The sequence below is a fragment of the Sebastes umbrosus genome, chromosome 5 (assembly GCF_015220745.1).
Source record: "Sebastes umbrosus isolate fSebUmb1 chromosome 5, fSebUmb1.pri, whole genome shotgun sequence".
Taxonomy (NCBI): Eukaryota; Metazoa; Chordata; class Actinopteri; order Perciformes; family Sebastidae; genus Sebastes; species Sebastes umbrosus.
In genome coordinates this window covers 24638032-24782210 of record NC_051273.1, presented here as the reverse complement: position 1 = coordinate 24782210, position 144179 = coordinate 24638032, and the positions used below count along the sequence as shown (strand labels likewise).

At 40.1% G+C, this 144179-nt stretch overlaps 8 protein-coding genes and 1 long non-coding RNA gene across 14 annotated transcripts in view; 6 read left to right on the top strand and 3 right to left on the bottom strand.

Annotated features, from left to right (window-relative positions):
- Positions 1-741: 741 nt before the first annotated feature.
- Positions 742-10212, bottom strand: LOC119489094 (GTP-binding protein REM 2-like). The gene is made up of 6 exons (XM_037771278.1): positions 9876-10212; positions 9705-9765; positions 5800-6109; positions 5590-5663; positions 2760-2937; positions 742-1323 (listed from the first exon to the last, which is right to left on the bottom strand). Exons 2-6 carry the CDS (start codon positions 9756-9758, stop codon positions 1034-1036), a joined length of 906 nt encoding a protein of 301 aa, XP_037627206.1. The 5' UTR covers positions 9759-9765; positions 9876-10212; the 3' UTR covers positions 742-1033.
- A 766-nt stretch (positions 10213-10978) lies between these two features.
- nrl (neural retina leucine zipper) lies at positions 10979-19874 on the bottom strand. 2 transcript variants are annotated; one of them, XM_037771263.1, is made up of 5 exons: positions 19683-19874; positions 16495-17314; positions 16125-16409; positions 12769-12984; positions 10979-12639 (listed from the first exon to the last, which is right to left on the bottom strand). In XM_037771263.1, the coding sequence occupies exons 2-5, from the start codon at positions 17110-17112 to the stop codon at positions 12478-12480; spliced, it is 1281 nt and encodes a 426-aa protein (XP_037627191.1). In that variant the 5' UTR covers positions 17113-17314; positions 19683-19874; the 3' UTR covers positions 10979-12477. The 2 variants fall into 2 exon arrangements, with proteins under 2 accessions (XP_037627191.1, XP_037627192.1); XM_037771264.1 differs by lacking the exon at positions 19683-19874 and adding an exon at positions 19457-19651.
- Positions 19875-41160: 21286 nt separating this feature from the next.
- LOC119489056 (capping protein, Arp2/3 and myosin-I linker protein 3-like) lies at positions 41161-83362 on the bottom strand. Its single transcript, XM_037771198.1, has 40 exons — positions 82997-83362; positions 76978-77072; positions 73084-73134; positions 72929-72988; positions 71560-71681; positions 71376-71470; positions 71008-71078; positions 70809-70882; positions 70652-70727; positions 70466-70554; positions 69220-69314; positions 69029-69115; positions 68383-68492; positions 68205-68282; positions 68021-68097; positions 67423-67527; positions 67220-67289; positions 63879-63960; positions 63646-63742; positions 63368-63422; positions 61508-61680; positions 61319-61387; positions 60817-60910; positions 59629-59727; positions 59420-59539; positions 59223-59336; positions 58970-59145; positions 58757-58844; positions 58550-58669; positions 55573-55639; positions 55072-55259; positions 54659-54732; positions 49370-49543; positions 47215-47419; positions 45291-46047; positions 45038-45144; positions 44762-44888; positions 42067-42138; positions 41804-41911; positions 41161-41501 (listed from the first exon to the last, which is right to left on the bottom strand). Exons 1-40 carry the CDS (start codon positions 83052-83054, stop codon positions 41461-41463), a joined length of 4620 nt encoding a protein of 1539 aa, XP_037627126.1. The 5' UTR covers positions 83055-83362; the 3' UTR covers positions 41161-41460.
- LOC119489117 lies at positions 43464-50693 on the top strand. Its single transcript, XR_005207094.1, has 3 exons — positions 43464-43614; positions 44753-44830; positions 49425-50693. It is a non-coding gene; the product is annotated as an uncharacterized LOC119489117 (long non-coding RNA).
- Positions 83363-86662: 3300 nt separating the features above from the next.
- On the top strand, positions 86663-94485 carry LOC119489105. The gene is made up of 7 exons (XM_037771296.1): positions 86663-86848; positions 91174-91221; positions 91319-91372; positions 91473-91745; positions 91847-91888; positions 93446-93530; positions 93670-94485. The coding sequence occupies exons 1-7, from the start codon at positions 86818-86820 to the stop codon at positions 93806-93808; spliced, it is 672 nt and encodes a 223-aa protein (XP_037627224.1). The 5' UTR covers positions 86663-86817; the 3' UTR covers positions 93809-94485.
- A 2895-nt stretch (positions 94486-97380) lies between these two features.
- On the top strand, positions 97381-114427 carry LOC119489069 (GTPase IMAP family member 8-like). Of its 3 annotated transcripts, XM_037771235.1 has the most exons (7): positions 97384-97537; positions 98794-98889; positions 104381-105100; positions 107846-108544; positions 112992-113771; positions 113865-114041; positions 114118-114427. In XM_037771235.1, the coding sequence occupies exons 2-7, from the start codon at positions 98874-98876 to the stop codon at positions 114333-114335; spliced, it is 2610 nt and encodes an 869-aa protein (XP_037627163.1). In that variant the 5' UTR covers positions 97384-97537; positions 98794-98873; the 3' UTR covers positions 114336-114427. The 3 variants fall into 3 exon arrangements, with proteins under 3 accessions (XP_037627164.1, XP_037627163.1, XP_037627162.1); XM_037771236.1 differs by lacking the exon at positions 98794-98889 and having other exon boundaries at positions 97381-97537; XM_037771234.1 differs by lacking the exon at positions 97384-97537 and having other exon boundaries at positions 98592-98889.
- A 74-nt stretch (positions 114428-114501) lies between these two features.
- Positions 114502-115182, top strand: LOC119488503 (putative protein TPRXL). Its single transcript, XM_037770231.1, has one exon. The coding sequence runs from the start codon at positions 114502-114504 to the stop codon at positions 115180-115182; it is 681 nt and encodes a 226-aa protein (XP_037626159.1).
- A 4673-nt stretch (positions 115183-119855) lies between these two features.
- rabggta (Rab geranylgeranyltransferase subunit alpha) lies at positions 119856-134212 on the top strand. Of its 3 annotated transcripts, none has more exons than XM_037771254.1 (18): positions 119856-119992; positions 122637-122673; positions 122824-122934; positions 124395-124519; positions 124633-124820; positions 124965-125222; positions 125382-125465; positions 125572-125654; positions 126187-126282; positions 128195-128300; positions 128396-128447; positions 129278-129366; positions 129487-129575; positions 129647-129763; positions 129867-129980; positions 130131-130218; positions 132824-133698; positions 133816-134212. In XM_037771254.1, exons 2-17 carry the CDS (start codon positions 122671-122673, stop codon positions 132970-132972), a joined length of 1752 nt encoding a protein of 583 aa, XP_037627182.1. In that variant the 5' UTR covers positions 119856-119992; positions 122637-122670; the 3' UTR covers positions 132973-133698; positions 133816-134212. The 3 variants fall into 3 exon arrangements, with proteins under 3 accessions (XP_037627182.1, XP_037627184.1, XP_037627183.1); XM_037771255.1 differs by having other exon boundaries at positions 119908-119974; positions 122634-122673; XM_037771256.1 differs by lacking the exon at positions 133816-134212 and having other exon boundaries at positions 129867-130218; positions 132824-132884.
- A 6770-nt stretch (positions 134213-140982) lies between these two features.
- Positions 140983-144179, top strand: part of LOC119489070 (protein-glutamine gamma-glutamyltransferase K-like) — a 23979-nt gene continuing 20782 nt past the window's right edge. Inside the window, exon 1 of the mRNA XM_037771237.1 lies at positions 140983-141192. The gene's annotated coding sequence lies outside the window, so the exon portion shown is untranslated. The remainder of the gene's footprint in view (positions 141193-144179) is intronic.

Below are 144179 nucleotides of genomic sequence, written 5' to 3'. Positions count from 1 at the left end.
GAATATCATGCCACCATTTTATTATTATTATATCTTTTTTTTTAACTTCTATTATAGCACCGCTCTCCCTTTTGATAACAAATGATGGGTATAACGACCTGTGAAATCTTTGTTCACGTGTGGGTGGAACAGGTGGGAGGATGGAAGTGCTGAGGGTGGAGAGTGATACAGATGAGTGTGGTGAAGCTGATATCTGACAAAAATCCTCTGCATGTTAAATTTATGTTTAAAAAAAAAAAAGATTCAATTTCTCTGCATTTCAATCATCGTTTCCATCTCTGAATGTAAATGCAGCGTAAAAAGGAGAGGTGTAGCAGCCACAGAGCAGCTGAGATGGACATAATGTGTACGTCTCCCTGATTCCAGGTCTCCTTGACAACCGTAACATGGCAACAATCACTCCATATACAATAACCTGCTTTCCCTTCTCTGCGCCGTCTCTCGTTGTCACGCTGAGCTCCTGTAAGTCCACTTTAAATCTGCTTTAATTCCCTTCCTCTCCTCTTGCTGGCATTTCACTATTTTACTGCTCGCCGTCCCCATGGATACCACGATAGCTGAGTGTAAATGAACACAACATGAATAATCAGCAAAGTCTCTAACCTCACTAATGAGTTCTGGATGTGTGTGGTCATGACTTTATCCTGGGCTCTGAGCTGAAGTGTTAAATGTGATTAATGTCAGTTTCCTTTTGTAATAATAATAATAATAATAATAATAATGTGACGACAAACACGCAGCGACTTTCTCAAGACTCAAAAAAAGCAATTTATTTAGCTATGAGGGCGGCATTATGTATCACCACTATAGTTTATTTACATGTTCTACAACAGTATTTTCTTTTTGCTGCTTGGTCTTGTGTAGAAAATTTCTATATCGTCCTAAACATCACTAACATTGCTGTCATTCTTTCCACACGAAGATCACTCATAACATTGTCCTGCCATCCCTCTGGCACCTTCCTCTCTTTGTTGGTATTCTACATCCCTTCCTCTGCTAACAATCTAACCATTAAACGCCCCGCGGCGTCCGATCACAGCGCCCCCAGGTCGTGGCAAGAGCGGGACTTCTGCCTCAGGAACTTTCCCACCTCTCGCTCTCGCGGGTATCGCGGCACCAGGCTGGACAGGAAACGTTTGGCACGGGAGGTGATGCTTTCACGCTGGCCGCCGCTCATGTCCTCGGCGCTGGTTCCCGGGGGCCAGGGGGACTGGCCCCTGGCTAGCCGCACCGCGCACTCCAGCAGCTCCGGGGTACGGTGGTCCAGAGAGGCAGAGATCTCCAGATACAGGCAGTTATAGAGGGCGGCGCTGGACACGGCCTCTGAGGGAGATATGAATAAAAGACAGCAGCTGTCACGACTTGTCAGTTCACGTTTAGGGTGACAGTGACCAGTGTTAGTTAGTTAGTTTGCATTCATCATCACAAAATGCCGTGATGCCAGTCCTTGACCACCATGGCACAAAGACTAACACTGAAACAAATCACAAAGGGGTGAAAAACAGTGTTAGAGGTGCAGTGTGTAGGATCTGGTGGCATCTAGCGGTGAGGCTGCAGATTGCAACCAACTGAAACTTCCCCCGTGTGCCAGGCGTGTAGGAGAACTACGTTGGTCGACGCAAGAACGCGAATGTCCCTCTCTAGAGCCAGTGTTTGGGTTGTCCGTTTTTTGGACTGAGAGAGACTACAGGACGCCAGTAAAACGTCCGCCTAAAAAGTGCCGTACAAAAGTAAAACTAAATTATTGCTAGTCTATTGTCATATTCTACCTATATGATAAATATAAAAAGCGCTTTCAGTCCAAAATGGTGGTTGTCAAAGAGTTTTTTTGCTTCTATACTCTTTGCCTGCTCTCGATGTAGATATAAACGACTCATTCTAAGGTAACAAAAACAACGATTGTTATTTTCAGGCGATTATAAACCAAAGAAAACATACTTATATAAAATATTATATTCCATTTCTGCCAATGGATCCCCCCGAAATGCTACACACTGTTCCTTTAAATTTCGGGGTTATTTCTCAATTTAAGGGGTGGACAAAATAACACACACACACAGCAGCCCTGCAGTCAGTTATAGTACATTTCATTGCATTTAAACACAAAAACAACACAGAATTTTTAAAGACTTTTTGGGTTTTGGGCATTTTCACCACCTAAAACAAACCTTGCAAAATTACAAGTCGCACAAAAGAAGTTACACTCCAGCCTCGTATCGTAGTTATCCTCTCACCCAAAGTTTGTTTTTATGTACAAAGGCTTATTTATACCTTTGACTTTTTATCAAAGAAGAAATGGTCACCTAAAATAAAACCTAATATCTACGGATGTTTTTCTAGACTTTAACTTTGATTGTTTGATTGGTGATTTGCTTATTTAGTCCGTAATATTTAATATTGTAGAGAAAAAAGGTTTAAAGCCAAGTTTCCAGGGAGGAAACTCTATATACTGGCTGTGTAATACAGTAGTACATAGCTGCACAGCAGTGCAACTGCATGAGTGTAGATATGCACTCACAGTGGATGCTCTACAGCTTCAACTGTAATTGCGACTCCCTTCATACTCCCACACTGCGAGGAAGCTGAGACACTGACATTTCCATTTTCACATATTTCACCCTGCGTTAGTGTTTACTGACAGATATAAAGAGCTGGAAATGTCAACACCAGCTGTGAGGATGAAAACCACAACGGAAGGAAGGAAACCACAAGACAGGTGAGGAGAAGGGCAACGTGGTAAAGACGGTTCATCATCATACCTTGATAGGTGACCTCACGTGTGCGAACGAGGTCACTCTTATTACCGACGAGGATGATGGGAGTTTGGGGCTGAGTCTCTCTCAGGAGAAGTCGCAGTTGAGCAGTTCGGTGGAAACTGCGCCTGTCAGTCACCGAAAACACCAGGACGCACACCTCGCACAGCAGAGCCGACAGGTCCTGAGGGAACAGACACACTGTATGTTACAATACTGTAGTCGCCATTTACATATACTATAAGTATACTATGTGTGATAATTGCACTTAAAAGGACAGTGTGTAAGATTTGGTGGCATCGATCGGTGTGGATGCAGATTGCAACCAACTGGGTACCCATGAATATTATATTCCATTTCTGCTAATAGATCCCCCGAAATCCTACTCACTGTTCCTTTATGCGTATCCCAGCATGCACTTGGATTGGACCAGGTTACTAATACAACTAACATGTTGCATAAGAGATGAGATTAAAGGGAACATACAAACACCAAAAAAGGTAAACAAAAAAGAAACTACAGTACATAAACAGATGGTTACAGCGTATGCAGCATATTTTAGATGTGTTCATATTGTATATCTGAATATTATTCCATTTCTGCTGATAGATCCCGCTAAATACACACTGTTCCTTTAAGAAAACAACTAAAATTGAGTTAGCACGTACTGAAACGTGTCGTAAAGCAGTCAAATGTGAGACCATCATCACACATGAGTACCACCAGTCAAGCGAAAACTTTTGTTTCAAATTGACTTGAGAAACACTCCACGGTATCAGAAGAAAACACTCTCAGGAAAGGAACTGAGCACATTGCTGTGGTAAATATTGTTGTCAAAGCCTTATGTGCAGAATAAAAGTGTAAGTGCTCTATTTAAACACCCCTGTGGTGTACTGTTGTACTGTAGATAACAGCAGAACACCTTCAACTCTTACTGACACACACAAACAATCCCTACAAATGAAATACTCATGAGTGAATCCTTCACACTGTAGATGACTAAACCTCTCAGCTTGTCTTCAGTTGGAGCTGCCACGCTCCACTGACTTTTCATTTCATTTTGATTAAGTCCAGAATTGAGCACAGACCAAAGGCACCTTCTGCTCTCTAATGATACACACAGACGTAACACTACGATTATATAAGAACAGTCCTTATGAGGCGACCATTACAGTGTCTCTCACAACAAATGCAGGTCATTATACATAGAATAACACATACAAATGCCCACATCAATAAAGACAGATTGTGTTACAAGTGTGTGTGTGTTCAGTTTTTTTTCCACACATCCATCTAAATCAGAAAACATCAATGCAGTCATTTGTCACATCTGCTCTGTGGGCAGCTCCCTCTCTCTCTCTCTCTTTCTCACATCAGCACACAGATGCCTCTGAACTGCACTCAGGGGAAAAGAGGGAAAAAGTGTGCAAAACAACCTGATAATGAGCTTTTCCTCCGTCAACCAGATGCAGATGCAGCAGATTCATTGTCCTCTTTCTGCCACCGCGTTTCTCTGTTTCTGTTCTAGTGACGTCAATACAATAAATGATGCAATGTGCTCCAGATATACTATATGAACACGTCTCAAATGTGCTGCACACACAGTAAGAATGTAGAGTCTTTTCTGTTTACCTTTTTGGTGTTTTACCTCGTTCATTTGACAATATGTGTTCCCTTTAATCTCATTTCTTATGTGATGTGTTAGTTGTATTAGTAACCTGTCCAAGTGCATGCTGGGATATGCTTAAAGATGCTCTATATGATATCCAGAGCATTAATATAGCAGCAAACAACTATTTGCTATGTAAAGATATAGAGGAGTAATGTCTACCTGAGCAGAGATTAATCGAATAGCTCTCCCTCTGTGTGTGTGTTGTAATCTGAACTTTTCCTCGCTTTGTTGACATCACCGGGCCGGCTGTGCATGCTTTTAGTGCATGTTTTTAGTGCATGTTTGTGCACGTGAGCGTGCCCCACTGGCTAGCTCACGGATGCACTGCGCTCATACTGCACTCATACTGCGGTTACAGCCAAAGAGTACAAGCAAAGAGACGAAACTCTGGTGCTTTTTTGACACCGGCCGCTGCCGCCATTTTGGACTGAAAACGCTTATTATATTCATAAGATTTTGTTCATTCACATTTTGTTTTACTTTTGTACTTTTAGCGCTGTTAGCCACGAGCCGCCAGCTCACCTACCACCATGTTGAGAGCTGTACTGGGCCAATAGAAATGCTCCCAATCTCGCTTTTAGCACCTTTAAGTTCCAGTTTATGTATGAAGGGATAGATGATGTTGGGTTGAAAATGAACTTTTTTGTCTGCCTGCCACTGCGGCTGGTGGATTCCAAATTTTACCACTCAATAGATTGTTTTTTTTGGCTGGTGAGGGAAGCACATCTAGCAACCACTTGCATATTTTACCAGCATTTGGCTGGTGGCTGGTGCTAATTTCCAACCCTGGATGTTGATTAGTCTCACTCGGATAGAAATCCACTTCCCAGCTTATCTCCTGATAACACACACACACACACATTATCATGTGCAGCACACAAATGGCTTCAAATAAAGACAATAAAATGATGCTGTAGGAGAAGACAGTTAAGAACCCAAACTGAAAAGGTACATTTTGAGCTCCTTTTTAAAACAGTCCAAGGATTCAGCAGTCCTGTGGCCGTCTGACAAGCCCAGATGTGTTTATATATTTATATATCTATCACACTGAAATGCCAGAAAGCAGCTGAGCACAGTGTATACAGCTGCAGAGAGGGCTCAGTGGCCTTAATGAGGGAGCAGGGAGCAGGGAGAGTGGGGACGGGGAAGTGTTGTTTGGCTCACCTGTCTCCAGTTGTCATAGATAATGATGGTGCTCTCCTCGTCATCCACAGCGACTGTGCGCACGTAACCCTCCCCTAAGGACAGGGAGAGCAGCAGTTAGCTCTCACATGGGAGATGGGTGCTGTGATTTATTTACCTGCTGCTCACTCACTGTGAAAGCACTCACTGCTCTGCATTAGTCCAGTCAAACACACACAGAAAGCTTAGTACCTTCAGAGTCCACAGACGCAGTCCTGTCCATGTCCCCAGCGAAGGCGACGGCCAGGGAGGACTTCCCCACGCCGTTCTGCCCCAGCAGGGCGATCCTTAAAGGCCCATCAGGTCTGCCCTCCACAGACACAGTCGGAGTGTCGTCCAGGGCCGGGCTGAAGCTGATCGGTGATGCGGACGGTCCGGCTGCACCGGATGTCCAGTCGCCCTCATCGTGGACGGCTTCTTCTCGCTTGAGCTGGTGCTTTATGGGCAGAGGAGTGCTTCCTCTGCGGACAGTCGGGGTGCTGCACAGAGTCATACTGTCACACTGGAGGAGAGAGGAACATGGAGGGTCACTCTCTTCAATGTATAACATTTAAAGTCTGTATTCACATGTGGTGTTTCTCATTTAATACTAATAAAAAAGCCAGTACCCAAAGCCAGATGTGCAGGGTGGTGTGATACTCCAGCTTTATTTAGTACTTGTTTAGCACCTACATAACATCAGGGGACTTGCAGCAGAGGCCAAGATATCCTGTCAAGCATCAACAACACTGGATCCTAGTTACAACTCAATAGAGTGCTGCAGGAATGAGTCCTAAAACCCAGAAATGAGTTAGCATTTTCACACTTCCTGTTCCCTCGTCTCGATAGTCAGTGGGTTTTTGGTTAGATGCCTGAAATAAGGTTTGTGTTTTAAGGTTAACACAAGCGAGATTTTCAAGTTTTGCTCTACGACTTAAAATACATCAGTAAATATCCCACTTTTGAATTTTGAAACATGTAAAAGCGGACACCGTGATGTAGCCCAGTTTGTTTATATCCTATTTTTAGCTTTTTGCTTCTGGCGATTGCATTCATGCTTCAAAAATCATAAAAGGGGTGTTCATTTGTGAAGATTATCTTGCAAAACAAAATTATGTAAGTATCTTGTTTGCCACAGAGCTTATTTTCTGCAATAATCCAAAAGCCAATGAAAAAAATCCCATTGGCTTTATGTCGAAGGAACCAGGGCGATGCTAACTTCCTGGTTGGCCTACAAAAATACGTCATCCCTGCACCACTTCACATACACTGCAACAGGAAATAAACTGGGACACATTTAGAATGTTTACGTTTAAATCTGTGTAATGGTCTAAATATCACAAATGGGCAGAAATCCTGACAGCTTGTTTCAAATGCAGAGTTTCTGAATACGGGCTGTGTGTATTTCCCTGTGGATTGAGTGTTTCGGTACTTTCACAGTATTTATATAGGACTTAGGTCTGCTTTATAATAAAAAACATGAAAATCTCACTTTTCTATAATATGGGACCTTTAAAAAAATATAAAATTATAAGGAAAAAAACAGCCTTTCTGTACCCAATCCAAAATTCCCTAATTAAATTAACAAAACTCCTCCACAGACACAGAAGACATAATAACGTTTTTTTTAGTAGTATTATTCCCCATAAAATAAGTAAAGTAACCTCTAAGTGTAATATCGGTGCAGTGCTCCTTTAAACCTGCAGTAGCGAGCTGTAAACACACAGTGACGTACTTTAACCGTTGTTAGTTTGGTGATCTTGTTAGCAAACAGTTAGTTAACTAACAGATACGGAGCGACGTTAGCATCCGTTTGGAGTAGTTTTTGTCCAATATTCACTCTCCTTTTAGTTTCACCAACTCCTGAAGGAAATATCTGGCTCGTTAGCAGCTAGCATACAGAGGAGTTTTAACTAGCGCTGTTTTGCTGAAAACAGGCTTCATACTGCGTCCGATAACGGCGCTCTGAGGTCGGTGAGACAGTGAACCAAACACATGAGCCTAAAAGTAACATTATTGTGTCTAAGGTTAACCAAAAACAATGAGTTAAAGGATGCTATGAAGCTGCTTACAGGTGGGAGGAGCTACAAAGTCAGGTGATGAAGTCTGTGTGGGTTTATTATCACTACCAGCATCACCTCTCACATCACACATTTAATCCATAAAATAATACAGAGTAAAGCCATTTTAATGAGCAAATGAGCAAAAATTATTATTATAAATAAAAGTTGGATTTAAAGGGACTGTTTGTAACTTTTTACACGTATAAATCTACCGGGTCGGTGTCCCATGCGCGCTCGCGTGTGGCTACGCTGTTCAGACCGCTCCTCTGCCTGCTTGCCTTCACTCACACAACGCGCGCGTTCTCGCTCCACCTCACGTGCATGCGCGCACACTCCACACTGCAGAAGACTTCATAGCTCTGAGAATATCTAGTGAATGTACAGTGGACGTTTGTGCAGAAATAAATGCTGCAGCTCCTCCAGACCAACAGAGGTTTCCCGTGTTGTGTGAAGTGACGGGGCTCCGCAGCGAGAAACATTATCGTCTCCGACCAAAACTCCGGTGTCTCCCCTGTTCCCTCCGGTCGCGGTCACGAGGCTGAGGCAGGAAAAGCCAACACTAGGATCTGCATTGATTCATGGAGAGACCTTCGTCTGGTCAGCTAACATTACTGCCAAGCAGCTGAAATATAGAGTGATATTGTGGTTTTAGCTGACGTGTGTCACCTCACTGTTTTGAGAGATGCTCGTTCATGTCTATGTAGAGCGAGCACAAGCGTGAGCAACAGGACGCTGACTTTCGTTGACTTAACGGCCACAGGTGTCGCTGTTAACAAGACATTCTGAAAGTTACAAATAGTCCCTTTAAAGATTAAAAAAACCCAAGAAACTGACTCAAATGCAGGACACCACCTCCCACAACAGCCTGTTCTCCCTCCTGCCCTCTGGTAGAAGATACAGGACCTCCAGGACTCTCACCAGCAGACTGAGAAACAGTTTTTCCCCTCCAGACCATCAGACTTTTAAATAGATAATTCATGCGACACCTTCTCACACAAAAATATATCTTATACTATATACTGTATATACTCTTAATATGCCCTTGTACGAAGTATTTCCTTTTATAATTGTAATATAACTTATTATTTTAATGGAGCTTCCCAGCAAAAAGCATTTCACACGATTGTACCTGTATAACCGGCGTGACAATAAACATCTTGAATCTTAAACATCTTGAATCTTGCACCACCACCACCTACACACACTAACAGCTCATTAAACCTCTCCATTAATTTATCAATCAGATTATCAAACATCATCACATCCCACCACTTTACCCTGAATGTAATTGTCTAATTAAATACTGGATATTTAGAGCTGCTTGTCTTTGTTTGTTTGCCCTGCAGCATCCCCATTTTGTTAATAGTCTGTTTATTGTCAATACTGTGTATACTGCTCCTATTTTTATACGTCCTGGTTGGTTCATATTTTGTTACACTTTGTTTAGCTCTTTTTTACTGTGTTAGCTGATGCATGTTGTTTTTTGCACTATCCCCTTTGCTGCTGTACACTACAAATTTCCCCACTGCGGGACTAATAAAGGAATATCTTATCTTATCTTATCTTATAATAGTTGTATGTTGGAAATAAAAAAATTAAAAAAAAATAAAAAAATAATGATGTGCTCGCATTAATAAAGATAATCTTTTTCAAAGATGAAATATGGAGATTTCCTACTTTTCTCAGTTTTATATCATATTAAACTGAATATTTGGGTTTTTTTTTGACTGACAAAACAACACACTTAAAGACATCACTGGACTTTGAGAGACTGTGATGGACATTTTCACTATTTTCTGACATTTTATATAATTTAATTTATTATATCAATCTAGAAAATCAATCTGTGCATTATTATTCTAACGTTTTTATCTATTATTTTGTTATTATACTGCTTACTTGCACCAACAAAACCAAAGCAAATTCCTAGTGTATAATACACTTGGCACTAAACACCATTCTGATTCTGATTCTGATTCTGAAATTTCCCCACTGCAGGACTAATAAAGGAATATCTTATCTTATCTTATCTTATCTTATCTTATCTTATCTTACCTTGGTCGCCTTCTCCTCGATGTTGAGCCTGTCTTCGGGCACATCTGTCGGCATCTGCAAACTGAAATCAAGCAGAATAAGGACTCCCAAAAAAAAAGATACCCAACCAACTCCTCCTCATCCTCACTTTATGACCCCCTAGCCCCAAGCAGCACAGGTAAGATCTCTCACCTGTCAAGGTAACCACAAAGTAAGCACTCTCTCTTCCTCTTGAATCTCCTTTTATCTCTCTTTCTCTACCTCCTCAGGTTATAAGGCCCAGGTCCAGTTCTGCAGTCAGCACCGTCATTCATCACCGCTCTCCAGAAAAACTGTGACTGTGACTCACTGACTTGACACGAAAAAATGCTCCTCCGGATTTGTTTTCTGCCTGCAGGATGGAGAGAGAGAGAGAGATGAAAGCATCGACCTCCGAGGACTCCGTGTGCACGGTGAGTGTTTGCTGCTGCAGGTGCCAGCAGCTCTGTAGTAAAAGTGTGGAGAGCTGTGATGCAGGCAGGGAGGCAGTACTGAGAAGAGGGATGCTCAGTGTCACGAAGCTCTCAGTATTGACCTCTGCAAGAACTACGAGGCGATATGGAGAGTGGCCACTAGGGTGCAGCATAACACAAGTCTTCTCCTCACTAATTGGCTCTATTTGTGTGTGAGAGTGTGTGCGTGTGTGTGTGTGTGTCCTTGGGGGATATTATACTGTATGTTTATAATGTGTCATCTGGGTATTCCTTTTGGTAGACACAAAAAGCATGACAACCTGCCTACAGGTCTATCAGTCTGTCTCACCTGTTGAAGATTGGTTTATTATTGGCTGGCTCGTTTACATTTTATCAAATCATTATCAGTCATTTCTGGTTCCTGATCCAAGGAGTGTATTTGAACATGTTTTCTGTCAAAATGTGAGCGTGGCCGTGAGCTGCGGCGCGTCCCTCCCACACAAAGCCACAATAGACTCCGGCAGTGAGCAGCCAGGGCGCTATTATAGCCCTAATCCTGCTCCTATTATACAGGCCAGAGAGAGAGCGAGAGACACAGAGAGGGAGGTAGAGCTGAAGATGAGGTCATCCCAAACAGTGCACACCCAGGGTCACTGCCTCACTATAGAGGGACAGAGATAAAGAGAGGGATGGGAGCATTGGGCATGGGGGGCTGCAGGGCGAGCTGCAGAGAAAAGGCCTGCAGGAAGACTGAAAGTGCAGATGCTCCGATAGGTGAATGGGAAAACAGAGATGAGGTTAAAACCTGTGTGGAAAGGTGCACAAAGACACACCACAGCATGACAGGGATGGTAAAGTTCTTTGTTTATTTCATATGCATGTGAAACCACACTACAACAGGAGCAGGAAACCATCATAATGGCCATCATTTTTTTTTGTAATAATGTTAATTCTAATCACAATTGGATAAAATAATAAACTGTAGGAAAGTAAAAATACACGCTAATGGGATAAAACCAGTAAAGTAAAATAATTAGAATCAGTACATAAATAAACAATAAATACTGAATAAATAAGTGAATAAATAAAAGAACAATTTATTTTAACCTACACCCAAACAAAATAAATAGCTCTAATGCATGAACCCTGGCAATGATTCCATGGGACAGTTAAGAAGGTGTCTCCACGAAGAGATTTTTTGCATTTTCTTTTTTAATCCCTGCACCGTTAATTTATCTGTTGCATCCATAGCCCACAGTACCCGAGTCCACAGTGACCAGCTCTGTGGTGCCGCATGTTGCATTAATATGGTGGTCGTCTCCTGTTATAGCTTATATCATAGCCTCTCTAGTCTGGATAACCGGACACAACCACACAAATCATGCCGCACTCTTTACGCCTGCTGCGATGGGTTTCTTTCTCTCTTTCACCAGTCGCTTTATAGATCAGCACACTACCAGCTCTTTGTACAGGATGTAAAAACCCATTTTTGAGAGCAAACAGCAAGCCTTTCCTGTCACTGTTAATGGCTGAAAGTCACCATTTCCAACTAGCACAAGGTAGATTTCTTTGCTAAAACACAAGAGCAATATCCCCACTATTCATTTAGCACAATCATTGGAAGATCCTCATGAAAGGTATAATCCTTGTACATTCTTTAATCTATGATTATTCATTTTTACAAAGAATAACAAGTCTTGGTGAGCTTAAACACTTTGGTAGGCAACTGTGAAATATTAGCTGGCAAATACAACTGCATGCCGTGGATACTTTATCCAAGCCCATACCACTCCACATCCAGCACCACTGCACTACTCAGACCTCTGCAGCTTTAGCAGCTTATTATAAAAAAAACACAACTACAGTTTGAGCCTCAACCACTCTTTTGGAGAGTACATTGCAGCAATTATTGCATAGATAATATGTTCAGCAGTGTCAGGGACTATTGATAAGTTTTAAAGCTTTTTTCCATCCATTTTTCACAGTTTTGTTTGTCCACTGTTGCACTCTCAGCCAGTTTTTGTGCAACTATCATTCACAGTGAAGTAAAAGCAGAGTCCACGAAGCAGCCTAGAGCTGAATCTAACCCTATGAATTAACAGTTGATTCCCATTTAATCACCCAAGAGTGGATTTCACAGTTGTATTGCCCCAAAACTGCCTGCCAATGTCTCTTGTTTCACTTTCTCTCACACACACACACACACACACAAACACATTCACACACACACATACACATCCTTGTTTTCTTCCCCAAGTCTGATTACTCATCATTGATTGCTCCACGTTGGCTGGTTTCTCATTCCTCTGTTTTTTTTTTCTTCCTCTCCCTGTGGGTTTAGCTCAGAGGAAGTAGTCAGGGGGCGGGGAAGGTGGGTTGCTGGTGCGGGTCGGTGGGGCGTCGCCGCCGAGACTGTGGTTCGTGCTGAGGAGCTTCTCGTAGCGAGCCTTGTAGGCGTCTCTCTCCCTCAGCACTCGAGTCAGCTCACACTGTAGCTGGTCCAACTTGAGGAGGAGAAAAAAAACATTTCTTTGTGCTTTTGCTGAGCCACAGTGCAAAGATGTCCACTTATTATTCATACAATAAAGTGTCAGGAATGTGGGGAATTTAGGATTACGAACATGTGCGTGTACCTGTTGTGTGAGCACATGTTTCTCTGACTCCAGAGCGTGGCGGTGCTGTAGGCGCTTGTAGCGGCAGGACTGGGCATAGCCTCGGTTTTTTAGCGTGCGGCGTTTCTGCTTCAAGCGCACCACCTCATCCTTACTCACACCCCGCAGGTGTCTGTTCAGCTCCCGCACCGACAGGCTCACCAGCTGCTCGTCAGAGAAGCGGTCGTTCACCCCGCACTGCCGAACAGATGGAGAAAAACACACACAGAGAGAACACGTTGTAGTTTAATGTTAATTGGCAATGAGACAAATGCTGGAAATGATGGATGAGTAAGATGAGTGTGAAAGTGGATTTAATTATAGATATGACTGTGATATGACTGGTGCACTGGTGGATAAAAAAATTAGAGAAAACGTGACAAAATGCCTTCGAGGGTGCCCTTCCAGACTAGAAAACGTGATAAAGTGCTCCTCAGGATGTTGTTCTAGTAAAGAAAACGTGATAAAGTGCCAACTAAGGTGCCCTTCCAGTATAGATAATGTAATAAGATGTTCCATAGGGGGCCCTGCCAGTAGAGAAAACTAGGGCTGTCAATCGATTAAAATATTTAATCGATTCAAAATGTACCTTAAAGGGAGATTTGTCAAGTATTTATTACTCTTATCAACATGGGAGTGGGTCAATATGCTGCTTTATGCAAATGTGTGTATATATTTATTATTGTAAATCAATGAACAACACAAAACAATGACAGATATTGTCCAGAAACCCTCACAGGTACTGCATTTAGCATAAAACAATATGCTCAAATCATAACATGGCAAACTGCAGCCCAACAGGCAACAACAGCTGTCAGTGTGTCAGTGTGCTGACTTGACTATGACTTGCCCCAAACTGCATGTGATTATCATAAAGTGGGCATGTCTGTAAAGGGGAGACTCGTGGGTACCCATAGAACCCATTTACATTCACATATCTGGAGGTCAGAGGTCAAGGGACCCCTTTGATCACAGCCATGCCAATTTATTCCTCACCAAAATTTAGCATAAATTTAAAGTGTTATATAACCTCCTTCATGACAATCTAATATGACATGGCTGGTACCAATGGATTCCTTAGATTATTCTAGTTTCATTAGATGCCGGTATCTTCACTTTAGCTTTAAAACAGCCTGCTACAACCTAAAAATTGCAAGTTGCGTTAATACATTAAAGAAATTAGTGGCGTTAAAACTAATTTGCGTTAATCGCGTTAATTTTGACAGCTCTAATGGGAACCTAATTTTGTAGGAGACAGGGTTGGAGTCAGGCTACCCTACATGCTAGAAAAACCTTCTGTGCGCTGGTGCCCTTTATATTTTTTCCGCCCCTGCCCGTCAGACAGCCTGAGTCCGCCACTGACTGGTGGACATGTGATGTGTGTGTGTGTCTCTATCATGGGGCACATTTAGGCACCACATGTCCATAATCTGTCATGTAATCTGACTAAGTGTGGGTGACAGTTATCAGGATTACGCACAGCAATAATAGCAGATATTATGATAATAAGCTCACACTGTGCTCCACATAGCGATCCACCCAGACATCTTGATCGACCACAACACAGATTACAAAGTTTATTTACCAATTAAAATTACATCCAAGACTGAGTTTTATTAGCAGCGATTGATTTTGCCTCCAAGCACTAAAGTGTTAGTTTTGAAATAATTATTCATATAATTGGTTTAAAGATTAAGAGGTTAGAAGCTCATTATAAAATGTCAGTGGAGGAATTTTGAAATAAAGAGAGATCTCAAATTTTATAAAAAGATACCAGTAACCCCTTTTTAGCATTTATAATAGCGGTGCACACTTAATCGAAATGTTATCGACTTCGCAATATGGCCTACAGAAATTTCTGAATCACAGGATTAGGAAAATATTAGATTAAATTGTATTAAATTTAATATTGTTGCATGACAGAGATGACCGGGTCTACACATCGTATTCTACAGACTTAAGAAGACATCTTTCTTTGGTACAGATTCCTGCAAAAATCCGGCTATAGTCATTTTAACATGTTTTTCATTAAAAACGAGAATAATGATGTAAAAATTATGATTACCTCTAATATGGCAAATCATATCGCTATTGCAATTTCAGTCAAAATAATCACAATTAGACATTTTTTCAAAATTGTGCAGCCTTGCTTAAAAGTACATAAACATTTAATAATAATGTAGTTGTAAGCAGATATAAGTGTTTATTAATGTAATTAAAATAACTCCTCCTATGGGCACCAATAAGTGGAGGCTGGTGTTTGTTTAATAATATGTAGTATGTATTTATAGAAGAAGTTATACTTGGTGACAAATACTACTAAACACTTAAAGATTTACTTATATATAACTATATTATAGTGCATTATAAACTATAAATGTTTATATGGTGCTTATAAATGCTAAATGTGGGGTATATTGTTACAGATAAATGCATGTTTTATCTTCAGAAATCAAAACTTTGCACCCTCACAGACGAAGATTTAGCTACAACTTATTGTTGTCATGCAGAGAGCGATCCTTAAAGCGATGCTTCAGATAGACACAGACATTAATAACCATGTTCTAATGTCCTAATCCTAATCCTTCACTGCACGATCCCTCTCTCTCCATCCGCTCAGCCCCCTAATGCCACACCGTTCAATTCTTTCACCTCCAAACATCTCCCGTGTTTTATTGATCAACGCTTCCTGCTGGGCATCATGATAATTATCAACCTTATCTCGCCTAATATGGATTAGAGAAGATGTGATAAAATGCCCCCTAGGGTGCCCTTCCAGTAGAGAAAACGTGATAAAGTGGCCTCTAGGGTGCCCTTCCAGTAGAGAAAATGTGATAAAATGCCCCATAGGGGCCCTTCCAGTAGAGAAAACGTGATAAAGTGGCCTCTAGGGTGCCTTTCCAGTAGAGAAAATGTGATAAAGTGGCCTTTAGGGTGCCTTTCTAGTAGAGAAAACGTGATAAAGTTGCCATCTAGGGTGCCTTTCTAGTAGAGAAAATGTGATAAAGTGCCATCTAGGGTGCCCTTCATGTATAGAACACGTGATAAAGTGGCCCCTAGGGTGCCTTTCTAGTAGAGAAAACATGATAAAGTGGCCCGTAGGGTTCCCTTCCATTAGAGAAAACGTGATAAAGTGGCCTCTAGGGTGCAATTCAAGTAGAGAAAATGTGATAAAATGCAGTCTAGGGTGCTTTTCCAGTAGAGAAAACATGATAAAGAGTCCTCTAGGGGTGCCCTTCCTATATAGAAAACGTGCCCCCTAGGGTGCCCTTCCAGTGGAGAAAGTATAATAAAGTGACCCATAGGGTGCTGGTGAACGTCTTGTTGTAATTACATACCGGATTAAGTTGTGGGTGGTGATGATGGTGATGGCTGCCGTGCATGTGATGCGGGTGGTGCTGATGATGGTGATGCTGGTGGTGATGAAGGCGGCCCTGGGGGCTGAGGGGTTGTGGGTAGGAAGCCGAGGTGGCGGCGGCGTTGGGGAGTGAGTTCGGGCCCGATGAGAGGAAGACGAGCGGGCGATGGCACATATCTGTCCCCTTGGGGCAGGAGATGTCAGCGCCGCTGTCGCTGCTGGAGTCTCCCAGGTTGCTGCTCGAACTCTGAGAAAGACCTGGAAACTGAAGAGAGGGGGGAAGATGATGAAGAGGCTGCGAAGAGCGGAGAAGATAAAAGTTTTCATTCTGTACGATGACAGATCGTTACCTGTGAGCTGACAGCTGCAGCAGCTGAGTTGAGTAAAGCCTCCACAGCATCCTCACAGCCCAGGAAGCTGTTGACTGGCCCTCTCTCTCTGTCCCCTCGCTCTGGCACTCCTCCCAAGGCTCCCAGCAAAGTGGCGGGCCCCGTCACCTCGCCGCCAAACTGCTGCTGCAGTGCCGCCAGCCAGATCAGGTCCTCCAGCGAGGCCGGGGTGGGACCCTGAGGCCCGCCGTGGGCCGGGCTGCCTTCCACGTTCCCCTGAGAGCCGGAGCTGATGCCGGAGGTGAAGCTGTTGGAGAGGGAGAGGGGGAAGGAGATGGAGGAGGATGACGAAGACAGGGAGGAAGAGCCCGATGGTGGCGGGTGTGCGTCGCTGAGCGTCGGCGAGGGTGGCAGCGAGTTGTAAGGGCTGGAGCTCAAACTGGAGTCCTGCGGAGGGTGGCTGGTGTACGGGGAGCTGGAGGGGTCGTGTGGGAGGCCAGATTTGGAAAACCCACACGGAGCAGTGAGAGGAGGAGTGTCCGGTTTCACCTCAAACTTGAGGAGGTCAAAGTCGTTTAGGTACTCCATGGCCAGAGGGCTGGGGGGGAGGGAGGGCATGGGGAGGGAAGGAGAGGACATGATGGCGTCTGTGTCTGCTGCTGCTGCTGGTCGGAGCTTCAACGGCGTTTTCCCGTGTGTCAGGATTGTTGGAAAGTCCACTCCTCTACCTCAGTGCAGCTCATAGACAGCAGCAGCGCTGATGTCAGGAAGTAGACCGCTGGGTGAGGTTCCTCCGTGAGAAACTGTACGTCCCCGTGTCCTTGTCTCTGTTTCTCTTGTCCTGAAGGAAAGATGGAATAAAAAGAAAGGAACAAGAGAAAGGAATGGTGTTACACGCTTTTCAGATATAAATCTATCAAAGAGAAAAGCATTCTGGGTACCACCTTAGTTTGTAAGCTGTAACTTTATTAATAGAGAGTATCACACTGATTTAGCACAATGAAGCACAACCAGAGATATCGTCTTTTTTAATTCCACGCATTCTTCTTCCTTGTCAATACCTGCCGCCTACATTACCCACAATGCAACTTGACCACAGACAGTTCGGTTGGTGATTGGAGTGTGTAATGCTAGTAGTTAATGCATGTGATGTGTTCCCCTTTAATCGTTCACTGATGCTTTACAGATCAGTTATTAATAAGAACAACTTTGCCAGGTTGTGGAAAATCCTCCTCCAGCATTATACTTGCTTTGCCCTTTCAGCTTAAATTCATCAGAAAGCCTCCGTAAATGAACTGTTTGACCACCAAAATCAATTTATTAACAACATAACATTAACCTATTACAGTAAGTTAATGTATTAAGTCCATTTAATGGTACTTCCTAATGATTTAAAGAGCTGGCTGAAAGAAAATGGCTTCTAACTGATCAATAAAACATAAGTAAATTATTCATTAACCATTAATAATGGTTTTATTTGCATTCAGAAAGTGGTAATCAGTTTTTATTCAGATTTCTTGGTTAATAAGATCATCTCATGTTGTATGGAATATAATACAAAAAACATTCTTGTCGCCAAGTTGAGGAAAATCCTCCTCCAGCATCACTATACTTGCTTTGCCCTTTAAACTAACTCTTAAATTTATGAACTGTTTGACCTCCAAAATCAATTTATTAACAACATAACATTAACTTATTACAGTAAATTAATGTCGGTAAGTCTATTTAATGGTACTTCCTAATGAATTCAAGAGCTAGCTAATAGAAAATGGCTTCTAACATATCTGTAAAGCACAAGTAAATTATTTATTAACGATTAATAAGATATTTCAGAATACTAGTTTAGGATTATATCATGTTATATGGATTATGATAAACAAATCTTCATCAAAACCAGTTCAACATTTATAGTTAGTAGATGTCTGAATTGTTTCCTCAAAGTATAGTTTCAAAGATGATATTACGATAAATGCGTTGACAAAAAGGTCATTCTGACTTAGTTCAACATGAAGTTGAAGACTGTTAGGAGTCTGTGTGTCTGTCAGGCTTGTTTGTGTGTTATTTTAAGACATTAATCTGCAGTACATCCCCCCCTAACCCACCATCTTATACACACACCTATAGGACTATAAACATATGCACGCTCACATACACGTGCATGTTTACTTGCATATGCAAAAGATTGTGACGCGTACAAACAAAGCAGAACTTCTCCAGATCGCTAAACTTTTACAGTATACTTTGAAACTTCATTATTTGTGCCTAAATGCATGTTCAACAATAATTTTATAAAAGTGACAAACAATAATCCTCATGTTGCCAGATCTTATCTGTGAAAGAGAGCACTAAAAGACTCATCTTGTCTATGTAGAAGTGATTGCAGGGTTATTGCACTAATGTAATCACACACACAATAGATGTAACATGTAATATTTCTAGAAAGATCTGCCTACTGGACACATAAACCAACTGAAGCACAAGAATTCAGAGGGCTTAATCATTTTTGACAGAAAGATCCATGAGTCTCGGAGACCAAATCCAATTATCAACAGGTTCAGGATGTAATCCAGAGCCCGAGACTTTCTCAAATGAATCAAAACACTTTTTTTTAATATATATAATTAGATGGTGTTGACCTTAAACGAGTCATGAATCAAAATGTTAGAACTTGTCGAGACGAGTCAAGATCAATAACTTTTGTTTCGCATGGACTAAAAAGTTATATGGAAATATAGTATGTAGCTACTGTTATCAGTGTGACAATTCATCTAACAATTCAAAACACAGTTGAGCAAAGTTAAAAGGCAAAGTATCTCCTCACAATATCAATGAAAAGTTGAATATTTCCAGTATTATACAGAGGTAACTACATCAGAGAAAGCCGAGGAGAAGCAAAGCTGTACTTCTTCCAACAACACCGATTACAGGCCTTCAGATATAATAGCTATTAGTATCAAAATGAACATCTCATTAAAAAGTCTACCTTTGACTAGAGCCTCGGCTGCACAGCTCATTAGTTTCGCCCCCCGTGGTTCAAAATGGATTGTAAAAAGAAAGCAAACAGTGACGGGGCTCCATGGAGGCCTCAATATGGCTCAGGACCAGAGTCAAAAAAAGCAGCCAAAAAGAGCAACACACACACACACACACACGGGAGAGAGAGAGAAAAGTAGAATGAAAGCTAATGAGAGTGAATGAAATGATCTTACCGTCGGTCATAGAGGTGAAGGATGGTTTCGAGCTCTTTTCAACATCCCTCCACCACACACACACACACACAAATAATCAACTGACTGGTTGACTGACACGTTTGGAGAGAGACACAGAGGAAACAGAGTGTGTGTGGCGTGTTAGTGTGTGTGTTAGTGTGTATAGCACTCTGTCACTGAGTGCCACTGCCCCCTTTCTTTCTCTCCCCTCTGCTGCAAATCCCTGTTTGCAACAATCCCCTCCTCTCTCTCTCTCTCTCTCTCTCTCTCTCTCCATATCCCTCTCTCATGGTTCACAGGCATGTTCACGCTCTCTGGCAATGTCTCTCTCTATTTTCATCCCTCGCTACGTCTGTCTGTCTCACTTCATTTCTGCGTCTCTATTCTCCTTTAATTCTTAATTTTAAGGCCGCAACTAACGATTATTTTCTCGATTAACCGATTTTGTTGTTTGGTACTATAAATATGGTATTAGGGCCACATTGAGAAAAAATAAATAAATCTGAGATTTCGAGATTTAAGTCATAATATTATGAGAATAAAGTCATAGGTTTACGAGAAAAAAAAGTTGTTATATTATGAGAATAAGTCATAGGTTTACGAGAAAAAAAAGTGGTATTATAAGAATAAAGTCAAAAGTTTACGGGAAAAAAAGTCGTAATGTTATGAGAATAAAGTCATAAATCTAAGAGAAAAAAAAGTTGTATAATGAAAATAAAGTCATAAGTTTATGAGAAAAAAAGTCGTAATATTGTGAGAGTAAAGTCATAAATTTATGAAAGAAAAGTCGTAATATTACGAGAATATAGTCATAGGTTTACGAGAAAAAAAAGTCGTAATATTGTGAGAGTAAAGTCAGAAGTTTACGAAAAAAAAAAGTCGTAACATTATGAGAATAAAGTCATAAATTTATGAAAGAAAAGTCGTAATATTACGAGAATATAGTCATAGGTTTACGAGAAAAAAAAGTCGTAATATTACGAGAATATAGTTAGAAGTTTACGAGAAAAAAAAGTTGTGTTATGAGAATAAAGTCATAATTATTATAAAGTAGTAATTTGACGTATTATTTCAGAGGGTAAATAGTGTGAAAATGAGGAACGTGGAGCATCTTGTGAAGTTATACTTTAGTTTAGGTTTCACAAATAACCAAACACTTCATCATTTGGCACATCAGCACCACACTATCATCAGTATCAGGACCTTGAAAAGATTGTGAAAGAAACTGCGTTTATTCCGAAGAAAGTTATGTCTTTATTCTCGTAATATTCCGACTTTTTTTCTCGTAAAGTTATGATTTTTTTTCATAATATTACGACTTTTTTTTCTTGAAATAGTATGACTTTATTCTCATTAAATTATGACTTTTTTCTGGTAATATTATGACTTTATTCTCGAAATCTCAGATGTTTTTTCCCCTCAATGTGGCCCTAATACTCCATCGTAGTTTGATCTATAAAATGTCAGAAAATGGTGAAATTGTGCTTTTGTTTGTAATTTATTCAATGTAATCTCTTGTCTTTTATCTGGATCTGAGTCTGTGATAAAAGTTTTGATTGATTGATTGGTTGATCAGAGGATAACCAGAGAGAAAGGTGAACGAATGCTAAAATGTTTTCAGTGGCTGTAAGAGAAATAAAAGAAACCCAGAGGAACAGAGAAGCAGAGTATATGTGTGGACTGAGGAGCGATTTGCATGTGAATGAGGGGAACCGAAATTAAATTTCTCACACAGCTATCCATTAGGGAACAAAACGAGAAGAAAGGCTCATGTAAAGGGTTGAAAATAATACAGGACGGCCAGGAATAATGAAGAACGTACAGGGACTTTCATACAGTTAGTTATATTGAGATAAAATAATATCAGACACTCATATTTTTAAATTTTGTGAGTGAGTAAGGTAACGTTAACAACAGCAGTGGAGACGCTAACAAGACAAGTGATAGTGCCTACAAGGATAATGATGTTTTAATATATTGTTAGATGTTTTTCATGTTGCTAAACATGAAAGATAGCAAATGGTGTACTTGTGAACACTCAATGTAGTGTATATAATGTGTATAGTTTTTACTGTTTAATTTATTTATTTATCACTTTGTCTTTCAGGGCTGAGTCAAGTTGAACAGAGATTAATGCGACTTCACCTCCAGACTGTTCCTCTTCACACGGTTGGTGAGTGAAAGGCAGACTTCTTTTAGTTGACATGCGATTAGGGCTACAACTAATAATTACTTTCATTGTCGATTAATTTGTCAGTTATTTTCTCGATGTATCGATAAGTTGTTTGGTCTATAAAATATCAGAAAATTGTGAAAAATGTGACGTCCAAGATGACGTCCTCAAATGTCTTGTTTTGTTCACAACTCAAAGATATTCAATTTACTGTCAGAGAGGAGGAAAGAAACCAGAAAATATTCACATTTAAGAAGCTGCAATCAGAGAATTTTGTGCGAATTTTTTTTTTGTAAATGATTCAAACCAATTAATTGATTATCAAAATAGTTGATGATTAATTTAATTGTTGACAACTAAGCGATTCATCTTTGCAGCTTTACTTAATTTCTCTTTTTTTTGTCTCTTTCTGTTTCCTTGTACAGTATCTCTCTATCTCTCTCACACACAAATAGAGCTGCAATGATTAATCAATTAGATGTCAACTATTAAATTAATTAATCGTTTTTTAAGAAAAAAAAAAAGTCTAAATTCTCTGATTGCAGCTTCTTAAATGTGAATATTTTCTGGTTTCTTTACTCCTCTATGACAGTAAACTGAATATCTTTGAGTTGTGGACAAAACGAGACATTTGATGACGTCATCTTGGGCTTTGGGAAACACTGATCAACATTTTCTGACATTTTATAGACCAAACAACTAATCGATTAATCAAGAAAATAATCAACAGATTAATCAACAATGAAAATAATCATTAGTTGCAGCCCCCCAGACACACAACAACAAATCATCTCTACTCAACTTTATTCATTAAGCAGCTTTCATACAATCATGCAGCCCAAAATCCTTTCTCTCTCTCTGATGCTGCATATTTAACACTGAGTTTCACGCACACACACATGCACTGCCACACACCTCAGGTATTTAATCACATGTTAAATCATGTAAATTATAACACACATGCACAGTTTTTACACTCGTCGTCTGCACAACAGCGTGTCAACTCAGATTCAGTTTATCATCAGAAAGTAAAGTTTAGTCATTTCATCACAGAGTAAAACAAAGTCTTCTTGACAGTTGAGTTGACACAAGTTGGACTGTAGACTCTCTACTGACTCACAGTGGACACTCACAGCTACTGAATTGAGTCTGATAGCAAGTTATGACCACAGATCTATATACTGGCTGGGACACCACAATAAAACCAGGGAAGAAATGCTCATTTCCTTAATCAAAAAGTCTTGAAACTACATAACTGAGTTTTAAAAAGGTGTCAATTAAACTCATGTCCATATGCCCTTTTAGCAATGTAACTAAATACATTTTCTTATGTACATTTTGAGGTGTGAGTATTTTCATTATCTGCTACTGTACCGTATATGATGAGCCTATAAAATATATTTTTTTGACTATTAAACCAATCAATAATGTAAAAAAGTGCCTAAAATTGGTTTAAATTGAAGTGATATTATCCAATAAACCAATGTATTATTGATAATATAACGCTTACAGTACATTTTGCAGATAATACTTTAGTACTTTTCCTTAATAATATTTTGAATGCAGGACTTTTACGTTTAATATTGTATTTTTACACTATGTTTTTTTCTGCTTTTACTTAAGTAAAGGATCTGAAAACTTCTTCCACCACTGCTTTTAAAAAGATAACAGCATAGTTTAGGTGTTCAAATGTCTTTCCAAATAAAATGTTCATTACATTTGTAAAGACACTGACCATGAAACAGGACTTTGTCTGAATTTTGACTGAATCTGGGGAGGAAATCACTCTGTATGTATAAGTGCAAGAGCTATGTTAACCCATTAAGGTCTCCCAGGTGAGATTTTGTGTTTTATTAAATCCTTACTGTTTCTTTAATCAAAAAATAGAATAAAATGAGTGTTAATTATATTGCCAAGAGCTCCAGAAACCAACCAGTAGCTCTGTGTCCTCTGTGAGTACACCTGAGTACAAATCTTTGATTAAACACTAATTTGTGTTTTTTGGTGAGGAACACAAGCCCAACACACAACGGTCCCTGGACTGGTTAAAACTTGATTCAATAATAAAACATGACCCACCTTCATGTCCTCTCATCAATTCAGTGCTTATTCCCTTAAAAGCAGTAACACATAATTACTGTGGTTTCACTGTATTTAATGGTTCTCCATACGATATCCAGAGCATTAATATCGCAGCAAACAACTACTTGCTATGTAAAGATATGTAAGGGATAATGTACAGCAAGCCGGTCATTGTTGAGGAAAATAAACCCTGACAGGGCGATATGACAGGTCTTGCATCGCCCTGTCGAGGTTTATTTCACAACAATGACCCTCTAGCTGTGCATTATCCCGCTTATTACATGGCTAATTACTTAAGAAATCAATAATTTGACACAGAAATGGTCTGCCAGTGTCCGACATCAGAACTGCGTCCATAGCAACGGTCTGTTATACATAGCAACGGTCTGCTATAAATAAATAACAGACCGTAGAATGCCATGATTGACCAATTAGAATCGAGTATTCAACAAAACTATGTAATAAAGTGGAGTAATGTCTACCTGAGCAGATAATGAAGTCCCTCTGTGTGAGTAGTAATCAGAGCTTCTATGTGCTTTGTTGACATAGCCTTTTAGTGCATGTGAGCGTGCCCTACTGGCTAGGTCAAGGCCGCCACTCTGCACTGCTCTCATACGGTGGTTACAGCTGATAACGCTGACCGACGGCGCCATTGCGGAAGCGTAGCACCCACCGTCCCCTTTCCCTCTAGGTTAACACCGTTACCTGCCAGCCGCCAGCTCAGCCGTCACCATGTTGAGAGCGAAGGCAATAGAAATGCTCAACCAAAGTTTCATTCCCTGAGATGAATGTTGAAAGAATAACTGAAAATGCACCAGCAACCAGCAGTCTCATTAACTTTTGTCTGCAGTAAAACTTTGTTCGGCTGCAAAATTTCCGACAAAACAGTGCTGCTTTCGTTAAGATTTCAATATATCCACAAAGGGGTTTGTTTTTGTTCTCACAAATTAGCACCCCCTGTGTCTCTCCACGCCGCCCTGTCTCTCGCAGTTAGGCTCAAAATCTGTGAATTAATTCTGTTTTTTTCGAGTTTTTTAAGTCCGCCGCCGAGCAGAGAAATGCATAACAAGCACTTCTCGATGCTCCTTAAAAGCTAAACTTGTTAATCCGGAGTCTCTCTGTGTCTTAATAGTGTCTCGTTAAGGAATCAGTGAGTTAATAGTGCCTTCACAAATCTGATTTGGACAGTAAACAAAACCTTTAAGGCAAAACGAGACGCGCTGACTCATGGAAACAGCTCAAGGATTTTACTTTGCAGTTCAACAAAAAATAGGATCTGTGATGAGCAGAGGATATATCGAGGGATGAGGAAAATGTGACAACTGTTTAGGAGGAAAAACAAACAACCTTATAACAGTTTCTACTCTCTTCATTCAGCTTCTCTTCCTCTCTTTCTGTGTTTTAACCTCTCTATCTGTCCATCATTTGTGTTTCCGGGGAAAGCTTAGCAGCTAAACCAACAGGGCCTCCCATGAGGGTGAGGGACAAAGAGAGGGAGAGACACAGAGGAACTTACCTCATACTTCATGCCAAACACACCACCACCTCTTCCTGCATCTGCAGCCATTCACACATTTGTCCTGCAGCCTCTTAGATTCATCTCTGTGCATCTCACGTTCAGGTGGGACTCGATTTTACAGCCCGACACTGTTCACTGCTCTCCTGCGGCTTTATTTCCAGAGGTATATTTAAGTAATTAGCCCTTTACGATCCCACACTGTGATTACCATAATGGGTAGAAGTAGTTGTAGTCGATGCTGTAGTGGTTTCATTCTGACTGCAGGTTGTATTTCCTTCTAGCCTGTGGTGGATTATAGTTAATTTAAATTTTACAACCATTCACACTAACACACTTTTGGGCCTTTGTCGGAGGGATTTTAAAGGTGCAGTTCAACATTTTGGGAAATATGTGTACATAAGAAGTTACTGTGCCTCGCAAAGAAATACAGGTAGTGCACATTGTTGTTGCTTTTGTATGGATCAATCAAACGAGATGTGATCTGTTAATTAATGAGCTTTAGTGATGTTAGTATGTGGAATTTATTACCTTTGGATGGAAAGAACCAAGCCAGCTGTTTCCGCCTACTTCCTGTTTTATGCTAAGCTAAACTAACCAGCTGTTGAGAGTGGTGTCCAAGGCAGAGCGAGGAAATGGTTATGGTTATCTTAGCTTAGAATAAAAACATTAGCGGTGTTTCCTTAATCATTGATGCATATTTTTACGTACCGTATTAGAAAAGCTGTATGGAAATGGCAAAATTCGTAAAAAAGTTGTTATACTCACTGTATAGGTGTTTTTTTTGCATTTGTCGAAAAAGAGTTGATGCACTAAAAGGGGTTGAAACGCTTTTTTTTCCGAATAAATTCTGACGTAGCGAACATTTAACTCACATGACTGATCAACTGTTTCTGATGTCGGAGTCTTTCCGGATATATATTTATAATAGATTGTCTCCGGACAGCATGAAAGATGGCCAATACTAGCCGACATGAAAGAACTATTAGAACTTCTCCATTTTTCAAGGCGACTTGTTTTGTGTCCGGTTTGCAACCTCTACTTCTTCTTCTACTCTATTTACTGCCGGATTATAGCCATGTGTAATGAGTAGCCTATTACGCCAACTTCTGACCAAACTAAACTGTCGCCGAAGTTTATTCGCTCCAAACCAGTTGATGGAAATGCGCCTAATTCACATTTCATTTTTGTGACATTTCCAAAGGGTCTTTGGGCAGTTTGACATTTTGGGAAGTATACGTAGTAAGAATCAGAAATTGCTGTGACACCTTAGGCTGTTAAGTCAACGACAGTCAGCATCCTGTTGCTTGTGCTCGCGCTTATGCTCGCACTAGCATCGGCCAAAACAGTGAGATGACACACACGAGACTGAACGTGATTGACAGCAAAAACACGATATCACTATATATTTCACATGCTTGGCAGAATTTTGCCAGCTTGGGGTCCGTTTTGATTCCCAAAACCAAACGAAGGTCCCTCATTGAATCGAAGACCCGGCCGATGTTGATCCTTGTTTTCCCCCCCGACGTTGGTCACATTCCTGTTTTGCAAGGTGGGCTTCACCAGATATAACTTTGTTTTTTGTGCTTCCGTGGAGTTTGTGTTGGAGTCTGAGTTGTGGTGGCGGCTGGTCATTTGTTGGAGTTAGCGGACTCCATTTCTAACCGAACGTTAGCTGTGGTTGCACTCTTTTAGCCCTGTAGTGTCACATCCGTTGTATTTTCCTGGAAAAACGGGCCCGGGTTCTTCACATTAAAAGCAGTCTACAGGCTGATAGGGGAAACCCAGAATGTCACGAAAGGTCTCATTTTTTAGGTTAGGTTACACCCTGTTCACACATTGGCAATAAAAAACGATTAAAAAACGTTTATCCGTGTAAAAACTTACACACAATCCCTCTAAGTGGTGTGTAAATTATCCGGAGTAGTCAGGTTTTAAGTGTAATTTTTCAATGCTGTGAGCACCATAAACTAGATTCCATCCACCTCCATTATATTAGGGTCCTCAAAGACAAATACCTCAAGTAATAAAACAGAAACTATCTGCATGGTGATTTGGGTGAACTGACCCTTTACGCTTGAGCATCTCCCATCATCACCCAAACACCCCTCATATGGGAAGCTGACCTCTCCGTCACCTTGTAAACCTGGTTTCATATCCTCCAGCTTTGATCCTCAGAGAGGCTCATAGGGCAACGCGGGGTCACGAAACGGGAGAAACTCACGACGAGACTGAAGCAGAGGGGTGGGGGTAAAAAAAAAAAAAAAAAGAGGACAAGAAATAGCACTCAAGAAGAAGAAGAAACGAAGAAGAAGAAGAAGTGCATGAAGGACAGACAGGACAGAGGGAATGAGAGAGACGAGGACAGTTTGGACAGATGGTGTGAGGTGGTGGCCTGTAGTGGTCCCACTACCTTCTTATCCCACAGATACATGTCCTAATCCTGACTAACTCTGCTACAAGCAGCAGGCTTACACGTCTCACCTCAAGAGGGGCCTCCTCCCTAAAACTCCCCTCCCTCCCTCCCTCCCTCACTCTGAGGATATGTCTCTTCACTCTCTACACACACACACACACACACACACACACACTCACACACACACACACACAAAGGCCGTTAAATGACACAGAGTGAGGAACGATGTATAAAGGCACCTCATAATCATGCCTAAAGACCTTTACATAAAATGCGAAAATGTGAAATACTCGCCGGCGAATATTATATGTCTAGGGCTTTTATTGTGAAAGGTAACGAAAGGAGTGGATCTTGTCTGTGCTGCCGTTGTCAAGGATGAAAGTTACTAATAAAGTTTGCCATCCTGATTCGGACTATGGAGCAAATATAGGTCCGGCTCAGAAAATCGAATCAGAAAATGTCGCTTTTTTTGCCGCGTAATATACTCGTTAATTGCTTGAAAAATTAAACGTCCCCGGTGTCTAAAGGCCTTAAGCCAAAAATGACTTTTTAATGGTTTTATTTATATTTAATCCTCCTCAATCAGTGTGATTAGTCACAAATGACAAAACATTAAAGGGACTGTTTGTAACTTCTTACACGTATAAATCTACCGGGTCGGTGTCCCATGCCCACTCGCATGTGGCTACGCTGTTCAGACTCAGACTCCAACACAAACTACACGGAAGCACCAAAACCGCAAAGTTCTATCTAGTGAAGCCCGTCTGTTAAACAGTGTTGGCCGCGGTCGTATTATGCGGGGGAGACCGTAGCTCTGGTCTCCAGGGCCGGAGTCTCTGCTCCTCTGCCTGCCTTCACTCACACACCGCGCGCGTTCTCGCTCCACCTCACGTGCATGCGCGCACACTACACACTGCAGAAGACTTCGTAGCTCTGAGAATATCTAGTGAATGTACAGTGGACGTTTGTGCAGAAATAACTGCTGCAGCTCCTCCAGATCAACAGAGGTTTCCCGTGTCTTGTGAAGTGACGGGGCTCCGCAGCGTGAAACGTTATCGCCGGTTGGAGACGATAACTCCAACACAAGGATCAGCATTGAATCATGGAGAGACCTTCGTCTGGTCAGCTAACATTACTGCCAAGCAGCCGAAAAATAGAGTGATATTGTGCTTTTAGCTGACGTGTGTCGCCTCACTGTTTTGAGCGATGCTCGTTCATGTCTATTTAGAGCGAACACAAGAGCGAGCCCGACGCTGACTTTCGTTGACTTAACAGCCACAGGTGTCGCTGTTAACAAGACATTCTGAAAGTTACAAACAGTCCCTTTAATGGAATTGGTAAAAATGTTTTTAGTAATAAGTGGTAGAAGAAAACAATACAAACACTTGAAACAGAAAATATACTTTAAAGGTTCACCAAAATTACACCCACAAAATATACATATTTTTCAACTCTATCTTTCCAGTTTTGGTTTTATTTGTCCAAGGTTTGAGATATTTGTCTTTGAGATTTCTGCCTCCTCTCCAATACAATCTTTACTTTACACCGCAGCTGGATTCTGTCATGATCTATCCTGCTTCTAGGTTATGTTTTTCCTTTGTTTCATGTTTCATTCATTCTTGTTTAGTGTTTCCTGTTTTATTTTTGAAATACTCACCTTGTGTCTCGTTTCAGATACTTCACTTCCTTTGCCTACGTTGGACTGAACTCCTGTGTACCGAACGCTGCTTGCAAGTAAGACGTTTTATTCTATCTGCCATGTTAGTTAAAATAATAATAATAATAATAATACATCTATTTATATAGCACTTCTCAAAACAGATGTTACAAAAAAATATGATAAAGCAGAACTTCACAGGATATATCAATAATAATAAAAGTGGTAAAATGGTTGGACAAGTTGATAAAACAAACATACAGTATTTATATACATAAATGTGTATAAATGTACACATGCGTCCAGAAACAGATGTATAAATACATATATTTATACAGATTGATACCACCCTCCAACCTGCTGTGGCTCATTTAGCAACATTTGTTATTCTGATAATATATATATAAAAAATTAAAGGTATGATTCATGAGATAGATGAGAAGATTGATACCACCCTCCAAACATGAGAGTGGTATCGATCTTATTGAACTTTTGGCAAGAAAGTGAATAAGCGAACTCCCCAAAATGTCAAACTATCATGTTTTCTGTCATGTTTGTATTATTTCGTAATACCAGCTATGACTTGAAACATTACTGTAATATCAGCAAGATGCCTCACGGCTCGATGATTTCTTTCCCTTCTGATTGAATTCAGATATAATTTAAAAAGAAAACAAATGTAGTTTTCATTATGATCGAATACATCCTGTTACGTTCTCCTCATCTCTGTAGTAAAACCTGCCTTGAGGAGCATTTTTGTTTATCATCTAACTTCCTTCTCCCCCTTCTCCTGGCTGACTCTAATCTCAGTGTTTTTGTAACAAGCATCTAATCCATCACTTCAACTGTTGAGCTTTAAACTGCACATTTAAGTCTGACTTTGTGCTTGCGTAGCTACAAGATTACGCATTTCATACCTCTTAAGCTATTTACTGTCTTTTTATTGATTTTCATTCCAGACCTTCTTACCCGTGACTGCGTTGTTTGTGTTTGCGTCTGTGTGTTTACCCATGCTGTCCACACGTGGGGTCTCATTGTGAGTGGACTTATCAGGCTAGTCATAGGATTAGCGCTGATTCTCCCCCTGAAACTAGTGTCAGATTAACAGATACCCATGCGTTCATAAACCATCTGTAATGTAGACATAAGCTGTCAGTACTCCTGCTATTACCTCACCCACTCCAGCCTCAACTGTCTATCCCCGCCTCAGATCAATGAACACACTTAATCATGATCATATCACTTCCATTTGTTCAGTGGCAGGTCGATGCACTCATCTGTGTTCATCTGCTGGAGGTTAATTTAGGTGCTATAATGCGTTGGGAAAATTCAACCCAGTCACCAGAAAAAATATTGGCATTGTACTTTTCTCCAAAACCACGGGAATGTTGACGTTTTTGAACCAAAAATGTCTTTCATATCAGCCTTGTATCATGCTTGCAGAAACTCACAAAGCCACGTGGTTAGGTTTAGCCAACAAAACTACTTGGTTAAGGGTAGATAAAAGATAATGCTTTGTGTTAAAATAATAATTATGGTTGTCAATCGATTCAAATATTTAGTTGGGATTAATTGCATGATTGTCCATAGTTAATAGGAATTAATGCAAATTAATCACATGGCAGTTTTTAAGCTTCTTCGCGACAAGCCAGTATGACATGGATAGGTTTTCTAGTTTCATAAGATGCCAGTATCTTCCCTCTAGCCCTTAAAACTGAGCTACAACCTAAAAATTGCAAGTTGCGTTAATGCGTTAAAGAAATTAGTGGCCGTTAAAACAAATGAGTGTAAACGCCTTATCGTGTTAATTTTGACAGCCCTATTCTGAACCAAAAATGGGTTTCATAAATACGTTTCATATCAGCCTCATATCATGCTTGTTAAAATAATAAAGTAACAACGTAATGTAACAACCGTAATAATGTAACTAGCGTTAATAAACAACAGCCGCCCTAATTCTACAATCCATTGCAAGTCGGAAGTCGATAATTTCATTGTCAGTATTCCCGACTTCCAATCTAAATGCGACACTGCATCTGCTCAGGAAAACAGGGACTCCCGCAGCAAACTGAAATTTGTATGGCAAGTGTTTGAGCTCCACAAGCATAAATAGCTTATAAAGTAACCATTTTTAAATGAACAACTAGTGAATCCTGAGGGGAAATATTTCTGAAAATCTAGTTTAAGACATTTTGAGGATCCACGGGAACTCCTAGCTAGCTAGTAAAGACTTCTATCAAGCACAAATTAACTGAATGGAAATAGAAATGGCAGCTACAACGTAGTTACAGCACGTTTCACAACACAAACGCTGTATAAAAAACTACATAAAGTAAAAAATTATGAAAAGGTCATTCACTGTGTGCGCCGCCATGTTGCTGTGCTTATGTCGGCGAGTTTCTGACTTGGAATTACGACTTTAATGACCATTTTGCATTTTTCCGTATCGGAGGTCTTTTTTTTCCGAGATCCAAGTACAGTGGATTGCAGCATTAGTGAACTTGCGTACGTAATGTTACGTAACAAGCGTAAAGTCAATGTTTAGTTTTGGTTTCACACGGGACATGAACAGCAGCCTTCTGGGTGAAAATCCTGTGTTTGTTAACTCCTCCCACCGGCCCTTAGTAGGCTTTCTTGCTTGTTATACCATGTAAGTTTCAATAACAGTCGCTCGAGGTACTACGTCTCTTGCTCTGTCGGAATGCAAAAACTTCAACTTATCCTTGGTTTGCAGAAACGTACAAGGCCAACATTTTTTCTTGGCGACTGGACTGGAAAATGATGTATATCATCAGTGAAGTTCTTACTCATGTTGATGCACACTCTGCTTCACTGTATGTCATGTTAATTGCCATCATACTGATGAAAATCACTCTGACAGCATGTTTGGTTCGTAACCATGAATAAATAAACTCTTCATAAATGACGAAATGTTAAATCATCATCACCCGCTATCATCTTTTTTCGTATAATTCATGTGCAGCAACAGTAACGTCGCTGGAGGGCTCTAAATCTAGACGGACGGCTTAAAACGTCCAACCTCACATCAACACTGACACAAACAACCAAACATGAAGTATTAGACGACTTTAATCTTAAAACAAACACACAGATGAGCAGAGATGGAAATCAGGGGGTGGCAGCAGACAGAGAGGTTAGGGAGGATGAGGAGGAGGAAGAGAGGGATGAACGGATTAAGGTGGTCGATACTTTGGCTCCTCTCCCAGACTGAGAGATGACACTAAATCTGTTAATTCATTCCCCCTCTCCACCCCTCCTCCTCTCCTCACATACTGTACATACAGTTGATGCTCTTCTCCTCCATCATCCTCCTGCAGGATTACGAGAACTTACTGTAATTTTTGCTGGAACAAACTTCATATCCAATAAAAAATAAACACAGAATGTTCTCAGAAATGTTTAACTAGTACAACAATCCATATGTTTACAGTAATGATGAACTTTAGTTAGAGTTTAATAAGAGGAGGCGTTAACTTGAGGTGGTAGCTCCTCCGCAGTACATCTGCAGTCCTGTTCGGTGCAGCTGCAACATTAATATGCACACAGATGACTAACTGTGCTTCATTTTAGATTTAATGATTATTTGTGCTTGTCTCATATGTAAATATATGTGTATTTACATATTTGCATCACTGTCTGTGCTCAGGTGTGCATATATATGTCAGAAACTGTGTTTAAGTGATTCATGCAGCATTCATGTTTGCTACCATTTCATGTGGAACAAAAAAACTACAGTACAAATGCAGTCTCCCTTTAAACAATTCTTATTATTGTGTTATTGTTAATAGATTGTATAATTGTTATTATTTAGTATAATTTCCTGCATTTTTATTAAATGCACTTGAATTTGCACTTTTGATTAATTGTTTTTGGAAAAATTATATTTTTTAAAGAGAAGACGTTTTAATGCAACCAACACGATTAATATGTCAAGTCATGTGTAATTCTTTGTACTTTTCGTACTGATAACGGTTATACTTAATTAATTATTATTCAAATACAATCCTATCTATTATATTTATATCTCAGACACTGTATATTTTGAAGACTCCACTGATATTTCAAAAATGCTCCTTGTTATATACTGATCAAGTTTACATAAACTCATTAGGATGACATGTACAGTTATTATGATTTATATATTGAATTAAAGTCTATGGAGGCCCATTCAGTCCCAATTATATTTATAACTCAACACCTGTATAACTCCATTCAAAATGTAAAATTGCTCATAATAAGTTGTACAGTTAAATACATTAGCATTTAGCTAAAAGCACCACTGTGCCAACTACAGCCTCGCAGAGATACTAACAACTGTTAATCATGTTTAAAAATACTTATAGGCCCTTTTCCTGGCATCCATTTGGACATGTCATTGCAGGGTAAACACAGTTGTCTTTTTTGTTGTGTAAATGCCGTCGTTGGTCTTCTTCTGCAAATGTTTCTCACAAAAAGCAAAAAACCTTCAGAATAAATAACAGAATCATTCTTAAAGGTCCCATGTCATGCTCATTTTCATGTTCATATTAGTATTTTGTGTTTCTACTAGAACATGTTTACATGCTGTAATGTTTAAAAAAAACAACTTTATGTTTCTCATAGTCTGTTTGAATATACCTGTATTTACTCTCTGCCTGAAACGCTCCGTTTTAGTGCATTTCAACGAAATTGCGTTGCTAGGCAACAGCTTGGGTCCATGTTTACTTCCTCTCAGCTGATGTCATTCACATACACTGCAACAGGAAATAAACTGGGACACATTTAGAATGTTTACATTTAAAACTATGAAATGGTCTAAATATTGTAGATTTGTGACATCACAAATGGACAAAAATCCTGACAGTTTGTTTCAAAAGCACAGTTTCTGAATACGGGCTGTGTGTATTTCTCTGTGGATTGAGTGTTTTGATGCTTTCACAGTATTTATACAGCACTTAAACCTGCTTTATAATATAAAAGACTTGAAAATCTCGCTTTTTACAATATGGGACCTTTAAAGATGCACCCATAATCAAATTACCAATTCCATTTTTTTAAAACCAGGAAAGTACACTTCCTTTTAGCTGTAATTACATGATATAATTACATAATCCTGATTATCGGTAGCCAGCCGCTGTGCAGGTCGTGGGTACATGTTGATTCGCTGCCACACACCTGTGACTGATGCTGTTTGAGCTGCTCCGTCTCACAAACAGGCTGCCGGGGCCATAAGGTGACTCCAAAGGCAGCAGTCCCTGTCACCCATTAGGGCGACGGTTCCCATGACGACCCTAGCTGAACAGCTCACTCATGACCTTTTGTAGACATGGTTGTAATTACATTAAATTACACTGCATCTTATCATTGTCTGCTTTCATGAGTCATTTCCAATGTGGCACGAATATCATCCAGCAGGCCTGCTGTGAGGAGCCACATGCAAATACACTTTCACAGCTTGTTCATGCTCCGACAGCAAACAACCTCATTCAGGATTAAATACTCATAACGGGCAAGTTTAGTACATTTACTGTATGTAGAAGTAAACTGTTTTATTCAGTGGTTTTCCCCTAATCATTACGGCCTTTTCTCACACATGGTGGATCCTCCTTCAAGCCGGAAAGAAGAGGAGAGGATTTGGATTTTTAGGAGGTATTGTGTGAACACAATCATACACATTGCTGCGGACTGCCTGCATCCTTTTTTATTTTTCACGCATCTTTCTCCTCTACCCACACATGTTCTCTCTCCGGCTCCTCTCTTCCCTCGGCCTTTATGTGATCATGTTGCTTGGTAACTGCAGAAGAATGATGAGAAGAGTAGGATGTGTTCGGGTTGCCTCCTGTGTGTGATGTGATGTGTCTTCACATCAGCTGTAAAGAATACGCTGTATTGTGGCCAAAATAACAGAGGGAAGGAAACTTATTGTAAAATATTTCAGTTTAGATTTCAGGCGTGAAGTTGCAGAAGAAATCCTCCTTTGAGTGCAACATGAATCTATAATCTCATCACTTTTTCTTTAGCGCTGTTAGGGAAAGGAAAATTGTGTTTTTGTTAAAAAAATAATGATTGTTGAGGTGTCATTGTGCAGCAAACACACACTGGTTGCATTGTGGCACCCTGACCTGAATGAATGTCACAGTATAATATGAGGCTTAATTATGCAAAATAAGAGCATATATGTTAAAATGTAAAACAAATCTTGCTTCAAAAGTGTAAAAAACGAAATAGAAATCAAACTAGATTATCTTTATTTTTTTGTCCGTGACAGTTTGGTTAAAACATGCAAACTCTAACGGCAAAATCGAGTCTCAAAGCTCCACTTTGTGTTTTTTTCTTGACAATTCATCAATAACAGTGGGCACATATCATTTTGGGGAATATCATTACACGAGAGGACTCATCACTGTGGATTTCACGTTACATTCGAGGTGGAGTGGGAGTAAAAGTTCAAACCAACACCAGGGTTATATTTCACTGTACTGTTATGAAGTCATTGTTGAGAAGACTGCCAATACGCTGCCTGTAATCTCACCATAAATCAAAATTTGAGATGCAAAATTGCTTCAGCAGAGACTCGCTCGCCGCTCACACACTGGGCTAAAAGTGGATGCGGGACAGGATATTAAATCATCTTTTATCTGGAAAACTGCAATGATTAATTAACTAGGATATGGAGGCTGAATGATTGAATAGATCAATTAAAGTTCACACATACAGTATCTCCCTCATCCAAGCTGCCATTATATCTGGGGAAAAGAAAAGAAAACTGTTTTTAGAACAGTGCAAAATATACATGTTATATTTTGTGAACACAGCAATTTGTGGAAGCCTATTTCTGTCAGTAGAAGAAAAAATAAGATGAAAACTTATCTTTGTGATAAAAGAAATTCTGTAAGTCATAATAATGACTTAGTATTTCCAAATTATTTTGAGAGTTTCTTGTTATTTATTAGATCCTAAGTCATTATTTTGAGAAACTAAGTTGTTATTTTGAGATATTAAGTCATTATTTTGAGTGTTTCTTGTTATTTCTTAGATACTAAGCCATTATTTTGAGTTAGTAAGTTGTTATTTTGAGAAAGTTTCTCATTATTTTGTGATACCAAGTCATTATTTTGAGATACTAAGTCATTATTTTGAGTGTTTCTTGTTATTTCATTCGATACTAAGTCATTATTTTGAGTGTTTCTTGTTATTTCATTAGATACTAAGTCATTATTTGAGTGTTTCTTGTTATTTCATTAGATACTAAGTCATTATTTGAGTGTTTCTTGTTATTTCTTAGATACAAAGTCATTATTTTGAGTTAGTAAGTTGTTATTTTGAGAAAGTTTCTCATTATTTTGAGATACTAAGTCATTATTTTGAGAAAGTTTCTCATTATTTTGAGATACTAAGTCATTATTTTGAGAAAGTTTCTCATTATTTTGAGATACTAAGTCATTATTTTTTAGTGTTTCTTGTTATTTCTTAGATACTAAGACATTATTTTGAGTTAGTAGGTTGTTTTTTTGCAAAAGTTTCTCATTATTTTGTGATACTAAGACATTATTTTGAGTTAGTAGGTTGTTTTTTTTGCAAAAGTTTCTCATTATTTTGAGAGACTAATTCATTATTTTGAGTTTGTCATTATTCTGGGATGCTGTTGTTATTCTGAGATACCAAGTCACTATTTTTAGAAAGTTTCTCGTTATTTTTGAGAAGCTAAGTCATTATTTTAAGATGCTGTTGTTATTTTGAGATGCTAAGTCATTGTTTAGAGATATTAAGTCATTATTTAGAGATACTAAGTCATTATTTCAAGAAAGTTTCTCACTATAATGACTTGCCGGATCGTTTTTTGTTCATCACATTGTTGAAATGGGCTTCCATAGTAATTAGTCTCCATCATCTGTGAAAACCTGCTGAACATTTCCCCAGAGGCTGTTTGCTCGTTATAAAAAACAATGACTTGGTTTAAAAAACACAGCCTCTTTATCAACATTTCAGTAAACTGTAAAGATTACCTCTACTCTGGCAGTAACTCGTATCTGACTCATTACAGCATCTTTAGAAGGAAAAAAGGTCATGGCACGGTTGCTAATGACAACCCGCGAGACTGCTGCTCCACTGAAATCATGAGTGTGTGTGAGTGTGTGTTTCTCTGCCTCATTTGTAGGGATCAGTCGCCCCCTGCTGTTTCTCACATTCTTTGACTTCTACAATATATGAGGTTACCATGACAACCGGAGAGGTGCATTTCTGAAGTCAGAAAGTAAATTTAGCATCCACATGTCATCATGGAAATCAAACCAGTCAGTCGGATGCTTTTTTACACTTCAATTCATTTCACTTGTTCGGTTGATAGTGAATTAATTAGACATTTATTAGTAATAATTATATATTAGGCATGCATTTTGCAGTTTTACATGTACAAGGCAGTGGAGGAGGAAGTATTCACATAATTTACTACAGCAAAGGAACTAATACCTCACTGTAGAAATACTCTGTTTCATGTTGAAAGTCATTGGAAATGTTATATCAGTAAAGTTATGTAAGGAAAATGTGCTTAAAGTATTAAAAGTAGAACAATGTCCCCTGTGACTGTTACTATTATATATATATATAATATTATATACTATTATATATCATAGCATTTGATTATTATTACTCGTGCATTAATGTAAAATTAAGGATTTCATTGTTGTAGCTGGTTGAGCTGGAGCTCATTTTGAACTATTAACTAATTAAAGATTATTTTCATTATGAATTAATCTGCTTTATTTTGTCCATCAATTGATTGATTGTTTGATTTGTAAAAATAGTGAAAATAGTGAGAAATGCTGTCACAATTACCCAAAGTGACACCTTCACAATTTTGTCCAACCAAAAGTGAAAACCTCAAAATTATATATAAAAAAATACATAAAAAATGGTTAAAATAGTCAATCAGCAAATCTTCACATTAAGAAGTTGAATCCATTAAATATTTTTGTATGACAAAAATGACTTAAATGATTATCAAAAAGTTGCTTTTATAGTCAAATTCTTCTTTTGTGCAAAAAATCTTAATTTGTAAAGTAACTAAAGCTTTCAGATAAATATATATAGAGATATATCCCTTTGAGATGTAGTGCTGTAAAAGTGTAAAGTGGCAAGAAAGCAAAATAGTCAAGTGAAGTACCTCAAAATTGTACTTAAATACAGTACTGAATCATCTAATTGTCACGTTTTATAAAACAATACATTTAAAGTGATATGATTCAGATACAGTAAGAAACTGGAACCTGGTTGTGCCAACAATAGCTGTCAATAACAGCCACAGCAAGAGTCATAGTTGTTTTCCATTAGTGTTTTATTCATACAGTGAGGGTGCTCATACATAATATTTTTTTTTCTATAAAATATATTACCTTTCAGTTCCTGAAAGCAAAACTAGATATAAATCATCAAGTTTCATCTGATAAGAAGCAACTTATTTTCAAGTGTCAACCAAGGCAATCAACTGTATCAGCAGTCAGAAATGCATTGCAGATTTAAGAAATCACATTCTAATACAGACGTAATTTTTTTTTCTTTTTTTTCTGTCTAGCAAAGCCACACAATGCTCCAACACTCAGCCCACCGTCCACCGACACAAAAGACAATGATCATTTGGGTTTTTCTAAAGTAGCAAATACTAGTTAAAATACTGTAGCCACAAAAAGAGTTTTCATGTGAGAGGAAAGCAAAGACAGTCGGGGTGAAGAGGGAGGAACGTGGCATTAAAGGGATAGTTCGGGTGTTTTGAAGTGGCGTTGTATGAGGTACTTATATACTGTATAGTCAGTGTATTAACTACAGTAGATGGAGTTTGGAGAAACAGACAGAACTACCAGCACTTTTCTCTTCAAAGCCACCAGACTCCACTGAGAAAAACAGTAATTCAAATTAAAATAAATTATTAAAGGGACTGTTTGTAACTTTTTACAGGTATAAATCTACCGGGTCGGGATCCCATGCGCGCTCGCATATGCGCGCTCGCAGCTCGCATATGCGCGCTCGCGTGTGGCTGGAGTCTGCTCAGCTGCCTGCTTGCTTTCACTTACACACCGCACGCGTTCTCGCTGTCTCGCTCCACCTCTAGACGTGAACGCGTGCTCACTACACACTGCAGAAGAGTTAGTTTAGCTCTGAGAATATCTAGTGAATGTACAGTGGATGTTTGTGCAGAAATAAATGCTGCAGCTCCTCCAGACCAATAGATGATTTTCCGTGTCTTTTAAAGTGACGGGGCTCCGCAGCGAGAAACGTTATCATCTCCGACCGGGTGCCAGTGTCTCCCTGCGGGCGCGGTGGGGAGACGATAACGTTTCTCTTCCTGCTTCAGCCCCGGCACCGACCCGCTTTTCCTGCTTCAGCCCTGGAGGCTGAAGCAGGAAAAGCCAACACTAGCATCAGCAGTGATTCATGGAGAGACCTTCGTCTGGTCAGCTAACATTACTGCCAAGCAGGTGAAATATAGAGTGATATTGTGGTTTTAGATGACGTGTGTCGCCTCACTGTTGTGAGCGAAGCTCGTTCATGTCTATTTAGAGCGAGCAAGCTTGAGCCCGACGCTGACTTTCGTTGACTTAACGGCCACAGGTGTCGCTCTTAACAAGCATTTCTGAAAGTTACAAATAGCCCCTTTAAAATAAAAATAAAATGACAAACACAGTAGGGTTGTAAAGGTATGAGATTTTCACAGTACGATAACCATCTCAGAATATATCACTGTATTACACTATTATTTTTATTAGTAGTATTACTAGTATTAGTATTAGTAGTAGTAGTATCAGTTACAATGACCCTTTAAGGAATGAGAACAGAATTATAATAAACAGAATTATAAACCTGATAAAAAAAATAGCATGTAACTATAATATATTTTATAACTGAAGCATTTAGCATAGTTTACATGTTAGCAGCACTATATCATGTAATTAACTACTAAATGAAAAATAACATCAGCTGTGAGCTTTTAAAATAATGTCCTATGATTATTAGCAGTTAACATATACTGTAGGTGCACGACAACACAGTCCTGTCTATACCTTTAACTCACACACTCACTCAATTATGGCAGTTTTTTTCAATACCGTAGATAAGCAAATGTACACATTATGATAAATACCACGATATACCTTGATAACCCTAGTGTACGCTATATTTGGAATATCTTCACTGCTTTACCTTGCCGTCAGACAGCCCTTTCTGACGGGGAACTGAAGCCGTTATCTATGCTCTCTTCAAAGCCACCAGACTCCATTAACAAAAACAGTAATTTTACCTCACAGAACACAGGATCTCGATCAGTTAGTTTGTTTGTGTTATTGTGTGACTTTGGAGAATCTGAACTAACCCTTTAAAACACCAAAGTCACACAATAAATCAAACAATTTAACCGATCGAGGCAGCGCTAGACCAGCAACTCCTGCATTCTGCAAGGTAAAATTACTGTTTTTGTCAAAGGAGTCTGGTGGCTTTAAAGAGAGCATAGATAGCGGCTTCAGTTCCCCGTTGGAAATGCGAAAATATTCTAAATATAGCGTACACTTAAACTGATATTTTTAGGTATCTAAAATATATTTTTTCTGCTGCCCCCGTCCACAGCAGGACATTGCTTTGCTCCCGTGTTGGTACTCCTGTCCCTTTCTCCAAACTGCTGACCGTCATCTACTGTAGATAATACACTGGCTATGGATAAGTACCTCATACAACCACACTTCAAAAACACTCAAACTATCCCTTTAAGAAAAGTGAGTGTTTCAACAGAAGCTGATGCTTTATGACGTCTGTCAGACATTTTCCCTCTGGCTCTCCGCCCCTCCTCAAATGTTTTTTTCTTTGTTTCCTCGTTGGATGAAATGCTCCACAGTTGTCATGACAATGCTTCGGTCCGGACAGCGGCAGCGGGTGAATTTTTCCCGGGCATCACAACAGCTCGCTCTGACCAGAGGCTGAGTCGAGGCTGTCTGTAAAGTAGAACAGGACAGGAACCTGATCACTGGCTGATCACTGTGGTTGATCAATACTAGTATCTATTCAGCTGTGAGCTACAGATACATCAACAGTTCACAACATATAGAAATGCACACTAAAATATCCACTGAATTATCATTGTTTTTGCTATTTAACTAGCAATTTAATGATCACGATCTACAATAGTAACACATACTGTGGTGTTTTATTACCACTTGACTCACACCTTGTAACATCTGCTACACACACACACACACACACACACACACACAAATAAAAACAGAGAGACGAGTACCAGACAAGTCCAGGGACTTATTTCTGTTTTGGGGTAGTCTAGGTTTTTTCACGGGGGGTTTGCGATTTGGGGGCTTCTCAACGTTATTAGGGCTTTCCCTGTCAGTGCCTGAGTTCAGTGAGGACAAAAAAAACACAAATGAACAGTTAGATACAGACGCTTTACACACAGATAAACATATATACATAAATTGCCAACATAAATATACAGTTAAATAATAGGTGTACTGTATATACTGTGATGGAGACAAAGACAAATTGTACCTGCATCACAAGACATGGCTTTTCTGTTTCTCTGTGGTTTCACTGGTGCCTGAGGTCTCAATCCTTCATCACCTGAACAACAGGCATGAAAGAAAAACTAGTTTACATGTAAAGAGTAACGCAAGGGATAGATGGTGTCCAGGCAGCAACCTCCGAGTCTGAGAAGTGAAGCCAATGCTGAAGTGCCTTAAACTTGCCTTCCTTCTAACAGCCAGCAGGGGGCGACTCCTGTGATTGCAAGTCTGATTGGATAGAAGTCTATGAGAACTTGATTTATTACCTCAGTAAACATTGTAAGCATGAGTTTATGGTCTCAATCGCATGATGTTCATTTAGTAAATTATGGTCCCATTTAGAGTCAAACAGACCATAAAGCAGGGGATGCTTTAGGGCGTGACTACCTTGATTGACAGGTCGCTACCACAGCGTTGTCCGGTCTGGGAGTTGTCTGTGTTTTTCTCTTACAACTTTAACCTTTTCACGGTGAGTTTTCAGTTCATGAAAGTTAACTGTATCATTGTGGTCGCCTAAAAATGTCTTAAGCTGGGCATACACTGTACGATTTTAGCCCGTTTCTGGCCCGAATTTTGAGCCAAGCGACTCATTTTAGGGTTGGACCGAGCTTAATCTTCGTCGGTCGTCAACCAGTCGGATGAATTTCTGACACGCTGCAAAATGGACAAGCCATATTGTCCACGTCTTCCCAGCCACCTGCAAGTCCATATATGCCTTTTTAGATGGCACAGCTGATCAAGGCAGCATGTTTCTGCCTTGTCAGCATTGTGACCCCTACAGACCTCTGCTGGCAAACAAACTTTACCTGCCTCGGAGCTTTCAAACCAATCTTTATTGACAACTGTCGACAGCCAGAATGGTCCGCAGGGGCCGACGGGCCGTTTTTTTTTTTTTCTTATATTTTACACGTACAGTGTGAACACTCAGGTCGTGGCTGCAGTCGGACCGTACAGTGTGAGCACATAAATCGTGAGCTTTGGCTTTACATCGCAAATTATCTACTCGTACAGTAGGACTTGGAATTACACAACAACATGTCTAAAATCGGACAGTGTATGCCCAGCTTTATTCAGTGTTCGGTTGTACTTAGCTCCACCCGCTCGTGTCATTTCTGGTTGCAAAAAACCAAGATGGCGTCAGCCAAAATCGAGGCTCGAGGCTTTGAAACCGTATTCCACAAACCAATGGGTGACGTCACGGTGACTACGTCCACTTCTAATATACATTCTGTGATGGTGTCACAGTTTGTTCCTTTGCCCCTCCTCTTCAGCCACATCCCCACTTCCTCTTTTAGTTTTAGTTGCTGTTCCCTACCTGTCCAGCAGATGTCCTCACTTTTTCACCAGACTTCCTCATTCACCTGCTCACCTGTTCTCACTTCCCTCATCAGTCACTCCTAGCACTCACACCAGTCCACTTTCTTTTTTCTTTTCAGATCATCGTTGCTGGATGGAGTTTTGGTAGCTGTTTGCTTGTTATCTACCTGCCTGCTGTTACCTGCTGTTACCTGCCTGCCTTTTGGACTCTCTGCCTGTAAGCTCATTCATGCAATTACTCATTGAACTGCACAAATCTGCCTGTTTCGTCTGTGTTTTGGTCCTTCCCCTACTCCTTGCACTCCCCAGCGTGACAGCTGGTCTGTTAATGTATGGCACAAACCTATATTACAAATATAAAAACACTAGAACCTTATGTGAAGCAGAATTTAGTCAAAGATCTCTGGTGTGTGTACAGTCACATTCAGGTACATTACCATCACCCACAGCAGTTAGTAGGTTTAATGGTCTGAAAAGAATGGGCTGTGTCCAGCTTATGTTTCAAGCATATACATTTATATGATTTAAGGGCTATTATCTCCTCTGGTTGGACGATTATATAACACCTAAGTTGTGTTTTAGGATGGAGCTCTTCGTGGGAGTCGATTTTTATTTGTAGAGCTCGCAAGAGGAGACAAACTTCTTTGTTTGTAATGTCCTCCTACTAAAGGCTATAATTTGTTTAAAGGAATATTTTAACTGAAATACCCTTTTTCATTTTCTTGTTGAGAGTTAGATGAGAAGATCAATACCGCTTTCAAGACTACAGCAAGACTATCAGCTTAGTTAAGCATAAAGACTAAAAAACTGCTAGCCTGGCTCTGTCTGAAGGTATAAAAATCCTCTTACCAGCATGTCTAAAGCTCACTAATAAACACTGTTTGTTTAATTGGTACAAACGAGATAGCACAGTGTTATTGGATGTTATCTGCCAGACAATTTCTTGGCTCGGAACAGTGACTTTGTGGAGTCTCCGCTGGTTGCTTGGCAGGAAGTCACTGTGCCGGGCTAAGAAGTAGTCCAACACACAACCACTGTAAAGCCACAACTTTCTGTTCTCCCCGACTACTGCTGCAGCTTCATACGTAACAGACAGATACGAGAGTGGTATCGATCTTCTCGTATAACAAATGGCAAATACGTGTATTTCCTGTGACGTTTTCTACAGGTTAAGCTGTTTATTTGCACCTTGATTTTCCCAAAATAAGAGTTTGAACCAATAACAAAACGGTGAACCATTTACTGTGATGTCAAAGCTCTGGCAGGCATCATTATGGGAATGTGAACACAACTGAGCTACTTATGTTATACATGTGTTAACACCACTTTAAGTTGTTTGTTTGTTGTGTTTTCAGTGGAGTTACCTTGAGATGCGGCTCTGTCTGGTAATCCATGCACAGGCTTGTTAACAGGAGGTGGCACAGGAGGAGGAGGTAAGTTCCTCTCATTGACTGATTCTTTTGGAAATGTCACATACGAGGACGTCTTTGGCTGTTGAACATGAACAAATCACAAAGACAATTATTGCAACTGGCAAATTTGCTCTAGATTTACAATAACTATTGATGGACTTATATATGTTTTTTTTTGCACAAAACAAATGGGACAAACCGAACCCTGCATGGCTATAAATTGCACACCTTTTCTGGAATCGGAGGAGGTTGTCCTTCTGAGTCTCTTCTTCGTTCTCTCTCTTTCCTTTCCATCTTTCCAGTTTCCTTCTCTACATCTCCTTCCTCCTCTGTACCTACGAATCAAAAACAAGTCACTGTCACCTACATGCAGGTTGGTGGTGGTTTGTTTACACACCGAGGCGACAACGATTGCAGCCGAAACCTCTTCTGCAAAATGCTAAAACCTCCGTTCTAACGTGGCTGACAGACAGTGAAGTACCTGGCAGAGCGTCTGCGCTCTCGAGCCGATGTCTATGCCTCAGTTTGGACAGGTTGGGTTTGCTGCTTTGCGGCGGGGGATCGGGTTTAGATGCACAGGAAGCAGCTCGACTTCCTCCTCCTCCTCCTCCTCCGCCGCTCCTCCATGCCTCCGTGAACCCTCCGCCGGCATCGGGACACACTTGTCTGTCTCCCTGCGTGTCCTGCTGGTGCCAGTCTGTTGCTGCCGCCTCTGTGCTTTTCAGAGGATCCGTTTCCTGTTTCGGCGAAGGTGTCCTGTCCGACGGGTACGGAGGCAGCGGCCTTTGAACCAATTGAAGCACCTGCACTTGTCTCTCTGCCTTCCTGCTCCCATGTCTGCTCTCAGTCCACTGACTTTCCAGCTGTATGTCCGTCGGCCTGTTCTCTGACCACGACCTGTCTATCTGTCTGCCGCCCATCCACTGTCTTTCTATCTTTCTGTCAATCTGCCGCTGGGTGTGTCTGTCAACAGTCCACTGTCTGTCCATGTGTCTGTCTGGGTGTCTACTCTCAGTCAGGTACCTGTCCGTTGGTCTGTCGGTCGTCCTCGGCTCTCCAAAAGTCCTTTCTTGCAGCCTGCTATCAAACCGCTGTCTGTCTACATGTTTCTCAGCGTGCTGGTCGCCGGGTCTCTCTTCCACCAACGGGTGCAGCACCTCTGTTGTCCTGTGTTTGTCCTCCACCCAGTACTTGTCTGACTCTGACGGGTGTTCAAACACAGCATCCTGTTCGGATTTCTGTCAAAACACAACAAGAAGAGGCAAAAGACAAGATTGCACCCCCGAGCCAAACTTTCAGTAACAATTAATACTCGCGCTAGGTCACATAGCCACGTTTCCATTCACGTATTTTTATGCGCATTATCGCGTTAGAAAAGCTGTGTGGAAACGGCTAAATTTGATAAAACTTCATCAATTGCAAAAGAAGTTTTAAAGCTCGCTTGAGGTGTTTTTTTGCCTTTGTCGAAAAAGAGCTGATGTGCTAAATGGATTATGGAAACGCCTTTGCTGAATAAACTCTGATGGTACATGTCCACGGCCTCCGTCCTTTCCACGCTTCCCATTCATTGTCTATGTAAGCAGCCGTGCAATGCATTCTGGTAGGGTGGCAGCATGATTCGAGAGACGGGGCGTCACATTGGCCGCTCCTCATTTGCATAAAGTTGAGGTCAAGGCTACTTTATGCAACTCAGGGGCGTCCGACGCGACTCGCAGAGTCTGGAAACTCCCGAGAAACTTTTAAACTAACCATTATCGATTTAAAATAAAGACAGATTCAGCAACTACATGGCTTATTTCTTGCATAGAATGTTTTCAGAAACACATTACAAACTATTTTCGTGATATAAGATAAGAAAGTTTTCAAACAAGCCGCCATGTTGGTTGCGGTTTAAAAGCTGGTAGCAGCAGCCCCTGAGGGAAAGCGTTTGTCCAATCATGTGCAGAGTGCCTTGTGTCTCGTGGCAGCCCATCAAGCGTCCAATGCTGGGAAGCGAGGCGACCCCTCGCCATAAAAAAACGCCCCTGTGGAAACGTACCATAACGTAGCGAACATTTAACTCACTCTCTGATCAGCTGTTTCTGCTGTCGGCGTCCTCCCGGATATTCCCCTAATGCGTGAATGCTTGTCTTCCTCTCCAGACAGTATTAAACATGGCCAAGCTGATATGAAGGAACTATTAAAACTTGCCCAATTGAAACAAATTCATGAGGACCTCTCTCCATTTTTCTCTCGCAGATGGTAAAATGGCCAAGCTGACTTCATTTTGTGTCCGTTTCGCAAACTCTACTTCTTCTTCTACTCTGTTCAAACGTGCCTAATTCACATTTCCTTTTTTGCGACATATCAAAAGTTGGCTTAAAATTCACTTGACAACTGCATAGAGACACGGCTGCTGACTGTACCTCTCTGGGAGAATAAAAGGGGTGTTTGCTTCCTCCTCCTCCTCCTGGGTGAGGGATGCCCGGCACTGGTGGCGGACTCAAAACCAGAGTACCAGTTTTCCCCTGGTGATCATTCATTTTCCCATCAGCCCCTTCGCCGGGCGATCCAGCCCTGCCAGCGGACCTCGGAGGCTGAAGGAGTGTGTATACATTCTCTGTGGCCGTCCTAAAAATCGAAAGACACTGACGATGTTAGCCTGCGTGAAACATTTGCTGCTGATATTTTCCACAAATTCAAAATACAGAATAAAGACCGTAAGCTTTAAGTGTAATTAGGAAGTATCATTTTTACTGTCAGAAATCAGCCATCTTGCTATCCTAATCTGTATTTGACATGCAGCGTGTTCATCTCTAATCACTTGGCTGACTGTTGGATCCAGAATCGGAGCCACCGGCTGTCATCTACATCTGTGTACACACGCTGCTATCAGCTTGCCTGCACCAGCAGCCATTTCTCATATCAACAAAGACATGAGGGAGATTTAGAGTGATATTTGTCAGAGTATTTATGAAGTTCAGTGCTGCTGACTGTTCTTATAAGAACCAAGAAGAGATAAATGTGAAGCTGTACAGTAGAATATGGAAGGCAAATTAATGAGTCCTTTGTGTTTGTGTGTTATCTAGTGCAGCTATTTTCAGGCTATAGTAACCTAGTAGCAGCCTTGTAACTGCGTTTAAAAAATAAAACTTGTTTTTAGGGCTGTCAATCGATTAAAATATTTAATCCCATGATTATCCATAGTTAATCGCAATTACTTGAAAATTAATTTAATTTTGTATCTGTTCAAAACATACCTTTAAAGGGAGATTTGTCAAGTATTTAATACTCTTATCAACATGGGAGTGGGCAAATATGCTGCTTTATGCAAATGTATGTAAATATTTATTATTGGAAATCAATTAACACACAAAACAATGACAGATGTTGTCCAGAAACCCTCACAGGTACTGCATTTAGCATAAAAAATATGCTCAAATTTTAACAGGCAACAGCAGCTGTCAGTGTGTCAGTGTGCTGACTTGACTATGACTTGCCCCAAACTGCATGTGATTATCATAAAGTGGGCATGTCTGTAAAGGGGAGACTCGTGGGTACCCATAGAATCCATTTACTACATTCACATATCTGGAGGTTAGAGGTCAAGGGACCCCTTTGAAAACGGCCATGACAGTTTTTCCTCGCTAAAATTTTGCGTAAGTTTGAAGCATTATTTAACCTCCTGTATGACATGGTTGGTACCGATGTATTCATTAGGTTTTTGTAGTTTCATATGATAACATTATCTTCACGCTAGCTTTAAAACTGAGCCCGCTACCACCTAAAAATTGCAAGTTGCATTAAGGTGTTAAATAAATTAGTGCTGTTTATACGAATTTGCGTTGATGCGTTATCGCGTTAACTTTTGACAGCCCTAATTGTTTTTTTCCCACTAAATTCATCTCTGTTTGAGTGTGTGTGGGATCTTCTCAGGCAGATCTGAAGTATCAAACAAGATTATTATATTTTCTGTAACCAAGCAACCTAACACAGGCAAAAATTTGTGCTAGAACGCTTATATGTATGGAGATTGTTTAAATGTATTAGTGTGGTTGTTGAAGTCAAAGTCTGACACTGTAAGCTGATTTTGAGACAACTGTGCCACCCCCAACATTTTGGCAAATTGGCACCTTATAAAAGTATGCAGAATTAGCTATTATCAGAGTATTTTTGCAATGTTCCCATGGATGTACAGACAGCTATCACTGTCTTAAAAACTTAAAAACGTGACAATTCTGAGAGTTCTGAAATTAAAAGGAGTCTTTTTTTCTATTATTTCTAAGTGTATTTATGCACGTGTGTTTGTTTGGACATTGGAGATAAGGTTATCCTCAGGAAGTGGAAGTCCCCCTTAATATAAAAATATGTGTATGACGTGTCTGTGTTTGGATTTGACTGATTTATGACTTTGAAAAGAAGTATGACGCAAATCGCCTCACCCCTTCCTCCGCAAGTCTCACAGTTTGTCAATCTCTGATCTAGTGCATCTTATGGGCATTGTGTTGTGTTTTCAAGGCCATACCTTTCTAAATGGTGTGTGTGTGTGTGTGTGTGTGTTGTGTTTGTGCATACACAAACCCTGTTGGTGCTGTAGCAACAAAGTGACACCCATCTCCATAAACCTCTGCTTCAGACTCCGGCCCCGGAGTGGACAGCGTTTGGCTGCGGTTCTTACGGAAACCGAAGATGGCCAGCATGTTTCTCCTCTTCTTCCTCCTCAGCGAGTGGGCTTTGTGCAGAGAGGAGAGCTGACTGAAAGTGATGAGAGAGGTTGAATGTCACACATAAAGTCCAGTCATGGTTGTTAGGATGCCATTGAACTCTTCACAGACATCCACGCCGGCTTTTTGTTCACTATGCTTCTGGTACAGTACATTGGCCGTTTGAGCGTTGCTAGGCTACATCTCTTGCTACATAATGATTTATCTAAAGTGCACTTCTTTATAGTATAAAATGCAATCACATAAAAAGCACTGACTTAACTTGATGATCTGCAGTGTGGCAGGGAGCAACGTTATTCTGATAAGCTGTGACAGCTGTTCCTCAATTCTGCTCCACCAAAATAAAAGCTTAAACCAAACTGCTGCATTTATATAGAGTGGTTCACAACCTGTTTTCCTTGAAGCCCCCCCACTAAGAAAAGCTGAGCCCCCACTACGTCAACACCCTGACAAAAATTACACATCCTTGAACAAAATCCTCAGTTTGAATAAGGTGATTCAGCGTATTAAATCTTTTTCTTTTTATTAAATCAACTTTCTTTAATGAATAGAACTTGTCAGTTTCATCAACATAAATAAAGTGATGATGTCTTGACAGATTTGCAAAATGAATGCAGATACGTAATATGATCTTTGTAACAACTTGATTAATTTACTATAATATTGTTTTCGTCGGGGTAGGGCTGTCACAATAACAGCAATATTGCATTACCGCGCTATTGACAAGCCAACCGCAGGGGATGGCAAGCAACCGCCACAACCGCTATGTTCGCGTTTTTTGTTTTTTGAATTCTTTGCAATGGGAGTGCCACATTTCTACACTTTGCAATAAACAGCAACAGCGCGACAAGGCGCTGAGCGTCTATTCTGCGCTAACTACCGTACGTATGGCGTTTTTCGGGAACGTTGAAAAATGTTCAACATTGGGTAAAACTCTGCACTCATCACTGTCACTTTTTTACCACATAGACCAGCGGGTCCGTCCTCTCTCAGGCCTTCCCTTGTGTGCGGTGAGCGGGAAAGCAAATAGATTTTTGACGGCAGTGAAAATGTTGTTTTTGAAAGGCTAAACGGCAACAAATACGGATTGAAGCAGAATATTTCATTAGATTTTGCTGCTAAGTAGCAAAAAATATATATTTTTAAATAGTTTTATTTACAGACTTTTGTAAAACTAATCCGGTAAGTGTGTTATTATGATTTTATTATGATTTTAGTTATACACCAACAAAGCCAAACAAAGCCAAACAAAGCCAAACAAAATTCCTAGTGTATACCTCTTACACCTGGCAATAAACACCATTCTGATTCTGATTCTGATTCTGATAAGCAAATCTAATTTTGACAAATCCTGGCGCAACCCTGTGATCTTTGGCGTCCCCTTTATGCTGGGTACACTCTACACGAGAATCAAGCCGATTTTGGGTCCAATTCCTCCCGGCGATCGTCAGCAATGCCCCGATTTTTTTATGGTTCTAAAGATTATCTTTCCAGATATTCCTGTGGTGTGAGGATCGTTAAGAGTGTTTTTTACATCCCCCGATCGGCTCAGAAGTCCATCCTGGCGGTACCGATCTCAAAAAGGTGGGAAAGCACAATAGCCAATAGAGAACCAAGCTGACTGAAGAAGGAAGGACAACCAATGTCGTTGGCAGCCGTGGCTAATGCATGAGCTAATGCTAAACGTAAAGTATAAAGTAGTAGTAAGATAGAGCTCAGAGATGGAGGACCAATTTGTTGATTTGTGGCAACAACGCAAGTGTTTATTTAACGTGTCTCCATGACTTCATCCATCCATCCTTCGTGAATTTTCAGTACAAAGTAAAAACTAACATCACTTATTCTTCCTGCCCGTCGTCCGCTATGTTTGTTTACACTAAAGTCACGTTTGATTGCGAGATATTTTGTGAGATTTCTGTTTTTTTTAGTCGTGACTCTTGTTGTTTGATGAATGAATCTGTTAGTGTGTGGTGTGCTGTTTTGGCCAAATTGGTGATCTCCACACACTATAGGAACAAAACTGTTAAATTCAACATAACATGTCGTTATGTTTGGGCTCTCTCACATTTTCAACATCTGGTAGGATTTGAAAAATCTTTTAGTGTGGGCAACTTAAGGACCCCAGGTTGGGAACCACTGCATTAAAGGATCACACTAGTGGTTCTGCATGTTTTAGCACATTATTTTTAATTCTGTTTCATTTCACTGTACGACCAAACGTTCATTTCCAAAGCAGACCGATCACAAATTTAACAAAATCACGACAAACTGCTAACATCCTCCTTTGAGCTGTGTAAAAAAAAAAAAACTCACCTCTCCTTCCTGAATCTCAGATCTCTTTGATCAACACCATGCAGTCACCAAGTAACCTATCACGTCTTGTTACCCAACCCCCAAATGCTCCAAACAGCCAGCTCCCGCTCCTCTAATCATCAAAGAGTGACTATATTTATGTTGTGATTGAGCAAAGATGATGGACAGCAGATTCAATTGCCTTTGAGCAGCCTGCAGGAGGATGTGCTAAGCAAGCTGAACCTCGCCGTGAGATTACTTCAAAGACTGACAACACTCTGGTCAGAGAAACACAACCTTCATGAATTATAATAACCTGAATATAAGCCAATTAATATTAAGCCTCAGTACATAAGCTGTCAGAATCGCATTAATTGAAATGTCATTGAATTAAGACGTAATATGGAAATGGCAGAAAAGGTAGCAATCTTTTAATGTTTGGCTCAAGAGAATATCACACTTAGAAGAATTACTTCAAACCTAAATCCAGCCTGATTTAATGGATGGTATTTTAAGTGAATGAGAAACAGTAAAGACTCCTTTTATACAACTAGTTGTGTTGGTTGGCACAAACCAAGGTTATACCTTTGTTGTATTTGTTCTATTGAAACTTCACTTTTCACAGTCTCTTGCTTTTACTCTAATAGTGTAAGTCTGTTCGTATTGTGTCTTTTGTTGTGTGCCCTTCTTAGTTTGCTACCGGCTTCCTCCCTTTTGTAATACAATCACATAGGAACTATAGTATATACTGTATAATTCAAAGATTTGAATTTAGTACACTGCTGACTTTCTTCAAAGCACACAGAATGATTGATTACAGCGATTTCAACCAAAGGGGTCCATTCACTTCAGTACACTATGAAAATAGTGGGTAATATAATAACAATTATTTATAAATGGTAAATTGATAGTTAACTAAACTTAGTTAATAATTATTTTACTGTTAACAAATAATGAAATGATAATGAATATTGATGAATTATTAGTAATGCTATAATTTGTTATTTTAACAGTTTATTATTGCACACATTAGAACATTTTAATCTGTTAATGATTAATATATTTTTTGTAAACCTTTACTGTGAAACGTTGCTGTTCAGCAGCTAAACTCTGTCGGACGTCCTTGAACAAGAACAATTCTCAAAGCAGTTTCTGCTCACAGCTGCGACAATAACATAAACGTGACAAATTGCTCACTGTGATAGATTACCTCCAGTATCTCAAGCAAGTTTGAAAACTCTGTAAGTTGATTTTCAAAGCGCTGCTTGACGGCTTGAAAAGTAGGAACTCAATCTAAAAACTTAGGGGATGCTTTGGGAAACAGCAGTAATTTAACCCTCATGCATCACTAGGGACATTTTTCACTTTTTTAATCTTTAATTTTTCATTCATTTTGGCTGTGTTAATGTTTATGGCTTACACTTTAGCAAAGGTGAGTTTGTCATTTTGGAAATTCAACCTCAGCTCCACTAATGACTATAATAAACTGTGTAGCCAAGAACGTGACCGAGCTTGTGACCGGAAGGTTGTCGGTTCAATGCCCCGGATCGGCAGGATAAGTCTGGGTGGGGTTCAGTGAAAAAGCAGCGTTTGAGTCTCCCCCACTACCACCATTGAGGTGTGGAGCTGCTCAGTGGCCAGCAGAACAGACTGGGGTTGTACTGTGAAGCTCTGAAAAAGAGAGCATTGCTCTCAGAGAAACTCCCCTGAATAAATTAAGTTAAACACATTTTCTCATGTTTGCCCTATGGGGCTAATACATGCTGTTCTCCTGGTTTCCACTAGGTGCATCGCTGCTGTATTATGGAGTGTCAAAATGAGTGTTGTTGATAATTACTGACATATCAAAGACTGTGAAAAAATTCAAATTCACCCTAGAATTTTGTATTCAAGCAATAATTCAATTTTTCATAAAAAATAACAGTGGCATTATGTAAACAAACTGGCATTTAAAGGGACTATTTGTAACTTTCAGAAATGCTTGTGGCCGTTAATTCAACGAAAGTCAGCTTTGGGCTCGCGCTTGCTCACTCTAAATAGACATGAACGAGCATCGCTCAAAACAGTGAGGTGACACACGTCAGCTAAAACCACAATATCACTCTATATTTCACCTGTTTGGCAGTAATGTTAGCTGACCAGACGAAGGTGTCTCCATGAATCAATGCTGATCATAGTGTTGGCTTTTCCTGCTTCAGCGTAGGCTTCAGCAGCGGGGCTCCACAGCGAGTAACGTTATCGCCTCCAACCGCGGCCGGAGGGAACAGGGGAGACACCGGCACCCGGTCAGAGACGATGAAGTAACTCGCTGCGGAGCCCCGTCACTTCACAAGACACGGGAAACATCTGTTGGTCTGGAGGAGCTGCAGCAGTTATTTCTGCACAAACGTCCACTGTACATTCAGTAGATATTCTCAGAGCTACTAACTCTCCTGCACTGTGGAGTGAGCACGCGTTCACGTCTAGAGGTGGAGCGACACAGCAAGAACGCGTGCTGTCTGAGTGAAGGCAAACAGGCAGCGGAGCAGAGGCTCCGGCCACACGCGAGCGCGCATGTGTCCCGACCCGGTACATTTATACGCTTAAAAAGTTATAAACAGTCCCTTTAAAGGGTTAAAATTCTGAAAATGAATAAATATTTGGTAGTTATGATCAGGACTCAATTTGGTTAACTCGTTGAAAGTGGAAAATGATATCAATATATAGTATTTTTATGGCAGTTTAAGAAAGGGGTCATTTTTGTCCTCTAAGACATCAGAGCAACTTTTTTTAAAGGGATGTATGACGTTGTAGTTAAAACATGGAAATGGAGGGGATGTCCTTTAAGAAGAGATAACAGTAGAGGAACTCTTACCTGTCAGGGAGAACTCTTTTAGTGTAGAAATCTGGGAGTCCGTCATCAAGAGGGCTTATTCCTCCATTTTCATGCTGTACACACACACACAGTCTTTTTAGAGAGGTCAATTTACTTGCACTGGGTTTTGATTTGTAAATGTTCTGTATGCAATAAAACAAATGGATACACTGGCTTCAGTGAGATGAAATAATCCAATTCCAACCATCCACTTTGTATAGATTTCCTCTGACAAAGACAGGAGTCACTGCCAGCAGGCATGAACATTAGGAAATGGAAGAAGTATGCATAGATACTGTAGATGGATAGATGGATAGATGGATGGATGGATGGATGGATAGATGGATAGATGGATGGATGGATGGATGGATGGATGGATGTGTCAAAAGGTGCCGAGATCAAACCCGCCTTACAGTCTCAGCCGGGATGTGGCCTCCTTTGTGCCTCCGCGGAGGCCTCGGTCGAACCCGCGTCACATGATGAAGAGGCAGACCCTGTGTAGGCAGCTCTGACAGGCCCTCCCAGGATGCCGAGCGGGATAGCGGCGAGGAGTACGATGGCACGGAGGGGGGTGGAGAGGAGCTGGAGTCGTCACACAGACCTGATGGCAGGTGGAACGATTAATAGAGGATGTGAGGGCAGGAAAGGCAAAGTCAAGGAGACGAAAGTTACAGTACAGTGAGCCATTGCTTCCGCTTCGAAGTCGACAAATTTAAAACAATCTGAGATATACTGACTCCGACTTGGCTCAGGCCAGATTAAAACAGCCATTAACAGACTTTTCAGATGGAGAGATGGGGAAAGGGGGAACAGAAAAATCACTAATGGAGGCCTGAAAGAGACAAGATGGGGTCAGAGCTCGACAGGAAAGAGAGGAGAGAGAGGAGGATAAGAGGATATACAGCAGTACTCACTCAGCCTGGTGGAGACAGGTCGTATTCGTCTTGTTCTCGAGCTGCGCTTCTTAATGGCTATTGTGTCCTGCGAGAAAAAAGAAGAAGAAGAAAAAAACGATAGTGAGATGCTGAGGGATAGTAGAGTAAGGCACACGAGCAGGAAACATGTCAAGTAGCACAAATGATACAAGCTCTCCTTTAGGCCGATCAGTGCTTCTGTCGGTGGAGTTTTGTCAAGTCGCTTTTCAAAACAACACGTGAAGCAGAGCGCTGTACAACATGTAAAAACAGTCAGTGTAAAATAACAAACACACACTGGGACATTAAAAGGTAGAAGAATAACTGTACAAATAGTCTGTGATTAACTTGATCATGGGGTTGCAGGGAAAGCTTGATATAGAAAACGATTGTTCATGAAAGATAAAGTCAGTATGAAGGATCAAGGCAGATAGCTGGTTGAGGTTTGTAGCCATGCTTTTTAGGCATGACTGTATGGATGTCAGTCTGTTGGTCGGTCCACCGCTTTGGTCCAATATCTCAACAACTATATAACTATAACTATAACTATACTACGATTGGTGATCCTCTTTTCATCAAGCATTGTCTTTGTGAGCATATTAGCATCCTGAAATAAGCATTTACATCAAGTACAGCCACACAGAGCTGCTATCATGGCTGCAGAGTCTTAGTAGGGGTTGGAGGCATCAAATTGACCAACTCAGACTTGCTCTTGTTGTAGCTAGAGAAAGTTACTAGACATTGATTATGCACATGAATAACCTATTTATGATCTGGCTTTTGCAGGATTCTGTTGCAGGACATAGTTGTGTAGTTGTGCAAGCAGCATTAGTGTTAATGGTGTTAGACTTGGTGATGTGCGTGCAAAGTGCATGTAGCCTAGTTGATTGCCTTGGCTTGCATCCATGAAGCACTAGGTACAGTAAGGGGGACCAGGTATTTTTTCACATTGTGTATAAAGATTACTTGATTGTGCCAGGATGTACTTCCTGCTGCAGCTGAAGAATTTCAACCTGCCAAAGTCAATGATGCACTTTTACACCGCCATCATCGAGTCCATCCTCACCTCCTCCATCACCATCTGGTACGCTGCCACTGCCAAGGACAAGGGCAGACTGCAACATATCATTCGCTCTGCGGAGAAGGTGATTGGCTGCAATCTGCCATCCTTCCAGGACCTGTACGCATCCAGGACCCTGAGGCAGGCAGGAAAGATTGTGGCCGACCCCTCCCACCCCGGACAAAAACTTTTCGAGTCACTCCTCTCTGACTCGTACCGTTATATTGCGTTACATTAATGCACATCTTGGACTATCATCCCTGTAAAGCACATATTCTCTTTACTGTAAACTTTTGCACATCCCCATATCACTAATTTTGCACATCCGGCACAAAACTGTACAGCTCTCTCATTCTAAAACTGTTATATTGTACATATTTATAAAGTTATAGTATTTTTAAAGTATCTACAGTAGATTTTTATTAAAATTTTTCAATTATGTTCTTGACTTTTGCAGTACTTTGCTTGTATTTTCTATTTCCTCTTAATATGTTTATTGTAAGCACCAAACATCAAGGCAAATTCCCTCTAAGTGAAAACCTACTTTGAACGTTCTGATTGTGATTTAATGCCAGTCAGACTTACAGTGTAGGAATTATCGGCCTTCAATCAAACCAATCAGTCGAAAGCCTCTAAAGGCCAAAACACAATTGAATTGACGATGCATAATCAATCCAAGTATCGTTGAAATGTCTCCAGTGGAGGACTTTGGGCTTTTCAAATGTTGACCTTCAGTGATTCTGTCAAGAAAGTCAGTGTATCGTCTTAAATGCCAGAACCCAGAGGAAAATCCATCATTTTATCCATCCATCACTGAGGCTGTGTTTTCTGGTTAGAAGTGTATTTCTATGGTAAACAAGTGAAGGAGAGTGACCCTAGTTTAGTCGACATATTCTTTTGATGCATATAAGATTAAAGACAACGAATGTCTAATATCACGACTATACAATAGAATAAAAAAAACTCCATATACTACCTAACTGTTCATGTCAGACAGAAATGGGAGACAGAAATGGAAATATCTGAAGAAGACTGGAATAATATGTGAGAAAGTCACACTTATACTACCTCAAGGTCTTGGCAAGAGTTGGAAGAATACGATATTTTGTGACTCCAAAATTGAAATACATGCTGTACAAAGGAGACAAAAAAAATGCTGGAGGCAGTGTGATAAAAAATAAATTGCTGAAAGTTTTCATAGTTTGTGGGCTTTTTTTATATTGGCAAGAGATTGCTGAATGTTTTGATTTAATATTATACACAGGGCAAAATACTTTTCAATATCTTTAAAATACTTTTGGGAATCATTCGGAGGAAGCTGCAGGCAAAATACAAAAAAGACGACTGAACTGCAACTGAAATAAACTGTATGGAATAAATTGACCAATATCATAAGACTACGACAGTCGGTAAAATACTGTAGGGGGGACTGTATATATGTGCCGATAAGATGACACTGAAAGACCTACTCATTTAACTTGAAAATCATCATCAAAATGAAGTTTGAAAAACATCAACACGAACATTAAAGGGAACATATAGTCTGGAGGAACAATATTTGTTGGTGATTAATACAGCATTTCCACTGCATTGTGCGGCACGGCTCTACTCAACTCAACTTGCTCTTGTTTGTTTTTCCATTAGCAAAAGTTGTGGAATTTTTTTAGGTACCTCCTCGGTCGAGGTTTGAAGCGAGCTGAGCCGATACTAGAAGGAGTTAAAACTCTGCAGACCACTGAGTGGTCAGAAAGAATCGTCACTAGCTCGACACTGGACATCCTGCGAAAAACCCGCTATTTAAAAAAAAAAAAAATGTCAATGTGAAAAAGTGGAAAAGACACCGAACCCCCTGCAATACAAGAGGACAAATGTAAAGATGGATATCAGCCCAACATGTGTCTGTATATTCATACTCACTATGCTGGTGCTGAGCTCCTCATCTGTGATGTCCAGAGAGTCTCTGTGTCTGTTGAACCTCCAGCCCGTCCCATCGTCACACGTCCCCTCCCAGCGTTTAAGATGAGACACCTGCCGAGTCTGAGACGGACAGCAGTGCTCTTCAGTCCCTCTGACGCCCACTCAATCACTTTCTCTCAGACACATAATATGTTTTAGTGTATTTACCAGGGTCTTGTGGGTGGCGTAAAGCTCCTGCAGGATCTGGTCCACGATGGAGTTGGTGAGATATGAAACCACTGACAGCTTCACTTCTCTGCACAAGAAGATTGGGTTAGGGGGAAAGGGAGAGACGGACGGGAAGAGGTTAAAGTGAGAGGAAATCAATAACCTACTTATCGAATTCAACCTTTTACTGCTGCTCAACACTTCTACTCTTACTCTAACGCTCGGTGGATGTCCTGCGCTGCTCTTTCCATCAGAGCTGTCCGAATGGCAGAGCGAGGGATGGACACGCGCTCGGAGACAGATGAGAGCGAAGGACTCAACCTCTCGGCCGCAGAAGAAGATAAAGGGCAGAGCTCGCGACAGAGAGACACCATAGAGTCGACGATCACCTGCAATGAATGCCAGCGATCAGTAACTCAGTCGCCTGCGAACGGATCACGGCGTGAAAAGACGCTGTTATATCTACCTGAAGCTCCTTGTCTGCAGCTTTGGCGAGTTCACCAGCCAGAGAGTCCAGTCTCTGCCGCACCGGCCCGTCCACAGACAGCACATGAGCCAGCTCACACAGTGACGGGTACAGCTTGAAAGAAAAGAAATGATTGTATTCAAATTTATGTGTGACAGTCATAAAAATACTAAGCTCACACGTTTCCCATCACTCACAGCTCGGGAGTTCCTGGCCTCTTTTAACACTTGTTTAGCAGCTTGAAGCTCCTCCATCTCTCCGATGCCTCGTAACACGCACACCTGCTGCTGGACACGCACACAGAGGCGCTCCATCACCTTGGAAACAGACAGGCGGGGGGAGTGTTATGAGCTAAATCACACATAAAACACTCATAAACATACGCCACACACATGATGAGTGCTACCTGTTCGGCGGTGCTCGTAACCAGGCCTTGGTGCAGCCGCAGAGCCTGCCTCTGAGAGAAGCGCTGTGTCTGGTTGTTCCTCACCAGAGAGCGCTGGATCTGTGCAGCAGAGACAGAAGAGAGTTACGAGTTTAATAAAACAAAAACACGAGGAGGACACAGACAGAAAAGATGAGGTGATGATGATGCAACGAGCAGATTGTTGAGGAAACAAAGTGCAATGAAGCAGAGCGAATGGATGCAGAGGAGAGGCTGCTGTCTCATTTTAGATTTCACATTTCTGGGCCCCGTTTCCTAAAAGCATCTAAAAGGTGCTCTATATGATATTCAGAGTATTAATATAGCATCAAACAACTATTGTCTATGTAAAGATATAGAGGAGTAATGTCTACCTGAGCAGAGAATGAAGTCTCTCTCCCTCTGTGTGTGTTGTAATCAGAGTTTCTCTGTGCTTTGTATACAACGCTGGGCCGGCCACGCGTGCCTTTTAGTGCATGTTCGTGCATGTGTGCGTGCCCCACTGGCTTGCTCACAACCGCCGCTCTGCACTGCTCTCATACGGCGGTTACAGCTGATAACGCCATCAGTCGCGTTTCACGTTCACGTTTTGAATCGACTTTTCACGTGTCATTGAACGTCATATCATTAACGTTAAACAGTTATGTTTAGGCAACAAAATCACTTAGTTCATCATGGTTGGGCTTAACATAAGTACGTAAACTGAGTGAAATATGTACATAAACAAGTAACATAAGTACGGAAAACACGTCACAAACGTCACTTCGAAATAGTTTCACACGGTACACAAACACCGGTCTCCTGGTTGAAATCCATTAATCCCGACCATTGCCGGCGTTGTGGAAGCGTAGCACCAACCCTCCGGTTCTCCCCTCAGGTTAACACTGTTATCTCTGTCAGCACTGTTGCTGTTGTTTTCATTGTTAGTGCTGTTAGCGCTGATAGCTGCGAGCCGCCAGCTAACGACCATGTTGAGAGCCGTGCAGAGGCAATAGAAATGTTCCCAATCTCGCATTTAGCACCTTTTAAGAAATTGGCGTGCCATTCATACGCCATTTGGTGAGACCGGCTGAAATGAATGGTTTAAATGCAAATGATAGAAGTAAAACTTGATTTAGTCTTTTAAATTTAAGTTTCTGACGATGACTGTGGCTGGTCTGCGATGCCAACCTTGGTCAGTGCCTGCTCTGTCCTCTCGGGGGCGCTGCGGTACGCCTGGCTGATGTCACTTAGGGGTAGAGGCATGTACTGCAAGGTGAAATTACTGAGAGAGAGGAAGGAAGGAAGGAAGAAACAGAGGAGAGGTGACGTTATTGAAGGAGACAGCAACAGACTAAAGAGACAAAATAAAGTGGGTTAAATATTCAAGGGTTTGTTGAGGTTAATATCCCCAATGGACAGAGCTCATCCCAAAATATCCCTCCTATGCCATGAAACGAGTGAGTAATACTTTGATCTTTGCAACCATGTCATCCTTAGCCTAAAGATAAGTCTGGACCATTTAAGATAGCAAAGTGGAAAGCAACAATTTGCTCAGCTCACGTCGCAGAGCTCTTAAATAGAAGGTAAATCTATCACGCTTTCTTAAAGTCAACACCGTTCTTGCAGCACATATATAAGATAACCTGTTATTTATTGACGATCTGTGTAGATGATGTTTTAATGCTCTTACTGTTCAAGTGCTCGAGCCACATCTAGAAATCCCGATGCGGAGGTGTTGTTGCGATCCCATGTCACACTCCTGCAGGGCAAAGTGGTGAGATGCACTGAATACAAACCTCCGTATATAGAGCACACGTTATACTGCAGAAAAAAACAAAGAAACATCCTCTCTCTCTATATACATTGGTTCTTCCTTCACCTGAGCGTGGTGTTGATCTGCAGGGCTTTGCTCAGCATCTTGGCACCGATGTCGTCCATGTTGTTGCCGCTCAGGTCCACTTTTCTCAGGCAGGTGTTGCTGCCGAGGGCGTTGACCAGCATGGTGCCCCGAGAACGCAGGCGCGAGTCGGTCAGGGACAGAGACTGCAGGGCCTGGAGAGGCAGAAGGGAAAGACACATGTGTTAAAATGAGTCTGATATTTAGGAATAAATCAAGTAGAGTAAAAATGAGCGTCGGAAAGAGAAGAGGGGACTGGAGAGCCGTGAGGATAAAGTGCAGTGGTGAAATTTACTGTGGAGTGATGCGACTCCTCGCCAACATGACTTTACATGCTGTTTGTATGAATTATTTACAATATGTGTGTGTAGGGATATAGACACTGTGCCCGCAAGACACAGGAGACAGTAATAATTGATGATACAGTGACACGTCTGCAGTGAAACATAATGCAAAAATTATGTTCTAACCTAAAAGGGGACATGTCATGAAAAACTCACTTTCTCAGTGCTTGTGCTCATACATTTGGGAGTTTGCATTCTGGAGTTCCTACCAACCCACAAGCTGTGAGATAAGACAACCCAGTCAGTTTTTTGTGGGCTACCTAGATCAGAAAACATGTGATTCGACATTCAGATTTGGCTCCCCTTCCTATGTCACATGCAGGCTCATAAGAGTATATCACCCGCAATCTCAGTATCTCCACCCACGGCTTGAGCAGGGATGTCACAATACCAGAAATTTAGTAGTCGATACTAATACCAGGGAAATTCTACGATTCTCGATACCAATTCGATGACACATTCAAAAAAAAAAAAGTAAAACAATAATTCCCATGTACTTTAACATCCACTCCTTTATTACCGTTTGCATACTGTTTTTTGTTAGGAAGATAAACAGGTAATTATTCCTTCTCTTTTATCTGTTTTATATTGCTGTGAAAACATCTCCTTCAAACAAATTGATTTATTCAAATTTATCAGCAAAAACTACATTTTAGAAGATTTGAACACATGATGATAACATTAGAATTTATAAATAGGGTGCGTCCTTTGGACGAGTCGATAGTGAGTTTACTGCGTCCCAAACACATTTTCTATTGTCCCTGGGACGACGGGACACTGTGACATCCCTTGGCTTGAGAACTACCTTTGCAAAGGTGCACCATATTTTTCTCGCAAACCAATCAGACAATCAGGCTGGGATGTTTCGGGAGGGGGTCTTAAAGAGACAGGAGCTAAAACAAAGCGTTGCAGACAGAGGGTGAATACAGGTATATTCAGACAGACAGTATTAAAAAATCAATATGTTTTGTTGAACATTAAAGCATGTAAACATGTTCTAGTAGAAACCCCAAATACAAGAACATGAACCTGAAAATGAGCGTTATATATCCCCTTTAGGTCAACAACTTTATAATCTTTATTATTTTTTACGAAGGCATATTAGCGCCATTGAAGGTAAAAAATAATAATAATAACTTTCTGAGTTTTTTTCTGTAGATTTACGACTTTATAATCATGCATGAGTTTTTTCTCGTAAATTTGCCCCTTTAATCCAAGAGAATATCCAAGTTTTTTTCTCTCGTAAAATTATGACTTTAATCTTTGAAATTCAGATTTCTTTCTCTGAATATTACCCCCCTCCCCGGTATCATAATTTTTTCTTTTACCTATAATGGCCCTAATACACCGTCGTATTTTTTCTTTCCGGAGTGAAACTAGAATACGTGGATTTTTCTGTGTCTTTGCAGCTGATTAATTTTCTATTTGTATGATGAAACTAGTGCCAGAAAACTAGTAAATTTGCATCACACAATATATTTCCTGTGTTATCACTCACACATTCCTCCTCCTGTATGAGATGAACCAGCTTCTGCAGGACTTCATCCAGAACCCTGCAGACAAACAGGGACAAAAGCTGGATGAGCTGGCGTGAGTCATTTCCTGCCGGCAGCGAGCTGTCTGCCCGGGGAGCGGCACCCGCTTATGAATACGGAAGTTAAATCACAGACACGTATATTCGAGCTGGCGTATGTAGCGCATGCACCCTCGTGTTCATGCACACACACACACGCACATACACAAATACCGGCAGTAGAGCGTGACATAGAGCAGCACCTGTTTTTGATGTTGAAGTTCTTGCCCAGATATAGGTGTTTGAGGGACGGGTGTCTGGAGAGGGCCGGCAGCACTGTGAGCAGGTCTGCATCGAGACCTGTCAACACACACATACACATATACATTTATATTGCTCAGCATGGCTTGATTCACTAACAGCCAACTCAAACCTCGCCTGCCCGAGGACAAAGAGTCAAGGTCACAGAGGGATGTGATGCAGCGTGCCACCGTACCGTTGTCCGACATATCCAGAGTGCCGATAGAGGAGACTCTGGGGAAGAGTTCCTGGATTACAGCAGCTCCTGCAGACCTTAGCTGGAGAGAGAGAGAGAGAGAAGAGGGAAACCAACATATGCACAGGCGTGAATCCCAGTCATTTTAGGTTCAGTCATTGGGGAATTGTTCTATTTTTCCACAGTGAGGCAGATTTATGAATGCCTTTTTTTATGTCTCTGCAACAGTGTGAAGGTTCGTTGAGCGGTGAGCTCTGCCTTGCTTGTGATCTGCAGCAACTCTGCTCAAAATATTTTCGGCTACTTGTTAGCTTGGCACATTGTCGCTTAAATGAACAGCATATAGAGGGATCTATTGACAGAAATCTAATGTAATGTTAATAAGTATGTTTTCTTTAGTGTATAATCACCTGATAATAAGGATTGTTGTGTTTCCGTTAGCTTAGAATGAGACGTTTATATCTACATAGGGAGCGGGTCCGCTTCACGGCCGCCATGTTTCTACAGTAGCACCTTTTAAACAAGTAAATATATAAATATCCTAATAACCCTGGAAAAGCTGTTTCCATCATCAAAGCTGTGGGTGCACGTTAACAGGATCGGATTGGAAGTTTGATATAATTTAAGATATATATATTAGCATCTTCATAAGTATGTGAATTAAAAAGTATGGGGGAGTTAAACCATCATCTCTCCTTAACTAACTAAACTTAACTATGTATATTTACTCAAATGATGTACATAAGTACAACTTGTGCTCTGAGGAGCAATATTTTGCATAAACAACATTACTACATGCTACAGTATGTCTATTTGAGAATTACAATAACTAGTTGATTTACCATACAAAACGTATTGAATATTACACTAAAGTGTATATAAAGTCATTAAAGACTTCACCTCATCAGCTGCAACATTGAAATGCTGCTTACACATAAAAATAATCCATTATTAGGTGACATAACAGGACCCATTCTGTTGCATGATGTTTAACTTTAAGTGAATTTAGCTGATAATACTCCTGTCCTTTTATTTCATTTTAAATACCGTAGTTTTACTTCAGTATTTTTGCAAAAAAAAAAAACGCTGTAAAATCTGCATATTCTGAATGCTGTAAAGTGAATGAAACAAATTATATTGACTGTGAGGTATATTTTGGCCTTGACTTCAGCTGTAAACGCAGAGCAAAAATTTGTTCTTGTGACATAGATGTGTCTGTTTATGTGTGACTTTAGTGTCACTCAGTGTGGGAACTTTGTTTCACACATAGTTTTCTGCTTTGAGTCGGTACTCAGATGCTCACAAAAGCAGCAGAGTCTTACCTCACAATTTCATTCAGACTACAAAAATCTTTTCAACACATTCACAAACTTGAATTTCTCTTTCAAATGATTTCTGAACATATTTGAGCCCACACAATACTGTGAGCGTGTGACTCAAGATCACACTATAAAGCAAGGAATCTCTGTCTATCTGTGTGTGTGTGTCCTTTGAATATCTCAGGGACCATTCATCCAATCTACTTCACACTTGGTGGGCGTGTTACTGGGGATCCAAGGGAGTGCAGTGTTGAATGTGGTGTGATTTGGCCAGATGGTGGCGCTATAACAATGAACTTTATGTTTTGGCCTGTAATTTTTTAACCATAAGAAACAAAATTATTTTTTTCCGCCATTTTGAATTTAGTCCAAATCAGATTTTTCATTGCTTTGACATTGTCTTCAGATTTGGTACAGATCATCTCAGAACCAAGCCGGAACAAGTTACTTGATTTTTGATGCTCCACACAGTATTGCTATAGCTGGCCCTCAAAATTAGCTCAAATGCCGTGGGCAGATCTTATATTAAAAAAAATGTCATATCTCCTGAACGCTTTGTGCTATTCTAACCACATTTGGTGGACATGTGTAGATATGATGTCTGAGGGACTATGACATGACACCTTTGGTGCCATTTGGCCAATAGGTGGTGCCTTTAAATATCTCAAGAACTGCTCATCAGATCTATTTCACACTTGGAAGGTGTATTGCTGGGGTCCCAACGACGTGCAGTGTCGAAGTCGGTACAATTTGGCCAGATGGTGGCACTATAACAATGAACTTTATGTTTTGGCCTCTAAGTTTGAACCCTAAGTCTCAGAAATTTTGGATTTTGTGGGTTCCAGATGAATCTATCCATATAAGCCACGCCCATTTGCGTCTAGATTTTCAGCAATTTAGAATTTTGTGCAAATATGATTTTTTTGCTCCTGCTCCCACAAATGTTGAGCAATCATCACCAAATTTGGTACAGAACATCTCTGGACCAAGCTGGGGAACGTTTTTTTTATGTATTTTTGCTGTTCCATACGGTTCTGCTGTAGCTGGCCCTCAAACTTTGCTCAAATGCTGTGCTGTGATGTCATATATCCTGAATGCTTTGTGCTATTGTGACCACATTTGGTGGACATGTGTAGATATGACGTATGAGTGACCATAGCAAATTTGGTGCCATTTGACCAATAGGTGGCGCTGTAGCAGCATCATCTAACTGTAAAGGAAGTATTCTCTGTCTGTGTATGTATGTATGTATGCATGTATGGCTGTCCTTCGCATATCTCGAGATCTGTTCATGCAATCAACTTCACTCTTGGCCGATGCAAGCTTACCTCGCACGGCAGCTGGATTCTCATGATGTCACAAGATCACACGAAAATCCATCTTGTCAGGCTTCAATTAATGCATTTGTGTCCGACAAGCCAGACCACGGGCCAATCAGCGTCCTGTGAGGAGCTACTACCAGCTACAGGCGTGGCTTAGGTGTGTATGACGCAACGACACAGAGAGGTGACTGTTCCTTCTAAACAATGGCGGCTCCTGAAGAGATTAGCGTAGATATTGCAATAACATCAGTTCTATCAGAACTGGAGAGTATTTCTACACCGAAAGAAGAGCAAAGAACGGCACTGAAGGCTTTCCTCGATGGAAAAGATGTTTTCACTCTTCTCCCAACTGGCTCCAACAGGAGTTTGATTGACAGATGGTTCATCCAATTGCCTGCCAAGTACTTTTTGAAAGAGCTTGCCCTTTTCCAAACAGCTTCCAATGACGGCTTCTCAGATGGTTCTGTGTAATAAACCATCTGGCGGGTCAGATTAGGTGCAAGTAGCCATTCCGCGGTTCTCGACAAGGCTGCAAGCAGCACTTCTGGGGGCCAAGCAATCGGACCGCTTTGAACGGGCGTTGCACTAGTACCTTTAAACTGCTTGTGGAGATAGGAAGAAAATCCCGTACTCTGTATGACGAGAACATACCGAACTAACCCTTTAACTTGAGCTTGCAGACGTAGAGATGAACTCTTACCTCACAGCCACTGATGTCCAGATGAAGGTCATTGATATGAGGATTGGAGGTTAACCCTGTTAGCAGAGACCTGCGGAGACAGGAAGGATAGAAGAAGTGAGCGATGGAGAAAAGGCGAGGAGAGGAAGCTGCGGATATCTATATGTGCTTCATCGTAGAGTTTGGATAAAAGGAAGGAGAATAAGAGGCGACATGGCGAGTACCTCAGAACATCAGGGGGCAGCTTCATAGAGGCAAGGCTGACATAAGTGAGGCTGAAGGCCGAGCTGAAGAACTGACGGAACAGCGGCAGCGTGTCCTTCACTTTCCTATCGGATAAAAAAAAAAAAACAAGGTGAAAGATGAAAGAGAGGTGATGATAGAGAGAGCAGGATGGGATGAGACCGGCCACACAAAAGAGATGAAGTCACATTGTTGACATGCTGGGTAAATATGAGTGCAGTGCTGAGCGCAGCGTACTGACACAGAATGAGAAACAGAGCGAATAAGAGAGAGGGGGGAGTGGGGTCAAATGATAGATAGCTTCTGCTTAAATATGCATGAGTCTTATCTATGCAGACAACGCCGGGAGTTCTGGTTTTAAACGGCAGTAGACACACCCACATAGAGGAAGCACAATGTACCAGTGACTCCCACAAAGCTCATTTCTGATTCCCCATTAAGCAAGAGATGAAGATAATGACAAAAAAAAAAAAAGAGAAAGAGAGAGGAGGCCTTTACGGTGAAATAAGGATGATATAATCCCAGATTTGGATTTGCTGGTGCCTTTATTGTTTAGGTAATCTTTAAGAGATGACTAACCTGTGGGAGAAGGAATTTTTGGAAAGATTCAGAAAGGAAAGATCAGCGCAACACCCCCTCAGAAGAGCCCCAAATAGCTGCATGAGACACAGGGTGGAAACAGTTAATCTGGGCTGAGAGAAATGCATTTCTTTTTTAGCGTTGCACATAAACATTCGATCGTGCCCAGACATTAAATACTTACTGAGTCCACAGAGCAATCTGTGCCTGACAGATCTAAATGGACCAGGCAGTTGGGCTGAGACAAAAACAGATACAAGTGCTGGAAACAGAAAGAGAGAAAAGAGGTATAAGGATAGAAAAGTGGGGTATAAATGGAGCAGTGTGTGTTTTTTGTTTCCGGATGGGTTGTGCTTTCTGACCGAGGCGTCCTCCCCCGAGAGGACCCCGGGGTTCTTGCTCAGGTCCAGGTGCAGCAGAGAGTTGGAGTACTCATCGCTGGAGCACAGAGCCTGAGAGAGAGACACCACTCCTGAGAGAGATGGATAAAAGGAAAGAGAGAGAGAGACGGGAGGAGAGGGAGGGAAGTTGTACAATATTAAAAGACAGAGAACGCTCTCAAAACATTTTGTGTCCTTACATTATTCATACACATCTGCAGCAGCAGGTATCAGCGGATGTAACGGGAAGCAGCGTGTCTGCCTGCTTCAATGTAATATTTAAATTCTCCACTGGGTTCAGGGTAAGATGAGACGGTAACAGGAGGCGTGCTGCCTGCAGGGCAGACATCAAAAGTCAATACGGAGTCGAAGCAGGGGCAAAACGTGAAACAAATCTCTCCAGGAGGGAGAATCCTCTGGGGCTTTGGAGGCTTTATACTCCCTAAATTATAATCCAACCTGAGCTGAGAGCTGCTCAATCAGATGCAGCTTTATAAAAACTGTTGTCGGTCTATAATCAAACCAATTTCCACCCGATTTTGGTGAGTTGTTGAATTGTTGCCACACTTTCTCAACATTACTGAACCATGAATAGCAAGGCAGGAAATAGAAAGGGACGGGCCCAAACCTTTGGAGGTGAGGGAAGTCTTGGAGAGGTTGAGGAGACGGAGGCCCTTACTGAGGCGACACACCTGCTGAATTAAGTTGGACACACCTGCAACGTACATGCAAGAGAGATAAAAATAGAGTTACAGAAGACACCTCATTACCAACATACAATATTACTAAATAAGACAACCAAAGAGAGTGTTATTGCACCTTGGTTGTCCAGTGAGTTGTGGGCCAAGTTGAGTGAGTGGATGACAGAAGCAGGGTTCTCTGAAAGAGCAGCTGACATCTTCTGTGGAAAGTCTCTGTGAAGTAGGTCCATGGTTTAGTATGTTGTAAATACACACAAGCATTTAAAGAGAGAGATTTAGCACTGCACACATGATCAGCGGTAAAATCGCTCTGCGCTGGCTCTGCCATTGTTTCCCTGTGGGGAGAACGGTGGTGCCCAACTTGGCATAAACGCTACCCTCGGCGTGGCATGGCGCACCACTCAAAATCGCCACTGAGCACTGCGCTCAAAGTTCAAATTATTTCAACTTTGACCTTGGTTACCGCTGACCTTTCAAAGCGCAACCAATGAGAACAGCTTCAACTATTGTTGCCTCCGGGTCTGAAAAGTGAAGTCAATGCTGAAGTACCTTAAACTTGCATTCTTTCTAACAGCCAGCAGGGGGCGACTCCTCTGGTTGCTCAAAGAAGTCTGATTGTATAGAAGTCTATGAAAAAATGAGCCTACTTCTCACTTGATTTATTACCTCAGTAAACATTGTAAACATGAGTTTATGGTATCGCTAGTTTCAAGTCTTCTTCAATACAGCATGATGTTCATTTAGTAAACTGTGGTCCCATTTAGAGTCAAATAGACCATAAAGCAGGGGATGCTTTAGGGCGTGGCTACCTGGTGATTGACAGGTCGCTACCACGGCGTTGTCCGGTCATGAAAGTTAATTATAACATTTTTGGTCATCTTAAAATGTCTTACTCAGCGTTCGGTTGTACTTAGCTCCACCCTCTCGTGTCACTTCTGGTTGCAAAGAGCCAAAAGGCGACTGGTAAAATGAGGAATTTGAGGCTTCAAAACTGTAGTCCACAAACCAATGGGTGACATCACAGTGACTACGTCTACTTCTTACATACAGTCTATGCTTGCACTTTTTTTGTGGAGATACTGCTGCCTCTGCAAGGCTCTGCACCCTACCTCGCAGTGAGTGAAGAGCAAATGTCTTATCATTAGACCATCCTGACTGCTTGTAAATGCCCACATCTTTAAAACGCCCCTCAGTTTGTAACGCAGGGTTTGTTAAAGTTTCAAATTCTCAATCTGAGATTTCTCAGACTTTAGAGAGCTTCCTTCAGAACCACAAAGAACATCACACCACTGCTTCCACCGGCTGAGTCGTACTTGTGTGGGTTTATAGAAGATTGAATGGATGAAAAGTAAAAGAGAACTCACGATTTTAACCCGGCGTTCTCCAGTGTGATCTCCTCCAGGCTGGAGGATTTGCTGACTGTGTGCAGGACCTGCTCAGTGACCTCTGACCCCTGAGGGGGGGGGAAAAGGAAACATTTAAACTAAACATTTCATCTGTTTTTGCTTAAAGCCTTTTTCAATAACTCAACAGAAACCGTTTATACTCACTATCCGCAGGTCTTTGCAGTACAGTTTAGTGAACCAGGTGTTGTACGCCATCGATGCAACAATCACCGCCAAATCCCTGGAAGAGATGAAACTGAGGTAAATGAGGTGCCATATTTTTTTTGGAGATTACAGTGTTTGACTGCTCTCCGTCCCTCACCTGCTCTCCAGGTGGCTGAAGTCCAGCAGGTTAAACTCTCGGCTGTCCTGGGAGTGATAGATGGTGTCCACATCCTAGGAGCAACATTACCCATGAGCCTGTTTGCTGAAGTACATGACCCCCTTCATTTTGTGCACAGTGCTGTACGTAACACTCAAAAGCACTCACAGCGACACAGGCACAGTCCCACAGCTCTTACCCACTGCACTTCCTCCTTGCAGCTGATGCCATTATAGTCGCACAGAGCGGCGTACGTCTCTGAGAAGCCTCCTGAGAGGCGGGCGGGCGGGAGGAGAAAAAAACAAGAGAGAGAGAAAAACAAAATGAATCTGCGATGATGTGAACAGCTGCTTCCTTCAGCGATAAAATGCACACAGAAACATTTGCCCAAATTATCAATCTTTTATTTGTCTGACAGAGCAAAAGAACATCTGGGAGACCATTTGCGAAGTGAGCCAACTTCCTCTCCAGGCTGCCAAGTGGTGTGCATGTGCCCCTATTCGTGTGTGTGTGTGTGTGTGTGCATGTGTGCAAAATTCTCATGTTGGATGATAATGTTTCTTTTACCACAGGCCCTCTGGGTTTCCACTGAAGTCTCTGAGCTGGGCGAGTACTTCCTGCTGCCCTCAGAAAGGTCGCTGTCTGAATGACAGATGGAAGGACTGCAAAAAAACAAAAGATGAGGTATCATTTATTTTTTAAACTTCCTGATTATCTACCGCTGCACAGATTGTGAGAGAGTGGCACTTACGCAAAAATGGAGTTGTTGAATATTCGAGAGAGAGCGAAATTAATATGGCTGACCACATGGTTGAGGTGCTCGCGTGACTCAAACCTCAGGGAGAAGCTGGACTTGTCAGTGTCGATAATAACCTGCACAGAAAACTGAGCTGTAAATTTTATATTTCACTTTATGCAAAAGCAAGACCCTCCCCAGCATTACTAATATTTTCTTTGGACTCTCTCCCCCTTAATATCTTAAAATATAGTACTGAATTTGTTCGTTTCACAATTAATGACTAAAAGAGTATATCTTACAATGTTCCTATAATTAAGATGATTCCAGCAACTCTGTATTTTAGAATAAAGAGATTAGATCTGCAATGATGTTTCGATTAATCAAGTCGATCGACAGAAAAATAATCGCCAACTATTTTGATAATCATCGTTGAAATCATTTTTAATGCAAAAATGGCAGAAAATGCTGTTTTCAGCCTTTCATATATGGAGATTTCCTGCTTTTCTATCATATAAACTGAATATCTTTGGGTTTTGGACTGAAAAAACAAGACATTTAAAGGCATCAGAAAGTGGGACGGACATTTTTGTCACTATCTTCTGACATTTTATACCAAACGATTAATCAATTAATCCAGAAAATAATCGTCAGATGATGTGAAAAAAAATATTAAACTTAAATTTGTTACTTTCAGGGCTGCAACTAACGATTATTTTCATTATCGTTGTTTAATCTTCTTCTTATTTTCTAGATTAGAAACACAGAGATATGCTGTACCCGAATGGAAATAAATGGAGTTATCTTTTGAATTTTCGTTCTGGGCTTGTGTCTTGAAATCATCCCCCTTATGTTGGTAAGTGGCTCTGGAAAGTTTTAAAGCAACTGCACAAATGTTCGTAGAGATAACATTTATATTCTCATGACTGTCATATTGGTTGTGTTAGCTAACTAGAGTGTGATGGGAAAATGAAGCCCATAAAAACAGTGAGAACATTGTTGTTCTCTGCATATGGCAAGCGAAGGCTGAAAAGTAAGTATTAAAGACCTTATTCAGACTACCATCCCTTATGCAAAGAGAACAAAAATACAACAATACTCGACTTAATCCCCCTTTTCTGACCTCCCCTCCCACTCTAATAACTGTACTACAGTCCCTGAGCAGTTTATCTAGTTTCCATCACTGTCAGCAACAGAAGAGAACAAGTTAATAAGAGAGCATTGACTGTCACTGCAGCTGTTTCGATAAATGGTTTAAATGCTGTCATTCCTTGAAGGCCAGAGTGATGTAACCACTCCGTTATACAACTGTACAGACAAACAATTAGCTTTTAACAGTGGAGCTGAGTGGGAACAGATTTCAGTATTAATGTTAAAAATTCACCTGGTGCTCAGGGTGGGAATTCAAAGCTCGAATCTCCAAGAAGTTGAATGTGGTTTCTACCTGTAGTTACAGTCGACAAAGTAAAGGTTTCAGCTGGCATCATGAAAAGAAAACGCTTCATACTGTAACTGGAGACAGAGAGCGATGAGAAGTACCTTAGCGGGAATCTTTGGCGCCAGGAAGTAGAGACGCCATGTTGTGAGGACCTAAAAAAAGGAGAATAGAACACAAAGTTCACTGCTGTCACACTCCCCGCAGGGGAAAGAAAATAGTCCCGGGAGTTTCCATGGTAATGATGAGAGGGAAATGAGGAGTCCTTTTCCATATTCATGTATCGATCGAGCTAAAAGCTCTCAGTGTCAGAGACACGTTGTCTAACATTAACAGATTGACATACGGGCTGAGAAATGACGGCATGTTGCGACGTTTTTCTCACAAATAGGAGATGTAATTTCATTAGCGTTGCATTACGTCTGACATGAAAGTGGCTCGTATATTAAATTTCAGAGATGTGGTGTGGCTTTGGGGCTCAACAGGGCAATCGTTTCTGGTCATTCAGCAGCTCCCCAGAGCTTTAATATCAGAATTTAAAGCAAAGAATCATAGTAAATTATGTTTTCCTCCACATTTCAAGTCATGGGATCTGTTCCAGATTTGCATTTTTTTTTTGCTACACTACCTCCGCTAATTTGCCGTCTGCGGTTCTGAAGTGCGTGATCATTTTTAGTGCCTTGCAAAGTTGATGTGAGTTTGGACGTGACAGGCAATTTGAAAAGCAAACAAGAGAGCTTATTTGTGCGTCTCCGTCTGAGCGAGCACACGCAGCATTTCTGGGCCTGCACCTACTTATTCTCGGCATGGAAACATTTGTGTCAGGCAGCTGTTGGATAAATCTGATTCTGCCCCTGATTCTTGTGCTTTTGTTTTTTTTTAGCAAGCACATCCTAAAAAAAGTCTGTCTCCATCAAGGCAAACAAAGAGCAGTGATTCTTTGGCATTTCGCTGCTCCCCACCAGCACTGCCCTCTGCTCTTTCTCTTCTCCTCTTCTGCTCCGTCGCTCCCAATCATTTACTCCATTCTCTACGATGGCCCTGCTAAAACACTCCCTCAGGACAACCTCTCCCTCCCTCCATGTGCCTCTCCCAATGAAAAGCGGTAATTAAATTACAGCTCTCCCCCTCTCCACTGTTGTGTTTTTCTTTGGAGAGAGGAGCTTGACACAGGCCCGTCAGAAGCACACACTGACAGCCTCTTACACCCACACAGTCGGCGAGGTGTCGGAAATGTAGTCGCTCAAAATGTGAGATGAAGAGAGAGAGAGAAGAGGAGAAGGAGGAGGATGTGCGTTTCACTTTAAAGACTGTCTGAAGGAGTTGATTAAGGAGACCAGATTGTATCACATTACGGTGATGAGTCGGGGTTAGATGTGGTAGTTAAGAGTAAACAGGAGTAAATCATGCTGATGCAGCAGCAGAGAGAGAGACTCCACATCAAAGGGAGACCACACACACATCATGCTTATTGTGGCGTATAATTATGCTGCTACAGGACAGATATTCTAATCGTCTCTTGTTTGAAACTTTTTCCACCAAAATTAGTGCGTATATGCAGTTTTTTTTTTGCTACCTGCTAAAAATAGGCGATAGACTCCTAAAGCCTCTTTTCCACTGGACAAATCCCCACTAACATCTGGCTTTTATCTTCAGTGGGAAAGGTTACAACCAGCATTCACTCCCAGGACAAATCACTCTGCTGAAGTGACTGGTATTTTATCGGCTCCAGCTCCAACCGGCACTGATGGAAACATGACATCTGGGTGGACACGCTAACTTTTGCGGCGTGATGTTATGTGACACCCGTTGGAGGTGAATATATAATAAATAAAATCAACAGGGATTTGGACAATTCTTATATCTATTAACGTACAAAACATACAGTTAATATGCTCTCCTCAAAGCCACCAGACTCTGGTCAGTCATCAATCATTTTACCCCGCTGATCATCGTCAAAACTCACTTTCCACTGTTCCAACAATCACCAACTCTGGTTTGGTCGAAATAAACCCTCAATTCACCGAGTTAGATGTGAAAAGAAACAGCCGTTATATGCTCTCCTCAAAGCCACCAGACTCCATTGACAGAAACAGTCATTTTTACCTCACTTATCATCGTAAAACACACGTCATTCAAACTCAACAGAAACAAAACAAAAGTCATTGAAAGCACATAGGTGTGAGACTCCTTTCCCATTTCCAGTAGACGGGAGCCTTTCTGGGGTTTTTTCTGGTGTATGACGTTCGACATCACGAACGCACCGGAAAACAGGGTTAGTAAACGTTGAAAATGTTATGGTGGTTACTTCTTTTTTATATCTGTTACTTATTCAGTCTCTCTTTCAAACTCTCAGACCAGAGTTGGTGCTTATTGTCGAGTCTGAATGAAGTGTGTTTTACAACGAATCAACGAGTAAAATGACTTTCAATGGAGTCTGGTGGCTTTGGGGATCACATATAACAGCTGTTTATTTTCACATCTAACTTATTTATTTATTTCAACCAAACCAGACTTGATGATTGCTGGAACAGTGGAAGGACAAGATGGTTACGATGAGTTTTATTTTGTGTGTGTTTTACGCCGATCAACGAGGTAAAATTATGGTTCCTGTCAATGGAGTCTGGTGGCTTTGAGGAGAGCATCTTAATTGTATGTTTTGTTTTGTAAATTCTAATAATTGTCCAAAGGTTGATTTAATTTATTATATATTCTCTTCAACGCACGTCACATAGCATCACACTGGAAAAGGGGTGAAAATTAGCGTGTCCACCCAGGAATGACTGCCGATTGTAACCTCTCCCACCGAACACAAAAGCTAGATGTTAGTGGTTGTTAGTGTTTTTTGTCCAGTGGGAAAGGGGCTTTAGAAATCAAGATAAATTCATGTAATCTGCAGTGACAGATCACAACCTTAAAGAAGCTTCGACTCCAAACCTTAACACGTTTAAGCTCAGCTTTCCCTTCCAAAAAAAGCAGTGTTTGATCAAACTCCAATCTCTTTTTCCGTCGTCTATGCGCGCCCAGCAGGAGCTCGAACTCCTTCCAGTTCAGCTTTTAAAGAGGAAATGAGACATGGATTGGAAAGAGATTATTGGAAAGATGTTGCTGGCAGATAGACATATCAAAGTGTGAATATCAAAGGCCATACATGCAGAAACTCTCCTAAGAGCCCATGCTCGCCACACGACGAATAATTAAAGCATCCGTTGAGTGGAAGGAAGCGCAGCTCTGTCTAGGCAACGCTTGGATTGCAGGAGGGGTAGAAAGTACTCTTACTTCACCGCAGTTGGGAATTGTATAAGATCATGTGGTTTAGTTGCTGCACTTAAAGGACCACTCAATCAATAAAAGCTGCTCTGTGCTGACTGTATGTTACCTGTGTGTGTGCTTTCATGCACATATATATAAATCCACTGCATTCTGCAAATACAAGCATCCTCTCCGGGGTCCAGTCTAAGCTCTGGTCCATAATGTAAGAGCTGATTGCCCCAGATTTGATCCAGATAGCTGGCTGAGCTTCACTCACTCAAATCGAGATTTCCCATCTCTGTCCCATATTCTCTGATGAAAGCACCCCAGAATCAAAGGCTGTGAGCTGCTCAGCCCCCCCCCCGCTGCCTCCACAGTAGACACAGGCGCTCCCACAGATACCGTCTATCCAATATTCATCCCGCCCAGCCGCCAACAGCAGTCACAGAAGAGCGCCGGCAGTTAGAGAATGCCATTCACCCTCACTGTTAAATCATGGAGGGCCTCTACCTCTGCTGTCACGGACGTCAGCGCGGTGGCAGAGATACATTAACGCTGCAGTGGAAAGTTAACCTCAAAGATACTGTACTTTACATACATGGTGCACGCATCAGAATGCTTATGTTGCAGGATTACGGCGTTCTTCTACATCAGCAGCAGCAGCCTGACGTTAGTGTAACACAGAGGCCCATTAAAAAAAAGAGCCCAGCCCTCAGTGGACAGACAGAAAGGAAGCAGCGACTCACCAGTAGTCTGTCCTCTGTTTTGCCATTTTTGGAGTCAAGCTTAATTCCATGAATAAACTTGATGGATGATTTGTCGATAATCTTCCTGATGCTTTCTGTGGATGAAAAACACAACACATAGACTTAAAATACGCACAAACACTCATTCTCTCTGTTTCAGTCTTTTAAAGGACCAGTGTGTAACAATTAAGGGGATCTATTGGCAGAAATGGAACTGTGTTTTCTATAGTGTGTAATCACCTGATAATAAGAATCGTGTTTTCGTTATCATAGAATGAGCCGTTAATATCTACATAAAGAGTGGGTCCTCTTCACGGAGTCTGCCACGTTGCACCTCCATGTTTCAACAGTAGCCCAGAATGGAAAAAACCTTTTCCTGCTTGGGCCGGAGTCGATAACGTTACTCGCTCCCGTCGCCGCCGCTTTCTCTCTCTTGCTTCACCACTCACTTCCCACAAAAAGGCCCTAACACTACTTAAGGAGCATCGGAAGTCAGACAACGGCTGGCGGTACCACAGTTTTGCACTCGGCAGCTCACGTTACCGCAGTTTCACAAGCATGTCGGAGAACTCCGGTGGCCTTCAGGTAACGTAAACACGTGAAAGTCTCTCTCTAGAGCCAGAGTTTGGTTTGTCCATTCTGGGCTGCTGTAGAAAAATGAAAAGGACCTGCTATGACATGATATGAAGGGCTCATTCTAAGCTAACGAAAACAATGATTCTTATTTTCAGGTGATTATACACTAATCAAACATAGTTATGAATATTATATTCCATTTCTGCTAATAGATCCCCAAAATGTTACACACTGGCTCTTTAATAAAAAACATATTACTGCTGAGCATTTATCAAAGCATGCTGTCGTCTTTTAGACTCGTTTGTGTTTTCCTACATTCCAGAAAACACAGTGTAAAAAAAATCAACCTGCAAGAGACTGAAAACATGAGACAGGCAATTTATCACAGTGAAAATTATGTCTGCGTTTATTTTTCTCAAAGTCACATTAATGTTGCATGTGCAGCGAGATTGATTTGAAGAGTCTACACTGCAACAATAACATCAGTTTGACAAAAATAGAGAGGGATATGTTTACGGTAGATTATCTATCTGCTGTCTCTCTCTGCAAGCTGATTTTCATATTTTATCATAAATGCCTTCCAGCCAGGTATACTGTAGAGAAAACCACATTTAGAAGACCCTTCGGAAGACAGTTGGTGCTTATAAGTACACATATTTCATAGTTAACACCCCGGTGTTGTAGGGATTAAGGTACTGACCAATAACTGCAATGTCTTAAGAAATTAAATATGTTCAATTTTGATCATTTTATTTAGTTTACTAATCTTAAAGTCATCTATAAATGCGTACACATCCAGGCTCCTCAGGTGCTCAGTGACCTTTTGGTTCCACTGAGAGCTTCGGGCTCAGTAACATGTGCAGCATCCAACAGGAAATTGTAAAGTGTGCCCACGTAAATCCCCATTTGGACAAACAGCTTTTAGTTTTTGGGGGTTCAACATGTGGAATTTCTTACCTCCAGAACTCAAATCCTGATTGGGATTATTTTAAACTCAAACTGAAACTGTTTTTGAGGAGGGTTCAGTCATGTAGTTATCATTGATCTGGTGTTTTATTGTATTATAGTTTGTATTTTATATTGTTCTGTCTGTATTTTCTCGTCTAGTTCTGAGTTTTGTACGCATTTATCGTTGAGTTTATGGTGTCGCGACATACTGGTATGACGATAACTGTGATATTTAAAAATGAAATATTAATATCATGCTTATAATACACATATGATAATATCGTGTTAATAATCCAGCGCCTTTTAAATAATTTTATATAAACAGTTATGGTTACAGACTCTCTTCTCCACCTCCCTACACTTGTATTTAGAGTGTTATTAATTTGCAAAAAAAAGAGACAAAACACACAATAAACAAAGTTAAAGTTGAATATGACTGATAGCAATATCTTTTTTTTCAAATTGTCTATAGATTCCGCGATAATATCATTATCGTGAATTCTTTTGGGCACGATAATTGTAAAAATCTGATATTGTGACAGCCCATAGTCTCGTGTATTTGTTGTTGAGTTGTATGTATATTAAATTTTCATCCAGGGACGGGCATTGCAAATGAGCTTAGGCTATAAATGCTGTGGTATGTGGAATTGGTTTATGCGACATACTATACAAATAAACATTAAATAAATTATTAAATGTCCCTGGTTCAACACCGGCTAGGGATCTTTGTGCATCTCTCTATCGCCTCATTTCCTGTCATCTTACTACCGTCATAAAGCATAAAAATGCCCCCAAAATACTTTAAAACCTCCAAAACACCAGTACGGCCATTTAAGAAAAGATCAGATCAAATTAGTCCGAATCAAACTGAGCATTAAATGACTTTGACCTTTAGGTGGACAGGTCTGTATTCATGCCTTCATCTAATAACTGAAGGAGACATCAGGTTGGTCATTTGAACAGACCTGTCATGTCGTGGCATTTCAGAAGATGATAAAATAATCCAATGAACTCCGAATGAATCCTGATGATTTTAAATAAGTTACAAACCTCTTCTGTGAAAATGGATGCAAAAAAAGACTGACATTTAGCGGGAAGTAGTCTGGAATAATCACAGAAATATAATGATCATTTTTAAATCACCCCCGAGCTACTCTATCTCGTGATATCATCAAAATGCTTCACAATATGCCTCAGTGTCGTTTTCTTCCTTCCGAGAGCAACGTGACACATCGGAGCATCAGTGTTTATGATTCACTGAGAACTGTTCCTGCCAAACAGCATCACTGTCAGCGCTGTGACCTCTGACTTGTATACGGCACACAAGCTGCCACAGGAAGAGTCTCGCTCGCAGCCGGGCGAGGAACGCACGGCACCGACACACTCGCCGTGGCCATCACAGAAACATGCAGTCGGCCTCTCCATCACGGTGGCTGCTGCACAGCATCCCCACTGACAGCTTTATGAGGAGATCGATACTGAAGCTGAGACGCAGGGATTTGTCAGTGGAGTTGATAGAGTCACACCGGATAGTAAAGCGAGTTCCTCTCTTCATGCAGCCACATTTATCCGTATCTTCAGGTGCACACAAGTCTCATATATTGTTGTACTTTTCACTGGGGCTGCCCCCTCTTAGTCGATTAGTCGACTAACCGCTCGTTTTGGAGAGATTTCTTTAGTCGATTAGTTGTTTTTTAATGCTTTTTTTCATGCTGAATGACTTATTTCCAAGAAACTTATGAGCACATGTCTGGTAAAAACAAGATTTAAAGTGGTGCTTTTGTGTGATTCTTTGTGGAGAAACTCAGTTTTACAGATCAGAGGCCTGTACTACGAAGCAGGATTTGGCCTTAGCGAGGTAACTTCAGGTTTAACTCTGGGTTTTCAGTCCTACGACGGTGGTTCGCTTCTTACCGGGGTAGATCGCCATGGTAACTTATGATGAACACCTGACCAGCAGGTTATGTTTGAGATAAGAGAGCAACTCGTATAAAAGCACCGTCTACTGACCAACCGGAGCTCGGTGCATGGATCGTACGATAATATTACACAAATACGAAGTAGTTACAGTCATAATCCAGGCTAAAAACAACTCAGTTTAAACTGATAAATACAGGAAGGACAGCTGGCTGTGTGCTGTGGGTGCTTACCACTTTGAATTATGTTTTCATATTTATTCTTTTACTTGCTCCCGAGTCCGTTTCACACCGCCGGAGACGGGGACGCAGCTGGAAGAAGGGTAATTGTCATACACGCCACATTCTCCTCCAAAGGATTAATGAAGAAACTTCTGTTCTTCTAATATGTTCTATAAGCATCATATGAATTCAACGGAATACACAAAGTAATTAAAGTCGGGCTTTAGACGGGGGCAGTGATATTATAAGTGTGATAATTTACACATTCACACAGTCAGCGATTTTTTTTTCTTTTGCCAGCTGTCCTTCCTATATTTGTCAGCTTCAACTGTGTTACTATTAGTCTGGATTATGTGTTTAACTTCCTCGTATTTGTCTCATATTCTAGTTTGCTCTTGGTTTGTAAAATGTGCCGCTCTGCTGACAGTAGACTTGTCCATTTTTGTGATTGGTCATATGCTGCAAACCCCGCCCCTTTCATGTGAACGCACTCATAGTGATCGAAGAAACCCTGGGTTGATTTACTGAGTGGATAACCAGCGTCGTAGAACCGCTTAGCGTGATCTCGTTTGTTAGGGTTAGTGAAGCCAGATAACGAGAAGATAGCCTGGGTATGTTGAACTCAGTTGATCAACTAATCGATTAGTCAACAAAATCGTATGAGTGTTAGTCGACAAATTGTACGTGTCCACAGGGGCGTCGCGCCGCTTCCCAGCTTTCCAACTGGAACCAACATGGCTGCTCGTTTGGAAACTTTTTTCTTGTATATTACGAAAATAAAAACATTTGAGGCGTGAAATAAGCCACGCAGATGCTGAATCTGTCTTGATTTTAGATCGACAACGGTTAGTTTAAAAGTTTTTCTGGGGTTTCCAGAGGCAGCGAGTCGCGCTGGACGCCCCTGATTTGCATAAGTAGCCTAGACCTAAACTTTATGCAAATGAGGAATGACCAACGTGACGGTTCATCTCTCAAAACGCAAAGCTACGCTACCAGAATGCATTGCACTGCTGCTTACGCAATGAATGGGAAGTGTGGAAATGACAAATCCTGTGGACACGTACCTTAAGAATTTCCTTAGACGCTTTTGTACTTTTTTGTACTTTTAAATATTTTTATATCGTAGTATTGCTACTTTTACTCAAGTAAATTATACTTCTTCCTCTACTGTTGAAATATATATTGCAGAGTGTTGTTAAAGAAAGATTGGGCGTACTTTCCAAGCCTAAAAAAAATACACAAATGCAACAAATTGGCACCAGTTTGTTGCCTGACAATCACCTCTACATCAGTGAATACACACTGAACAACAATCAGAGTCCATCCAGAGACTAGATCTGGACTGAAGTCTCACTCAGGTGAGCTTGTTGTGGCCTGCAGGGCCCCCGGTGGCCCCTGGTGGCCCCGGTGCTCCTCCTGTTAGTCAGGAGGAGGAGGTGCAGCCGCCTGGCAGGTGACTGAATGAGGAGGCAGGGACTCCACTGGATTAATCATCACAGTGCGCCTAATAGAGCCATTAGGAGTAATTAACGCAGCAGCAGAGCTCTGCTATATACCCAGCGCATGTGTAGGAGTGTGTGTGTGTGTGTGCGTGTGTGTGTGTGTGTGTGTGTGCGCGCTCGTGCGTGGCGCTCGTGCACTTGCAGGCTGTGACTTTGACATGTGTAAGCTGTTGCTTGTTTGATGAGAAAAAAAAGGAATAAATATTTGTGCAGTCTGTTGCAGGTTTGTCTAAGCTTATGCATTTAGTGTTGGCGAGATCCACAGTGAGCATCTGCCTTTTACCAGTCCTCCTCTTTACACTTAATCACACGCACGCACACACGCACGCGCGCAATCACTATAGCTGGTTGCAGGCAGCAGAAGATAAAATACTGGAGGGGTTCAGGTTCAGAGAGAGGGGGAATATAGGCTACTCTAAAAACAGGTTAAACATGCAGAACAAAACGCTCCCAGAGCCACGAGTCCTCAGCAGCATCATCATCTCTCCACAACGCCCCTTCTCCTCTCCTCTGTGGCCTAAAGGCTGCATGCATGGGCTCTTTATTACCTGATCCTCCCAGAGGGGCACATTCACAGCAAAAGGTATATTCCTCTATATTCCCCAGCACTGTAAATAATTAATCTCTGATGCACATCAACTGATTCTCATGCACTGAGGAGGACAAAGCTGCAGGAGCAGATGTAAAGGTGTACAGTAGCTCTCAGGACTACAAGCATCATCCACAATGCGTCTGCGTCCAGGCTCAGGATGCTTTTCCTCCTCCAGCCTCCAGCCGCCGGACGCGCGGAGGAAAAGCATCCCGAGCCTGGACGCAGAAAACGGAGCAATACAAAGAAATAACCCGAGTACCCACCTGTGATATCCTTGCTCACACTCACGAAACCAGAGGCAGTGATCTCTTTAGAAGCCATGTCTGATCCTCGCTCCTATCAGCACCCCTCCTCTTCCTCTCCTCCTTCTCCTCCTCCTCCTCTCTCTCTCTCTCTCTCTCTCTCTCTCTCTCTCAGTAATGGACAATGAGGATGCTCTCTCTCCCAGGCATTCCAGCACCAGCAGAGCATCCGACTGCCCGACGCGCTTCCTGGAAGAAACCCTGTGGATGATGTTGGGAGGCTGGATGTGGGAGCGATGGGAGGTGGAGGGAGGGGCAGAGAGGAGGAGGGATGATGATGATGATGAGGAGGAGGGAGGGTACCACGGAGGGATAATGAGCCAGCTGTAGTTACCTGGGAAAGCACAGAGCACAAGATAGAAATTTAATCTAATCCTATTGATTGTAACTGTCATTGCTTTTAATTTATTTTTAATTTTCAATTTATTTAATTTTTTTGTTTATTTAAATTGTATTTTTTATAATAATAATAAATTGCTTTTTTATATACTAAAAAGCCATGATTTAATTAAAAGCAATAAATTATTGCTTTTAATTTATTTTAAATTTTTAAATTTAGTTTTTTTTTTAATTTATATATTTTTTAAATGTATTATTATTATTATTATTATTATTATTATTATTATTATTATTATTATTATTATTTATTTATTTATTTTTTTATTTTATTTTTATAAATTAAGGGAGGGATAATGGGGCTGCTGTAGTTATAGGGAAAGCACACTCAACATTACAAATATAATCTAATCCTATTGATCATAACTGTCATTGCTTTTAATATATTGTTTAATTTTTTAATTTTTTTATTTTGTATTCATTTATTTTTAATATAATTTTTTTATTTATTTAAAAATGTCATTGTTTTAACTGATACAGCCATTTATTCTTCTTTTAGTGGCACCATTGAAAATTGGGATTCTCCTTCAACGTGTTTTCCGAGGTTTTAAATAAAATAAATGAAAATAAACAAAATTCATAGGAAATGCTCTGTGGGTTGGCTGCAAAAAGTTAAAATTAGACTGATGCTATTTTACTACACTATCTAAAAAAATATATATTTAAGATTATAATGAATAATAATTGCTTTCTAGCATTAATGTTTAATCTTTGCACCACTTTAATGAAGCAGTTGCTGCATAGCACCATCTCCTGGAAGGTGGTTCAACGTCACGAGAGTTGACGGAAATTCATGCTGCCTAATTTTTCCGATTGGTATATATTATAGAAAAAAAAAATGAAATTAATTCATATTTTTATTTTATTTTTATTAGTTTTTTCAACCAGTCAATATAGTTTCAGTTTATTTTTATTTTTTCTTAAAATATATAGTTTTTAATTTAGTTTAGGTTTACAAAAATGTTTTTCACTGCTTATTTCTGTTTTAGTTTCACTTTTAGTTTACGAAAATAACCCTGGTTCCAATCCCAATCCATCCAGTAGATGTTGACATATTTCACAGGATAAGTGAAAACTTTGACTTGCTGGTGGCGCTAGAAGAAAAAGTCAGCGGGGTCTCCAAAGTCATTAAGATTCATCCTCTGGGAACCACGAATATCTGTATGAAATTTCATGACAATCCATTTAATATTTGTTGAGATATTTTAGTCTGAATCAGAGTGAACAGATATTGTGATCCATAGAGACATGCTGCTAGTGTGGTTATAAAAAAACAACACAAAATTGACTGGAGGTTATTATTATTCCCTCATTTAATTTACCAAAACTTGATCTGATTGGAGCTGATTGGATTAAACTGAATAAAACGAAATGTTCCCCAAAGAGAAAATAAGCATCAACATCAGCAAGAACAGGAAAAAGAAAAGTAGGATATAAATAGAGCAAACAAGAGATAACAAAAAACAGCCTCAATAAGAAGATATGTGCAAATAATAATGTGAAATGCCGAAATTGATTTCAGCATTGGTAGGATGAACATCAGTATATGATGCTGCAGATTACAATGTGACATCAGAGAGGCAGAGATTTTATATATATTTTTAATTAAATTAATGTATTTATTAATTTTTTATTTTCATTCATGTGTTTATTATTATATTTATTATATTCATGTGTGTGACCAAGTCCAACATGGAGTGGGAGGAGGGCAGGTGGTTGTTTTTCTTATTATTATTTTTTATCTGTTTGAGATGCCTTGCCATGTTCTGCATCTAATGTAATGACTTTGACATGTCTGCAGAAACCTAAAAAAAAAGATTTGGGGAAAAAAGAGAGGCAGAGATTTGACAGAGAAACTGTAAAACTGCTTGTTCATGGGACCGATTCGACTGTTATTAGACCATTAAATAGCCGTTATCGGTGGCTAAAAACACCATACATGTGGGTCATTAGGGCCTACTATGCCTACTATGTTGTAAAAGTGAAAGCAAAACTTAAAAACATGTTCTAACATGTTGTAAAGCTGAATGAAACGTTAGGTTTCTTTAGGTTTATGCAATAAAACTACAACTTCTTTAGATTTAGGCAACAAAACTACAACATTTTTAGGTTTAGGCAACAAAACTACAACTTCTTTAGATTTAGGCAACACAACCACAACTTCTTTATGTTAAGGCAACAAAACTACAACTTATTTAGGTTTAGGAAACAAAACTACAACTTCTTTAGATTTAGACAACAAAACTACAACTTCTTTAGGTTTAGGCAACAAAACTACAATTTCTGTAGTTTAAGGCAACAAAACTACAATTTATTTAGGTTTAGGCAACAAAATACAACTTTTTTAGGTTTTATTCAATAAAACTACAACTTGTTTAGGTTTAGGCAACAAAACTACAACTTCTTTAGGTTTAGGCAATAAAACTACAATTTCTTTAGTTTTAGGCAACAAAACTACAATTTATTTAGGTTTAGGCAACAAAATACAACTTTTTTAGGTTTCAGCAATAAAACTACAACTTCTTTATGTTTAGGCAAAAAAACAGTTAGGTTTAGGCAATATAACTACAACTTCTTTAGGTTTAGGCAACAAAACTACAACTTCTTTATATTTAGGCAACAAAACTACAACTTTTTTAGGTTTAGGCAACAAAACCCACTTAGTTTTGTTAAGGGAAAAAACATTGTGTTTTGGCTTAAAATAACTGGCCCCAGGTTTCAAAAGTGAAAGCGAAACCTTTACCACTTGTGAAAACAAAGACAACTACACTTTATTGGTTTCACATGGGATACGAACCCCGGTCTCTTTGGTGAAATCCCTGTGTCCCAATATGGAGTTTGACACTGTCTATTCTACAGCTCCTGACTTCCACTTCTACTCCTGTCATAATTACTACGGTCGCTAGAGGTTGCTGTTGTGTTTGTTTATACTTTCTTTCAGTGATTGGTGAATAGATGACATGTGAATAGATGATAAAACCTACTACTGGGTGTAATAAGCCCCTAATGACCCACATCTATGGTGCTTATAGCGACCAATTATGCCTATTTAATGGCCTGATAATGGTCTAATCGGCTGTGATAGTAACTTGGTTGTATTGTGGTTTGGGATCTTAACCTCTCTGTCCGTCCCTGGATTGTGCTGTCTGATGGCTCCGCCTGTTAACTGCTTGTCAGAGGAAGGAAATGTCTCCACCAAGATGACCATCTCTATCTGTGGTTTGCTGTGATAGTCAGTGGTAACTCCTCCTATGAGAGAACTTTATTCCCTGTCTTATATAGCTTCTAAAATCAAAAAAGGCTGCGTGAAAATTTACCAAATTTATAATTATTGTCACTTTCTCTCTTTTTTTTAATCACAGAGGAGCTGTGGAGGAGCTGACAGAATGAACATCCTCCTCATCTCCTCACTGCTGGGTGAGTACCACAGATTAAACCTGACACACACCTGCAGTGACTGTCTGCATTCAGACTGGCATCTACTCACAAGAAATATCTGCGTGTTTCTATCTTCTACTGGTGGATGAAGCAGTGGGAAGCGTCTGCTGCATACAGCTGTCAGGGCAGTGCTGACTCAGAGCTTTGGTGCAGATATCAGTATATCAGGAGGTTATGCAGGGTTATAAATTTGACTGGGCTGCAGCCGGGAGTTTCAGACACTGCTAAATTAAAATGATGTGCACAAGCCAGGATCTGAATAGAGCTAATGCAAATGATTTGGACGGGGATGCAAAATCATTGTGTTGGCTATTGCATCCCTGACAGTCATGATGAGTTATGTTTTAAACTGTACAACTATAGTAGTAGTAGACTTAAGTAAAAGTAGTGATACCTCAGTGTAGAAATACTCTGTTGCAAGTAAAAGTTCTGCAGTCAAAATCTTACTTAAGTAAAAGTACAGAAGTATCAGCATAAACATATACTTAAAGTAGCAAAAGTGAAAGTACTCATTATGCAGAATGGCTAATTTCACACTTTTACGGGATTATAATTGGCAATGGAAATGGCAATTTTATTTATGTAGCACATTTCATTACACGTAAACACAAAGTGCTTAACATTTAAAGACTAAATATAAAACTATAGACATACACATAAGAACATGTCAGCATAAACAACATAAATATAAGAATATATTAGTGATGCGTTAATGTTTAAGCATCACTTTGGTATAGGTGGCGCTAATTTTCAATACTTCATATACCGCCAGGTAGATTAATCCATAATATTTGTATCTAAAGCTGTCAGATAAATGTAGTGCAATAAAAAGTACAATATTTCAATCCAATATGTAGAAAAGTAGAAGACTAAAGTAGCATGAAATAGAAATACTTGTAAATACTAGTAACTAGTACTAGTACTTCGAAATTGTATTTAAGTACAGTACTTGAGTAAATGTACTTTGTTACTTTCCACCACTGATAGTAGTACTATGCTACACTACTTTATTACATGGCTTTGTTGAATACTCAATTCTGATTGGTCAATTATGGCGTTCTACAGTCTGTCATTTCTTTATAACCCACCGTTGCCATGGACGCAGTTCTGATGTCGGACTCTGGCGGATCGTTTTTGTGCCAAATTATTGATTTCTTAAGTAAATAACCGTGTAATAAGCAGGATTATCCCTTATGTATGTAGCGTTATGGGTGTCTCACAGGAAAATACAGTAAAATGTGTGCCCATTCCTTCCGTTCCCACGGGGATGAACAGCGTCTAAACAGTCTCATTAAGGAACAGGAAGCTCTCTTCTCTGTCACACTGTGTGGCAGCGCTGTTATGAGAGGAATGTGTCTTCATAGCAACGCCTCAGCAGAATTAGAGCTTGTTGTCATGTCGTACACAGACACAAGTTTGCTGCCGTTAGATGTACTAAATCTGCCTGTAGAGATGAGCCTTTTTTTAATTTTATGTAATGCCTTTTTAACCCTTTTAGATCACATCCATAGTCACATTGTGCACCTATTTAACAATACAAACCTTTTTATACAAAAATCTAATGATCTTTTCTTCCTGCCAACAATATCATGACATCCATCCATCTATCAATCTGCAACCTTTAACGACAAGGGAGGTGTGTGAGTGTCTCTGGCCTCTGTAGACAGAGACAGTTCAGAAAGTCACCAAAGTAAATATTGGACCCATTTTCCACAAGACACATATCTTCTGAATGTTCTGACACTAAAATTACATTTTTCAGACAGACAAATCAGGAAAAAATGAACTGTTCCAGACCTTTCTCTGTCTCAGCAACACACTCTCGCAAGATCTGGCAACTAACGTTCGCTAACGCCCTAGCTAACTCATTCTCCTAATGCTAAATATGGCTGTCAGCTGTGTAAATATCTAATGTTAGCAAAAGAAAATATAAATACATCTTGCAAATATAATCCAATCTGCTTTCATCCATCCTCATGACGTTCACAACACTTCCAAAGGAGGTGGGGGGGATGGAGAGAGAGGCGGACATGCCATGACCACGCCCACTTAGGAGACAGGAAGTCAAGCCATTGGCAGAGCATGTAATGCGTCATCTTTGTTATAGAGCATCTTTGATGTAGCTCCGTATCACGCTACATTCTAAGCTCACCCACTTTTAACGGTCCAACCAAATGCGAAGGATTTGATTTAAATCCCTCTTGTAAAGGCACTCTCACACATGCACAAATACAGGCGAGTGATGATCACTCGATATTCGCCTGTAAGTTCACCAAAGTTGAACTCCACTCGAATGTAAAGAAGCAAATTTGCTTCGCAAACCGGATGCAAATGTTTTGTGTGACCGTGTCTTAACTTTACACCGCTCAAATATTCTGTTTCACTGGGGAATACGTGACAGTACAGGAGCCAAAGATGCTCTAACTCAGTGGTTCTCAAACGTTTTACATCACGTACCACCTCAGAAAATATTTGTCTCTCCAAGTACCACCATTATGACCAATGTTAAAAAACAGTAGCGTAGGCCTACCCTAGTCAGCAATGCACAGTTCACGCAGGAGGAAAATTTATTCCTAATAAGAATATTACTTAATGTTGACTTTTGTCAGGCACAGCCACGCTTTACAGAGGGGTAGCACTGGCACTTAAACTCTTCCATAAAACCATAATCCCGTTTGGAGCCATGATTGCAGTGTTTTTGAACCTTCATCATTTTAGCTTCCTCCGCTTACAATCTTGACATCACAGTTTAGCTCGTAACTAATCGTGAATGTTTGCACGCACTACTACCCAACTACGTAGCTGCTACCTGACGGGGTAGTAGCGCGTGCATATACGTTTTTTTGTTTCAAAATAGAAAAAATTACAGCAAAGCCAAAACTTATTTTAAATCCCATTTCAGTGATCTCATGGTTAAGGTATTTTCATTTGTAGTAGTATTTTGATAGTATTATATGTTTTTAAATTCATTTTATTTCATTTTTAAAAATATTTCAGAGATTCCTCCACGTACCACTAGAGGGAGCACGCATACCACTAGAGGGAGCACACGTACCACTAGAGGGAGCACGCGTACCACTAGAGGGAGCACGCGTACCACTAGAGGGAGCATGCGTACCACTAGAGGGAGCACGCATACCACTAGAGGGAGCACACGTACCACTAGAGGGAGCACGCGTACCACTAGAGGGAGCACGCGTACCACTAGAGGGAGCACGTGTACCACTAGAGGGAGCACGCGTACCACCGGTGGTACATGTACCATAGTTTGAGAACCACTGCTCTAATTTACGCTTCACTGGTACTTTAAAATATTTTCTTACTTATGGATAACAGGGTTGGTTGTCACATTCATTAGATCTCGCTCCCTAGAGGACTCTGTTAAAAAATGTTTGTAATGAAATTTTCAGAGTTGGGGTTAGAGGTCATTTCAGGAGTAAGACACGTGACATTGAGGTGAGAGGACTTTTAGTGTTTTTTCATATCAAAATGCAAATATCCAGCTCTTCTGTGTTTCTCTTCAAGGCTTTTACGCCATGGGTTGATAATAAAACGTAGTTATTACCATTAAAAAGTATGAAGGGAGAGCTTCATAATTTGGCTTAGCTAGGCTACCACATGTAGTTGTTAGCTTAGTAAAAGCAAAAAATCGCTGGCAAAAAATCACAGTTAGGGATGCCTGTTACATTCTCTTCAGGGTTGGTTGTCACATGTGACTGATGATGAGTAACTGACATAAGGATGAGTTGAGTATTATTGTTTTTTTATATTGTTATATTATTGCACTTATAGGAATGATTTTTCCCGTTTATGTTCTCTTGATGCCGAAGATGTGTTAGCTTTTTGCATTTCAATGAAATTAAACTTTTTAATTTCATTTTTAAGATTACCTCCATTCCCACAAGTGCACAAGACATATTTGACAGTCCATATCTGTTGAACAGAAATATACTTAAGGAGAGTAAAGTCCCTCCGTTCCTTCCAGACGCTTTAGACTTCCATTACATATTGAAAGGGAATCTATTAGAGGGATTGAAATGAAAGTATGAAAGTGTGACGACCAACCCCGTTCTCCCTATAATCCAAAAAATCAGCAGTGGACCATGACTGACTGGCGTGCCGCCATGTGGGAACAAACCATCTGAGCCGCCTGTGGCGTTCGTGTTAATACATTTCACTCCTGATTGGCAGAGCAGACTGAAAACTAAACACACTGTACCCACCGCTGTGGCAGAAAACAAGCTGTGGTAGAATAACGAGGACATAAGGAGACGTGTGTGTGTGTTTGTGTGAAATAATTTCAGGTGTTTCAGGTGCAGCTGCATTTGTTCTCCAAGTTGCTACATCCAAAGGTACAAAGACAAAGAGCGTGCATCTGTCTCACACACACTTATAGTATATTTAGCATGTAAAAGAAATGATGATAATGGAGTTTCTGTCTTCCTGCAGAGACTCTGAAGGTCAGTGTGTCCGTGTGGCCTCCAGGGTCAAACATCTACCTCGGTGAGAGCATGTTGCTGCAGTGCTCGCTGGAGTCAAACTGACACAAAAACATGGGAAAATAAAGTCCAGGTTGAAACATACTGCTATCTTTGTCCCACAGATGGTCCCATCATCCTGAAGACTCCTGCCTCTCCTGTATTTGAGGGCGATAAAGTGGTCTTGTATTGTCAGTACTGGAGCGGCAATCACAGTAAAACAACCTTCTTTAAAAACGGAGCAGAAATGGTCAATTCCAGCTCCTCCACTTCAGACAGAGTGATGAAGATGACTATTGAGAATGTGACACAGGAAGACGAAGGCTTCTACAAGTGTGCGTCTCAGGACGGAAAGATGGAGAGTCCAGAGAGCTGGTTATCAGTGAGACCTGATCCAGGTATGGCTTTACTACTTTTGATGATGCTAATATTCATCATTCTGCTTAGTGTAATATCAGTCAAAGTGGATCAGTGAAAGATGTTAATTGCTGTCTTTCAGGCAACTTCACATCAACTGATGGGACAGCAGCCTCCACTAACGGTAAAATGTATTGTTAATACATTAATTTACTGGGTAAAGCAAAGGGTTCTACTTTCCAATAAGTTATTCTTTAACAAGGGTGTAATAACAGATACATAATTTATTAATTTCTACTATAACATAAGCATCTATTAATCCTATGATTCAGTGTGGTAGTGATGTAGTTTCTGGTTCAACTTTGTTACTATCTGACATTAAAGGGATAGTTTGGGTGTTTTAAAGTGGGGTTGTATGAGGTACTTCTCCATAGTCGGTGTGTTACCTACAGTAGATGGCGGTCGGCACGCCCCCAGTTTAGAGAAACAGACAGGAGTAACAGCGCGAGAGCAAAGCAATGTACTGCTGTGGACGGGGGCAGCAGCAAAACAGATTTTAGATACCTAAAAACATCAATATCAGTTTAAAGGGACTGTTTCTAACTTCCTACACGTATAAATCAGTCCGGGTCGGTGTCCCATGAGCGCTCGCGTGTGGCTACGCTGTTCAGACAAGACTCCAACACAAACTACACGGAAGCACCAAAACCACAAAGTTATATCTAGTGAAGCCCGTCTGTTAAACAGTGTTGGCCGCGGTCTCCAGGGCCAGAGTCTCTGCTGTACTCTGCTCCTCTGCCTGCTTGCCTTCAGTCACACGCCGTGCTCGTTCTCGCTATTTCGCTCCACCTCTCACGTGCATGTGCGCACACCACACACTGCAGAAGAGTTAGTTTAGCTCTGAGAATATCTAGGGAATGTACAGTGGACGTTTGTGCAGAAATAACTGCTGCAGCTCCTCCAGACCAACAGAGGTTTCCCGTGTCTTGTGAAGTGACGGGGCTCAGCAGAGAGAAACGTTATCGTCTCCGACCAAAACTTCGGTGTCTCCCCTGTTCCCTCCGGCTGCGGTCGGGAGGTTGAGGCAGGAAAAGCCAACACTAGGATCAGCATTGATTCATGGAGAGACCTTCGTCTGGTCAGCTAACATTACTGCCACTCTTGCCAAAGCCACCAGACTCCATTGAAAAAAACAGTAATTTTACCTCGTAGAACACAGGAGTTGCTGGTCTACCACTGCCCGTATCGGTTAGTTTGTTTGTGTTATTGTGTGACTTTGGTGAATCAGAACTAACTCTTTAAAACACTAAAGTCACACAATAACACAAACAAAATAACAGATCGAGGCAGCGGTAGACCAGCAACTCCCGTGTTCTGGAAGATAAAATTACTGTTTTTTTCAATGGAGTCTGGTTGCTTTGGCAAGAGCTTAGATAACAGCTTCTATTCTTCGTTGTAAACATAGACTGTATAGCTGTCTCACAGCAAGATAAAGCGGTGAAAATATTCTAAATATAGCGAACACTTAAACTGATATTGATTTTTATTTAGGTGTCTAAAATACATTTAGCTGCTGTCTCCGTCCACAGCAGTACTTTGCTTTGCTGTGCTGGTACTCCTGTCTGTTTCTCCAAACCCAATCTACTGTGGGTAATACACTGACTATGGAGAAGTACGTCATACAACCACACTTCAAAACACCCAAACTATCCTTTTAAAACATATTTGTTCTCTTCATCAGGCTCCTGGACGTGGATCATTGTTTCATGTGGGATTGTACTTCTCTTACTCATTCCTCTAACTATTTGGCTAGTTCGTCACTACAGGTGAGTCACAGTATCTCCAGTCCACTTTACTTCTCTCATTCTATACGCACGTCATTAGATCAATAACATCCTGCCATGAATCACAAGTCAAACAGACGGTTGAGCAATAGCCTCACTGAATTATTGTATTTGTCTGAAGGTGTTGGCCGTTTTCCAAAGAGGATCTTCCAGAAGTGGAGCTTCCTGCAACCAAGCTGGACGTGACAGAAGTGCAGTGGGACCTGTCCTGGATGGAGATGTCCAATCTGTTGGATAAGCAGTTATATCCTGGCCCTTAAAGGACCACTCTCACCTGAGGAAGCATTTAGAAAACAGTAAATGAGCTAGTTCAGGCAGCGCTGCTTCCAACACGACGTAAGAACAATTTACGAACAAGAACCCTTACTTGGCCTATTGCTTTTTTAAAATGTATGTCAATGACCTGTCCTCGGTTTGTAAAGATCTCTATGTTTCGTATAGTTTCACACAATTACACACTACAAATGTAATTCTTACAAAATGTAAACACAGAATTGGTGCAAATCTTTAAATAGTTTCTGATGAACAAATTTAACCTTAAAAAGCTTCATAATATGATGAACCAATCAAAATAGAAAGAGTATTCAACACAGCTGTTTAATAATTTCCGATAAAAACAAGAAGTACCCTAAAGATTCAGCACAGATATTTATAAATAATCTTAAAATTAAGTTTATTTTACAGGTTTAGCTTTTTAGATGGAAAATCTTACTGGGAAAATCCACAAAATATTTGTAAAAAAAACCCCTTAATGAACAGTTGGAATATTGAGGGAAGTTTGTTAGCTGACCTACCGTACTTGTTATTAACTGTTTTACCTTTTAATTTATCCAATATATTAAAGCTGAAGTAGGCAGATTGGAGCAAATATGATTAAAAAAAGTTATTTTTATAAAACGCTATATCGTGACAGTAGAACATGAAACAGGTAACCTGAAAAAAACCATGTCCCTCTGTGTCCTCCAGTGTCCTCTGTTGCTCCTAACGGCATCTGCAAGATTTCACAGACTGGAGGAAAACAAGTAGTCAGAGCTGATCTGAGGTCTGCTGTCCAGCTGCCGTCTATGAGAGCCGGCTGTCAATCACTTGCGAACTCCGACCAAACGGTCAGACTAGGCAGCGCTGATCAAATATGAATCAATATTCTGTTATGTTAATGCCTATTTCTCTCCTCAAATGTTTTCAGATTCATCTTGTAGTGCACGGTTTAGCTGTAAAATGAGAAAGTTTGTGACGCCGCCGCCATTGTGAAATCTGGTGAAGGAACGCCAAGTTCTGGTCACATGACCGGAGCACAGCCAATAGGAACGCTCTCTCTCTGAAATGATCTGTGATTGGTCAAAGTCTTCCATCACGGGCTAGATTTTCTAAAGCCTGAAAACAGAGCCATGAGGAGGTGCAGAAGTCTAGTTTTCTCTCAGAACACTTGAATTACAATATGCTGAAAGGTTATTATGGAATTTTTCCCCAATGATGCCAAAAATATACTACCTACTGACACTTTAACTGTTGTAAATTGTTTGGGGTGCTACTAACTCATACCATAACAAGGTACTTTAAATCCTGGAAAGGCCTCTGGCTCAGGGCCCTGCTCGAAAATGGCATGCCCAAAATGATATATATATATAATATATCTCAGCAACTTCAAGGTCTATTTGAAAAATCTTGGTGTCATAATAAAGGTAACACTTGTAAGCATCAGTATAAATGTTACTGGGTCAGAGTAAAGATTGAACACAGAGTAAATGAAAGATTTAATTTCCACTAAACAAAACAATGCACTTTTAGAGTGAATATCCCCTTTGGAAAGATTACAGTTGCAGCCCAAAACCTCTAGCAAACCATATCACAACATCTGAACATTACCTGAGCACAGACTGACGCTAATAAAGTGAAGCAGAGCAAAGTTGGAGAGGTTTTAGTACAGTAGCGCCATGTTAAGGTGGAATCCTCAAATTGGCCATCTGGGTACATTTGGGTACCATCTGTGCCATTTGAAATGTTCTCAGGTAACTGTAAAACTCATTTAATTGCATTTACATGTCACTGTAAGTATTAATTCAATCTAAATATAACTGGATTTTGCTTTGTTTTGAAAAAACAAGTCTCATTTCAAAGAAAACCATAATCCGTTGGTCTATTTAATACCTTACATGCTATAGTATTGAATACAGGACTTTTACTTGTCGTGGAGTATTTTCACAGTGTGGTATTAGTACTTTTACCGAAGTAAATGATACTTCTTCCACCACTGATAATAACCATTATGTATCTCTCAGGATAATTATGATGGAAGAAACAAATCACCGGCACTCACAGATAGAGAGTCTTTTTTAGTTTATTCTGGGCAAACAAACGAAAACATTTCAGCTATAAGCCGTCGTCGGAGTGATCACTCGAGACGTAATGCCACTTTAAATATTTCAGGTGAGACTCAGACACCAATCAGAAAAGGGACAACATGATTACATAATAGGAATCATCTGTGGATACAGCATCAGGACACATCCTCTTGCAAAACAACAGAGGCGTGGCTAAAACAGTCAGAAACAACCATATACTGTATATATACATCTTGAAAGCCCACATGGCAAAAGTCACTCCATAAAATGGTGATCATCAATAACACATCATTGATATACATTTTGTATAGCTTCTATTGAGGAAAGACATAAATAAATCTATGCTTACAAACTGTACAATATAACCTCATGAAGTGGCTCGTAGGCTAAAAATACCCTAGCACTAACAAAGAGCACAGGAAAAAAATCCAAAGAATTCGAGCCACGCCTCTGTTGTTTTGTAAGAATACACGTCCTGGCGTTGCATCCACACATGATTAGATGACATGTAGTTTGGCCGGTAATTTTGTCAGGATAATTATGATGCCATGATGCACGAGCATCACTCTGAATGTACTATTTCTTTCAAGTGTTGCTGTAAAACCACATGCATATATTTGATTTTGATTTAAATCATTCCAAAGTGCTATCAAGCATTTTGTTTAAATTTTTCTTTTAGTTTTTTTTAGTATTACCTTGACGACTGAAAAGGAACCTCATTAGAGTGGATTTTGTTTCACTTCCTTTACATCTGGGTAAACAGCAAATTTGAGATAAAAACAAATCTGATAAATCTTAGATGTGTCAGTGAGCACATTTCTTTATCAGTGAGGTCTTCTCTAGAGGGACTCTTATAATGAGCACTGTAAGTCAGTATAGGCAACAAAGAACTGACACAACATCATCTAGTGTCAGAATCTAAATTATGCAGATAGAGTCAGTCTGCCAAAAGTCCTTTAGGAAAATGTCTTGCAGGTTTAAGGAGAACTTTTTTTTTGGTCTCTGTTCCCATAAGATGTGCTCTGGCACAGAGAGGTGACAGCACTCTGGTTAGGACAGATATTAAAATTAATACAGCAGTCCTTCAGCACAACAAGACAAGCTGGAGGGAAAACTTGCTGCCCTCTGCAAAAACATCACTAAAGAAACACAGTCACGTCAATCTGATCAAAACAAATTTAGATAACACTTCACAATAATGTACACTAAAAATGTGAGTAGTTACTGGGGAACGAATGAGGAACTAACTGCTAGTGAACCATTAGTGCATGAGTAACTTAACACACAAAAAGTGTGTGTAATAAGTTAAGACAAGTCAGACAACACAGCTTTTGTCTGACTTATAGGGAGACAAAAACACATCATGACATGACGAGTAGACATGTTGAACCAGACTCCAGGTGTTACACGACCTGGCTAGAACCAGTTAGGCAGCTTTGATAGACCGCCCTCTAAGAGCCTATAGCCTTTTGCTGTTCTTTGCTGCTTACAGTCATTGAAGTGTGGACTGGCGGTACAACGTGCCTGGATACCTGTTTTATTGAGGACAGACTTCATCCAGTGACCTCTGCTGAGCCCTCGATGGTCGAGTTGGTTGTAACTCTCCTAAGAAAAGAGAAGACTGGAAAAAAATGGAAAACAATCTCTGTGAGTTAATGAAGCAGTAATGTTGAAGACAGATTGAGATGCATTAACTTAAAGCTTAAGTATTTTATTAGTAACAAGGACTTGATGTGTTGTATATGTTGAATTTTCTGAATGCGTTCCTCTTTATATTATTCTGATTATGTATTGATCGGTGCAATTTGCAGATCTGTTTTGAGGTCAAATCAGCTCGTTCCAGCGACATTGAGCATTTACTTCATCTTGATCATATTAAAGCTGCAGTCAGTAACGTTGAGCATGTATGATAAGTATCAGTATATTAGTATATCCTGACAGTAGTGCGTGAGAAATCTTGTTCCTCTGCGTTCCTCCTGATTCCATATATTTTATGCTAAATGCAGTACCTGTGAGGGTTTCTGGACAATATCTGTCATTGTTTTGTTTTGTTAATTGATTTCCAATAATAAATATATACATGCATTTGCATAAAGCAGCATATTTGCCCACTCCCATGTTGATAAGAGTATTAAATACTTGATAAATCTCCCTTTAAGGTACATTTTGAGCAGATAATTGTGTGATTAATTTGCGATTAAATATTTGAATCAACTGACAGCCCTAGTATTATTATTCTGCATTTTGGATTTTGGATGTACTTTTTGTTATTGTTGTCAAATTCAGAAGAACAAGTCGTGCTTTTGGTTGTAGACTCTGTGTAATTATCGTAATAAACATTTGATTGCAATAGAAGGTAAGCAATTACAGGAAAACAACTGGCAAATAGAGTGTAATCTATAGCCAATAAAATCAGTTAGACCTGATTCATGTTCGCGGTAAAGACACACAACACATCTGATTACACCAACTGCTACCATCATTAATTAATTCCGTCTGTACGAGGGACTACCAAGGCTTAGTGACAAAGTGGCAGCCTGGAGAATGAGACTTCTTGGTCACTGTCAAAGACATCAAGAACTCCCAGCAAGCATGCTGGGAAAGAAAAGCAAAGAAACAAAAGAGACTTACTCATGTTCATACTTGGCCCAAAATAGATGTCCCTATAAGTCAGACAGCACAGCTTTTGAAAGCATGTTATTCACTCTAATGCTTGTGTTGTGAGTTGGCAGGTTCAGGCATGCTCCAGGTGTTACACAACCTGGCTAGAACCAGTTAGGCAGCTTTGATAGACCGCCCTATAAAGAGCTTTTAGCCTTTTGCCTTGTTGTTTCACTGCTTACAGTCATTGATGTGTGGACTGGCGGTAAAACGTGACCAGATACCTGTTTTATTGAGGACAGATTTCATCCAGTGACCTCTGTGGAGCCCTCGATGGTCGAGTTGGTTGTAACTCGCCTGAGAAAAGAGAAGACTGGAAAAAATGGAAAACAATCTCTGTGAATTAATGAAGCAGTAATGTTGAAGACAGATTGAGATACATTAACTTAAAGCTTAAGTATTTTATTAGTAACGAGGACTTGATGTGTTGTATATGTTGAATTTTCTGAATGCGTTCCTCTTTATATTATTCTGATTATGTATTGATCAGTACAATTTGCAGATCTGTTTTGAGGTCAAATCAGCTCGTTCCAGCGACATTGAGCATTTACTTCACCTTGATCATATTAAAGCTGTAGTCAGTAACGTTGAGCATATACAGTATGATAAGTATCAGTATATCAGTATTGTCAGTATTGTAGTGTACTGTTTAGCTGTAAAATGAGAAAGTTTGTGACCAACGCACCTCCCGCGTTAAAACGAGGAAAAACTGTCATGGCCATTTTCAAAGGGTTCCCTTGACCTCTGACCTCCAGAGATGTGAATGTAAATGGGTTCTATGGGTACCCGCGAGTCTCCCCTTTACTGACATGCCCACTTTATGATAATCACATGCAGTTTGAGGACAAGTCATAGTCAAGTGAGCACACTGACACACTGACAGCTGTTGTTGCCTGTTGGGCTGCAGTTTGCCATGTTATGATTTGAGCATATTTTTAATGCTAAATGCAGTACCTGTGAGGGTTTCTGGACAATATCTGTCATTGTTTTGTTTTGTTAATTGTTTTCCAATAATAAATATATACATACCTTTGCATAAAGCAACATATTTGCCCACTCCCATGTTGATAAGAGTATTAAATACTTGACAAATCTCCCTTTAACGTACATTTTGAGCAGAGAAATGTGTGATTAATTTGCGATTAAATATTTTAATCAACTGACAGCCCTAATATTATTCTTCTGCATTTTGGATTTTGGATGTACTTTTTGTAATTGTTGTCAAATTCAGAAAAACAAGTCGTGCTTTTAGTTGTAGACTTTGTGTAATTATCGTAATAAACATTTGATTGCAGTATAGGTTCAAACCTGCAGAAACACAACTGGCAAATAGAGTGTAATCTGCAGCCAAATTAAAACAGTTAGACCTGATTCTTGTTTGCGGTAAAAACACACAACACATTACATTACCATCACTTTATGAAAATAAATTCCTTCCTTGAGGGTTTAAGCTCCACCCAACAGGTTTCAGGTAACAGCCATAAGAAAAATACAGTAGAAACGCCTCTAGATTTCTATTCTCTTCGGCTCTATAGTAAGTTCTGAGGTTATAGTTTGTTGGGTCTTGTATATTATAAACTCCTTTCATTATAATGTTGTTCAATGTGGTACCACAACAAATTACAGCCTCTGAACATTGAACTGAATCCCCTTAAAACAAGCCAGTTAGTACCCACAAAAATAATTGCATGTGGTTTTTGTGTTATACTATGTCCTACAAGTCTTTTGATTTTGCCTAGTCACTCCTGATGCATTCCGTATCAGTTACATATTTCTTTTATCACGCAGCACAAGTGACAAAAGGAGGTGATGAGTCACTCTCAGCTGATTTTGTTGATCTTATTTTCCTTGTATAGCTTCGTTTTCATTTTGCCTCAGAATGACTTGTTTTGGTTCAGGGTCATTCTAAATATGTTTCGTCTCATCTTACTGTTATTCTTCAGACTCCGTCTCTCAAATAACCACACAGACAATGACTAACAAACGCTCTCATTCCATATTATTTTCTGTGATTCATTTCAAACCACTAAATGCCACCACAGTTTATACAAACCTAAAAAATGTAAGAACATATTTCAAATTATGATTTTCAGCATGTTAACATCTCCTACAAAGGGCCTTATTATGGCTCCTTTGAATATCTGCAGTGTCAGAAATAAGGTACATGAACTGAACAATCTCACTCAGAATAACACCATCCACATTTTGGCTGTGTCTGAGACCCACTTGGATGTAACTATCCAGAATGCTGAGGTATCTATTGATGGCTATAACATCTTCAGGAGGGACAGAAATATACATGGAGGTGGAGTAGCGATATATATAAAAAACAATTTTCCTGCAACACTGTGTGCTGAGCTCATGCCAAATAACTTAGAATCCTTATGGGTTAGAGTACATCTTCCTCACCTAAAACCAATCTTGATAGGCTGTTGCTATAGGCCTCCAGGAACTGATACTCATTATCTGAATGACTTATGCGAACTAATTGACAGAGCTGCAGATGTGAGTGGTGAAATTTTCATATTAGGGGACATGAATATTGACTGGCTTGCAAGTCAATGCCCGATGAAAAAGAAGATGGTGTCACTAGTCAGTGCTTGTAATCTATCACAGATGATTTCTCAACCGACCAGAGTCTTTACTAACAGTGTTGGTCATACATCTGCCACTTGCATCGACCATATTTACACAAATGCTCCTGAGCGCTGCACTAAACCAGTCTCTCTACCTGTAGGGTTCAGTGACCATAACATTATAGCTATTACCAGGAGAACCAAAATTCCTAAATGTGGTGTCAAAATTATTAATAAGAGAATGTATAAGAAATTCATCTCAGAACGTTTTTTGGAGGATGTCAGGAATGTAAACTGGGCCGATGTGTATGCTACACAGGAGCCTGAGGCTTCTTTACATATTTTTATGAACATCTTTATGAGGATTGTCGACAACCATGCTCCCATGAAGAAGTATACCGCCAAATCCAGACCAGCTCCATGGTTGAATGAGTCTTTAAAAGACCTTATGAAACAGAGAGACAAAGCCAAATCCACATTAGCAAAGTCAGGATCTGTGGAAGACAGACTAAAATATTGTCAATTGAGAAACCGAGTGACAAAACAGAATAAAAGCATGAAAAAGGAATATTATAAAAATAAAATAAATGCAGTGAAACTAGATGGTAAAGAACTCTGGAGAACCTTAAATGAAATAATGGGGAGAAATAAAACTGGGAGCCCTTCTTTTGTTCAGTCGGATGGCAGGTTTTTGACTAAACCATTTGACATTGCCAATTATTTTAATGATTACTTTGTGAATAAGGTCGATGCACTAAGGAAGAATATGAGCAGCATGGATTCCAATACTCTCAAACTTATAAGTAACAATATAATGATTAACAAAAGTTGTTCATTTCAGTTTAACAGTGTGGATGAGAGTGAAGTAAGGAAGTTGTTAAAAGCCCTTCCTGATTATGGCTCCGTAGGCACTGATATGCTGGACAGTAAGGTACTTTGTCTCTCAGCCGATTACATTTCTGGTCCCATATGTCACATATTAAATAAATGTCTAATGGAAGGTATATATCCTAGTATTTGGAAAGAAGGCAAAATAATTCCCTTACCTAAAGATGGCAGATTAACATTTACTGGGCAGAACAGCAGACCCATCAGTATTCTCCCTGTACTAAGCAAACTGATGGAGAGAATAGTCCATTCACAAATACAAGATTACTTTGACTGTAATGGCCTGTACACTATATTTCAACATGCTTACAGACATCACTACTCCACTTGTTCTGCACTAACGCAAATGACAGACAACTGGCTAAAAGAGATAGATAATTCTAGAATAACAGGTGCAGTGTTACTGGATTTCAGTGCGGCATTTGATGTCATAGATCATGACCTTTTAATTAATAAACTACAATGTTATGGATTTAGATCAAGTGCCATCACATTTATGAAGAATTATCTTTTATGCAGAACACAAAGGGTGTATTACAATGGCAGCATGTCTAACAGTAAAGGGCTTAACTGTGGCCTGCCGCAGGGCAGCTTTCTTGGACCTCTCCTGTACTCCATCTTCACAAATGACTTGCCATCTGTATTGCATAAAGCTAGTATACAAATGTACGCCGATGGCGGAAACTTCAAATTGCCCAAAACAGAGCTGCAAGACTTGTGTTACACTGCCCCATGAGAACGAACACAGACAGCATGCATCATAAACTGTCATGGTTACCAGTAGAGAAAAGACTTGCCTTAAGCACAGCGACATTCTTTAGTAACAGCATTTATTCTACTAAACCCGAGTTTTTATACAGTCAAATTACCAGATGCAGGGACGTTCACAGTCATTTCACTAGAACAGCAGGTGATGTTACCTCACCCAAAATCTAAGGCCTTAAAAAAGACGGTCATTTACCGCGCCATCACTCACTGGAATAGCAGCCCTCTTCACATCCGTCAATCCTCTAACAAATCCTCATTCAAATACCATCTAAGAATACATCACTTAAACAGCTGATCGATAGTCCAGTGTTGGTCATGTATGGTTTTCTTTATTTTCTTTGTTCCTTTTTCCCTTGATGATGGGCCTTGAGGTTAAACAAAAATTGTGGAAGATGTGTGTATGAATTTGAAATTTGAAATTTATATATGTTTGAAAATTTGAGTGTTATTGGTGTAACACAAATGTGATGTTGTATATAGTATGTATGTGATAAATTAATGTACATGATTTCGGACCCCAGGAAGACTAGCTGGTGCCATTGGTATCAGCTAATGGGGATCCTTTTTAAATAAATAAATAAATAAATGAAAAGGGATTAATAAAATAAAAAATAACTCTGGCACAAAGTCCCCGAGGAACAAAAGAAGCACAAGTTTACCAGAGCATGCCTCTTCTGTCAGTCATGTAAAGCAGCAGAGACGCCTGCTGTGATAACCTTGTCATTCTAATTTTGGTGATTTTCTCGGCCAATTTGATCATAATAACAAGATACATTATCTTCAAGCCAAAGAAGCTGTTTAACAACTATCTCAGTCGCACAGCAGTTCAGTGAAATAGTCACGAAATTGAATGTATTGATTAGTGTACATAGACACAAATTTCATTTTTTTTTCTGTGATGCCAGCACGTAATCCACGTAATTTGAAGTATTACAAAATATTTGAAAGTATAGAAATTGGCCGTGTATGGAGGATGTCAGGGTGGATGGGTGGGTCAAAAAACAAAACACGGACACAAGACTTTCGCCCAGGAGACCGATGTTTGTGACCTGTGTGAAACCACAAGTCAAAGTAAATTTATTTGTCATGTAACTTCCGTACTTAAGTTACGTGACTTCCGGAATTACTTTAACCCAAACCACAATCTTTTCCTAAAGCTAACTAAGTCGTTTTTGTCACGTTACTTCCATACTTAAGTTACCGCACTTCCCGAGTTATTTTAACCCAAAACTTTTCCCAGACCTAATTAAGTAGTTTTGTTGCCTAAGGCTGTCCAAGTCTATCTTTTCCTAAACCTAACTAAGTAGTTTTATTTTGAAAAGACTGGAGCGGAATTTGACACATGTGTCACGTGTTGCTGGAGAATTTTAGGAAAAAGCACGAAAAATACGTTGTTGAAAGTCTTGCTGAGCATCACGAAAAAAAAGGGTAATTCATGTCTATGTACACGAATCAAACTGATTAAATTTCGTGACTATTTCACGGACTACCGTGAGACTGTGTTGTTAACAAAGTTATTGAAAACATGACATTTTGGTAAAGCTGTCATTCTCTGTTTCTTCACATCTGGTCCAGAAAGTTCTTCTTTGTCTTCCAGCGGAGGGAGCGATCACGACCCTGTCGGAGGTCAGACTCGTCCTGATTGGTGGGAGATGGGCTGGCAAGAGCTCCTCTGGCAACACCATACTGAGAAAGGATAGGTTCGAGTGTGGCCGGACCAGAACAGGTCAGTCTGAGGTGAGGCATGAAGAGGTGGAGGGCAGGGAGCTCACCGTGGTCGATGCTCCGGGATGGAGCAGCTCCCTCTCCCTCACCGAGATCCCAGAGGGGGACAAGCAACGATTTAAACTCAACGCGTCCAAGTGTCCGCCCGGACCAATGGCGTTTCTCCTCGTCATTCCCATTGACACGGCTTTCTCTGCGGAGCAGAGGAGGACCGTGGAGGAACACATGAAGCTCCTGGGGGAACCGGTTTGGAGACACACCATGGTGCTCTTCACCTGTGGGGATTACCTCGGGAAGAAGACGATAGAGCAGCACATCGAGAGGGAAGGAGACTCACTCAAGTGGTTGATAGAAAGATGCAGGAACAGGTACCACGTGTTCAATAACAAGGAGAAGAGTAACTCAACGCAGGTGACCCAGCTGCTGGAGAAGATAGACGAGATGGCGTGGCACAACAATGGCGGTTACTACGAGGTGGACGAGCAGACGTTTAACATCATTAAAGAGAAGCAGCGAGAAGTGGCTGAGCGGGCGGAAGAGAGGAGGAGGAAGTCCGAAGAACAAAGACTACAAATGAAACGACTCATTCCAGGTGACTCAAACAAACACTTCCTTTATTATAATATGTTCCTGTAGCACAGCGTTTAGGGGGGATTATTGGCAGAAATGGAATATAATATTAATAAGTATTTTTTCTTTAGTGTATAATCAACAGAAAATAAGAATCGTGTTTTCATTAGCTTAGAATGAGCCGTTTATACCTACATAGGGAGCAGGTCCTCTTCATGGAGCCTACAGCCATGTTTCAGTATCCCAGAACGGACAAACCAATAACTGACTCTAGATAAGGCCATTCACGTCGGCCACCGTAGTTCTCCGACACGCTTGGCACAGGGGAGAAGTTTCAGTTGGTTGCACTCTGCAACCTGACCGCTAGTCGCCGCCAAATCTGACACACTGCACCTTTAACAGCTGTAAAGGAATAGTTTGACATTTTGGGAAATACCATTATCTGCTTTCTTGCCGAGAGTTAGATGAGGATGTACAGTAAATACCACTCGGCTCAATTCTTGATTTAGAATTCACGACATTCAAGCAAATTGCACGTGTTTTGTCACATGTCAGTACAATAACCACTTGCACCTCCCTACAATATACAGTATATACTGCATATATACTGGGGGAAAAAAAGTTCGGAAACTTGTGTTTGATGGATTTTTTCTCTGTTGTTACAATGCTAATTGGCATTGTATTTTACATTGTTGGAAAGCCTGTTTATTTACCTTCACAATGATGTCCAACTTGTAAAGATCATGCATTTGTGGGATGAGCAGCACAGCTGATTATGTGGGTATCGCCCAAGAAAAATTTGCCAAAATGCCCTGCCAATGGTAAACAGTGTATTCTCCTGTTGGTGTTGACTCTTGTTTTGAGTTGTTTGGTGGATTGGATGATTGAACTCTCTATCAGTAACAAGGAACAAACAAGACATATTGGCAATTTTACACTTTAATCATTTAATACACCGTCAGGAGCCTCAGTAGCGGTGGAAGATCCATACGCAGCCACAACAGCCTGGCACCTCCTCCTCATGTTGGTCATCAACCTGGTCACACGTTGCTGTGGGATGGCGTTCCATTCCTCAACCAGGATTCGTTGCAGGTCAGCCAGCGTGGTTGTGTTGGTCACTCTAACACGTACAGCACGCCCAAGCTGATCCCACAAGTGTTGAATTGGGTTGAGGTGTGGACTCTTGGCAGGCCGTTCCATTCTCTCTACTCCCACATTGTGGAGGTAGTCTGTGATAACCCTGGCTCTGTGGGGGCGAGCGTTGTCATATTGGAGGATGAAGTTAGGTACCAGATTTCTGGAGATATGGGATCGCCACTGGCTGCAGAATCTCATCCCGATATTTCACTGCATTGAGATGGCCTTCAATGATGACAAGCCTTGTTATGCCAGTGAGGGGGATGCCCCCCCACACCATGACACTGCCCCCATCAAAAGCTGTTACTCCATCGGTGCAACAGTCAGCATAGCGTTCTCCGCGTCGTCTCCATACTTTGACCTGCCATCCAACTTTGGCAAACAGAACCTGGACTCATCACTGAACATGACATTCCCCCAAATGTTCAGGTTCCATTGTCTGTGTTGTCGACACCAGTGCAAACGGGCCTGAAGGTGAAGGGCAGACACTGCAGGCTTCCTGGTAGCCTTATGAGAATACACTGTTTACCATTGGCAAAGCATTTTGGCAAATTTTTCTTGGGCGCTACCCACATAATCAGCTGTGCTGCTCATCCCACAAATACATGATCCTTTCAAGTTGGACATCATTGCGAAGGTAAACAAACAGGCTTTCCAACCATGTAAAATACAATGACCATTAGCATTGTAACAACAGAGAAATAATCCACCAAACACAAGTATCCGAACTTTATTTCCCAGTTTATATATAATTTATAAGCGCCGGTGCCCACAGTGTTACCCAATTCACAATCAAAACAAAATGCTAATTACACAAAAACTGAATATACTAAACAAGAAAAATAATTAAACTAAACAAATAACTGGCAAACGAAAATACTATCAAATATCCAATCTAAATAAAGCAAACTTCCATAATAATAAATCAAACAATAATACTTGTTAGTAGTAAAACAACAAATAAATAGCTCCTACACATTCAGATTCATTTATACCTGAAAAAATAATTTTGTTTTTTATTAATTTGACCATATTATATGCATAAAGAGAAACAGTCACTGATGATATGAAGAGAACATTAAGAGGGATTCTCTGTTCAACTTAAATTGTAACTACCAATTTGCTTCCAATTGCTAATTTATCTATTATTTATTTTTATTTACATGGTATCTGAGGTTTTACTGTGACAAGTATTTATTAACCATTTAACAAGTTATTATATTCACCAGTTGTAACTTTATTAATAGCTATCCAAATAATGTTTATAGACGCTTTACAAACCAATTATTAACTATTAACAAACATCCTTCTATGTAATGTTTATAGATGTTTTACAAACAATTTCTTAAAGGTTTAAAAATCATTTCATAATCACTAACAGATACTTATATATAGTATATTAATGGGTGCAAAAATAAACTGTTAAATAACATAAATTATAGCATTACTAATAATTAGTAAACATTAATTATAATTGAATTGTTTGTTAACAGAAAAAAAACCATTCAATTTGAATTCACTCTCAATTTATAAATGATGGTTATTGTAAAGTGTTTCCGTAGTTTAGTTCAATAACTTGTATGAACAGCTCTCAGCTCTGTGACTAATCAAGCTTTATTTTGTCGAACAGAAGAGAAGAAAATCCTCCCAAAACTCAACATGGTTCTCTTGGGAAGCCGCAGCGTTGGGAAAACCTCAGTGGGGAACACCGTCTTGAGAATCAAAGAACAAGACGACGGAAAAAGAACGGCACACTCGGAGGCCCGGCGGGGGTTTGTGGGTAAAACAGAAATAACTCTTGTTGACACACCAGGTTGGTGGAAAGGCTTCTCCGTGTTTGACACTCCTGAAGCGATCAAAGATGAAGTGATGCTCAGCCCGTTCCTGTGCCTTCCTGGGCCTCACGTCTTCCTGCTGGTGGTAGACGCAGACGCATCCTTTAATGCCAAACACCTGGATGCAGTGACAACACACGTGGATCTTCTCGGTGAAGGAGTGTGGAAACACACGATGGTAGTTTTCACCAGAGGAGACTGGCTGGGAACACACACCATAGAGGAGTACATCGAAGGGGAGGGAGAGGCGCTGAGGTCTCTGGTTGAACAGTGTGGAAACAGATACCACGTCGTTGATAACAAGAATGCAGACGACGGCACTCAAATCACAGAGCTGCTGGAGAAAATCACTGAGACGGTGGCTGGAAACGGTTTGGACTACTTTGTCCCAGACCAGAAGATATTTCTGACCATTGAAGAGAGAAGAAGAAGAGTGGAGGAAGGAGCCATGCTGAGGCAAAGTCAAGTCAGGGCCAAGAGAAGATCCCTCAGAGGTATGGATGGATCATTAATGTCACAAGTAAAGCAGTCTGGCACTGTCAGAGCAGTTTACACACTCCAGAGGTGGACAAAATTACAACAGCGCTGCAGTAAATACTAATCTAAAAAGCATGAATTTCCGTCATCTCTGGTGAGATTGAACCACAGAAATTGAACCACAGAAATTGAACTTGACTTGACCTTCCAGGAGATTGTTCCCTGTTGTTTTTCGCATGCAGTCAAGTCTTGTGGAATTAAATAACAAGAACATGATTTAAATATTGTAATATATCAAATTTAACCAAGCTTTTCAGCTCAGCTCTAATGTTAAAGGGACTATTTGTAACTTTGTATGCGCATAAATGTAGCGGGTCGTCACACATGCGCGCTCGCATCTGCGCGTTCGCGTGTAGCCGCTGTACCCTCCTCCTCTGCCTGCTCGCCTTCACTCAGACAGCTCAGCTCACTCCACCTCTAGACGTGAACGCGTGCTCACTCCACACTGCAGAAGAGTTAGTTCAGCTCTGAGAATATCTAGTGAATGCACAGGGGACGTTTGTGCAGAAATAACTGCTGCAGCTCCTCCAGACCAACAGAGGTTTCCCGTGTCTTGGGAAGTGTCTTCTCGTTACCGACCGGGTGCCGGTGTCTCCTCTGCTCTCTCCGGCTGCGGGCGGAGAGAGCAGGGAGACACTCTGCAGAGCCCCGCTGCCTCAGCCTGCACTTAGGCAGGAAAAGCCAACACTAGGATCAGATCTAAATCATGTTCATGGAGAGACCTCCGTCTGGTCAGCTAACATTACTGCCAAGCAGCTGAAATATAGAGTGATATTGTGGTTTTAGCTGACTTGTGTTGCCTCACTGTTTTGAGCGATGCTCGTTCAGGTATATTGAGAGCGAGCAAGCGCGAGCCCGACGCTGACTTTCGTTGATTTCACGGCCACAGGTGTCGCTGTTAAGAAGCATTTCTGAAAGTTACAAATAGTCTCTTTAACCAACTAGGGTTGGGATGAAATTGCAGGTGACATGTTAACTTCTGAGTGTGGTAGCTACATACTTCTGAGCCCTAACAAAAACAAACTACAACTAAATATATAAAAACTAAAACTAACCTTTCTTAAAAACTGAAACTAAACTAAAACTAAACTAAAATGAAATCGAAAAGTCAAGTTCAGTGCTAATTAGCTAATGTTAGCATGCTAACATGCTAAAGTAAGATAGTCAGCATGTTAAAGGGACTGTTTGTAAGAATCAGAAATTGCTTGTTAACAGTGACACCTGTGGCCATTAAGTCAACGAAAGTCAGCATCCTGTTGCTCGCCCTTGTGCTCGCTCTACATAGACATGAACGAGCATCGCTCAAAACAGTTAGGCGACACACGTCAGCTTAAACCACAATATCACTCTATATTTCACCTGCTTGGCAGTAATGTTAGCTGACCAGACGAAGGTCTCTCCATGAATCACTGCTGATCCTAGTGTTGGTTTTTCCTGCCTCAGCCTCCCGACCACGGCCGGAGGGAACGGGAGACACCGGAGTTTTGGTCGGAGACGATAACGTTTCTCACTGCGGAGCCCCGTCACTTCACACAACACGGGAAACCTCTGTTGGTCTGGAGGAGCTGCAGCAGTTATTTCTGCACAAACGTCCACTGTACATTCACTAGATATTCTCAGAGCTACTAACTCTTCTGCAGTGTGGAGTGAGCGCGCATGCACGTGCGAGGTGGAGCGAGCTGAGTGAAGGCAAGCAGGCAGGCAGAGGAGCAGAGTACAGCAGAGACTCCGGTCCTGGAGACCAAAGCTACGGTCTCCCCCGCGTCCTCCGACCGCGGCCGACACTGTTTAACAGACGGGCTTCACTAGATATAACTTTGCGGTTTTGGTGCTTCCGTGTAGTTTGTGTTGGAGTCTGAGTCTGAATAGCGTAGCCACACGCGAGCGCGCATTGGACGTCGACATGCAATGATTTATAAGTGTAAGAACTTACAAACAGTCCCTTTAAATATAATTTACAACTGCTAAACATCAGCATGTAAGCATCATCATTGTTAGCATGCTAGCATGCTGACATTAGCAGTAGGTTTAGACTTTTAGCCTTTCCCAATGCAAACATTGATTGTCTATTATTGATATCAGCTTCAAAAATCCGACATAGGTCAGGGCGCTAGTTATAATCCTTTAGATTTACATTATAACAAAGTCCATTTTTGCTACTATGGGCTGCATTTTTTTGCAGCAATAGCCACTCAACGTATTTGCAATCTGTATCTGCCTCTCTCGACTTTCAACAACATATTTTTCGTGCTTGTTCCTACAAATGTCCAGCAACATGTGACGCATGTGTCAATTTCCGCTCCAGTCTTTTCAAAATAAAAGTACTTAGTTAGGTTTAGGAAAAGATAGACTTGGATAGGCTTAGGCAACAAAACTACTTAGTTAAGTTTAGGAAAAGATTGCAGTTTGGGTTAAAATAACACCGGAAGATATTATTTTGCTTAAGGAGATACAGTCACTGATGATATGAAGAGAACAATTAAGAGGGATTATCTGTTCTTCTAGCATTTTAACTACCAATTTGCTTCCAATTGCTAATTTATCTATTATTTATTTTTATTTACATGGTATCCGAGGTTTTACTGTGACAAGTATTTATTGACCATTTAACAAGTTATTATATTCACCAGTTGTAACTTTATTAATAGCTATCCAAATAATGTTTATAGACGCTTTACAAACCAATTATTAACTATTAACAAACATCCTTCTTTGTAGTGTTTATAGATGTTTTACAAACAATTTCTTAAAGGTTTACAAATCATTTTGTAATAATTAACAAATACTAATAATATAGTATATAAAATGTTATAATGTGTGCAAAAATAAACTGTTAAAATAACATAAACTAGTAAACATTAATTATAATTGCATGGTTTGTTGACAGAAAAATAACTATTAACTCAATTTTAATTAACTATAAATTTATTAATGATGGTTATTATAAAGTTTTTCCGTAGTTTAGTTCAATAACTTGTATAAATATCTGTCAGCTCTGTGACTAATCAAGCTTTATTTTGTCGAACAGAAGAGAAGAAAATCCTCCCAAAACTCAACATGGTTCTCTTGGGAAGCCGCAGCGTTGGGAAAACCTCAGTGGGGAACACCGTCTTGAGAATCAAAGAACAAGACGACGGAAAGAGAACGGCACACTCGGAGGCCCGGCGGGGGTTTGTGGGTAAAACAGAAATAACTCTTGTTGACACACCAGGTTGGTGGAAAGGCTTCTCCGTGTTTGACACTCCTGAAACGATCAAAGATGAAGTGATGCTCAGCCCGTTCCTGTGCCTTCCTGGGCCTCACGTCTTCCTGCTGGTGGTAGACGCAGACGCATCCTTTAATGCCAAACACCTGGATGCAGTGACAACACACGTGGATCTTCTCGGTGAAGGAGTGTGGAAACACACGATGGTAGTTTTCACCAGAGGAGACTGGCTGGGAACACACACCATAGAGGAGTACATCGAAGGGGAGGGAGAGGCGCTGAGGTCTCTGGTTGAACAGTGTGGAAACAGATACCACGTCGTTGATAACAAGAATGCAGACGACGGCACTCAAATCACAGAGCTCCTGGAGAAAATCACTGAGACGGTGGCTGGAAACGGTTTGGACTACTTTGTCCCAGACGAGAAGATATTTCTGACCATTGAAGAGAGAAGAAGAAGAGTGGAGGAAGGAGCCATACTGAGGCAAAGTCAAGTCAAGGCCAAGAGAAGATCCCTCAGAGGTATGGATGGATCATTAATGTCACAAGTAAAGCAGTCTGGCATTGTCAGAGCAGTTTACACGCTCCAGAGATGGGCAAAATTACAACAGCGCTGCAGTAAATACTAATCTAAAAAGCATGAATTTCCGTCATCTCTGGTGAGATTGAACCACAGAAATTGAACTTGACTTGACCTTCCAGGAGATTGTTCCCTGTTGTTTTTCACATGCAGTCGAGTCTTGTAGAACTAAATAACAAGAACATGATTTAAATATTGTAGTAGATCAAATTTAACCAAGCTATTCAGCTCAGGTCTGCTGTTAACCAACTAGGTTCGGGATGAAATTGCAGGTGACATGTTCAATTCAATTGAATTCAATTCATTTTTGTATAGTGTCAAATCACAACAGAAGTTATCTCAAGACGCTTTATATATAGAGCAGGTCTTAGACCATACACCATAGTTTAGAGACCCAACAAGATCCACCAAGCGCACTGTGGCAAGGAAAAATTTCCCAATTAGTGGGAAGAAACCTGGAGCAGAACCGGGCTCTGGGTGGGCGGCCATCTGCCGAGACCGGGTCGGGGATAGATAGATCACATCTATCTACATCTGGCTAGCTCACCAGCACTGTCCAGCATCTCTCCTCAGTACGTCCGTACGGGATTTTTCACCCTGCAGTTGTTTTTCTTCTCAGATTCCAGGGAAGAATTACTGGACCTGAAGATCATGATGCTCGGTCAGAAGACATCTGGAAAGAGTGCAACAGCAAATAACCTCCTGGGTAAAGAAGTGTTCCCCACCTGTCAGAATAAGTCCTGTCAGGTGGAGGAGGAGGAAGTTGCTGGCAGGCGAGTCACAGTGATCGACACCCCGGGCTGGTGGAGGGATCCCTCCCGCTGCCCTGAAGAGATGGACAAAGAAATAGTCCGAGGTCTGTCGCTGAGCCCTTTAGGGGTTCATGCTCTTCTGCTGGTCGTCCCCTCGGACCTGACCTTCAGAGAAGCTCAGCAGGCCGCCCTGGAAGACCACATGAACCTCTTTAATGCCAGCATCTGGAAACACACCGTGGTTCTGTTCACATACGGAGACAAGCTAGCAGATAAATCCATAGAGGAACACATTGAGAGGGAGCACAGCGCTCTGCGCTGGTTAATTGACAAGTGTGAGAACAGATACCATGTTGTGAACAACATGAAGAAAACAGATATGAGTCAGGTCACCGAGCTGTTCGAGAAGATCGAAGAAATGGTGGCAGGGAACGGCGGCCGGCTCTTCTGCCCGGAGATGAACGACGTCTACCTGAGAATCGATGAGAAGTTCAGGAGGAGGCAGCTGAAACATTTGCTGAAGCAGCGACTGGCGGAGGAGTACAGAAAAAGAGAGCTGGAGCTGATGGCAGGCTTCAGGGAAACTCTCCTCGAGCTGCAGGCTGAGGTCAGGGCAAATGTGACGAGCACTAAATCCAAGCTACTGAGTGAGTATTACGCTGTGATGGGGGATGATTAATTCGTTTTTTTCCATCTATATTCTGTTCTTTTAACCTTTTGTTCTGTTGATAACTTGTTAGTTGGTGACATGACCAAAATCAAAGCCAAGGGTATTGGCCAGAAGAAGAAAGATGGAAAGGAGAAAGAGGAAAACATAAACTCCAAAATCAGCCAGGAAATTGAAAAGCTGGACATGAACATAATGATGAAATCCTCAGATCTGCTTCGAGGGAGCATAGACCTCCTGTACCCCGACTGTAAGTAAAAATCCTCATTTCTAGCATTCACAGTAGCACTGAGCATGACGTCACAGTGTTTTTGTTTCACTTACAGTGAAAGGAGAGAGTCCAGCACCATCTACCGCTGAATCTTTGTCACAGAGGAAAGATTCAACCGACCGAGTCTTTGATAAAGTTCTCGGTTGGATGTCAAAACTTCAGATCGACACAAACGAAGAGAACCAGTTGACCCTCAACTTCTCTGAGTCGTCAGGATACAGATCTGTGCTGCCACACGGCGACTTGGACTTTGACATTGAAGAATATTCCTGAATGAATATTCTCAATTAAAAAAAAGAAGCATTTTAGCAATGCAGAATTTCCACTCAGGGAATTTTCGATAGTCTAAGAAAAAGGTAGGCCTACGTTAAACGTCATGGAAGAAATAATATCATGTAATATAATAACAGAATGTGATTCATTACTTAGATAGATACAGATGCAGCCACCTAGAATTTCCCTCCCAGCTGGCTGCCAGCCAACTTCCAGCCAGTTCCCAGCCAGTTCCCAGCCAACTTCCAGCCACTTCCCAGCCTATTCCCATCAAACTTCCAGCCAGTTCCCAGCCAACTCCCAGCCAGTTCCCAGTCAACTTCCAGCCACTTCCCAGCCTATTCCCATCAAACTTCCAGCCAGTTCCCAGTCAACTTCCAGCCACTTCCCAGCCTATTCCCATCAAACTTCCAGCCAGTTCCCAGCCAACTTCCAGCCAACTTCCAGCCAGTTCCCAGCCAGTTCCCAGCCAGGTCCCAGCCAGTTCCCAGCCAGGTACCAGCCAGTTCCCAGCCAACTCCCAACCAGTTCCCAGCCAACTTCCAGCCAGTTCCCAGACAATTCACAGCAAACTTCCAGCCAGTTCCCAGCCAACTTCCAGCCAACTTCCAGCCAGTTCCCAGCCAGTTCCCAGCCAGGTCCCAGCCAACTCCCAGCCAGTTCCCAGTCAACTTCCAGCCACTTCCCAGCCTATTCCCATCAAACTTCCAGCCAGTTCCCAGCCAACTTCCAGCCAGTTCCCAGCCAGGTCCCAGCCAGTTCCCAGCCAACTTCCAGCCAGTTCCCAGACAATTCCCAGCCAACTTCCAGCCAGTTCCCTGTCAACTTCCAGCCGCTAGAATTCTAGATTCCACTGTAAACACGTCCATTCATTAAATTGCAGGGTGTCACCATGAGATGGCGTTCCCTTCACGAGGACGCATTTTAGGCTTTTTGTGTCATTTGTACGCCACGCATCAAAACTACAGGAACGTCCGCAGTTATGTTTAGGCAACACAACCACGTAGTTAGGTTTAGGAAAAACGTCACGGTTGGGCTTAAAATAAATAGGTAAGTTAAGTAAAATAGGTACGAAAACAACATAAGTACGGAAAACACGTCACTAGCGTAATTTCAAAATAACTCAACAACACTTTGGGACACCAACACCGGCCTCCTGGTTGTCCTGTGTTTGTTGGACCCATCCATCTCCCCTCCCTCCCACCACAGTACTTTACTTGAGTATTTCCATTTCAGAATTTTAGATGGCTGCATCTGTAGATAGATAGACAGATAGATAGATAGATAGACAGATAGATAGATAGATAGAATATCTATATTTTTGCACAAAACTGCACAGCTCTTTCATTTTAATTCAGATATATTGTACATATGTTTATAGTATTTCTATATATTTATTTTTTATTCAATTCAATTTAATTTATTTTTGTATAGCGTCAAATCACAACAGAAGTTATCTCAAGACGCTTTATATATAGAGCAGGTCTTAGACCATACACCATAGTTTAGAGACCCAACAAGATCCACCAAGCGCGCTGTGGCCAGGAAAAACTCCCCGTTTAGTGGGAAGAAACCTGGAGCAGAACCGGGCTCTGGGTGGGAGGCCATCTGCCGAGACCGGCTGGGGGGAGGGGGTCGGGGGGGGTGGAGAGAGAGAGAGAGAGAGAGAGAGAGAGAAGCAACCACAATAATAGCACAGCAGCTGTAATAACTAATACAAGTAGGACTAATAACACAAAACCCTTTCAAGCGGAGCTTCCAGCTGTCTCAGTCCACCATACATCTGGCTAGCTCGCCAGCACTGTCCAGCATCTCTCCTCAGTACGTCCATGTATGTTGGTGTGGGACGTCCCTGTGATCGATGCCCGTGCGTTGGTTCCCGCAGCACCAGCATGCTTGCTGGGAGTTCTTGATGTCTTTGGCAGTGACCGAGAAGTCTCATTCTCCAGGCTGCCACTTTGTCGCTAAGCCTCGGTAGTCCCTCGTACAGACGGAATTAATTAATGATGGTAGCAGTTGGTGTCAGGCAGGCAGCGAACGTGGCAGCAGTTGCAGCCACAATCCAGGTGACATCCAGATCCAGGTGAAACCCCGCTCCAAGTGTACCCCTGCTCCAGGTATAACCTCGCTCCATGGTTACCTGCGAGACAAGAAAGCACAAGGACTCCCGGGAAGGAATGAAGTTAGTAACAATGAATGGGACATGAATATATACAGAAGGAGAGAGGAGCTCAGTGTGTCATAGGAAGTCCCCTGGCAGTCTAGGCCTATAGCAGCTTAACTAGGGGCTGGTCAAAGACAACCCTAACTATAAGCGTTATCAAAGAGGAAAGTCTGTAGCCTACTCTTAAATGTGGAGATTTATGTTTCTTTATTTTTGTATTTACTTTTATTTTTGTATTTAATTTTCTCTTTCTATGTTTATGTTAAGCACCAATACACAAATCAAATTCCATGTATGTGAAAACCTATCTGGATATTGGATTCTGATTCTAGATAGAAAGATAGAGACTAAGTGGTTATATAATATTACTGTATATTATAATATTATGTTATATGTCAGCAAATCATAGTATGAACATAAATCTTTTCGGGTATTTTCAAATAAATCTAAAATTGTTTTAGGCTGAATTTAGTTTTTGCAACAACTTGATTAACTTTATTTTATAGTTATAGTTGTGACAAAGTACTGTATTATATACAATATTATATACAATAAGACATTCCAATCATTAAACTGTACCATATTTCCTGTCATTTTTAGGGGATTTTAAATATCCCGGTCTTCACTGCAATACATTAAATACACAATATATTGTCTTTATTTTGTACCAAACATGTTATTTGATGCAATAGACAAAGGTGTCTGAATCTGAGACTGTTTTGCTGTTTGTTTCTAATTTATTTACCCAACAAAGTAATTCAAGGTGAAGTGCAGACAATCTGCAAACTGTCTGATTGGATTTGTATTCATGTGGAAGCAACAGCATTTCCCCTCTGAGATGATAAAATTCAGCACATAATGTCATTTCTTTTTTTCTATTTTGAAAATGAAAGATTAAATCTTTTCAATTCAATGTCAGAGTGTAATTGGAAGTTTCCACTAAATTAATAAAACAAATGAGGTGTGCAGTAAGGCTCATTGTAGAATGGCTGTGTGCTGTATTTATTTACTTTTTGTTTATTTACATCAGTTGAGTATACATCATGTAACTTTATTAGATGTGTCCTGCTACTTCTACTTCTGTTACAGCAATACTACATAATGTTTTATTATTATGAATAAAACACCCTTATCATTTTGCAATTACACTTTGCATAAATTATAATTATCAGAAATTGCAAACTGTCATCTGTCAGAAGAGGGGACGCCCTAAAATTAAGTGTATCACTTTAATCAACATTAGACTTGTGTTGTGCCTCTGAAAGCATCGGCTCATATCAGTGATTTCTTCTTCTAACAAATCATCCATTTCTAGCTGTTCTTTCTCTCATTAAAAAGTATATAAATCATTACAAACAAATCCAAGAAAGATTATTTTTCGTGCAATACAATGTACTCAGAGGCATCTGGCCAGAAAAAAAACCTTAAAAGTAGGGTTGCTTTCCATATGTAATGTCACAATAATCCACAGATTTTGCTGTGACCAGCTTCAGTAATGTTTCTATCTGCTCCCGTTGTTTAAGGAAGAGACTGCCCACCAGGCCCGGTTCTACATGAGTGCAAAAGCATGCATTGCACCCTCAGTTAAATATTTTGCAACCTCAATTGTAATTTGAATAATAACCAGGCTTACTTTTTTAGTATTTCCCTTTAATGCTATTTTAAATCATAATTAATATGTTTGTACTTTTACATTCCATAATGTGTTTCCCTGTAATGTGACCCTGATGAAGACCTGTGTTGGTCGCAACGTGTTGGTCATTTTAAAACATTATTGCTATGTAAAATAAAGACATTTTAATTTTGTTCAAACACTACAGTGTGCCTTGGGTTATTTTTGAGGGAGACTTTGCATTTTGTACTTTTTTGAGACCATATTCCACCCATGCAATGAGCCCTTCACAAGATTGAATTAGCACACATCACCTGAAGGATCCAAAGAGCACCTGTATGTGATTACCACAGAGACCCAGCAGCACTTCTACTCCCATTGTCTTCGTGTACAATATTTCCCTCTGAGATGTAGTGGAGTAGAAGTAGAAAATAGCATAAAATGGAAATACTCAAACAAAGTGCAAGTACCTCAAAATTGTACTTAAATTCCCATATTGTAAAAAGTGGGATTTTCAGGTCTTTTATATTATATAGCAGGTTTAAGTGCTTTATAAATACTGTTACACTCAATATATGGAGACATACACACAGCCCGTATTCAGAAATTGTGCGTTCAAAACAAGTCATTTGGATTTCTGTCCATTTGTGATGTCACAAATCTACAATATTTAGACCATCACACGGTTTTAAACGTAAACATTCTAAATGTGTCCCAGTTTATTTCCTATTGCAATGTATGTGAATAACATCAGCTGACAGGAAGTAAACATGGACCCAAACTGTTGCCTAGCAACGCAATTCCTTTGCAATTCCGTTGAAATGCAGTAAAACGGAGCGTTTCAGACAGAGGGTAAATGCAGGTATATTCAGGCAGACAGTATTCGGAAAATAAAGGTTATTTTTAACATTTAAGCATGTAAACATGTTCTAGTAGAAACACAAAATACAAGTATGAACCTGAACATGGGCACGATATGGGACCTTTAAGGAAGAGACTGACCACCAGGCCCGGCTCTACATGGGCATGCAAAGCATGCATTGCACCCTCAGTTAAATATTTTGCACCCTCAATTGTAATTTGAAAAATGGCTTACTTTTTTAGTATTTCCCTGTTATGCTATTTAAAATCATATTTAATATGTTTGTACTTTTACATAACATAATACTTTAAAGAAATGATTGGCGTTAAAACGAATTTGCGTTAACGCGTTATTATCACGTTAACTTTGACAGCCCTAATCATAATATATTAGTTAATTTATATTTTGTATTATTATTATTATTATTAATAATAATAATGATCTGTATCTGCAAAGTAACACATATCTAAAGCTGTCAAATAAATGTAGTGGAGTAAAAAGTACAATATTTAGCTACTGCTGAATGCTGACAGTGACCCCGATGAAGACCTGTGTTGGTCACAACGCATTGGTCATTTAAAACAATTATTGTTATGTAAAATAAAGGCATTTTAATTTTGTTCAAACACTACAGGGTGCCTTGGATTTTTTTGAGGGAGACTTTGCATTTTGTACTTTTTTGAGACTAAAGCGCAAGTACTTCAAAATTGTACTAAATGTAGTTATATTCCACCACTGCACTGTAGTATTGCTAGTTTTACTCAATATATATAAATATAATAATATAATACTTCTTCCACCTCCATCATACTGTTGATTTAATATGTTTGTGCTGCTGTTTGCTGTTTCCTCCACTAGAGGTCACCAGAGACCCACAAACCACCGCGCTCTCTCTCTCCGTGACGTCAGTGTCGTGAGACGGAAGTGCAGACTTGTAGTCGTTAGAGATCCTGGTGGTGACTAATGACAAATCAAGCTGCTCTCTGAAAACACACAGCCAGCCAGGTGAACACCGACAGGTGAGTGTTTTACTGGATTAACTATGTGACCTTCAGTGCTTATCTGTAGTTAAATGTATATATATTATATATATATATGACTGTTGTTGTGTTATTCAGCTCAGTGTTGTTTACTGGAGCTAATGAGCAGCTAGCAGCAGACTCAGGGCTGCTAATGCTCACTGTGTTCACCTTAATGAGGCTTAAATATACACATATATATCATATTGATACATAATAATATCAGTACTAACATCAGTAACCTTAATGAGGGTTAAATATACACACATATATCATATTAATACATAATAATATCAGTACTAACATCAGTAACCTTAATGAGGCTTAAATATACACATATATATCATATTAATACATAATAATATCAGTACTAACATCAGTAACCTTAATGAGGGTTAAATATATACACATATATCATATTAATACATAATAATATCAGTACTAACATCAGTAACCTTAATGAGGGTTAAATATACACACACATATATCATATTAATACATAATAATATCAGTACTAACATCAGTAACCTTAATGAGGGTTAAATATATACATATATATCATATTAATACATAATAATATCAGTACTAACATCAGTAACCTGAATGAGGGTTAAATATATACATATATATCATATTAATATATAATAATATCAGTACTAACATCAGTAACCTTAATGAGGGTTAAATATATACACATATATATCATATTAATACATAATAATATCAATACTAACATCAGTAACCTTTATGAGGGTTAAATATATACATATATATCATATTGATACATAATAATATCAGTACTAATATCAGTAACCTTTATGAGGGTTAAATATATACATATATATCATATTAATACATAATAATATCAGTACTAACATCAGTAACCTTAATGAGGGTTAAATATATACACATATATATCATATTAATACATAATAATATCAATACTAACATCAGTAACCTTTATGAGGGTTAAATATATACATATATATCATATTGATACATAATAATATCTGTACTAATATCAGTAACCTTAATGAGGGTTAAATATACACATATATATCATATTAATATAGAATAATAGCAGTACTAATATCAGTAACCTTTACTGAGGGTTAAATATATATACATACAGATGATCAGCTTATAATATTAATATATAATAATATCAGTACTAATATCAGAAGACTCAGGGCTGCTAATGTTCAGTGTTTTTACCTTTACTGAGGCTTAAATATATACATACCTGTGATCAGCCTATAATATTAACTTACTCAGGTCTAACCCTGAATATAACTCCTCATTTCCACCATAAACAGGTCCTCAGGGCTGTTTATGTTCAGTGTTTTAACCTTTACTGAGGGTTAAATATATACATACAGATGACCAGCTTATAATGTTAATATATAATAATATCAGTACTAATATCAGCATACTCAGGGCTGATTATGTTCACTGTTTTCACCTTTACTGAGGCTTAAATATACACATACAGATGACCAGTTTATAATATTAATATATAATAATATCACTCCTCATTTCCACCATAAACAGATCCTCAGGGCTGCTTATGTTCAGTGTTTTAACCTTTACTGAGGGTTTTATATATATATGTATATACAATATATACATATATATATATATATATATATATACACAGATGATCAGCTTATAATATTAATATATTATAATATCAGTACTAATACCACTACTCCCTCAGATATCCTGGTGTACAAATATGAAACACCAAAATACATGTTATCAAGAGCTCGTTATCCTTAGAACATTTTCTTGTTTATTAACCTTATATTATTCCATGATTTATCCCTATTTGATTTATGGTAATATCGTTTGGGCAGATACATACCCCTCCAATCTTCATAAACTTTATTTGTTGCAAAAACGATTTGTAAGATTGGCAACTTTGTCAAACTCTAAGGAGGCCTCTCTTCCACTGTTCAGGAAACTGAACATTCTTTCAGTTTATGACATAAATATTTATCAGATATGTGTGATTATATATAAATATATGTTCTTGCCTTCTTCTCTACCATCATCGTTTAGCAACTTCTTTAAATCTAATTCTCAAGACAGGTTAATCATCTTCACCTGCCTTTTTACAAAACAAAACATGTCCAGTACTCCCTCAGATATCGTGGTGTACAAATATGGAACACAGAAATACATGTTATCAAGAGCTCGTTATCCTTAGAACATTTTAAAAGGAAATTATCATCACATTTAATTCATGATGTCTAATTATCTTTTGATATGTTTAGATATATTTCTTTTCTTCTGTACTGTTTTTTTGTATGTATTTCATTGTTTTTATTGGATTGTTTTCCACTGTTTGGTTAGGTTTTTCTGCACATTTTGTGTACTTCTTGTTGTTGTTTAACTTTTGTTGTATTTTTAAAATGATGTTAGTCTAGATCTTTCTTCCTTTTTGTTATTGTTTTTTTTCTCCTGGGGTTGGGGGGAGGTCCTTTGTATAAGCCTGTGGCTTCTTGACCTCTCCTCACACATTTTTTTTTTTTTTTTTCATTGACTGGATTTTGTGCAGTTTTATATATGTGCAAAAAAAAAATAATATTAACTTACTCAGGCCTAACACTGAATATAACTCCTCATTTTCCACCATAAACAGATCCTCTGGGAAGTCTCCTGTTCAAACAGAAAAGATGGTAAGAGATTTATCATTTACTACATGAAATGTAGGCACTGCTTTGATCCAGTGTTCATATTGTGCATGAGAGTGATCAGTTATTTATAATAACCTTTAACCAGCAGAGTGAACTCTACTTACTCCCTCTTCTTGGTGTTGTTTTTGACAGCATGGCCGAGTGAAGGTTAAATCTACAGCCCAGCAGGAGGAGGAGAAGAGGAAGGAGAGGGAGAAGAAACTGAAGATATACGTGGCTGCACGAGATGCCTGTTTCTCTAAGGTCCTCTACAAAGACACATGTACACCCCCTGTATTGTCTATCACAGTAGTTCTCAACCAGGGGTCCTTGATGGAGTTCCAGGGTGTCCCCAGAAAAATGACAGATTTATTTTCACTATTTAATTCATAAAAATGAGCCCAATGTGAGTAATAGCGTCATAATAGTGACTATTCTGATCATAGGTTTCACTTCCTCCACCATGGTTATCTCCGCAACTGTTACTGACAACTATCAACTTCTGGTCTTAATCATATGTAACAACCAAAATCTTTTCAGATGGAGGTTCCTGAAGCGAAATCTTATCAAATGGCAGTCTGTGACCTAATGTGCATAAATTCCTTGAAATGAAAAAGGTTGAGAACCACTTGTCTATCACATAATGATAGAAAATTGTCTTAAGTTAAGGGGCACACTAACAACATAAAAACATACAATGATGAAAGACATAAAATTACATTAAAACACAAACAATTCCATAAATAAATACAAGCAGGTGTGCAAAGCTGCCTTAAAAAGTAGTGACAGTCTACAGACAGGCAGTCAGACATTTAACCTTGTTTAAAGTGGATATTGCAGCGGGAATTTTTTTTTTCAGTAAGCTGAAAGGAGTGATGAAGGGTCCTTAGTGTCTTTTTTCTGCATGACTGTAAAGGTCTGAAAATAGAATATGTATTTAGTCAAATCCACACACCGTCCTGCTGCTGTAAATACTCACTAGACCACCAAAGGTGCATTCATCTAGAGCTGAAAATAGTCCCCAACAAATGCACAAATTCTCCTCCTGTTTTAGTAACTTTGGATAAAAGCTACAGTGCCCAGCTGTTTAATCTTATATGCAAATTACTGAGCCTTTATTCAAATTTAAAATATATACCTTCGACCGTTTTTTTAAGCGTTGTGTCTTCAGTAGATCCAAATGGTCTCGGGGCTGAGAGCCACAGACAGGAAAGGGAAGTCGAAAAAGTATTTAGAGACGGACTAAAGAATAAAGAATAACTGCAGCCTTATCTGTTATATGGCAGTCTACATGTGACACTTAAAGTACAATATTAAAGAGGAGCTATTGTGCTCATTTTCAGGTACATTTTACATGCTTTAGTGCTCAAAAAACACTTTATTTTTTTTCTCATACCGGCTGTGCTGCAGCACTTCTTTTCACTCTCCGTCTGAAACGCTCTGTTGAAGAGAAGGCAGGACTTCAAGCAAGGTGTTTCAGGCAGCTCAGCAGCAGTGTTTCTGTGTGACTTTGGGCTCTGTGACTAAAACACTAAAGGAAAGGGAAAAAGCACAAATGCATAATAGGTCCTCTTTAAAAGCAAATGTCATGCTTAGTGCTTATTGAATAGATTCACTGACTGAGCTGTGCTTGTTTATCAGTTTCAGTTTTGTTTTGTTCTTGTCATCATTTCTTATATGTCCTTTCCCTGTTTTTTGCTTCCTCGCTTCCTCCTGTCTGACAGAGGAAGGAGGGTGTTTGGGACGATGAGGCTCTCCAGATTACCCAGCAGCTCCTCTCATCCAATCCTGACTTCGGCACCCTCTGGAACTACAGAAGAGAGATCTTGATGCACCTGGAGACTGTGAAGTTAGAGCATTACCAGTTATCTCGTCACCTGTAGAGAATAATTATTGAATGGTAAATCATCAGAGATATGACGGGAGAATGATGCTTTTTTCGTTTCTCGATGTCCGCTCTAGGGACGAGGATGAAGTGCAAAAGATTTACGAGGCTGAGCTGTCGTTTCTGGAGTCGTGCCTGAAAGTGAACCCAAAGTCCTACGGCAGCTGGCACCACCGAGGCTGGGTCTCCACCCGCTTGCCTCGACCGGACTGGGCCAGAGAGCTGAGCCTGTGTGATCGCTGCTTGAACCTGGACGACCGCAACTGTGAGTAGAAAAAGGAAACTTCAGGAAAAAAAGGAGGATGTTGAAAGTTCAGAATTGTAGATTTTTTTGTAATCTATCTAGACGTGTTATGTCACTGCTCTATTTCCATCCATGTCTCCCACCATATCCTCCCATCTGGACCAGTCCATTGCTGGGATTACCGCCGGATGGTTGTGAAGATGTCCGGCGTGCCCGTGGATCAGGAGTTGGCGTTCACTGATCGTCTCATTGGCTCCAACTTCTCCAACTACTCCAGCTGGCACTACCGCAGCACCCTGCTGCCGCTGCTCCACCCAGAGTCTCCTGAGCCCCCGTCACCGTGCCACAAGCCCCCCCAGTCCTCCCCTCCGCCTTCTCCACAAATCCACTCCCATCGCGTCTGTGAGGCGCAGCTCCTCAAAGGTAAACTTAACAATAACTCAGCAAATGAATGTAGTCAGCAGTACCCCCTAACAGCAGGCAGGGGGCAGTCTGAGGCTGTAAATAGTGGTGCTGTAAGGGTGATGTCTGCTGTGTAATTCAACACATTTGGCATTCAACTATACTCATCTTTCTTTCCAGAATATGAGCTTGTACAGAATGCTTTCTTCACCGACCCCAACGATCAGAGTGCTTGGTTCTACTATCGCTGGTTGCTAGGCAGAGGTACGTCCATCTCTGACTGTGTCTATATGTACAAATATGAATGAAAGTAAACAGCAGTTTTTCTGTGCATGCAAATGTAACGATGTTCTCTGTTGTTTTTTAACAGCGGAGCGTGAAGAGATGATAAGCTGTGTGTACGTCAGTCGGGATGAGGAGCGAGTGGCCGTCGCCTTCTCTCGGCCCGTTAACGTGAGTAGCTTCACTTACTTTCTCATTCTTACATTTGTTTTTGATCAATAATAGTTTTTATTGAGAGAATTTAAAAAAGCATTCTGTTTTTACGTCATAGACCTTTCTCATCATTACTCTTTCATATATTTTTTCAAATAATGTACAGTATGTAAGCACAAACTGCAAAAAAAGAAAAAAACATACTAAGCAAAGAAAAATATACAAACAAAAAATGGAGTAAACAATCACGCAATGGGAACAGATAACACAAAAAATATCATATTTGTTGATTTTCTTTCAATGACCATGGTAGGGTAATTATTAAGTTCATTATTTACACCCTAAACTAAATATAAAATAGCCAGGTTGATCATAATTGTTTCAGCTCTAATCCACAGTTTAATCCAGACTGACTTCAGTTGTGCCAACTGTGTGAAGAGTTTTGAAAAAGTGAACTGTAAGAAACTGTGATGTTGTGTCCATGTGGTCTCCAGCGTTTACTGAGCGACCTCTCTTCTTCTTCTTCTTTTTCTTTCCTCCGCTCCGTTAGGCGCAGTCAGTCGGCCTGCTGCTGGTCCTGGATGGTCAGCCTCAGAGAGTGGAGTGGAGGAGCGTCCACCCGCGCTTCAAACACAGCCCTGTCTGGGTATCCTTTTCCTCTGGCTAGTCCTGCCTCAGACATTATTATTATTATTATTATTGACTGTCACTGTGTGCTGCTGATTGAACAATCTGTTCTCGTCATTCTTCACATACCTCATGATGATAATGATGGTATGTGCATGACAAAGGGGGAAGTGTTTCATCACAAAACTTTGATCAGTTTACTGGAAAGGAATGTTGTTGTTACTTTTACCACAGACATGCTTTTAAAAAGGTATTCTAACTTGTCAGGGCACAATGACACGGAGGAGACCAAGTTTAGTCAGCTGACGTAGATGCATGTTAGGAGGACGTGGATTCTCAACAGCTGCAGGAGAGCTGCTCTCTGTATCTGTCCTCACAGACTAAGCGTCCTGCGGAGGGGAGCTCGCAAAAAATGGTGTTTTCATTCCAAAAAGTCACTTGATTTCACTATTTGAAAATCATGGCTGCTTCTATCTTTAAAAACAAAACATATTGTAATGATAATTTTTATAATTAACATGGAAGAGTAGGTGTTAATATTTTGAGAAGACAATCCCATTCAGTAACCTTTTCCAGAGCTTTCAACCATTTCACACACTGTGTCCGCAAACTATGCACTACATACTCAATATGTGTACTATCGCTCAATGTATTTCTGTGTGAATAAACGGTAGTATGGATCTTTTCGGACGCACTGACAAAGAACATATTTTGCCAAGAAGGGAAAGTCAATTGTTCGTTCCAATACAACATCAGCGCCCAGCAGCAGAGCTACGCTTCCGCCATTTTGGACTGAAAGCGACTACCGGACGCCAGTAAAACATCTGCCTAAAAAGTGGCGTACAAAAGTCAAACAAAGTTGTTATTATTATTGTATTGTCATATTCTATCGAAATGGCCTGTGTTGAACAATAACATTTTATAAATATAATAAGCGTTTTCAGTCCAAAATGGCGGCAGCAGATGCTGTCAAAATAACACAGGAGTTTCGTCTCTTTGTTTCTATACTCTTCGAGCAGTAATTTACGTCGTCACTTCCTGAGAGCCTTCTTTCCGGTTGGAGACGCATAACCGTGGTAACCCATACCAACCTCATGTGACCATGTGACCAAACGATGATTTGTTATTAGAATCATAAAGTCTGAACTAATTTAAAATGTAAATTACGCCTAGCAAAGTGAAACCTTATATTTACACTTAAGTTGACGTCACAGAGCTGTCCGCCATTGTCTGTTATGAGCATTGTTGTCACTACTGCATTGCATTGTGGGATATTTATCCCCGCATAGTGTCCAGCGTTTGCATACTGTAATATTTCACCAGAAATAGTATGCAATTCATGTGCTATTGGTTTCATACTGAGGTTTCGGACATACTAAAAAAATCTCTAAAACGGTCTTCATCAGTGGAGGCCGTTTGCTCAGTTGTCATGGCAACGGATCTGTTGACATGCAAGTCAAGTAGTTGTTATGATTTCATCCATATTCATTAATGTTAATATTATATTTTATTAGAGCAGATGCAGCTGTGGCCAGACACTTTTCATTTGTGGTCACTCACTCAGGGACTGTACATACTGTATATTTAGCATAATCTGTTTATTTAGTCTTTTAAATTTGTATCTTTATTCAGTTTTCTCCCAAACTAGATTAAAAATGCTTAATGCTCACTCAGTGATAGAATGTTTTACTGGTCTGTGCACATTCAATTTAATATATTAAAGCTATTCCATCAAGGATGTTATATTTGAGTCCTACTGCCCTGCTCTACCAGTCTCTTGTATTTACTATGCACACTCACGCTGAGGGCCTCAGTGGGTTTCATTGGGGTTTCTTTTTTAAAGGTGGCTGATTGGAAGTTGGAATCAAACTCTTCCTTTTCACTTGTAGAATAAATAATCTCCTTTTTTTTTAACCTTAACACCGGCTCAGATCTGTGACTTTCCTCCTGGAACGATCAGCGACATCTCAAATGAACACAACCTGACGGTGCACTGGACTGAGAAACCCACTCGCAGAGACTGTGCTCTGTACACAGGTGATACATATCATACATCTTTACATGTTCATACTCTACAGATGTGTGTTTTCTCAAGCTTCATCGTTACACTGTGAACTTTTAACTTTTAACAGGTCGAGCGGAGAGTTGGTGTCGGGACTCTGCTACGGATCAGGAACTTTTCAGGTATTGTCTTTGCACAGTTTTTATGCTTTTCTTATTTGGTGTTACTTTTTATTAAATAGACAGGCGCCTCTAATAATATATATATATATATATATATATATATATATATTATATTAGAGGCGCATGTATATACTAGTATTTTCCTTCCATAATCTTCTTTATGTACCTTTTTGTACCTTTTATAAATATATATGTAGCCTTGACATATTATCGGTGTATATGCTTAAAATATATTGTATTTTCATATTACTATTTGATTGAGTAGTTGAAACAGGTGCAGTATGTTACGTGTGCTTGTATATGCATTACGCACTGAGCTGTAATTTACGTCGCCACTTCCTTAGAGCCTCTTTCTCGGTTGGAGACGCGTAACCATGGTAACCTGTGCCAACCTCATGTGACCAAAACGACGGTTTGTGAGAATCGAAGTCTGAATTAATTTAAAATATATATTACGCCTAGCAAAGTGAAATCTTTTACTTAAACTTAAATTGACGTTACAGAGCTGTCCGTCAACTTCTGTTATTAACGTCGTCGTCACTACCGCATTGCATTGTGGGATATTTATGCTGCTATAGTGTCCAGCGTTGCATACTGTAATATTTCACTGGAAATAGTATGCAATTCACAAACTACTGGTTTCATACTGAGGTTTCGGATGCAACCTTTATTTATCAAAAGTCTGAGGAAGAACCTGGTGTTCGAAAGGTTACTCAGCATTAAAGTCCTTCTAACGGGAGCTGCCTGATGTGCGGATCGATCTGTTTGTCAGCTAATTGTGTCGTTCTTTGAAGCAGTATGAAGAACTGAGTGTGTAACTTTGTCTGTAGGAGTGAACTGTCAGTAGAGAAGACCTCGGTGTTACAGTCGGAGCTGCAGTCGTGCAACCAGCTACAAGAACTGGAGCCACTCAACAAGTGTAAGCGCTTTTAAAGGCATCACATCCACATGCTTCCTCGTTCATTACAGAACCAAAACTTCACATAAATACTGCAGTTTGCTGCTGCTGATCGTGATGTTATTGTTCTCTCCCTGGCAGGGTGCTTACTGACCATCATCCTCCTGATGAGGGCGCTAGACCCTCTGGGATATGAAAAGGAGACTCTTGCTCATTTCCAAACACTGAAGGTGAGTACCAAACACATACAGTCTGTGACACTGACTAGGAAACACATCACTGACTCTTATTCTTCCCTCAGGAGGTGGACTCCATGCGCTCTGCTTATTACAGCGACCTGTGCAGCAAGTTTATGATTGAAAACACCATCCTGAAAATGGAGTACGCTGAAGTTCGCGTCTTCAGTATTTCTGACAAGGTTCAGAATTAAATAACAATAAATTACATTTGCTTATAATGAAATTATTTCTATCTGCCTGCCACACGGGGAAGTTGTGATTACTGCTTTCTCTTTCTAACAGAACCTGACCACTTTATGCCACCTGGACCAGCTGTTATTGGTCACCCACATCAATCTGTCGACCAATCAGCTGCAGCGGCTGCCCCCTCAGTTCGCCATGTTGCAGTGCCTGGAGGTGATACAAATCCAATTATATGTCCCACACGGGGCAGCGTCTCTGTTCTTCTTTTGTGTGTCCCATAATTGGCAGATGACAGTAGGAAAGATAAATATTGATTACTTCTTTTTCTGCAACATGTTTGATTAACATTTTTCACACTTGCAGGTCTTGGAGGCTGATAACAACTCCATAGAAAATCTGGAAGGAGTCTATCACCTTCCCAAACTGGAGGAACTCCTCTTGAAGAATAACAGTATCCTTAAATTATTCTTTGATGCAGTGTATTATATATTTATAGGACTTCTAGCTGTAGTTAATTTGCAGACCTTGTCCCTGTTTAGGCTTTAAACAAATAAGAACACATAATACAGCCGTTTAATACAGAAACTAACAATAAAACAGACAAACAACCGCTACAGACAGTAATTGAAACTACAATCAAAACAATGACTGAGATCTATGATTGAAAACAGCAAAAAAGAAACTAAAATGTGTCTTCAATATGAACTCACGTATCTCAGTGTTCACAGATTTGCTTAAGATTTGTGTAAGCCACTGGTTCCCAACCTGGGGGTCCCGGCCCCCACTAGGGGTCGCCAAAGCCTGACGGGGTCGTGAGGCCTTCTTGATTTTAAAGGGGAAACACAAATTGAACTTTTCTTGCGACAAAGTCAATGCAAAGGCGAATAGCCTCGAATTCACGCCAGACGACGCGAATGACAAGTATATATTTCAATAGTTCAACTCAACGAGAACTTTGCGCGATGCTGTGTCACGAAAGCCTATCAGCGTTGAGATTCTCCTCCTGTCGTCACTGACGTCCTGACGTTGTTGAATCAGAGATGGAGGACAAACTTATTCTATCTGTCTGTGGTCACCCAGAGCTGCGATAGTTCATCTGTGTATAAATGTATGTGTATACACACTGTCCACAGCAGGACATTGCTTTGCTCCCGTGCTGCTACTCCTGTGGCGTGCCGACCGCCATCTACTGTAGGTAATACACTGACTATGGAGAAGGACCTCATACAACCCCAGTTCAAAAACACCCAGACTATCCCTTTAAGGAAAAAGGTTGTGAACCACTGGTTTAAACCATAGTTTTGCTTTAGTATTAAAAGCTTTGTAATGTTTTTATTCATAATGGCAGGGTATTCTAAATGGTCTTTAACTGGAAAAGAGGGCTGACCGAATGTTGCAGTCTCCATTAGCTGCTCCCCTCCTACTGGCTCCTTTACTGTTATATTTTACAAGCATTTGTCTGACTAGTTCTGGGGGCTTCGAGGCCATTCACACACTTGAAAAATCTACTACATAAAGGAGCGATGAATCATTCATATTCATTGGTTTGTTTTCTGGAGAACGTCCCATTCTGGATCTGTGTTAATAATCCTTTAGCAGCGTCAGCAACCTCCCCGCTAAAGAGCCCGAGCAGCTGACGGCGTGCGATGTTAAAAGACGCACAAGGACGGTGTTTACAGAAAATTGCAGAGTCTTCAGCTTCAATGCCGTGAATAATTTGTTTTCTACCTGAAACTTTGAGTAAATACAATCAGAGCTGCAATTTCACAGAGCAAACAGCATCATTAAGAAGGGAAGAGACACCCAGCTGCTGTCTTCTCCTTCACGCTTCGCTTCCTCTGATACACCGGAGACGAGTTAATGTGGTCGTCTGCAGGTTGTGACACTGAGGCCACAAGTCAAGTTGTGTTTCTGTAATGAAATTGAATTACAGCTTCAGTGTTGACCTCCTCATGCAGATTCAGTCCTGCAGGTTTTATATTTAGAAGAATTAATTAACATCTCAGTGTCATATTTGACACGTGGATCTCACGTTACGCCCTTTCTCCTCCTATCCATCGCTGCTTCCCCTGACCAAAAAGTAGAATACTTCAAGATTATGTATACTTAAATAAAGCTCAAGTATATTTCCCCCAAGTATACTTTATGTAGTAAGTATACGAATATCAATGTACTAGTAAGTGTACTACTTCAATACTTCTTGGAACTAAATTGGCCCACTTTTTAGTTTATAAAAATATACTTTTAGTATAGTATTTATACTTTATATATTTTTAGTATAGTATTCAGTATACCTTGAGTACACTACTAGTTTACATGTAAGTTTTATTTTGCACTGCAGCTATACGATAGATATACTGATAGTTTACTAGTTTAATACTTGTAGCCCATTTTGTAGTTTATGAAAGTACACTTTAAAGTATACTCAGTAAACTAAGGGTTTAATAGTTTTTATACTGCAAGTATACTTGTATATACTTGTAGCCCACTTTATACTTTATGAGAGTACACTTTAAAGTATACTATCAGGAAACTACTAGTTTAATAGTTTTCATCGTGCTAGTATACTTGGCTAAATTATAGCCCACTTTTTAGATTTTGAAAATATACTTTCTATCTTATAACTTATAGTACTTAGCCAATGATTTATGTATTACATAAAGAGACTTTTGCTATTTGACTTGATGTTTTGTGATGATAAAAATAAATAAATAAATAAAATTAGTTTTTCTGGCATGCCTCCGTGGTGAACAGAGAATCCAAAAACGTAGAAACTTTTTTGATGAATTGAAGTAAATTCATATCAAAACATACATTTACAACATGTACAACTACAAGCCAAAAGATTAAGGACAAGTATAAGCCAAGTATAGTTAGACTTTTCTGTGTACTTGTCAGTATAAGCCAAGTATACTTGTTAAATATATCTCTGATAAGTACATAAACTGAAAGTATACCCTCTTAAATATACTAATAGCACACTTGACTAAACTTCTTTTAGGTCAGGGACTCTCTGCAGAACTCATGACGGCTTTTTCTTTAACTCAAATGCACAGAAATCTCCACATTGGCAGATCTTCAGCCGCTGGCCTCCTGCCCCAATCTGAAGCGCCTTGATCTCCGTGGCAACCCCGTCACTCAGACCGCCAACGTGGAGTCTTTGCTGTCCGAGCTGCTGCCCTCAGTCACGGACCTCCTGCTCTGATCGCCGCCGTCGTCGCCGCCGTTTCGATTGTCCCTCACATTCTCTGGCGTGTTTGTTTGTGAAAGAGCAAGTGGGTGTTTTTCTTCTCCAGCGTCTTGTGACTCTGTTTGTTTGGGAGACTGTCAATCACACCGATCCCCGCGGGGCTGAGAGCCTGATGCCTCGGAGCACATGTCAGGAACCTCTTAACACCTTCAGCGAAACGTCTACATTTGTGTGAGTGAGTGAGTGAGTGCGTGCGTAATAACCAATGTTGCATTTCTTTGTGTGTGTGCGTATGGATGTCCTTAATACAACACACCCAAATGCATGCGGGAACCCTGATAATGGAGTAAATTCAACCCGGTCTCACAGGAAGGCGAATAGATAGCACGACATCACAACGACATTCGGCGTGTCATGAGAACGCATTTTAGGCTTTTCGCTTTTTGTCATTTGTATGCCACGCAACAAAACTACGGTAATGTCCACAGTTAGGTTTAGGCAATGCCGGATACAGTATTATAATGGTAGTGTCTAAAAGGGAACCAGCAAACTGTGAAATCTGATCTGAGATTTGCAAAATCTCACGCGAGACTCACTGCCCGACGACCTATCCTAACCGTTCAAGGTCAATGCCTAACCTTATTACACGGCTTTGTTGAATACTTGATTCTGATTAGTCGATCACGGCGTTCTACAGTCTGTTATTTCTTTATAACAGACCGTTGCTATGTATAACAGACCGTTTTTATGTATAACAGTACGTTGCTATGTATAACAGACCGTTGCTATGTATAACAGACCGTTGCTATGTATAACAGACCGTTTCTATGTATAACAGTGTGTTGCTATGTGTAACAGACCGTTGCTATGGGCGCAGTTCTAATGTCGGACTCTGGCGGACCGTTTTTGTGCCAAATTATTGATTTCTTAAGTAAGTAGCCGTGGGATAAGCGGGATGCAAGTCCACATCACCCTGTCGGGGTTTATTTCACAACAATGACCGGCTAGCTGTACATTATCCCTTACTTAACTATTCAAGGTTAATGCCTAACCTTAACAATCTTCTGAGAGTTTGCTGGTTCCCTTCTAGACACAACCATATTAAACATGCTCAGTATTTATGATGGGATGTCCTGTTGTGTGTGGGATCCCCGAGGACAGCTGATGACGCAGTCACGAGGGAAACAACGATAGCCAATAGAGAACCAAGCTGACTGAAGAAGGAAGGACGACTAATGCGTCATGGCAACCGCGGCTAATGCATGAGCTAATGCTAAACACGAAGCATAAAGTAGTAGTGAGATGGAGCTCAGAAATGGAGGACCAACTTGTTGATTTGTGGCAACAACACGTGTGTTTATTGAACGTGTCTCCATGACTTCATCCATCCATCCTTCGTGAATTTTCAGTACAAAGTAAAAACTAACATCACGAATTCTTCTTGCCGTCGTCCGCCATGTTTATTTACTCTGGACTCTTGTTGTTCATGAATGAATCTGTTAGTTTTCAACATCTGGTAAGATTTGAAAAATCTTTTAGTGTGAGCCAGCCTTTAGGCAACAGAACCGCTCAGAAAAAACGTCATAGTTGACCTTAAAATAAGTACGCAAATAAGTCACTAACATAACTTGCAAAACAAAAAACACTGGTGTCCTGGTTAAAAGACGTCTGCCTGTTCAACCCGTTCTCACTCCCAACTCGCCAAATATCACAGATTGGGCAGCACCCCTCGGCATCGAAAACCAACACAAGCATCTTTTAGCAACAGTATGTAACGAACAGGCTTTCAACTAACTCCAATGTTGACCCAGGGGAGGTGATGGGTCAGACAAACACAAGACTTTCAACCAGGAGACCGCTATTCGTGTCCCGTGTGAAACTAAAAGTAACTTATTATGTCACGTCAGTCTTGTGACTCGTCAGTATCGTAAGTCATGTGGGTCACGAAAGTCGAGTCAGTGAAGTTAACGTCAACCACGACCGTTTCTTAATCCTAACTAAGTGGTTGTGTTGCCTAAACCCTGCTTCCTGTGAAAATGGAAGTTTATTTTGAAAGGACACTATGCATGTAACGAGCATATTGACACGCCGTACCTGATCCGTTGACGAGTTGGGAGTGAGAATGTGTTGGTGTGTTGGACCCATTCACTTCCCCACCCGCCTGTCATAAGCGGTATTTCCCGCTTTTTATTCTACGTCACAAACTCTGGGCGTTGCATATTTACACAGATGTGTTTACACTGCAGTCAGTACATGGCGTACAAATGACACGCGGAAAGCAAGAAAGGCGTTCTTGTTGCACGCTAAATGCCTTTTACATTATCGCCTTTTCCTGCAAACGGGCTGAGTAAATTAAATGGATTGGCGTGCCGGCTTATTGCTTCTATAAGCTTTAAAACAGTTGAATATGAAAAACAAGCTTCTAACTATCATGATCAGAGCAACGCATAGTTCTCATTCACGTTTTTTTTAAAAGGTTGTGTAAAGCATTTAATATATGACACTATACTGTTGCACAGTAAGTCACAGATCCAGTAATAAAACTGCACACATTGTGTCACTGCCTTCCAGAGAGATTCTCCTGTTTCTTTTTATTTCTGAACATCTGATTTACAAGCTTTCCTGAATGCACCTTTAATCCCTAACTAACTCATTCATGAGATTCAGCCTTTGGTTGCATTACTGCCTTTGTTCATTTGTTTGCCTTTTTCGTGTGATAAATCTGCAAAATGATTTGTAAGTTGATGTTTATACTCTGATGTCATAGCGTTTTCTAAAGGAACCGTTTAGGCGAGACCGTTGGGAGTGTCTAACCAAAACAAGTAAACTGAACTGAAGTTGAATCTGTAAAATAATACCACACCTTTTGGCTCATAACGGGTCCATAATAGACATGAACAAACATGAAATCTGCCACCTGTAGAGAAACAATGCTACAGTATACAAACTTTGCATACTAACATTTACTAATTAGCACCAAACACAAAGTTCCTACAGCTGAGAGGCTGATGGGAATGTCAATGTTGATCTTAAACCAAAGTATTGGAGAAAAGAAACTCACTAAAAGTTAGAATTCATCTTGAGGGGGACATTAATGCCAAGTCTCATGGCATCTTACGGTCACCCCTATGTTCCCAGGGTCCTATGTTCTTGATATAAACTAAAATTGTAAGAGATCGGTTATTTGGCTATATTCTAATAATAATATATAAATAATAATAATATATATATAATAATAATAATAATATAAATAATAATATATCGGCTATATTCTCAGTTCAAATTGAAAATGAATTAAGGGACATGGACCTTTCAAATGCAATTTGAATATCAATGTCGAAAGAAAACTGTCTGCAGATTTGAGGCCGTACGTTTCAATGAGCAGAACGTCAGCAGGCTGTAGGTGGCTGATTTCTACATTTAACCTAAAAAAAAGTTAGAAAAATGTCCCAAAAAGTCAGGAAAAAGTAAAAAAAAATGTCCAAAATATATATGAAAAATGTCTGAAAAAAGTCAGAACTCAGAAAAATTTCCAGAGAAACATACATTGGTGAGAACATAAAACACTTTGAAAGGTCTAGTTAATGAGTCATATTAAGAGGCTATTAAGCTGGAGAACATAGGTATGGAGTACGGAACCTGCCAAAATAAAACAAATAATGTAATAAATATATAAATGACTATAAATAAATAATTATATCATTGAATGTGGCAAAAATAATATAAAAAATAAATGTAGCCATTAATTAATTGATAAAAAATATTACATAAATTGATATTTCTGTTTTAATTTGCTTCTTTATTTATTTACCTTTGTATTAATTCCCTTATTTATTTATTCTTACTACTACGTTTCATTTTCCTTTTTATTTATTTTTACATTTATTTTTTATTAATGTTTTTTATTTATTTTTTATTTATTTTTTTAAATGTATTAATATATTTATTTATGCATAATTTTCCCTTTGCATTTCACCCATTAATTTCCCCTTTTATTTATGTATGTGTTTACTTTTATTAATTTTTAAATGTATGTATTTATTTATGCATTTATTTTATATGTATTTATTTTTGCATTCATTTTTATTTATTTTTATATTTTGCATTTAAATTTGATTTATTTTGTATTTATTTTTAAATTTATGTATTTATGCATTCATTTATTTATTTTTTTTACAATCTATGCTTTCCACTCAAATAATCTATCTAAACTAATATTTTATCGTTGCATACAGTGAGGTCTCTGGTAGAAGGTGTTATAACATTCCTGCCTTTTTTATGGCGATACTTGTGTAATACTCGACTTGACACTTGTACAGTATCCCTCTAAATTATGCACTATAGAATCCACCTGCGGTTGTTCAGAGTTGACTCGTCACACAGTTGAGAAAACCGACTCAACCAGTCAGTGTGGATCACTCAACATCTTATCTATTGTACGTTACAGTGTCAAACTTTCCTGTGAACAAGGAGTGGGCCCTCCCACACACACTGGGTGGGTGGGTAATCTGTCATTTTGATGTATGACGGATGTTGACATTGTGACATGTCTCAGTAGGAAAATCACAGGTGTACACACGTAGGCAAAATTGTTGGTACCCTTCCATTAAAGAAAGAAAAACCCACAATGGTCACTGAAATAACTTGAAACTGACAAAAGTAATAATAAATAAAAATTCACTGAAAATTAACTAATGAAAATCAGACATTGTTTTTGAATTGTGGTTCAACAGAATCATTTTAAAAAACAAACTAATGAAACTGGCCTGGACAAAACTGATGGTACCCCTAGAAAAGATGTAAAATAATTTGACCATAGGGACATATTAAACTAAGGTGTGTCCTGTAAATAGCATCACAGGTATCTTCAAACTTGTAATCAGTCTACAATTTAAATCAGTCTACCTATTTAAAGGGTGAAAAGTAGTCACTGTGCTGTTTAGTATCATGGTGTGTACCACACTGAACATGGACCACAGAAAGCTAAGGAGAGAGTTGTCTCAGGAGATTAGAAAGAAAATTCTAGACCTTCATGTTAAAGGTAAAGGCTATAAGACCATCTCCAAGCAGCCTGATGTTCCTGTGACTACAGCTGCACATATTATTCAGAAGTTTAAGGTCCACGGGACTGTAGCCAACCTCCCTGGACGTGGCCGCAAGAGGAAAATTAATGACAAATTGAAGAGACGGATAATACGAATGGTAACCAAAGAGCCCAGAACAACTTCCAACGAGATTAGAGGTGATCTCCAAGGTCACGGTACATCAGTGTCAGATCACACCATCCGTCACTGTTTGAGCCAAAGTGGACTTAATGGAAGACGACCGAGGAGGACACCAAATCATAAAAAAGCGAGACTGGAATTTTCCAAAATGCATATTGACAAGCCACAAAGCTTCTGGGAGAATGTCCTTTGGACAGATGAGACAAAACTGGAGCTTTTTGGCAAGTCACATCAGCTCTATGTTCACAGACGAAGAGATGAAGCATCCAAAGAAAAGAACACTGTACCTAATGTGAAACATGGAGGAGGCTCGGTTATGTTCTGGGGCTGCTTTGCTGGGTGTCTTGAATCTGTGCCGGGTACAATGAAATCTCAAGACTATCAAGGCATTCTGGAGCGAAATGTGCTGCCCAGTGTCAGAAAGCTTGGTCTCAGTTGCAGGTCATGGGTCCTCCAACAGGATAATGACCCAAAACACATCTAAAAACACCCAAGAATGGCTAAGAACAAAACATTGGACTATTCTGAAGTGGCCTTCTATGAGCCCTGATCTAAATCCTATTGAACATCTGTGGAAGGAGCTGAAACATGCAGTCTGGAGAAGGCACCCTTCAAACCTGAGACAGCTGGAGCAGTTTGCTCACGAGGAGTGGGCCAAAATACCTGTCGACAGGTGCAGAAGTCTCATTGAGAGTTACAGAAATCACTTGTTTGCAGTGATTGCCTCAAAAGGTTGTACAACAAAATATTAAGTTAAGGGTACCATCATTTTTGTCCAGGCCAGTTTCATTAGTTTATTTTTTAAAATGATTCTGTTGAACCACAATTCAAAAACAATATCTGATTTTCATTAGTTAATTTTCAGTGAATTTTTATTTATTATTACTTTTGTCAGTTTCAAGTTATTTCAGTGACCATTGTTGGTTTTTCTCTCTTTAACGGAAAGGTACCAACAATTTTGCCTACGTGTGTAAATGATGAAATCAGTGATACCTGGTCATTGTGTATTCTGATCATGACTCACTGAGATATTTAAATAAAGAGTACAGTCACATTTTTACGTCATTAGTACACCTGAGCGTTTCCTACTATGACAAGTCAAAATGTCTGCTGAGAAAGATGCCCATTGATTTATTTTATCTTTATAGATATTTACTAGTTCTCTTTTTCTCTTCCACTGTTCCATATTATATTATATGATTGTATTGTTTTAACTACACGTGACAGAAAACATCCAAAATACACATTTAAGTGTGTATTTTACTACTTTTTCTATTTGCTTCTGTAGATTTCTCCTAAATTCACCAAAAGTTACCATTAGATAATGCCACATTAGTATATTTAAACATAACATTTTCAGAAAACTTGTAATACAAACAATAATTGTTTTAATGTCAGTAATCAACTGGGGAAGTTTCATGGTGATATTTATTAGTTAAAAACTATATTCACCTGTAGTGGCTTGCAAAACAGCCCGTTCTCATTCCCAGGGCGTCAAATACTCCTAAAGTCTCGCAAGAGTTTTTGCAAATCTAATATCATATTTTGTAATTTGCGGGCTCCCTTCCAGACACGACCCTTTAGCACTAGTATGAGACGCACCGGGCTTTCCATTAACTTCAACGTAACCCCATTCGCGGCAACAGTAAACACAGAGAAAGTGAGCCGGGAGTGACTGTGGTGACGTAGTTTAAAGAGTGAAAAGACACACTAAAGGAACAAACACAAGGCTTTCATCCAGGAGACGACTGTTTGAGTCCCTTGTGTTAAGTTTCACTTTAGCGTTCCTACATGTAAACCTAAGGAGACGCCAAGGGGAAAGCGGCAGTATGTGACGAGTTGGGACGAGAATGTGTTGCAGCTTGTGCAAAATGTAGGGAATTTTACAATCCATATCTTTAAACGAGTTTTGTCGCAGACTCTGAGTCAGAAATCTAAACTTCAGCAGCTCTTACATCCACCAAACTTCCCAGTTATATTCCCATTTATATTCTGAAGGTTTTTACAGGGGTTTGTTCATCTATCATTCATAGCCTTATTTATACAACATTTTATTCATAAAAACATGGCAAAAATAGATTTTTTTTTAATTGACGGTATTTTCTGATTTATGGAGTGATAAACAGAAATAGACTCTAATGTGTCGACAAAAAGAAACAATAATTTTGAACCTGGCTTTATCCAATGTTCAGATTTCTGTTCCGGAAATATATGCAAATATTTAATAAGATCATTCATCATTTGCATATTTAAACAGAACATTTCATCATTTTTTCATTTTTTACTTTTTTATTTATAGACCGACATGTACCCCGTCTCCAAGATACAGACTAGATTCGTCATACAATATCAATGAATAAGCCAGAGAACATGCCATAACAAAGTCATAAATCCCAAAGCAATATTTTTATGCTACGGGAAAGAAAATAAATAAATATATAAAAGGCAGAATAATAAATAAATAAAAGGAAGAATAATAAATAAATAAAAGGAATAATAATAAATAAATAAATATAGGAAAACTTGTAATACAAATAACAATTGTCTTAATATCAGTAATTAACTGGGGAAGTTTCATGGTAATATCTATTAGTTGTTGTTTTTTACCCTATTCAATACCCTAGTGTATTCCCTTAATGGTTTAATAGCCCTCATTATTTACCGTTACTCTACATGTTGGAGGTTAATGATAATTATATAATTATTAGGAGATATAATAAATAATGAATATAATAAAATCACACTTCTGTTGCTTCATATTATGGATTAAATCTAAGCGTCAGTGGTTGTTTGGCTCGCGGCCTATAAATGATTTCATTTATTGTTTTTGGCAGAATAAGTGACCCGACTGCTGCCGGTGCAGCAGGAAGGCGTGACCTCACTGCCTGAGCTCACAAGTATTTAAAGGAGGTCTGAACATGTAGTCTGTGAAAACACAAAGACAACAAGAAGACAAGAAGATTTCTGCCTCCGGTCTGCGTTGTCTCATTTTCTTCTGCCACTGAACTGCGTGAGTTTGAACCAGCTGTTTCACATGTACATCTGTCTGCTGATAGATAGAGGGCTTTAATTTGTGACTTAACAAATTCATACTTCTCTCCCTGCTCAGATTTCATGCTCAAGTAATTCACTTGATTTATAGGAGAAGGAGACAAAGTGTTGCTGCTTTGCCGTCAGGCCGTGATTATGCAAATAATAGTCTAAAAGTTCACTGAGTGCCATTTCATGCATGATTAACAAGAGTGTGTTTTTAATGTCGATCTGTTTCATGAATGGATTTACATTCTTCACTCACAACTGCATGTCATGACATATATTATTTAATTGTTTTACATTCCATGATGTGACTGGAAAGCATCCTTTCCTCTCATAAATATATATTACTGTACATAACATGTGACTCCAAGCAAGTTGTCCAACAGCTGCCACATCTGGTCTAATGGAGTGTAGTTAACCAGCATAATAAAGTGATACTGTCAGATGTGAAAGGGACAAAACTACGGCTGTAAATCAATTAAAATAGTTAATCGCATGATTGTCCATAGTCAATTGCGATTAATCGCACATGTTTTATCTGTTCAAAATGTACCCTAAAGGGAGATTTGTCAAGTATTTAATACTCTTATCAACATGGGAGTGGGCAAATATGCTGCTTTATGCAAATGTATGTATTTATTTATTATTGGAAATCAATTAACAACACAAAACGATGACAGATATTGTCCAGAAACCCTCACAGGTACTGCATTTAGCATAAAACAATATGCTCAAATCATAACATGGCAAACTGCAGCCCAACAGGCAACAACAGCTGTCAGTGTGTCAGTGTGCTGACTTGACTATGACTTGCCCCAAACTGCATGTGATTATCATAAAGTGGGCATGTCTGTAAAGGGGAGACTCGCGGGTACCCATAGAACCCATTTTCATTCACATATCTGGAGGTCAGAGGTCAAGTGACCCCTTTGAAAATGGCCATGACAGTTTTTCCTCGCCAAAATTTAGCTTAACTTAGCCTCCTTCCCGACAAGCTAGTATGACATGGTTGGTACCGATGGATTCATCAGGTTATCTAGAGTCATATGATGCTAGTATCTTCACTCTAGCTTTAAAACTGAGCCCGCTAAAACCTAAAAAACGCAAGTTTCGTTAATGCATTAAAGAAATTAGTGGCGTTGAAACGAATTTGCGTTATGATGGAATTAACTTTGACAGCCCTAAAGAATATATTAGTGATGCATTAATGTGTAATTATCACTTAATGTTGAAGTTGGTAAAGGTGGTGCTAATTTGAACTACTTTATACAGTATACTGCTGGGTAGATTAATCTATAATAATACATCATCATTTATTAGTTGATTCATATTTTGAATCTGCAAAGTATCTGAAGCTGTCAGATAAATGTAGTGCATGTAGTGAAATTGGCCATGCCAGTTTTTCCTCACTAAAAATTTAGCGTAAGTTTGGAGCGTTATTTAACCTCCTTTAACAAGCTAGTATGACATGGTTGGTACCAATGGATTCATTATGTTTTCTAGTTTCATAAGATGCCAGTATCTTCACTCTAGCTTTACAACCTCCGAAAGATTGATTGCATTAATGCGTTAAAGAAATGAATGGCGTTAAAACTAATCAACGCGTTATTATTGCGTGAACTTTGACATTACTTGTCTCAGGGGTCAAATACAAAGTCAGCGTTTGTGTGTTAAATTGAACCCTGTGAAAGCTTTCTTTAATTCTGACGTCATCAGTGAAAGTCCCTCGTTGTGGTTGAAAGTGAGTGATCTGGTCATGAGTGTAGCCGAGGGATGATCACTGGATCAGCACCCTCCTCGAGGAAGATATCCAACTTTGATGAAGAGCACATGGGAGTTATGTCTGCTGCTGACATCATGGGAGAGAACTTAGACCCACTTCATTTGACTTTTAATCAGACTTTCTAGATCTGCACATATGATTCAACTTGTTGGATGCAGACAGAAAATCTGCAGTGAGTAGTGAGGATGTAACACAGCGGGTAATGAAGCGATGGGAATCGTCCACAACGTGTCGCTCTCACCGTTACACCTCCTCGTCTCACTGTGTTAGTTTATTTTACATTTTATTTGGATGCAGTGAGAGGGTTTTGTTGATCTGTGTGGGTGTATCTCTTTATTTGTTGGATGTGAGATACCCTGCGAGCAGACTGTAATCTCAACCATATGGAGCACGCAGGATTTCTCCTCTACTATATTCATCCTTTTGGCACTGAGGCAGGAGCTGTGGTGGATTTCATTTTCACTTATATAAACAGTTTGTGAGTTCCCGCCCTGCAGTAAACTTTCACAACCTACTGAGGCGTCCCAGTTATAATCACTGTGGGGACTTGCAGATGAAATTGCATTAGTGACATGTAGAGGTCATGAAGAGGTGGATTTCTAAAGGCTGATAGCATAACGCTAGTTTGGAGCAGGAAAAAGCCGGCAGACGAGGCCGTTATCTTACACCTTTACTTCTGCAGCAGCCTGCATGTAGTCGGCTACTTTTGCATCCTGAAGTGTGATTTAATGGATTACATTGTTGGAATATGTTCTATTTATTTACAATGGACGATACGCTATACTGTGTTTTAAAACGGGCCAGGATTACTTCTGTTGTGGGTCTCGTACATTGTTAAATGCCACTTTTACAAACCGTTACTGTTGGTGCATATTCCAGGCATAAGGAGGATCCTAACATGTGTGATTTTATTTCATGAGTGGATGGTTAAAGAGATAGTTTGGGTGTTTTGAAGTGGGGTTGTATGAGGTATTGTGACGGCCTTGTCAATGTGATTATCTGTCTTGGTCTGCCTGTTTGCCTCTGTCAGTTCTCCTCCCCTCTCATTAGGAGATTGGCGTCACCTGCTCAGAGCAGATAAAAGCAGGGTCATTTCAAGATGGCCGTTCTCTCTCACTCTCACTCGTGGAAGGCTGGTGCCGTGCAGGCTCCCAGTTTGGTTTGGTTTGCTTATCTTT

Excerpts from the sequence above, each read along its gene's own strand:
- LOC119489094 (XM_037771278.1), bottom strand. The coding sequence starts at position 9,758 with ATGCCGACAGATGTGCCCGAAGACAGGCTCAACATCGAGGAGAAGGCG. Across the intron at positions 6,110-9,704 it reads TCGAGGAGAAGGCGACCAAG|TGTGACAGTATGACTCTGTG; the intron begins GTAAGATAAGAT and ends TCTCTCCTCCAG. Across the intron at positions 2,938-5,589 it reads TCTATGACAACTGGAGACAG|GACCTGTCGGCTCTGCTGTG; the intron begins GTGAGCCAAACA and ends CTGTTCCCTCAG.
- nrl (XM_037771263.1), bottom strand. The coding sequence starts at position 17,112 with ATGTCCTCTCCTTCCCTCCCCATGCCCTCCCTCCCCCCCAGCCCTCTG. Across the intron at positions 16,410-16,494 it reads CTGCAGCTGTCAGCTCACAG|TTTCCAGGTCTTTCTCAGAG; the intron begins GTAACGATCTGT and ends CCCTCTCTTCAG. Across the intron at positions 12,640-12,768 it reads AACATGTGCTCACACAACAG|TTGGACCAGCTACAGTGTGA; the intron begins GTACACGCACAT and ends CTCCTCCTCAAG.
- LOC119489056 (XM_037771198.1), bottom strand. The coding sequence starts at position 83,054 with ATGGCTTCTAAAGAGATCACTGCCTCTGGTTTCGTGAGTGTGAGCAAG. Across the intron at positions 72,989-73,083 it reads CGCCAAAGATTCCCGCTAAG|GTAGAAACCACATTCAACTT; the intron begins GTACTTCTCATC and ends CTGTAACTACAG. Across the intron at positions 63,743-63,878 it reads TCTGGATATGTCGGACAACG|GTCTCGATGCAGACCTGCTC; the intron begins GTACGGTGGCAC and ends GTGTGTTGACAG.
- LOC119489105 (XM_037771296.1), top strand. The coding sequence starts at position 86,818 with ATGAACATCCTCCTCATCTCCTCACTGCTGG. Across the intron at positions 91,889-93,445 it reads GACAGCAGCCTCCACTAACG|GCTCCTGGACGTGGATCATT; the intron begins GTAAAATGTATT and ends TCTCTTCATCAG. Across the intron at positions 93,531-93,669 it reads TGGCTAGTTCGTCACTACAG|GTGTTGGCCGTTTTCCAAAG; the intron begins GTGAGTCACAGT and ends ATTTGTCTGAAG.
- LOC119489069 (XM_037771236.1), top strand. Across the intron at positions 105,101-107,845 it reads AATGAAACGACTCATTCCAG|AAGAGAAGAAAATCCTCCCA; the intron begins GTGACTCAAACA and ends TTTGTCGAACAG. Across the intron at positions 113,772-113,864 it reads CACTAAATCCAAGCTACTGA|TTGGTGACATGACCAAAATC; the intron begins GTGAGTATTACG and ends ATAACTTGTTAG.
- LOC119488503 (XM_037770231.1), top strand. The coding sequence starts at position 114,502 with ATGCAGCCACCTAGAATTTCCCTCCCAGCTGGCTGCCAGCCAACTTCC.
- rabggta (XM_037771254.1), top strand. Across the intron at positions 124,821-124,964 it reads GAACCTGGACGACCGCAACT|TCCATTGCTGGGATTACCGC; the intron begins GTGAGTAGAAAA and ends CATCTGGACCAG. Across the intron at positions 125,655-126,186 it reads CCTTCTCTCGGCCCGTTAAC|GCGCAGTCAGTCGGCCTGCT; the intron begins GTGAGTAGCTTC and ends CCGCTCCGTTAG.